Source organism: Arachis hypogaea, chromosome 19 (genome assembly GCF_003086295.3).
Source record: "Arachis hypogaea cultivar Tifrunner chromosome 19, arahy.Tifrunner.gnm2.J5K5, whole genome shotgun sequence".
In the NCBI taxonomy this organism is placed as follows: Eukaryota; Viridiplantae; Streptophyta; class Magnoliopsida; order Fabales; family Fabaceae; genus Arachis; species Arachis hypogaea.
Window position 1 is genome coordinate 150,005,276 of NC_092054.1, and position 137,345 is coordinate 150,142,620.

At 32.8% G+C, this 137,345-nt stretch overlaps 7 protein-coding genes and 1 long non-coding RNA gene across 15 annotated transcripts; 5 read left to right on the forward strand and 3 right to left on the reverse strand.

Moving 5' to 3' along the window:
* Positions 1–21,149: 21,149 nt before the first annotated feature.
* LOC112776939 (non-specific lipid transfer protein GPI-anchored 14-like) lies at positions 21,150–22,218 on the reverse strand. Its single transcript, XM_025821219.3, has 3 exons — positions 21,821–22,218; positions 21,505–21,606; positions 21,150–21,398 (listed from the first exon to the last, which is right to left on the reverse strand). Exons 1-3 carry the CDS (start codon positions 22,140–22,142, stop codon positions 21,265–21,267), a joined length of 558 nt encoding a protein of 185 aa, XP_025677004.1. The 5' UTR covers positions 22,143–22,218; the 3' UTR covers positions 21,150–21,264.
* A 1,663-nt stretch (positions 22,219–23,881) lies between these two features.
* On the forward strand, positions 23,882–27,051 carry LOC112780077 (receptor-like protein EIX2). The gene is made up of 2 exons (XM_072227926.1): positions 23,882–24,572; positions 24,846–27,051. Exons 1-2 carry the CDS (start codon positions 24,054–24,056, stop codon positions 26,865–26,867), a joined length of 2,541 nt encoding a protein of 846 aa, XP_072084027.1. The 5' UTR covers positions 23,882–24,053; the 3' UTR covers positions 26,868–27,051.
* Positions 27,052–33,098: 6,047 nt separating this feature from the next.
* On the forward strand, positions 33,099–36,080 carry LOC112780076 (uncharacterized). The gene is made up of 3 exons (XR_003190985.3): positions 33,099–33,513; positions 33,599–33,656; positions 35,521–36,080. It is a non-coding gene; the product is annotated as an uncharacterized lncRNA (long non-coding RNA).
* Positions 36,081–39,960: 3,880 nt separating this feature from the next.
* LOC112775216 (ran-binding protein 1 homolog b) lies at positions 39,961–43,240 on the forward strand. The gene is made up of 4 exons (XM_025818706.2): positions 39,961–40,331; positions 40,439–40,590; positions 40,727–40,852; positions 42,631–43,240. Exons 1-4 carry the CDS (start codon positions 40,180–40,182, stop codon positions 42,855–42,857), a joined length of 657 nt encoding a protein of 218 aa, XP_025674491.1. The 5' UTR covers positions 39,961–40,179; the 3' UTR covers positions 42,858–43,240.
* Positions 43,241–43,819: 579 nt separating this feature from the next.
* Positions 43,820–47,446, reverse strand: LOC112775215 (protein PIGMENT DEFECTIVE 338, chloroplastic). The gene is made up of 8 exons (XM_025818705.3): positions 46,142–47,446; positions 45,776–45,850; positions 45,627–45,698; positions 45,301–45,381; positions 45,079–45,176; positions 44,704–44,829; positions 44,538–44,586; positions 43,820–44,425 (listed from the first exon to the last, which is right to left on the reverse strand). The coding sequence occupies exons 1-8, from the start codon at positions 47,090–47,092 to the stop codon at positions 44,267–44,269; spliced, it is 1,611 nt and encodes a 536-aa protein (XP_025674490.1). The 5' UTR covers positions 47,093–47,446; the 3' UTR covers positions 43,820–44,266.
* Positions 47,447–55,123: 7,677 nt separating this feature from the next.
* Positions 55,124–59,321, forward strand: LOC140182409 (protein MAIN-LIKE 2-like). The gene is made up of 6 exons (XM_072228605.1): positions 55,124–55,186; positions 58,232–58,404; positions 58,476–58,652; positions 58,761–58,946; positions 59,031–59,121; positions 59,241–59,321. The coding sequence occupies exons 1-6, from the start codon at positions 55,124–55,126 to the stop codon at positions 59,319–59,321; spliced, it is 771 nt and encodes a 256-aa protein (XP_072084706.1).
* A 9,359-nt stretch (positions 59,322–68,680) lies between these two features.
* LOC112779069 (uncharacterized) lies at positions 68,681–71,505 on the reverse strand. The gene is made up of 5 exons (XM_025823327.1): positions 71,199–71,505; positions 70,388–70,575; positions 70,118–70,303; positions 69,583–69,925; positions 68,681–69,504 (listed from the first exon to the last, which is right to left on the reverse strand). The coding sequence occupies exons 1-5, from the start codon at positions 71,503–71,505 to the stop codon at positions 68,681–68,683; spliced, it is 1,848 nt and encodes a 615-aa protein (XP_025679112.1).
* A 2,038-nt stretch (positions 71,506–73,543) lies between these two features.
* On the forward strand, positions 73,544–87,841 carry LOC112776196 (type IV inositol polyphosphate 5-phosphatase 3). Of its 8 annotated transcripts, none has more exons than XM_072228738.1 (11): positions 73,544–73,860; positions 79,617–79,683; positions 79,750–79,897; positions 79,981–80,053; positions 80,143–80,247; positions 80,340–81,126; positions 81,220–81,404; positions 81,627–81,735; positions 81,863–82,002; positions 82,365–82,591; positions 87,632–87,841. In XM_072228738.1, exons 2-10 carry the CDS (start codon positions 79,654–79,656, stop codon positions 82,576–82,578), a joined length of 1,791 nt encoding a protein of 596 aa, XP_072084839.1. In that variant the 5' UTR covers positions 73,544–73,860; positions 79,617–79,653; the 3' UTR covers positions 82,579–82,591; positions 87,632–87,841. The 8 variants fall into 8 exon arrangements, with proteins under 8 accessions (XP_072084839.1, XP_072084838.1, XP_025676032.1 ...); XM_072228737.1 differs by lacking the exon at positions 87,632–87,841 and adding an exon at positions 83,071–83,314; XM_025820247.3 differs by lacking the exon at positions 87,632–87,841 and adding an exon at positions 82,676–82,942.
* Positions 87,842–137,345: the final 49,504 nt, after the last annotated feature.

Below are 137,345 nucleotides of genomic sequence, written 5' to 3' on the forward strand. Positions count from 1 at the left end.
CATTATCAACCTGTAACATCTTCACGATTTTGGATTTTGTTATGGTGCGATGAGAGTGCAAGCATAGACTACGTAATCGAAAGTCTTCAATTCCATTAAATTTGGAATTTTAGAAAATAACATTTCATAAGAGAATTTATCCTTTTAAAATTGAATTTGATAATCGATTAATGAGGTAGGTAGCATGCTCGACTGCATAAGTCCAGTAGCATTTAGGAATTAAAGAATGAAAAAATAGTGCTCTAGTTATACTTAATAAGTGTTTATGCTTTTGTTCAAACCACTCCATTATATTGGGATATTTTCACACATGATATATGATGTACAATATCTTTTTCAGCAAAAAAAAATATGTAATTAAAATTCAGATCCATTGTTCGATCTAAAGCAATTTATAGTTTTTTTTAAATGTGTTTGAATATATGCTACAAATTTTTTAATTAACAACTGAACTTCAGATTTCATTTTCATAAAATAGAGCCAGGTGAATCGACTCTTGTTGTCAATTACAGTTAAAAAATATTTGTGTCTCGCAATTAAGGGAGTAGCATAAGGGCTCCAAACATCAACATGTACCAAGTCTAAAATTTCATTAGATTTTGTGACACTTTGTACAAAAAAAAAGTTTCTTTTGTTTAACATAATGAAAGAAATTACAAGACTTCATACAATCTATACTATTAAAGAGAAGATATTTTCTCTTTATTACAAGCATCTTATCTGCATGCAGGTATATGTCTGAGCCTAAAATACTATATTTTTGTACTATTTTATACTCTACGTTGTGCTATTATATGAGATGGTGCATCTGTATTGTGAGATTTAGTTGATGGTTTAATGTGTGCAGTGTGAGATGTAGGTGTAGTTTTATATGGAACCTGTGAATCTGGTGATATGATTATCAAAGTATATTGAGGCGGATTGCCATATCGTTCGAGATAAAGTTCACGAGGGTGTTCTTAAGCTATTGCCAGTAATTTCAGTCAATCAAACTGTTGAGTTTAAAAAACTAATTCAAGTGATGAACAAACATTATTATGTATTTATCAATTATTTATTTAATGAGTTTAATTTGGTGTACATAAAAATTATTTAATCATCTAGGACCCATGAAACAAATAAATAAGTCCACATAAACTAAAAGAAACAAGAATAGGATGGCCAACACAAGCTCACTTAGTGATCACATTCACAATCCATTATACCTTAACCTAAGTCACCAACACCCACACTCCAAAAAACTTGAAATCCAAATTCAATACAACTTAATCCTTTTTGGCTTCCATTGAAAGTCAAATCCTCTCTTCTCTCTCCTCTCTCATTCTCTTCGGTCACATCACACATTCAACAAGAAAGAAAGAAGGAAATGAAAAGTGCAAAAGTTATAGAGTATCGAAGAACAAAAAGCTTGTCTCCAAAACTAAGTAAGAAGAAAGGACTACAACCAAGTAGCCAGTTTTATTTGGTCAGAACACATCAAAAAGTATCTTCCCTCATTTGTGCTATGCCAAGGAACCAAGAAAAAATCCACAAAGCCACAAGCCTAAATCAAGCAACCATGGAAAAATCAAAGTCAAATCTGGATAGCAGAAGATCCACAGTCCAAATCAAAATTTGAAGGCAAAGCAAAGCTCTACGGTCAAGATTGAAGAAGTTTGAAGAAAAGAAATGAGAGAGAGTGAGTAAGTTGCATACAACAGATTCGGCCTTCTCTCTCATAACTGATGAAGCCGCTGCAAATTTCAGAGGAAGGAGAAGAAGATAGAATGGACCTTGAACTAGCTTCAACTTTAGAAGCTTCACTCTTCTATAATAAGGGTGAACAGTTAAGGGTTGAAGGTAAGAGAGAAAGAACAAAGCACAGAGTTCGGTTCTCATAGCTTCCTAAGCTTGTTGAGTTCTTCTCCTTCATGTTGTTCATTTTGTATTTTCTTTTTCTCAATTTAGTCTATCTGAGTCTCATTGAAAAAAGACAAACATCGTGAGGTTTGTAAGAAAAAGCCAATGAGAGGTAAAAGATAGTGAGTTAAACTTACTTGGAGAAAAAGTTATAAGATATTTTAGACTTTTTTGTACATCTTTTTGTTTTGTTTCATAATCTTGTAGGAATTCCCTTGCAAGTTGGGTTAATACTTGGCTATTGAAAACTAGGTTAAGTCCTAGTCAAATTCAGATTGGGTTAGAATCTGGATTTGTCCCAGATAGGATTGGGTAGATCCTAGAGAAAATATTAGTGTATGTAATGTGTTGAAAAAGTTAGTGAAATTCCATCATATTTGTGATGGAGATTGGATGTAGGTTACATTGCACTAAGTAGCTGAATTAGGATATATCTGGGTGTTACTCTTTCTTTTCTACTTCACTTCTATTTCTGTTAACTAAGAGATAAAATGAAAATGTCACTCAACTCGATACGAGACAAAAGTAAAAATATCTCCTAAATTTTCTTGAAAAAGTAAAATATAATATTCAGTAGAAGAGGAGGCTAAGATTCAACCCCTTCTCTCAACTACTAATAACCATCACACACAGTAGACCTCTTTAGTTAACCAAACAACAGACCTATTCACTAAGACTCTGACACCATGACCTTTTAATTCATGTTTCTCCAAACTAGAATTATTAAATATTCACACTTCTAGTTTGAGGAGGATGTTAGCTTATATAATGTCACTTAGCATAGTGTTAGCCTAGATATTTACCCCAGAGTTAGTTAGAACTGTTAACTGATCATAATTACTAATTAACTAGAGTTAGCCTTTAGTTAGCACTTGCATATATTTTCAGTTAGGAGGTAGTTAATATTTTTGTAGTTCTATTCCTTATTTTTTCAGTAACAAATCTCACATTTTCATATGTTCTTTCTCTCTGCTTCTCTTCTCTTTTCTTACACTCATCATCAACCTGCAACCTCTTTATGGCTTTGAATTTTGTCAATAACCTGCAATTTAAGAATTAATGGTTAAATTAGTTTATTCTAAAAGATTGGTCATTCTTTAAATTCTTTCTTGAAAAATTTTATTAATCAAATTAGTCTTTCAAAGATTATAAATTAATCATTTTTATCCTTACGTCACTCAATTAATAATTTTTGTCAACAATTGATAGTATAAAATGTTAACTGACAGCATACATAATACTTAATATTTTCAATTGGATACTAAACAAATATATTTATAAAAATCTATCAATTTAGTATATTTTTTCAATTATCATAATCCTAATATAACTTAACGACACTAAATTGATAAATTTTTATAAATATATTTATTCAACATCTAACTGGATATGCTAGGTGTCAATCGTTGACGAAAATTACTAATTAAGTGATTGAAGAGCAAAAATAATTAATTTATAATCTTTAAAAGACTAATTTAATTAATAAAATCTTTTAAAGATAAATTTAAAAAACAACCTATTTTTTAAAAATTAATTTGACTATTAACTCTACAATTTAATTTCATTAGTAAAATTCCTTGTATTAATGATGAACAGACTTTTTAAGTAGCTAGGGACGAAAGATCAGAGAAACCTTTTCTGAAGTACCATCCGTGTATTATTGACCTCATCAAAACATATGAATCAATGCCAAATTAAAGATGCCCGAATTTCATTGTCGGACAGCCTCAAGTTATGAGCCTCTATGAAAGCTAAGATTTGGACATATTAAAGTGTGAGAAATAAAATTAACTAATGATTTTATAGTTAACAACAACATAAAACTATATACGTATGTGTGTGATGATTTGAATTTGTAATTCTTCTTATCAACTAGTACATCTCTGTTTAGTGAAATAAAAGTTAAGGTAAAATTAGTAATATTCATGACGTTACCAGAATTTGGACATGGTTTTAGATTTTTTAAACATTTATATGGTGTAAGTTGGTAATTGAATCAATGTGACAAAGTTAGGTAGTGTGGCCAATAGCAAGAGATTCAGAGCTGTGAGTGGTTTATATGGTAACATGTCCATGGAGTTGGCATGGCACACACAACACAATGAGGTTGCCTTATTGGGAACATAAAGGTTATAATTACTTTGATGATACTCTATGGCTTCGGAGATTGTGAAAGGTTAAAGGGTTTGGAGTAACTTAAACAATTTCATCATTGTCTTTTTTCTCTCTGTATAAACTTTGCTAAGCAACAACTAAACGTGATATTTGACATTAATTCTAAGCAAGAGTTATATTTATGAGGGACATGGAGTTTTTTTTCAGTCTTTTTTTAGTCGAAAATATTTAGTAATAAAAAAATATTAATAAAAAAATCTGAACTTATTTTATTTAGTATGTCAAAAAATCTAACTTTATTTAAGTATTTGTTATTGGTTAATAAAGCATTATATTCGATTTTTTTAACACTTAATTAAACAAGCAAGTTAATGAGACAACTCAAATTGTAACCTATAAATAACTCTAACAAATCTTTAGGTATATGGACAGTTGATAGTAGTGATAATAATAGATGCATTTGCTAAATTAAGAGTTTGATGTAAACTTTATATTTGCCAATGAGTTATAGCTCAAATGGCATAGTCTCTTCATACTCAACTAAGAAGTTGCGAGTTCGAGTCTCTTATTTTTGGTAAAAAAAAAAATGACACGTACAATATGTGTATGATTAAGAAATTAAGATAAGAGTCACATAACTTACAATCATAGGGTGAGAATCGAAATAAGGGGCTGCCCAATTATATCCATAGATAGAGGATAGGGTTAAGAGGGGTGAAATTGGCAGTGTATATAGATTTTTTTTTTTTTGTAATATTTGCTTTGTTTGTTTGTAGTTTGTACTACTTTTTTAGTTTTTTTTTTTTAAGTGATATATTAATTACTGTTTTGATTATGGAAATTAAGAAAGGGTAGAGTTACCAGGTTACCGAGGAAGAGGAGGTGGGTGTGTTTTGGGAATGGAGCAAAAGAAAATTGTCACATGTGATGTGAGTGAGAGGAGTTTTTGGAATAAATTAGGGCACAGGTAACGATTTGGGAGTTTATATACAATTAAAGGGTTTAGGTTTTGACTGTTTTCATGCAATTGAGTTGCACGAGGCTTATCTCTCATAAATGTCACTAAATTTTAGGGTTGAGAACCTTTATGGGTGGCACCTATCATTTTCCAAGTATTTATTTTAAGTATGTGTTATAAAGACATTAATTGAAGTACTTAAAAGAGAGAGTTTATATGAACAAATTAAATGATTTAAAATTTTAATATATTTGTAATATATTTATGAAAATTAAAACATTTATTTTTTTATTAATTTAATAATAATCTGAAATCCGGACAAACACCTAAATCGATTCTTAAAAAATTTTAAATCAAACATTTATAATAAATTTTATTTTATAATAGATTTCAAAATTAATTTTGTGAGAATCTCTCTCTTGTAAAGGATAGTAATTTGTCTTATGGTGATTTTTTTATCTAATTGCTTTAATATAAAATTTGTTAGAGACTTAATTATTTGTTTATCATATTAAAATTTTGATTGAAAATAATAAAACAATTAAATTTATTTGACTGAATAATTCTAAGAACTTCTAAAAAAATAAAAAATATTTAAAACTAAAATGTTTAATTTAAAATGAGGAGTGCTAGGGGCTAGTAATTTTTATGTTTTGTAAACATCAATTAGCCATCAATTTTAATGGTGTGAGATTACATCCAATAGTGGGAGATCACTCACTTTTCTTTTGATGGTTAAGTGCTGGCCATAAAACACAAAAGTTGTTGCCCCTAGACTTTTCCATTTAAAATTTTTGAGACTAAATTAATTATTTCGTCTAAATCTAAATAATATCCTGAAAAGTGAAAACCCATGTTAATAAATTATTTGTTTAAAAGGCATACAGTTCCCATCCAATTTTTTTAAGTTTTATTCAAGATTATACATATATATTTCCTTTCCTTGGAAAGGCAAGGAGTTTTGTTTTGGACTTCTTCATCCAGAGACAATATATAACGACAAAAACTTACTCAGTTGAAAGGATTTTAAATTATGTTAAAGTTGAGTCTGCATTATTTTAATTTCACGCACTAAAGTCTACAAATTTTTTTTTATCGAACTTAAAATTTTGTGTTCGGCTATCATCTCTCTCCAATATATACTTTAAAATAGCAATTCTAATATATTTACTTAAAAATTGACGAGTGTGTTAAAAATGAGCTAATATGTGTTAAACTTAATTCAACTAAGCTCAATAAGAATAATAAGCTTAACTTAGGCACGAATTAGTGTTAAGAAAGTTCAGTTAATTATTTGTAATATATATACAAGTCTAGTCTATATATCCTGCGCTTGAGCTCAAGAAGACAATATCCTATATACTCAATTTATAATATAAGAATTAGATTTAATAATAGATACATGTGTAAATATATAGTAAATATTCTACTTATATACATGTTATTAAATTAGAAACTGCAAATCTACATTTCAATTTATAAGTATAAAAAGCGAAGAATAAGCTCAGCTCGTTTAACAATTTAGCAAAAACTTCACTCTCAATCTAAACAACTTAACGCGTGAAGAGTTTCAAATCAAATCTTGATGAATAGTGTGTGAGCTAATTTTATTTTACATACCTGCTTCAACCAATCCTATAGCTTTTAATGTCAACTAAATTTTTAACTTGATCTTGAGATTCATGTCATATATCTTTTGATTTGATTCTTACATTTTCAATTGTAATATTATTGTTTTTTAAGATTGATCTATCTCCGAACATTATAGTAATTTCTTGATCTCTATTTGACAGTAACTTAGTAAACAAAGTAATAAACTAACATTCTAATACCATATTGGATACCAATAAAATAATATTGTTTACTTTTGATACCTAATAAAAGCACATATGATGATGTCGTTTTGATATATATTGGCATGTAAAATGGTTTCGTATATATCGAAATAATATTGCATCTGTTTTTATTGAGAAGCTAAAAACAAATGACATCGTTTATCAGTGTCAAATATGATATTGAAATATTGGTACTTCATTTTATTTGTTGAGTTACTGTCAGGAAATTTAAGAGGATTGAAAAATTATTGTGATACTCGAAGATCAATATAAAAAATAACAATAGTGCAACTAAAACTTTAAGGATTAAATCGATATGTGATGTGAATTTTAAAAACTATTTTAGAGTTTTATGTTAAGAATAAATAATTTTTATTAATTCAGATAATATATTGGGTCACCAAAAATTATATATCATAATGTGAAAGTATCTATACTCATAAAAATGATAGAAAAATTGTTTCAATCTTTTTCAATTAAAATTTTTTGTATTTTTAACAGTGATAAATTGTAACTCTTCTAATGAAAAAAGAGCGACAGAGACAGTTTTAATATATTGGGGACCGAAATCTTAAAGTCATTATTTATATTTAATTTGAGTACGACAACCATTAAATCCAAAAGCTCAAATAAGAGAAAAAGACAAATAGGTTCTTGACCTTTTGATCTGTGGATATTTAAGTCCCTGACTTTTTCAAAACCTAGACATATCGATTCCTCATGTTCACTTGGGTCTGTCAAACCTGACAAAAAAATCAAACGTGACTTCTGTTGTACTGACTTAGTTGATATACACGTGAGAGAATTTTTAAAATAGAACAAATAAATTAGACCCTAGGATCGATGTATCCAGATTTTGAAAAGGTCAGGAATTTAATTGTCCACAGATAAAAAAATCAGGGTCGATTTATCATTTTCTCTTCCAATAAAAATAGTATTTAAAGTTCAAAAGATAGTATCTAATCTTATTCTCATTTACTTCCAAATAAAAAATAATTATGATTTATTCAATTTAATATTTATAACAATAAATAAGATTATCATTATATAAATTATTTAATTTAAAATAACATAATTTATGAATTTCACCTCTCACTCTTAATATCTCAATAACAAAATATAGTTAAATTAATTTATGTCAAAACCTTCTAATATATGTGCGTTCTTCTTGCAACGTGTAGTGTAAATTAAACCATGTTCCTTATGTATTATTTTACGTATCAGTTATGCTATACATACAGATTTTTTAGACTTACAAATCATATAAGTTGGGCCAAACTCAATAGAAACTACATTCATTCACAAAAAGAGTGTTATCACGCGCATCACATTTTCAAAGCGCTCCTTCACTGTTATGAACGACTCTTCTTCTTCTTCCTCAATGAAAACTACAACCGTCATTTTTTCTTCGTGTTTCTCCTCCTCTTCTTTTTCCTTCTTCTTCTCCTTCTTCTTTGTGTTTCTCCTCCATTTTTTTCGCGTATTTCATCTTCATCGTCGTGTTTTCCTTCCTTCTTCTTTTGATTTTGTAATATTATGTATTTTTTTTTCTTTGTTTAATTTTTTCCTCTCAAAAAAAATTATGAAAATATGAAATAAGAAGATGAAGAAGAAGAAACAACAGAAGATGAGGAGAAAGAAGATGAAGAGTTTTGAATTATGCATAACTTATCAAAATAACAATACACCCAAATATCTTCGTTTTACACCCAAATTTGTTACAAATACAGAAATGAGTTATGCTACGTATACACTAAAATCAACCACCAAAGTCAGCCACCAGTATAAAATACATACTGAAATACAAATATACATTGAAAATAAATTAAACCACACATATGTTTATACACAAATACATTGATGGATAATTTTAGTGGCTGATTTTAGTATACAAATAACATTTTTGTACAAAAAAAATATTTTCTCTAAAGCTGCATTTTTTTCTTTTTCTTCGTTTCCTTATATTTCTTTCTTTCTTTTAGTTAAATAAATGTAAGTTCATCATTTTTTAAGTAATTTTGCAGCATTATATGTTTCTTCTTCTTCTTTGTTTGATTTTTTTATTTTTATTCTTGTTAAGAAAGTAAAACAAGAAGAAACTTAAGAAGGTAAAACAAAATAGAAAAGATGAATAACAAAAAAAGAAGAAGATGGTGATGATGATAAAAAAAAAGAAGCAGCAGAAGATGAGGAGAAGGAAGAGAAAGAGTTCTAAATTATGCAGAACTTATCAGAATAAAAATATACCCAAAATTCTTTAAAATACACCCAAATATCTTTGTGTTATACCCAAATATCTTCGTTTTATACCCAAATTTGCTGCAAATACAGAAATGAGTTATGCTACGTGTACACTAAAATTAGCCACCAAAGTCAGCCACTAGTATAAAATACATACTAGAATACAAATAGACATTGAAAATAAATTAAACCATACATGTATTTATACACAAATACATTGGTGGCTGATTTTAGTAGTTGATTTTAGTGTACAAATAGCATTTTTGTACAGAAAAATATTTTCTCTAATGCTACATTTTTTTATTCTGAATTGAACCACACTTCAGCACTTGATTGGAATCAAAACAATAAAAGGAGGAGAAGACTTGTACGAGAAAAACGCTTGTATGTAGAAAACAAACTGCTCATCAATACCATAGAGGGGCCGCAAAATATATCAAAAATATACCATATTAAAACAAGCATAAACTATAGAATGCAAATAGAACTATAAAACCATCATAAAAAATAATAAAAATCAGATTCATGAATCATCGTTAAACAAAAGCTAAAACAATTCAACTAAAAGAATAAGACAATTCATTTTTAGTGAGATGAAAAGTCATAAACTATAAATACACCCAAACTTTCTTAAAATATACCCAAATATTCCTGATTTACACCAAAATGTCTGATATAAAATGCAGAAAATTCATCAGAACTAGTACATTAGATTCAATTCAAACAAAGAACAATGAACAACAAATTTCACTGGTAAAGTCCACGCATTATTCAGCTACACAATCATAAACTATTAATTGGATTCAAATTCAGATTCAATTATTAACTGGAATTAAACCACACTTCAAGAACTTTATTGGATTCAAATTCAAAATTCACTTCGCTCTGGTTCAGATGACAATATGAAGTTGAATCATCCATTATCTTCAAAACGATTTCAGAGCTTGATTTCAGAAACAATGGAAAACGAGAAAATCGAAGAAAGGAGAGAAAAACTTACGTAAACGGCGAATGAGAAGACAGAGAGAAACGCACGAAAGATATTGAAGAGAGAAGGCAAGAAAACACAGAAGAAATTCGAAAAAGGAAACGAAATATTTTCGAAAAAGGAAACGAAATCTTTTCGAAAAAGGAAGTTATATATTTGTATATTGATTGATTGAAAAATCTATTAAAGAGGTGCGTGAAACATACGTGCCATAAGTAGCACGTTTTAGGGATAAAAGATATTAAGAACTTGTAAGACTTGTATAGTGAAAAGGCTTGTATATGGAGATTAATTGTTTACGTATATGATAAATTACATCTCATATTAAAGACGTAATCAAGCTAGTTAATACAGATATCTTGGGACTATATATGTCCATTTGAATAGTGCCAAGATCAATTAAACAATAAATAATTTATGGGAGAAAATATTAAATATTTTGACCCTGCGTCTTTGCAGTCCTCGCAAAGAGTCACTCGGAAAAAGTTCAATAGTTTGCTACTTTGCTTTAATGCGCCGCTACATATATTATACAGCATATATAATTATATAATATATAGTATAGTACAATATTATAAACTATTATCCATATAAAGAATATTACTGAATATATATTTTTAGTTGAATTACACTATGACTAATAATGCTGGATATAACTAGTGTATAAAAAAATTTGTTAAATGTGTTAATTGCATTCGGTGGCATATCCTGATTAGACATGAGTGAATCCGTTGAGAGAAGAAGCTGGATTTAAAAGCAACCAAAGACAAACCTTGGAAACAGGAAACATAATTAAGTTTATTTTATCTATATATATATATTTTTATTTTTTATTAGCTAAGGTTTGGAAAGGAGGGGGGTGTTTGTTTTGTCCTTTGTTTATTTTAGGATACAAGGTTAATTTTTTTTTTTCGCGTTACGCTCAACTATATAAAATTATAAACATCTTTCTCTATACTAAGCAGGGTTAGTTCACCTATAAAATATAGTAGACTGCTTAATAGTATTAAAAAATAAAAACCCTAACCAAATAGAGGGTCTTGGGTTCCCTTATTTCCGGGGTGCTATCTCATATATTAAGGGTCAAAAGAAAAAAAAAATGAAAATATATGGAGTATGCACCAACAATGTACCATGGTGATTGGTGAGGTAAGAAATTATTTTGAATTTTTGATGACCATTATTACTGTTATCTTTATTGTTTTAATTTATATATATATATTCTGATCATACTAAGGTTAATTCAATTTTTCATAGAGCCCCAAACCCTATACTTGTAAATTGTATAGGCTTCCAATTTGATCACCCTGATTCTTTGTGGATCAGTTCTCTCATTTTTAATGAATTAATAATTACCTTCCTTTTTACTCAATTTTGTTAGCTACTTAAACAAAAAGATTAGAATTACCAAATATATGTGTAAGAGAAAGATAATTCTTAAATAAAGGATTTTATTAAGGATTTTGATGGAGCAAGATGTTAAAAAACTCTTGGAAATTAGGAAATTTTGATGGACCAAGATGTTTTTTCTTTTTTAGTCATACACAGTACACACACACAAACCTAACAATTGTTAGGACTTGAACTCAGCTTAGCCGTATTTGAGACAAACAGTTTTACCAATATATCACATGCCTCCATGGACCAAGATGTTAAGTGCCCTTTTTGTGTTTGAGTTGGAAGAATTCTTGCCAGAAATAGGGAATTGGATTATGGTGCAGGTAATTGAGTTTAAGGGTTAGTGAGAGGCAAACTTTGTCTTTTGGGTTTTTGGGTATTGGGCCTAAAATACGACGAATAATCCATGGGTATTCATATCATCATTATATTATTCAACATGTTGCCTTTTAACATCAACAAAAATGCCAATGAGCAGCTCACTCGAGTTTGAATCTAGCTGCAATTGAGAAGAAAAATTGGTAAGTATGTGAGGAGTGTGTGAGTGTGTATTATGTACTTAGAATTGGGAGTTGTCTAATCCACCTACAAAAAAAAAAAAAAAACCCCAACAAAAATAAGTTTTTCTTTGCAGCGACTTGTTCACTTAGCTAAACATGCTGCTCGAGATAAAAGGCTGTTCTGTCAGTATACCTCTTTCTAGTGTTTTCTACTGTGAGCTTCATGCTATTTGGAGAGGGCTTGTTATGGTTTGGGATTGCGAGTGCAAAGAGGTCATATGTAAAACTAATAATCTTGATGTGTTTCTTTTTGTTTCGCGAGACACAACCAGCATGATTAGGAATGACTTTGATCTGCTTAACAAAATTAAAGAGATGCTCTAGCGCTATTGGACAGTTACGGTAGTACTTATCCAGCGCACATCAAACAGAGCGACTGATTTAATGGCTAAGACTGCTGCTTTAAACAAGTAGGTGTACTTGGAGTGATTGCTGCCCCCTAATAGTTTAGATACTATTATTAAAGAGGAGTGCTACTTTTTTTTTTAGGTCTTTTTTCTTTGTGTTATTTTTAGTAAAAAAAAAAGGCACATACACACAAAGATTAGAATGTACTAATTCAAGAATATATAAATTTATATATAATAAAAAAATAATTATAGTTATAAAATAGAAAAATTTAATAGTTATCATTAATATATATTTATGAGTTAGATAATATTTTGATTTTTTTATTTTATTTTAGTTTATAAAAAGGATTAATTTAAACGGTCTCGCAACAAAAATTTTAAGAGCATAATGACTAGCACGAATAGGTATAATACTAAACAAGCACGGTGAAAAAAAATCGATTCTTGCACAAAAAAAGGGATATTGAATTAATGAATTATGATTTCACAATGATTTATTCTAGAGATTTAAAACAATTTCATTTACTTATTTTTTTATTTTCTTTTGTTTAATATCGTGTATTGTCTTTTAAATGGTGATAGATTTAATTATGTCTGATAAAGATATCAAAAATTTTGTATTGTCAGACATAGAAGACATCATCATGTATTTGTATAGAAAGAGCTTACAAAAATATCCTTTAATATCAATTTCTTTTGATAATAACTACTTATTGCAGGATAAGCGATTAATAATAGACGAATTCAGGTATGACATACGTTAATTAAAGACCTTAACATCATCAATGTTGTACACGGTGACTATGGAATAAAAAGAAGCTTATAACAGGATTATAAGGGCGATAAATAGATCTAAGGGAGGAATTTTTTTTTTTTTTTTATGGTCATGGTGGTTGCAGCAAAACATTCCTTTACAACTTAATGTCAACAAAAGTTAGGTCGGAGAGTAAAATAGTGCTTAATGTGGCTTCCAGTAGAATAGCATCACTTCTCCTATCAAATGGTAGGACTGTACACTCTAGATTCATGATACTTCTAACTATAGATGAATATTCTGCATGCAATATCCAACAGGACTCACCCCTTGTCAAATTGTTTATAGAGACAGATTTAATAATCTGGGATGAGGTACCTATGCGTAGCAAGTATATTTATGAAGCACTAGATAGATGTTTGCGAGATATTATGAGTACGCATCAATTGCTAATGGCGAGCGTCCATTCGGAGGGAATGTGATTGTACTCGATGGAGACTTTAGACAAATATTGCTTGTAATTACAAGAGAATTTCGACAGGATATATGGCCCAGTTTGGGTAATCAACTTAATTAAGCTCCTTTTGTTAAAATAACTTAAACAATAAATGACTCTGTTAAAAGTAACTTATAAATAAGTTATTTTGTGTTTGGATTTTTAACTCTAGAAGTACTTATTTTATAGAAATGTGATGAAAAGTAGAAGTATTATGAGAGAAGTAATTTTTTTTAACTTCTCTATAAGCTCCTAAATAGCTTCTTAGAAAGTTGCAATTTGGTTTTGAAAATTGCACCAGACATTAATACTACTACTTTTCATAAGTCAAAAGTTAAAAAAAGTTACTTCTAAAGTTTCCCAAACGGGCCGCAACCATAAATTCTTCATATCTTTAGGAGTCTGCTGAAGTTCTACGACTGTCAAGGAACATGAGGCTAACTATAGGATGCAAAAATGATAACCAACAGAAAATTAAGGAATTTAGTGATTGGTTGTTAAAAGTTGGTGATGGCCTACTAGAAGATAACCTAGATGGAGAGTCAAAAATTGATATTCCTATGGATATGATAGTTCCAGATTACGAATAGACATTTGATGAGTTAATTGACTTTGTCTTTCCGAATTTGGTGCATAGCTTTATCGAGCAATTACTTTAATAATCAAACAATTTTAGCGCCGACCTTAGACATTGTTGACAAGATAAATAGTCAACTGCTGTCAATTATTTCTGGTGATGAAAAGGTGTATCTTAGTTCAAACAATCTTCGTGTTGAGGAGGGAAATATGAAAAACCATTTGAAATTCCTTGGTCAAGAAATATTGAATGCTTTTAATTGTTCTGATCTTCAACCTCATAAGCTCACGCTTAAGATTATTGTTCCGGTGAAGCTACTTAAAAACATAGACCAGTCAAATGACATATAAAACGGTACACGCCTACAGGTTAGAAGACTTGGAAACCACTTGATTGAATGCGAAATACTAACAAGAACCAAAATAGGAGGAATTGCATTAATCCCAAGAATGAATATAGTTCCAAATAATGATATCGTTCTAATCAAATTCCAGAGAAGACAATTTCTGTTGATGATGTCTTTTGGTGTGAAAATCAACAAGGCTCAAATTGAAAACCGTGAGTCTTTACTTACCAAGGTCGATTTTTATGCACAGACAGTTATATGTAGCACTTTTAAGAGTGAATAAATTACCATTTGTACCCATGAAAGATACAGACGCTGATAAATGTATCTATATAAGAATAAAACGACAATTATAACCATAGAAAATGGCTTCCGTGTACCAAAAGTACCCTAACGGACCACTTGCGTAACCAACGTCCAGGTACTCTTGGCACACGGAGGCCATCTTCTGTGGTTATGATTGTCGTTTTATTCTTATATGAGTACATTTGTCAGCGTCTGTATCTTTTAAGGGTATAAATGGTAATTTATTCTTTAAGAGTTAAGAACAAGTAAGGGATAAATGTTTTAATTCAAAATCATGAGGTGGTCTTTGAGAATTGCACTATTAATGTTGTGTGTATAGAGAAGTCTTTGATAAATTGAGATTATCATGTACTGTTTAATCAATTCGTATCTCTTTGTTGTGAATTACATTTTTTTTTTTTGGTAGTTTGATTTATATAAATAACATTTAAATTTTATTTGATACAAGAACATAGATACAACCTATAGATGTGCAATGATCAATGTTAAAGTAAAAAAATGTGTACGCATATTTTCTCATATAACATTTCATCTTCGGTGGAATCAAGGGGGTAAGACGATGAAAAAGTGAAGCAAGTCATCAAGGGAAGAGAACTTGATTACATTAGAAATTTGAAATATCTCGTCAACTTGGACTTGTCAAATAACTTTTTGTCTGGATCAATTCCTACTGAAATACTTTCGCATTCAAGATTGATTGGATTCAATTTGTCCTATAATAATTTGTCAGGCGAGATTCCTAAAATGATTGGAGACATAAAGTTATCTATTGACTTGTCTCATAACCATTTTTGTGGTGCTATTCCAAGGAGCATGATTGACTTAACTTTTCTAAGTCATTTGAATTTATCATACAACAATCTTTCAGGACCAATTCCAGGTGAAAACCAGTTTCAAAGCTTAAATGATCCACTCAGTTACGCTGTTAACCAATACCTCTGTGGAGCTCCACTTCCAAAACATCGTCCCGGTCTAGTCCTCATCATGTTCCCAACATTGAAGGCTATGAAGATGAAGACAGTGAAATGACAAGCTAGACAAAGTGTTGTTTTACTCAATCATAACCCTTGGCTTTGCAATCGGTTTTTGGGGAATTCTTGGGGTTTTGTATTTCAAAAAGAATTGGAGGTATGTTTGCTTTGGATATGTGGACAAGGTAAAAGACAAGATATATGTTGCAGTTGTCTTGAAAGTAGCCAAACTAAAGCAAATGGTGCAGAGGAACCAACAAGTAAAACTTGAAGTTTGAAGTTTAGTTTTCACCATCCTCATCCATAGTTCACTTAATGTTTAATGAGATTGTTAGTGTTGATGAGTTTGGAAAACTCAAATTTATTTTGATAATGAACAAACATTATTGAAATAATTAATTATAAAATTGTTAATTTAATTTTCACTTAACATATGTTAATTAATTATTTTGTGATGCAGGTTTTTTTTATTGGGCCGAATAGAAAAATAGAATTATTGCAAGCCCAATATGCTTAAAACCAATCAGCCTTTATTAATGTTTCCTATATTATTTGGCTGAAGCAATTTATGACTTTGTTGGGCCAAAATTGAGCTATTATTCCCACAAGCCCAAGTTAATCATTTTTGCTATACACCCAATGCATGATCCAAAAACAATTAATCAGAAAAGCAAATGTTATTATTGCTTTATGCCTTCAACGGATCTCTTCTTTAAGCATGTGATGGAACTCAAAATTTTATTGAGAAGAATTAATACATGCATTGGAAACATGAGAGAGAGTTGGTCATTGATTTGATGGATATCACTAAGCTACACGTTGCTCAGTGAAAGGAAAGTGGACCTTGCTTTATCAAAATCCTTTAGTTAATGTTCAATTTTTTCTTTCTTCTCTCTCATGTCTTCTTTCTTGTCTTCGGTCATGTCACAGGGAACTATGGAAGCTAAGTTGAGCTATCAAAAGGAAGAAGAAGCTACATGCATCAAGACCATCGAAATGATGGCAAGAAAACATAAAAAATATAGTGGCTAAGATCTGCAACTATGAAAGGAAAGATATGGTGATGAGATCTCAGCCTCTCCATACCAAAAATGGTTGAAGGAGATTCGGCTAGCAAGGAGAAGATCCTTGGAGGGATGGCTTGCCACTGCTTTTGGGTTCACTTGTAACGACCCAACTTCCAATACGTCATGATCGTACCAAAAGTAAGGCGTTACTGACCTGTTTACCTTATTAACTATTTACTATTAAGCCTTTAGTTCGATATCGCGATTCAATTTTAGTAAAAAAATACCAGAAATTTTTGTTTTTATTAATTAAAATCATATAGCAAACATCACCAAGTAATAATAATCACATAATTATTAATAATAGTAATATTATACAAAAGAATTTAAATAAAATTCAGGTACAACTCCTATCCCTCTGCATAAAATAAAAACTAAAACTACAAAGGCGAGGGAATTCTATGAAAGAAACTCAAGTTATAAACTTAACTCATAAGTAAATTCTAGAATCGCCCGCAGCTTCAAACTGAATCTTCAAACCTGTGTCACTGAAAGGGTGGAAGATTTTGGGGTGAGAACAAACCACACGTTCTCAGTAGGGAATGGGAATGCCGTAAAAGTAATGAAATAAAATGCAAATAATTAACATACTCAAAAAAACTATATTTCATCCTAAATCCAAAGGCCTTTTTAAAAGTTTTTCCTAGACAGTATGAATGATCAAACTGTTCCAAGCATAGGTTCATTAAGTCTGCTGAACCAGTTTAGCTTTTCATACTTTTCTAAACCAAAAATATAAACCAAACACAGTCTTCAGTCCATCTCGTAATTAACCACGGCCCTAGGCCCAAGCAACTCAATCAACAACCAAATCATTACAATCCAACCAATTTTCAGTCACAAACACAAGTAAGAAGGTTCAAACACAACCAAGCAGTTATATCAAGTAAAACAATTAGCAATTAAACATAACTATTCACATAGGCAAACCAATTATAATAAAAATTGTACATAAATATTAATTGATTTAAACTTAAAGTATTTATAAATATCAATCTAATCATTTTTAATAAAATCATTTTCTAGGAGTTCAAATAATAACATAATTCATTCAAAATAGAATTTATTTAAATTAAATTATACAAATCTTCTTATTTTTCAATTATCAAAATTATAATTTCAATTATACCAAAGATCCAATAAAGATTATATAAAAATTCTAATTACTTTAAACTCCAATTATCATGAAACTTCATTTAATTATCTTTAGTAAAATAATTTTCCTAAAAAAAAATTATCAACAAATAAAATAAATCACAAATAACCAATTATTTAATTTTCAAAAACTAGGGTTGTTACATTCTACCCACCTTAGAAAAATTTTCGTCCTCGAAAATTGCTAGAATAAAATAAGTTCAAACTGAATCAAAGAAAGGAGAATATATGGACAGAAGTATAGGCATTGTCAAGGATGAATATTCAAAGAGTTACGTAAGCAATCAGATTCATAGGCAAGCAAAGGTATACAAGAATGACAAAGTATGGTTGGGAAACAAGCAAATCACATTCTAAGAAGGAAATTTAGACCAAAGAATTCCAATGAAAGCAACGAAGAAAAGGATGGCACGAGTTCATGTGGCACGAGTAAAGATTATACGTCGAATCGAAGCTAACTTCATAACCTCTAACTTCTATTTTGAAATCCTATAACTTCTATTTCGTCTATGATAACCTATTAGTGTTCCCATATACATAAATCATTAGTACTAAGTTGGCCAGACCTAATACCATGAAGTATGAAATGGTAAACTAACAACGTTAATCATCAGACAGTCATGCATATAAAACTCAAACTCTTGTTATCAGAACAAGTCACTAAGCATGACAGACACTCAGAGTATGCAATGGAGCATAGTCAGTCCATTCTCAAGGCTCTAACAGGAACGAACTGCTCTGATACCATATTGTAACGACTCAACTTCCAATACGTCATGATCGTACCAAAAGTAAGGCGTTACTGACCTGTTTACCTTATTAACTATTTACTATTAAGCCTTTAGTTCGATATCGCGATTCAATTTTAGTAAAAAAATACCAGAAATTTTTGTTTTTATTAATTAAAATCATATAGCAAACATCACAAAGTAATAATAATCACATAATTATTAATAATAGTAATATTATACAAAAGAATTTAAATAAAATTCAGGTACAACTCCTATCCCTCTGCATAAAATAAAAACTAAAACTACAAAGGCGAGGGAATTCTATGAAAGAAACTCAAGTTATAAACTTAACTCATAAGTAAATTCTAGAATCGCCCGCAGCTTCAAACTGAATCTTTAAACCTGTGTCACTGAAAGGGTGGAAGATTTTGGGGTGAGAACAAACCACACGTTCTCAGTAGGGAATGGGAATGCCGTAAAAGTAATGAAATAAAATGCAAATAATTAACATACTCAAAAAAACTATATTTCATCCTAAATCCAAAGGCCTTTTTAAAAGTTTTTCCTAGACAGTATGAATGATCAAACTGTTCCAAGCATAGGTTCATTAAGTCTGCTGAACCAGTTTAGCTTTTCATACTTTTCTAAACCAAAAATATAAACCAAACACAGTCTTCAGTCCATCTCGTAATTAACCACGGCCCTAGGCCCAAGCAACTCAATCAACAACCAAATCATTACAATCCAACCAATTTTCAGTCACAAACACAAGTAAGAAGGTTCAAACACAACCAAGCAGTTATATCAAGTAAAGCAATTAGCAATTAAACATAACTATTCACATAGGCAAACCAATTATAATAAAAATTGTACATAAATATTAATTGATTTAAACTTAAAGTATTTATAAATATCAATCTAATCATTTTTAATAAAATCATTTTCTAGGAGTTCAAATAATAACATAATTCATTCAAAATAGAATTTATTTAAATTAAATTATACAAATCTTCTTATTTTTCAATTATCAAAATTATAATTTCAATTATACCAAAGATCCAATAAAGATTATATAAAAATTCTAATTACTTTAAACTCCAATTATCATGAAACTTCATTTAATTATCTTTAGTAAAATAATTTTCCTAAAAAAAAATTATCAACAAATAAAATAAATCACAAATAACCAATTATTTAATTTTCAAAAACTAGGGTTGTTACATCACTCATCACAGAAGGTAGCTAGGGTGGCTACGTGAGGGAGGAAGCAAAAGTGGAGCAGAAGAAGCCATCATCATCATGAAGCATCAAGGGCCAGAAATCCATCATAGAGAACAAGCCAAGGATGGAGTGCTCGGATTGATGAAGAGTGATGACCAAGGAAGGACTAGAGGTAATTGCATGTTGGGTTTTGCATGGGTTATCTCTTCTTTCTCTCTGGCCGAACCGGTTTTGTTCTTGGAGAAGAAGAAGTTGGCTTGGTTTTTGGCTTCAAATGTGGAGGCTTCCCTCTTCTATAAAAAGAGAGAACAGCCACGGTTTGGAGCAAGGAGAAAGTTTGAGAGTGCAAGGCACAGAGTTCTCAGAGCTACCTGAGCTAACAGATTTCTCTTTTCCTTCAATGTATTCTATTTTGTAATTTTATGTTTAATTTTGTCATGTCTTGAGTCTCATGGAAAAAGGCAAACATTGAGGTTTGTATGAAAAAAGTCATAGAGCAAAAAAAGGCAGATAGTGCAAAATTAAAAGAAAAAGCCATAGATGTCCTTAGAGTTCCTTTGTCCATAGATGTCCTTGTAAGTTGGGTTAGCACTTTACAGTCTGTAATCAGAAAGATTATAGTGAAATTCCATCATGTTTGTGATGGAGACTGGATGTAGGCTGCACTGCACTTAGCAGCTGAACCAGGATATATCTGGGTGTAATTTTCTCTCTTCTCTACTCTATTTATGTTTCTACTGCACACGAGCAAAAATAAAAAATATCTCGTGTCAAGTGACGAGACAAAAAGAAAAGTCTCGTGGCTGGGGACGAGACAAAAGAAAAAGTCTCGTGGCTAGTCACGAGATAAAAAGATAAAAAGTTTCCAAAACTGGTTTCAAAGGTCATCAAGTATTATCAAGTAAAAAGGGGGCTAAGATTCAACCCCCTTCTCTTAGCCACTGATAACATCAAGTGTGATTAGTTTTTCCTTTTATGCCTAGTTTTTTTTGTTTCTGGTTTGTGTGTACTTGATCTTCTGCTTGGTGAGACTTATAAATAAATTATTTTTATTCAATCATTATGTTCTGTATTATCCATATAAATAAAATGATACAAATACACTCCCTTTTATTTGGACATCATCACAGGTAGGCAAAATTCTCGGAACAAAAATAAAGAACCAATAATAACAACAGAGCTACTGAAAAATTTTAGTCTCTTGTAATCCGGTGTCAGCAGTCTTTTACATTATACATTTTCAGATGATGTGAAAAGGGTAACATAATTGACATTTTTGGTGCTATTTGAGCTAGGCTATATAGAAAACCAAAGTAGAAGCCCTGCAAGAAAACTTTGCAACAGTCTCTGTCCCTTATTAGATGCACAGTTCTTTGCAGTTGCCGTTTCAGTTGTATCCTTGTTTTTCCCATTTTGGGAACTTCCTTCAGCTGAATACAAAGAAGACACACATTGTAATTATCATTTCTGCTTCCCAGTTAAGCCTAAACAAGTGCAAAACCAAAAAAAGAATATGTACTTTGACATTATAGTTACCAGAAGGACTAGGAGAGGGAGTTCTAGAGCCGCCATTTGAGTTCGGATCAGGTTTATTAAAAGATTGAGCTTCAGCTGACTTAGGATCCAAGTGCAACAGTGCTGCTCAAACAATTCCAAACTCAAAGTTCTCAAAACACAATCAATAGCTTAAACTTTAAGAACTAAAAGCTATTTCAGATATCATTGAGTCCTTGTGTGTGTTAGGTAGCTAGTTAAATATTAGTTTCTAGTTGAGTACTCTCATCACCATGTAACTATGATCCAAACTATTTCTTTTCTTTTAAACATAAAAAGAGGGATTGGTTAAACTTACCAGGGCACTGTGAGAAATTGTCAGAAGCTTTGCAAAGCGAAGGGAGACCAAGTGCAAGTGTGATATTAATCTTCAATCCAAGGTCAGGATCATCCCTGTCTTTGAGGATAAGACAGACACATTTTTTGTTGTTCTTTAAGGATTCTATGAGGCCACTGCAACAATCTGATGTGGGAGCTTTTGCATCACCACCAAGATATGGCAAGCATGTTGCAGTATTTGTTAGTTGTTCTGCACATTTTTGTTTCTCTTGTGCTGAGTCCCCCATTGCATTGCTGATTAATATCAATGCTATTGTTATTAACACTAACTTAGAATCCATATTCAATTATAGAGAATGAATATTGGTGGAGGTAGATTATAATTTTAAAGTTATGTAAACTATTTATATAGAAATTGTGGTTTATTAAAAGGTTATATATGTAATGTTAGATTAGAAAAGTCTATTTGGGTGGGAAAGGAGACTAGTAGATGATATAATCATTTCAGTTTTGTTTTCAATTTTTTTCACTACTTAAATTGTCCATTAATAAATTATATTACTTTCTAGAATAAAGCAATTTCTTTCATAGGAGTTTCTATGATTTTTGGTGTGAACAAAAGACTATAATCAAAGAGATATATCATATGATCATATAACTTAATATTCCATGTGCAAAATAATGCATGATAACTTAACATTCTTTACTTACAAACAGCAAGGTACTAAAACAATGTGTTTTACTCTATCCCCTATTTTCAAAATATGCAATTCAATTTGATCCTTGATTAATCATTCAAAAAGAGATTTAATTTGTATGGTAGCGCAGACGCAGCCCCATAGTCTGCAGAATTCATTATACAACCTGCCAAAACTAGAGAATGTGTAGTGTAGTGGAAGACTTTATACACCAATTTGTCTCCATAACTCTTTCACACTACCACCAAAAAGAGTGGATTGAATTTCTTTTCCCCTTTTTATTTTCATAGAAAATCATACAAGTAATTATGACTTATGAATTTTTGTTGAACAATCAGCATTGTTCAAAAGAGGAAAGTAAATGAAGAGTGAGAATGACTAGAGATAGTAGATACTATACTAGATAACAGGATAACCTTACAAAGAGATCAAGCTAGCTTATTATGCAGAACATATAAACCACATTTATCAAACTAAACCATGCACTTTGTTATATATAACTCATAGAAGATTGAATAGAGAGAAAAGCCGTGTGAAATGAGCATCAAATGGTGTTAGGATTTCCATGAAAAATAGTATGAATATTATTAGAACAAATTGGAAAACTAAATGTGGAATTTGTAATCATGGTTTTTTCTGATTGACCACAGAAAATGCAAGTTGTACTAAATGGGTTGGTAATGGCCCTACCACTGCCATTAGACAAACAAAAAAAAAAAGGTATAAAAAGAAAAAAGTCTTTAAAATAGAAATGTTTCTTAAGCATAATAATGTCTAACGTATTATTTTTCCACCATAAATATATTCAAATGATCAAGTAGTAGTTGTAGTGAGTGTCCTAATCATAACTTGAAGTTTAGTTTTCTTTCCCCAATAAAATGCAAGTAAAAATCAGGAGTCCATGAAGTCAAAGTGTGCAACCGGGAGATTCCACCGTTGACTGGAAAAGTGATGAACCACTTCATAATTCAGATTTGAGGATCACAAAAAAATGTTGTACAAATATATGTAAAATTAAGGTAGAAACTCACGTACAATTATCTTCGTATAAAGTTCATAGTTAAAAACCATTAAATAATTTAACATATTTGACTAAATTATCATCTAACGATTCTCAATTATAGACTTCACAAGAAGGCAACAACAACATGTGAAATCTCACCAACAATTAACAAGCACTAGCGTGCAATTTTCTGTTCATACAAAGAAAAAGAAAATATTATTTTTCATTTTTAAAAAGGAAATACCAGGTGGATAAAGATTGGAGTTGGTTAAAAGTTTGTATAAGAGTAATATTTGCAAAATAAAGTGTGACGAATAGCAGATTTTTTGCTCCAACTCCTTAATAAAAGTAAAAGATAAAAAGATAAATACTTGTACTACACACATATTATTCACATTCACATATTCAGAAGCATTTCAGAGTCATATGTGTGATAGATATGTTATAGACTAATAATTTCACATATAAACTGCACTACACTATTGTGTTAAAGCAGCCACTGTTACTATATAGTATATACAATAATATTCCTTCTGGTTTAGCAATTGATCATGGCATCCCCATATGCAACTCAATCTCTTCTCCTGATTCTGTTCATCATTCTAACAACCTTCCTTCACTTCAGTTTATGCATGGTGAAAAGGCTAAACATGACATGCAATGAGAAAGAAAGGAATGCACTCCTCAGCTTCAAGCATGGACTCTCAGACCCTTCCAACAGGCTCTCATCATGGTCTAATGAAAAGGACTGCTGCAGATGGCTAGGAGTTCGCTGCGACAACATCACCGGCCGAGTCGTGGGACTCAATCTCAGCACCCCGCTCAACTCGCCTTACATGGAGTTGAGTGGTGAGATTAGTCCTTCCTTGCTTGAACTAGAATCTTTGATTAGCCTGGACTTGAGTCTGAACTATTTTGTTCATACTCAAATACCAAGCTTCTTTGGCTCAATGAAGGGACTAAGATACTTGGACCTTAGCTTAAGTGGATTCATGGGACTAATCCCTTATCAGCTAGGAAATCTTTCAAACTTGCAGCATCTTAATCTTGGATACAACTATGCTCTTCAAGTTGGTAACCTTAATTGGATTTCAACCCTTTCTTCATTACAATACCTTGATTTGAGTAGTACAGACCTACATAAAGAACTTGATTGGATTCAAGTTTTTGGTGCACTTCCTTCCCTTTCAGAATTGCACTTGGAGAATTGTCAAATTGATAACTTATCACCATCAAAAGGGAAAGCCAACTTCACAAATCTCCAAGTGCTTGATCTTTCAAACAACAATCTCAATCAAGGGATACTTTCATGGATTTCTAATCTCAGTAGAACTCTTGTGCAGATCGATTTGCGAAGTAATTTTCTTCAGGGTGAAGTCCCTGAGATGCTATCAAGAATTCAGAACTTGCAGAGTCTTGTCTTACAACGAAACCAACTCAGTGGGGAACTTCCAGATTCATTAGGCAAGCTTGAGCATCTTGAAGTCTTGGATCTCAGTAACAACACCATCACAGGTCCTATTCCATCATCATTGGCAAATTTATCATCCTTGAGGACGTTAAATCTCGGTCACAACCAACTCAATGGGACAATTCCAAAGAGTTTTGGATACTTGAAAAACCTTCAGGTATTAAATCTTGCTTCAAATTCTTTGACAGGTGGTATGCCTGAAAGTCTAGGAATTCTCTCAAATTTGGTGACATTAGACCTTTCATCAAATTTGTTGGAAGGACCAATGAATGAATTGAATTTTCTAAAACTTTCCAAATTAAAGGAACTTCGAATGTCGTCAACAGATCTATTTTTCAGTGTCAATTCTAGTTGGGTGACCCCTTTTCAACTTGAATATGCTTTGATGAGTTCCTGTGGAGTAGGTCCTAAGTTTCCAACATGGCTTAAGAGGCAAAGTTCTCTCAGGGTCTTGACAATGTCCAAATCAGGTATCTCAGACAAGGCTCCAATTTGGTTTTGGAAGTGGACTTTGCAGCTCGAATTCCTGGATCTCTCTAACAATGAGATAAGTGGAGATCTATCTAATGTCTTCTTAAATTCCAGCATTATAAATTTGAGTTCTAATCTATTCAAGGGTCTATTGCCAAGTGTGTCTGCAAATGTTGAAGTGCTGAATATTGCCAACAACTCAATCTCAGGACCAATTTCTCCTTTCTTCTGTGAGAGGATGAATGGTAATTATACTAACAAGTTAGCCGTGCTCGATGTTTCGAACAATCGCTTATCCGGTGATCTTGGTCAATGTTGGATGAATTGGCAAGCTTTAATGCATTTGAACTTAGGCACAAACAAATTGTCTGGTGAAATTCCAAACTCCATAGGGTACTTATCTGGACTAGAGTCTTTGTTGTTAGATGACAATGCCTTTTCCGGATCAGTTCCTTCGACAATGCAAAATTGCTCAATGTTGAAGTTCATTGACATGGGTGACAACCAACTTTCTGATACATTACCAGCATGGATATGGGAAATGCAATCTCTAATGGTTCTTCGCCTTCGATCCAACAAGTTCAAAGGAAGCATTACTCAGAACATGTGCCAACTTTCCTCCCTCATTGTGCTGGACCTTGCCAACAATTCCCTCTCAGGAACAATTCCAAATTGTTTGGATAGCTTGAAGGCAATGGCTGGTGAAGATGACTTCTATGCCAACCCTTTGAAGTACTACTATGGATTTGATTTCAACTATGATAATTACAAAGAAAGTCTTGTTTTGGTTCCAAAAGGAGATGAATTAGAGTACAGAGACAACTTGATCCTTGTGAGAATGATTGACCTCTCAAGTAACAAGCTATCTGGGGCTATTCCAACAGAACTTTCCAAGCTATCTGCACTGCGGTTTCTGAACTTGTCTAGAAACTATTTGTCTGGAGAGATACCCAAAGACATGGGTAAAATGAAATTGTTGGAGTCCCTTGATCTCTCATTGAACCAAATTATGGGTGAAATCCCTCAAAGCTTGTCTGATTTGTCCTTTCTCAGCTTCTTGAACCTATCATACAACAACTTATCAGGTATGATCCCAACAAGCACTCAGCTTCAGAGCTTTGAGGCACTTAGCTACACAGGTAACCCTGAACTTTGTGGTCCTCCTTTGACAAGTAATTGTTCGAGCGGCCAAGAGTTGTTGGGTGCTGGTTCTGTTGAACATGATGATGGGATTTTCTTTGATACATCTGACTTTTACAAAGCTATGGGAGTCGGATTTGCTGCAGGGTTTTGGGGGATTTGCAGTGTTATTTTCTTTAACAGAACTTTCAGGCATGCTTATTTTCGTGTTCTTAATCACTTGGATGATCTTATTTATGTTTCCATAGTCTTGAAGATAAGAAGGTTGATTGCTAAATTATAAGTTTACATTCTAAGAAGTGTGTTATCACAAGGTTGTCTTTATTAATATAGTGAAATGGTGTCATTTCTGTTTTTATTTACTTTCATTTGTACTCAAAGTTCTTGGATGTTTGGGAAACTGAGAATGTACCTCTGCAGTTAAGATTTTGCTTTATGCTAATTTCCTTAAGTAACTAAAGCTAAAATTTCAAGGTGTCATTGAAGTGAATATATTCATTCCTAACATATTGTTTTTCTGGGTGACTATCATTCCTAACATATTAATATTACCACTATATAGTAGTTTCTTGCTAATTTCCTAAAGGAAAAGTATATTGTACCAATATACTATCGGCTAATTTATTGTCAACAATAATTATAGGTAAACAATGAAAATACTAAACAATGTGAACAATGAATATATCGGATGTTCATTTCACTAGATGTGCGGATGGTTATTCTAAAGTTAAGATTTAGGTGAATAATTTGAAGGTTTAGTGTATTTTAATTCGATTGGTTGTTGTTCATGTTGTTCAAAAAAGTTATTGGTTACCTAGACACCGTCATAAAAAATATATTTTTATTAGACACATCCACAAAAACACTTCTATTAAACACAGCCATAAACAAGAGTTGGCAGAAATTAGTAGAATTTTTATTGGTTACGTAGTGGGATTGTTTCAAATTACAACAATATTTAAAATTTTAAAATATTTAAAATAATAAAAATTATTTACAATAAAATAGTGTTGTAAATACATTTAACTATATATCGTTAGGTTAATAAAAATAATTATTTTTTTATTGACAGTCTAAACAGTTCTTCAATGTGTAAAACGTTTAATATTTAATAATTTAGGCTTTAATAGGTCGCCTATAAACTAAATTGGGAGCTAAATTTTTTGGCCATTTAACAAATATCTATTTGTTAACAAATACATATAAAAAAATGTTACTTCTTGTTTAAAATTTATTCTTTGTTCAGTTTTTTGAAGAATTTATTATTATTTAATTAATTTAAATATCTATTTTTATAGTATTAATTGTTCAAAAAATAAAAAATTATTTATTATTTATTTATTTTTTAAAAAATTAAATAAAAAATATTATTTAAAAGATACCTAATTGCTCTTATACATATATGAATACATGCATGTACATAAATGATACATGTGTATATAATATATAGAAAAAATATAGATAAATAGTTTTTAACTAACTAATTTTAAATAACTGTAATTAATAATAATTAATTTTATAATTTTGAAAAATAAATTTAAATAATTATTAATTAATAATCATTAATTAATATAAAGTACAATTTAAAAATATTTGTTCATTGCTTATTGTTGTTGTAATATGTAATAGCACCAACAAAAAAAAATGAGTCATTCGATGAAATTTTACACTAATCTCACACAATTAAAACTATAATTGATAGTTATTTAATGGTTACAAATTACAAAAGTTGCTGACTTTTCACTTACCGTCTCTTCTCTTATTATTTCTATTATTTTATTTAATATTAATTAAAATATTTTAATTCAATTAATATTAATTACTCGGATAGATAGATAAATAAAAATATCGAAAAAGTAAATAGAAAAAATATTAGAAATTTCTCTTTCTCTTACCGTGATCTACAAAAAAGTAGACTTTGGAGTTCTTTTTAACTGAAAGAAAGAAAAATAGAACAAAAAACGACACTAAAAGAAAAAATCTTGAAATAAGATTCAAATAGAAAAGTAATAAAAAATAAAAAATACTAAATAAGCCAGTTTCCTAGATATAAAAATTAGAAGATGCGGCATATTTATATACTGATAGGAGCAGGGGCAGGCACAGGCGGAAGAAAGAGTAGCGGAAGAGACAGCAAAAGAGTTGGAGAAGGAGGTGCGACGCATGCTGATGTTGAAGAGAATAGTCATCGAACCCATCATGTTACTAGAATCCATCTACAATCTCCAACGCTTGGGTTTGGCCTACAAGTTTGACGCTGACATCAAAATTAAACCATTCTTGCTTCGGATTTCGATAGAAACATCAACTCCATGCTACAGCTCTTGCCTTTCGCTTACTTCGACAGCACGGTTTCCATGTCTCCCAGGGTATCATCTCAATAACAAGAAAAATTATATTTATAATTTTTAATATATCATTATACAATTTTTTATGAAGATAAATAATGGTGCAAGTGCAGATATTTTCAAGAGCTTTAAGGTATATTATTCATATCTATTCATTATTGGCTTCTCCTCTACTTGATTAGCTTATTCATTTTCAAATATATTCAATTACAGATGGGATGTGATTGCAGTAAACACTCTTCCAGACTACATGAAATTGATCTTCTTAGCACTCTTCAATAGTGTCAATGGCATGATTGCCTTCCTCATCTCGCAAAATTGCGGTAAATAAAAATTCTGATATTATATCATAAAATTATTAAAAATAATAACTGATGTGGTGAATGTTATCAGTGATGTGAGTTGTGCAAAGCATTCCGGCAAGAAGCAAACTGGTGCAACAAGAACATCATTCCGCCGTTTCATGCCTACCTACAAAATGCAACAATTTCGTCGTCCAGCGAGGCGTTACTTGCTCCTTGCTATTTCTTACTAGCTCAAGCTATCGATGATTCCATTACTACTAACTACCTGGTTCGCTCCTCATGCACCATTTTCAGGCTCTACAATGATCGAGAAAGAGTGGAAGAAGATGAATGGAGAGTGTACACCACTACTGCTAGCAGCTTTCAAAGAAATAGCTATCAACATGGCTCGAGTTTCACAATGCACCTACCAACATGGTGATGGCTTAGGCAGGCCTGGTCATTCAGCACACAACAGAATCAATCTGTTACTTGTTCACTGTTACATACACAAGCAAAAATGAAGTATTAAGAATAGAAGCTTCTAATCATAAAGGGAAGCAAATTTTTCTTTTGCCCTTACATTACACTAGAAGGAAGAGAGTGGAGGCTGGAGAGTAAAATAAGAAAGAATAGAAAAGAGAATCATGACAGTGTTGGTGGGAAAAACATAAAAGATCGTCGGTAGGGATGATTCTAACGAATTTTTATGATTGGATTGAGGAAAGTATAAGTATTAGCAAAATAGGGAGAGGAAGGGGCAGACTTATGGAAAGAATGAATGATAGACCAGGAGAGTGAGGTTGGCTCTTACCATCACAGCCATTATCATTTCTTTCTCGTATTTCCTTTCTTCTATATCAATAAATTGAGTGAGATCAGCTTGCTTTACTCTTTATTTGCTCTAGTTGTTCCATTTTGTCTGTTAATTTTACTACCTAAGGTACCAGTTGTTACAACTGGTATCAGAGCAAGGTTCTGAGAGTGCGTTGTGTATGGCGTCCATGCGAGCCGCTGCAATCGAAGCAAGGATGGACAGATTGGAACACCGGATAGATGTGATGCAGGAGGAACAAACTAGAAATATGGAGATGATCCTGAAGAGACTGGAGGAGTTGGGGCCGCGAGGAAGGCAAGAAGGGAATAAGGCGGATGAGCAATCGCATGGAAATCAGAATGACAGAGAAACGAAGGAAAACTCGGCGGAGAGGAGGAGCGAGAATCTGGTAACCTCGCGCGTGGAGGTGAAGCGGAGGGTGGAACTCCTATCCTTCGAGGGGGAGGATGTGTGTGGGTGGCTGGTGAAGATTGAGAGGTATTTTCGCATGGCACAAATTCAGTCTGGGGAGAAACTCGATTACGTGACGCTGGCGTTCAGTGGGGAGGCCTTGACGTGGATAGAATGGTGGGAGGAACAGACTCCATTCTTCACATAGAGGAGATTTAAGGAAGACTTGCTGAAGAGGTTCCAACCTAGTACCATCGCGAATCCGATGGGTATGCTTTTGACGGTGAAATAGAGTGGGAACGGTGGCCCAATATCGTCGGGAGTTCGAGTCGGCGGCGAGAACATAGTGTGGCCTGGGGCACGAAGCCCTTATGTGCATCTTGAATGGATTGAAACCGGAGGTGTCTGCGGAGGTGGTGATCTCGGATTTTTTGAACCTCCAAGAGTTGATGGATCACGCGACTGTGATAGAACACCAAAACAATGCGTGGCGGGATGCGGGGATAGTTCTGGGAGGAAGAAGAGTGGATTCAGTTACTAGGGGCGGTGGGTTCATTCCGGGTCGGAGCTCCAACTGGATTCGGCAAGGCCCAAGTGTCCAAGTGGGTAATGGGATCCGAAATGGGGTTGTGGCCAATACACAAAGCTTTAAGTCTAATGCTGGACCAAATTCTATTTCCACTTCGATGAATTTAAGGGGAATAAGTAGTAATGGGCCTAGGCAGCAGGGAGTGAGAAGGCTGTCCTAAAGAGAATGGACTGAGAGACAGAAAAAAGAAGTGGGGACCAGAACATGTATGCCAAATGAAGCATTGTGAAATTATTCTTTTGGGCCAAGTAGGGGAGGAAGAAGTGGCTAAAGAGGCAGCAAACATGGGCCTTGAAGAAAAAGAAACTGAACCAGAGGCATTGGAGTTGCAGCTCTCTTCTTAGAGTTTTGGGATTTGACTACCCATAAGACTTTCAAGGTTCAAGGGAGAATGATTAGCCAAAGAGTGATTGTTCTCATCGACCATGGGGCTTCCACCAATTTCATAGTGACCAAATTAAGGTGGTGAAGAGACTTGGCCTTCCAACCTGTGAACTTCGAAAATTCAAGGTTGAAGTGGAAAATGATGCTTATGAGTGTGGGACGAGTGGTGTGGCAGAGGTAGAGCTGGAAGTACAAGGAGTCACCATTAAGCAATCTTACTTTGTAATAGAGTTGGGGAGCACTGAGGTGGTGCTAGGTGCTGGATGGATGGTGAGTTTGGGGAGATTTTGGGCCAACTACAATGAGATGATCCTTTGTTGGGTGGAGAAGGGGCGAGAACTGTGCATAAGAGGCGATCCCGCTCTGTCCCGGAAACGTGCCTCTTGAAAAGCCACCCTCCAATCTTTAAAGGAAGAAAAGGAATCGATCACTCTGGTTATGATGTGCGGTGAGCCAGAGCTGCTGGAGGTGGAGAATTAGCCCCTTCAAAAGCTGTTACAGCAGTTTGAGAATTTATTCCAAGCCCCTGAAGAACTTTCCCCTAAGTGTGTGAAGGATCACGCCATAGTTTTACAGGAAGGAGCTCAGATTCTGTGGATTCGGCCATATCGCTACCCACATTATCAAAAACGGAGATAGAAAAAATAGTTGAAGAGATGCTGCTACCGGGAGTAATTCAGCCAAGCACTAGTCCTTTTTCCAGCTCAGTCATACTAATGAAAAAGAAAGATGGTGGGTGGCGATTTTGCGTATATTATCGGGCACTCAATAGAGTCAGTATAGCGGATAAATTTCCTATCCCTATAATAGACGAGCTGCTGGATGAGTTAGGAGAGGCCAGGGTGTTTTCCAAGCTTGACCTGAAGTCTGGTTACCACCAAATTAGAATGAAAGAGGAAGACATTCACAAGACAGCTTTCCGCACACATGAAGTGTAACGGCCTAGCCTTTAGCCTCGAAGAAACAGCGCTTTTTCAGGATCAACCGGAATTTTTATGGAATTTTTAGGAATTTTAGTGTATATAAGCACCTCCACTACACAGGTGCTATGTCATCAAGCTGCTGAGTCAGCAACTTGACTGCACCAGACACCTCTCCTAATCTAAGCAGGCACGTCGCAAAAAGTTGCGTTTTTGAACCACTTCGGGTCCGAATTTCAAAATTCTGATTTCCATAGTTTTTCTCTATGTGACGAGCCGGTCTCGAATTTTGAGAGAAAAATTATATTAATATAATATTTATATATTATTATTTTATTTGGAATATTATATTATTATTTTTTCTAATGTGATTAATGTTGATCTATGTTTGGTAATATAATAACTGAGCTAGAAATCTACCGGTAATGGATAATACCAGCATTCTTAGATGAACTTAGCAATGCTAATGCTTCATCATATATCTTTTATTCTCATGATTATCATGTTACTAGTATTATTTATACTAGTAAAGCTCATGCTTATCCTTAAGTAGTATAATCTGATGTATCTAATTTTCGTAATTATCTTCAGAATGATATTTTATTATTAAACTCTGATGAGTCAGCACCCAGTGACACGTGGCTCTCCCAGAGTTAGCCACCACATGTTTCCTTTCTTGCTCTCCAAGCAAAGCTTTCTTAAGGAGAAAGTAAGAAATACTTGTGTTCTAATACATCTAGCTTCCGTAATTATCCTTTCTTGAGATATTTTTACACCAAAATTTAGGATAATGCTTATCCAAACCCCACGTTCTCCCATGTATCATCATTAATATCATTTTTACTTTCTAAACAAGTTAGAATTTGAAATTCTTGAGAGAGAAATGGAAGAATTTCCATGAAAACTTCCATGAACACCTAAGCTTCTTTCTCCGTTCTTTTTCAAACTAAAACCCCTATCAAAAATCTAATCCGACCAAAATGATCACCTCTTCCTCCTCTTCATTTCTATATCAATTTTCATGGAGTAAATCAAGGCATGATGGCTGCTCCTCCTCCTTGAAGTTTCATCCATGGTGGGAACTCAAGCTGATGATGTTTTCTTCATGTTTTCTCTTAAGATCTCTTGTTCAATCACCACAGGCTCTAAGAAAATGTGATTTCTAGCTGCCTTGAGGTGAGGAAAACTTACTTTTCACCATCATAAAGCTTCAACCTTCATGGTTCATATGGTTCTAAAGTTGTTTTTGATGTTAAAATAGGCGTAAAAGTGCTTTTGGAAGCTTGTTCTTGGTTCAATTCTTGGCAGCTGCAAAGGAGGTAAGGTTTGGTAAATTAATCAATGATTGGTTTGGTTCTTGAAGTGTTAAATCAGCTCTTGTTGCTTGAAGCTTGATTTTGAGTGTTTGTGTGATGGTTTGATCATGAGATCTTGTTGTTTAATGCTTGAAAATCAAGTTTTTGATGGTTCTGAAGTTGTTGTTGTTGCTGCTGGAAAACGTGGCTTTCCAGCCATGAAATTCATGATATTTGATGTGTTTTTGATGTGTATTTGATGGCTGAAACGTTGCTCTTTGGTTTGGTCAAAATCAGGTAAAAATCGGTTACCGAAAAGATTGAAAAACTAGTTGAAAATCAAGCTGAAATCTGATGAACTTTTGGAAAAATATTTTTGGTCTTTGAAGGACAAGAAAAACGTTGGTTTTGATGATTTTGGGGTCAAATTATAATTATTAAAAAGTTTGGGGTTGAAAGTTAATTAAAGAAAAGTTAAGGGGCCAAAGTACAAATATTAAAAGTTAAGGGGTCAAAATGCAATTTCCAAAAAGTTCAGGAGTCAAAATGTAATTTTTGAAAGTTGAATAAAATATTATTATTTTAATATTAAAATATTAAAATATTATTTTATTGTTAATATTATTTTATTAATAATAATAAAATATTGATAAAAAGACAGTTTTTCCTAAAAGCCTCAAGAAGGCAGTTTTGAGTCCAGAATTCCTTAATTCTCTTTATTAAACACCTAAGGAAGAGTTCAAGAGAAAGTATTGAGGTATGTATGGTAATGAAAGAGGTTATAGAAACTTTCATACATGTTGGAAAAAGAAAAGGAATTAAAAGCTATATAGCAGTGTGCTTGACCTTACAGAGTAAGCAGAGAATTGTAAATGAGCTCACTGTGATGTTGTGATGCTTGATTTATGATTGTGGAAAGATGATGAAGATGATTACTAAGTGATGAAAAGTATGGTTATATGTGACTTATGAGCCTTCGGGCGATGCTTGTGAATATTATGCGGGGACGCCCGTATTGTGATGTTGCTTCCCAGATAGGCTGCAGTAGAGATGTACCAGCCCTGCAAGCTGAATGCTTGGTAGAGGCCTGATTCGCATACCTGCGGTATATTGAGATTTGAGCAAATACCAGCCCTGCAAGTCGAGAGTACTTGGTAGAGGGTATGCGGTACTTAATCTGGGATTAAGTTCTGGGAAGGCCTTATCTGACCTGGAGGGTCGGATTGCGTCGGGTGCGGGTCGAAACCGACAAATGAGCTCATTACCTGCAGTAGGATCAGACATGCATCATACTTGTTTGTGCATATTTTAATTGGTTTGCCTATGTGAACAACTCTGTTTAATTGCTAACTGCTATACTTGACGTAACTGCTCTTGATTGTGTTTGAACCTCATTACTTGTGTTTGTAACTGATTGTTTGGATTGTGGTGATTGGATGTTGATTGAGTTGTTTGGGCCTAAGGCTATGGTTGGTTTGTTTGAGGTCTAGCTTTGTATAAAGTATCTGACTGATTCAGCATAGACTTAATGAACCTATACTTGGAACAAGATGATCATTTATACCGCGTAGGTAACTTCTTTTATGTTTATAGTCTAGTAAAGTATGAAAAATCAAACTCTTACAGCATAGACTTAATTGAACCTATGCTTGGGACAAGTTGGTCATTCATACCATTAGGAAACTTTTCAGATTCTTATATCTGGAAAAGAAGTTTGGATTTATGGTTAATTAACTGATTTCTTTTGAAAAGGTTTTGAATATTTGATTGTTAAACCATCAATTTTCAAAGGATTTAGAAACTTGCAAGCGGACATTATAAATGGACTTAACTATGAACCCCGACCTTACTAAGAACTCCCCAGTTCTTACCCCTTACACCTCTTCAGATGGACACGGGAGTCCTGCCCTACGAGATTAATCATCCGTACATCCACGACAACCCAGTGCGCAGCTACGAGTATTACATCCGATGTGCGGCACCTTGTGTACGTAATTATATAGTACGTGACCCTGAGATCGAGGATATCTTTTCTGGTAGCAATGAGCCAGATAGGGCACCAGCGAGCAGGCATCATCACCTACCCAACGGTTTTCTGTGAGGGGCTTTTGGATCAGAGACGAGGAGATTTTTGAGGCGTCCATTCTAACCACGGTACCTTAGAGTGTTTCCCTCACTTGTACTAGCATGCTCAGAGGGAATAGGCATGTCATAGAGTTAGCCTAGCCTGGGTGCCAGCTTAGGGGCTTTTGGACAGGCCAGGCCCCGGGACGTCTTATGTATATATGTGTATATATTATATGAGTCACTAACTGAAGGATGCTGTGTTATAATTCCTTACTAGTATAATTGAGCTGCTTCTGCATTATGATGTATATTGTGGTGTGATATTCCATGTATTGCCTTCTACAATTCCTTGAATGTGTGTACTCATGTTTCATTGTTATACTCTATGTATGCGACTCTAAACTACTATTGTTTTAAAAAAAAATTAATTACTCGAAACTCGCGAGGTGTTAACAACATACAGGCTTATATTTATTAAATATTACTTAAGTTGGGGAAACAAGTTGGTAACGTTCAACTTTTAGTATGATCATGACATGCTGGATGTTGGGCCGTTACATGAAGGCCATTACAAATTTCTAATGGTGTCGTTCGGACTTACTAACGCACCTTCGACATTTCAGGCACTCATGAATCAGATACTTTGGCCATTTTTGAGGAAATTCATTTTAGTTTTCTTTGGTGACATATTGGTGTATAGTGCTGGATGGGAGGAGCATTTGGTCCATTTATCCATGGTTTTTGAGGTACTGCAAAAGAATAAATTGTGCTTGAATAGGAAGAAGTGTAGCTTCACACAAGAAAAGGTTGAGTATTTAGGTCACATCATATCAGCGAGTCCTTAGGGACCTTAAAGGGTTGCGGGGGTTTTTGGGTCTTACGGGCTATTACCAGCGATTTGTGAAAAATTACAGCAAGATAGCATGACCTCTTACACAACTTCTGAAGAAGGACAATTTTGGGTGGGGAACAGAGGCATAAGAGGCTTTTGAAGCACTTAAGAAAGCCATGGTACCAGTTTCGGTCTTGGTTGTTCCATCTTTCTCTAAGCCTTTTGCTTTGGAGACTGATGCCTTTGGTAGAGGAGTGGGAACAGTCCTACTGCAAGAGGGAAAACCAATTGCGTACATGAGCCAGAAGCTATCAGAGCGTGCAGTGTATGAGAGGGAACTCATGGCAATACTGTTAGCAGTCAAACGTTGGAGGCACTATCTTTTGGGACAATATTTTACTGTGTATACTGACTAGAAAAGCCTCAAATTTCTGTTGGATCAGAGAATATGTGGGGAGGAATAGCAACGATGGATGACCAAGCTTCTTAGATATAATTTTGACATAAAGTACAAGGAGGGCAGCGAAAATACAATGGCCGATGCCCTTTCTCGGAAGTTTCAACTCTCTTTATTGTCAATTGTGCAGTCAGCCGAGTAGGATAAACTAGAGGAGGAGGTTCAAGCAGATGAGAGACTTCAAACCATAATACAGAGGCTGCTCAGAGGGGAAGAAGTGCCATTAAGGTATAAGTTAAAGCAAAGGAAGCTGCTACATATGGGGAGGATGGTAATTCCAGTGGATACCTAGGATTTTACAGGAGTTTCATGACTCGCGACTTGGGGGCCATTTGGATTCTTCCACACATATAAGAGAATTTTGGGAGTGTTATTTTGGGAGGGAATGAAAAAAGCTATTATGGACTACGTGTGGCAATATGAAGTTTGTCAAAAGAATAAACATTCGACATTGTCTCCAGCGGGGTTGTTGCAGCCACTGCCTATACCTGGGAATGTTTGGTCCGATGTGGCCATGGATTTCATTGGCGGGCTCCCAAAAGTAGCAGGTAAGGCTACTATCATGGTGGTGGTGGATAGGATGTCGAAGTACGGGCATTTTTTTTTTTTTTTTGCTTTACTTCACCCCTTTACTGCAAAGGAGGTGGCTGAGGTTTTTGTCTGCGGAGTTGTATCACTTCATGGCTTTCCTAATTCAATTGTATCTGATAGGGACCATTTGTTTATGAGCGCCTTTTGGTCTGAGTTATTCAAGGCTGCGGGCACCACCCTCAAGATGAGTTTGGTATACCACCCGGAGACAGATGGGCAAAGCAAAGCCATAAATAAGTGTGTTGAAACGTATCTTCGCTGTTTTACTGGCACCAAACCAAGGCAGTGGCCAAACTGGTTGCATTGGGCAAAGTATTGGTACAACACCAATTACCATGGCTCAATCAAGATGACTCCCTTCAAGGCTTTGTATGGGAGGGAACCCCCGGTTCTGTTGCAGGGGGAAGGTGAGACCAGTGTGGAGGTCGTGAAGGTGTTGTTAGAAGAAAGGAACTAAGTGATTGATGAATTGAAGCATCACTTGACTCGTGCTCAAGAGCGCATAAAGCAGTATGCGGATAGAAAGAGAAGGGAGTTAGATTTTTAAGTGGGAGATTCAGTTTATTTGAAGATTCAACCTTATAGGTTGAGATCCTTGGCTAAGCAGCACAATCAAAAATTGAGTCCACGGTATTATAGCCCGTTTGAAGTTTTGGCAAGGGTGGGACATGTTGCTTATAAACTCAAGTTTCCAGAAGGGTCGAAGGTCCATCCTATTTTTCATGTTTCGTTGCTCAAGAAAAGTGTGAACTCCACTACTCAATCTTAGCCATTGCCCATGGCTTCGCAAGAAGATTACGAGCTACAGACCGAGCCTGAACAGTTGCTGGCAGTGCGAGAGAATACTGCTGCTCAATTGGAGGTACTAATTAAATGGAAAGACTTGTCAGAATTCGATGACTCTTGGGAGGCAGCAGCAGATATTCAGGAGGCTTTTCTCTCATTCTACCTTGAGGACAAAGTGCATCTTTAAGAGGGGGGTATTGTTACATACCCAAACAAGAATGAAGTATTAGGAATAAAAATTTCTAATCATAAAGGGAAGTAAATTTTTTCTCTGCCGTTACATTACACTAGAAAAAAGAGAATGGAAGGTAAAATAGGAAAGAATAGAGAAGAGAATCATGATAGTGTTAGTGAAAAAAACGTAAAAGATTGTCAATAGAAATAATTCTGACGGATTTTTATGATTAGAGTGAAAAGAGTATAAGTATTAACAAAATAGAGACAGAAAAGAGCTGACTTATGAAAAAGATGAAGGATTGACTAGGAGAGTGAGGCTAGCTCTTACTATCACAGCCTAAACCTTTCTTTCTTGTATTTCCTTTTTTCTATATCTGTAAATTGAGTGAGATCATTTTACTTTATTCTTTATTTGCTCTAGCGGTTCCATTTTATCTGTTAATTTCACTATCTAGGTATCAGTTGTTACATTCATCCAATTCTAATTACCTAATTCATAATTAATACAATGTTGCAATTTCACATACATTATTGTATATTCCCAATAATTGTTACTAGTTATCAGTGTTTGCCAAATGATGTATAACATCAATTACACACGGGCCCGGGAAATCAAATCAATCTATGTGGTAACGTTTGGTAATTGAGACAGAAACACAGTATTGTTAACTAAAATTTCAATTTCGAGAGATAAAATTTTTGAGGCTACAAATTAAAATTTTAATACCATTTGTTAGCTGTGCATCCCTCTACTATCTACTGCCCAATTTGACACACTTAGCTCAATTTGGTTTATAAGAGAGCACTTTCAGTTTATTAAGCTTGCTACCACGCTAGCTAATATAATTTGACTCACTGATCCAAGAAATAAGGATTAAAAGTTTGTGCCCCAAAAAAAAACATTATATGAGTACACAGATGGCTCATGGCTGGCTTCTCAATCTGAATATCTGACGGTTGGGCAAAAAATAATTAAATAGATAAAAATAAATTTGATTTTCCTGCATACAATAACAATAATAATTTCTGTTTAGTTTTTTCTTTCTAAGTGTTTATTCCGTTGCTTATCAAAGTAATAATAATAAATGGAAAATTTTTATGTACAGATTTATTATATAAACAAAAATGACTATTTTTATTTATTTTTAAAATAAAAAATTTATCAATTTTGTTTTTTAAAAATAAATTTTAAGAGTATAATAATATTTTTTTAATTTAATATATTTAAAATAAAAAATTAATAACTTTATTAAATTTTAAAATATTTTTAATTAAAGTATTTCCTGAAAATACATAACAAAAAGTTTATGTTATATGTTGACGAAAAATAAAATTTATGTTATGATCCACTTATTTTAAAGGGATAAAGAAATTGATCCCACAAATTTCAGTATTTTAAGACGCATGGAGCCCACGACCACATGATGAATTGGCACTTTTTCGGTGTGAGATAGAAAGAGAAAGAGAAGCCCAATCAATAATACACACTAGACACTACTGAGTAGTGAGTACTGACAACACAACACAGCTCGATTACTGTGCCATTAGCCTAACTGCCCCAACACCTCACTCACTCCCCTCACACAGTTGCACTGCGCAAACCCTAAACTCCACCACTCTCTCTTTCTCTCGAAAACATGTCGAGCGCCGATCCCGAACACCGGGAAGAGGATGAAGCACCCGCTCCCGCCGATGACGAAGACACCGGAGCTCAGGTTGCTCCCATCGTCAAACTCGAGGAGGTTGCTGTCACTACCGGCGAAGAGGACGAAGATGTCATCCTCGATCTGTAATCCCTAACTCACGCTTTTTTCAGTCTTCTCTTCTTCGATCATCGTTTTTTTTTTTTTTTGGAATGTTACAATAAATCTGTGCTTTTATTCCAATTGATTGTAGGAAATCGAAGCTTTACCGATTCGACAAGGATGGGAATCAGTGGAAGGAGCGAGGCGCAGGTACCGTCAAGTTCCTGAAGCACAAGGCTACTGGCAAGGTTAGGCTTCTCATGAGGCAATCCAAAACCCTCAAGATCTGCGCCAATCATCTCAGTATGTGATTCCTTTCATTTGCATCTTCTTTCATTGCTTTTATTTTATTTGATCTTGTTTTTTCATTTCTCTTTTTTTAGGTTGAGTTTTTTTCCCCCTTTTTTTTGTCATCATCTTTGCCGTTTGATTGTCGCAGTTTTAGCTACTATGTCCGTGCAAGAGCATGCTGGGAACGATAAATCTTGCGTCTGGCATGCAAGGGACTTTGCTGACGGCGAACTCAAGGATGAGCTCTTCTGCATCCGATTCCCTTCAGTTGAAAGTGAGCATGTCCTTTTTTCTTTTTGGATAATCCTGCTTGGATGTTTTTGACTATTTTTTTAATGCCTTTTTTTAGTTGATTAGATTAAATTGTGATTGTGTTTGACAAAGTCTGTCACCACTTGGCTGCTATTCATGAATGTACTGATTTCTGTTTTATGTTGATCAATGATCTGTGATGTTCATCTTGTGCCTTGGTACATTTAATCGGTTCGTTGAGTCTATGCTTATTTTATTTGTAGTTTGAACTTTAAACCAACCAAGCACAGCGTATTCTGTTTTGCACCCAGTGTTCTTTGATACTCTGAGATACTAGCGTATTTGTGTGTCTTTTCCTATGTTTGTTGGTTAAAGTTTGCTAAATCACTTGCATTAAAATTTTCTTATGAATTTGGAGTGAATTGAGCAGTTTGAACCGGAGTCTGTTGTCACATTTCCTGAGAACTTTTTAAGCATTATAGTTAATTAGGGCCTTAGGAGACATTTCTCACTTAACTGTACTTCCATTGTGTTTTGTTTGCAACAATTATTAGAGAGGAACTTACTGTTATTTTGACGGCTTCTTTATGCACTTAACTATATCATTTATTATTACCTTGCTAGTTGTGTGTTGTCTTGATGTGGTGAAGTTATCTACATATGTGATTAATTATAACAAGTTATCTAGCAGGCTTCTGTGCATTTGATGACTATATCTTTTTGTATGTATATGAGGATATCTAATCCCCCTCTGTTGTCCATTATGCCATTCTTTTCTTGCTAATGAAATTTTCTTCTATCAAATGAGAACAAAGTATCTGATAACTATATTCAATAAATGTTGGAAGCATAGCTTTTTTTTATTGTGGATAGCGACTCATGGCAGAGCGCCAAAAATCTGCCATAGGATTATGGCGTATGCGTTTCGGAAAATGGTGGATGGACTGAAAATACATGCATATGTACAACAAAAATGAAGAAAAACTGCACATGTAATAGATTATAAAATCTAATCAATATAAGCAACTTTCTACCCATAAAACATACAATTAATTCAGCAATTTCATACAACTTTAAGTCATAAACACCATAAAAAGGCAGAGTTTAAATGCCAACGATGGTATAGTCAAATACTAAAAATAAAAAAGAAAGATTAAAGACATTGTCTCATTATGTTTTAAAGTTGACATAGTGACCTATGTACATTGTAATAAGGATAGAAGAGAGGTTTCTTACTTGAGCAGCAGAGAGAACAACAGAGAAGGAAGAGAGGAGGAGGAGGAGTAATAGTTGTAGGGCCAACCGCCAGTGCCATGTGGCGGTGATGCTGTCAGTGGTTCTTCCAGCAGCAAAGAGGGAGGGAGAATGACATAGGGAAGATATTTTTGGGTTGGTTATGGCGCAAGAGGCTGAAATTGGGGTATGAGAATGTGACCTTACTAATGTTAACTTCTAGAGTTTTCTGAATGACAAAACAACCCTCGAATGTAAAAAATGGTTCACCCAGCCCCGCCGTTCATGTCATCGACCACCATGGCATTGCCACCATTGTGTCCACCGTCATTATCGTATTGCAGTGTTACCCAGATGGCGGCAGGCCCAAATTCTGTCATGCCATTTTGCCATGGTGCTGTCATGGACACAATTTTAAAACACTTGTTGGAAGTTGTTGGAAGTTTTTTTGATTGTTGAAGGTTAAAATTCAGCTTTATGTATTCACTGCTGGACAAAAAGCTTAATGTTGTCATTCTCATCATAGTTTTACTGTGTATATTTACTCTTGTTTTCTCTTCAAATTAGATTGCAAAAGCTTCATGGAAACATTCCAAGAAGTTGCAGAGTCCCAGAAGAAAGAAGAAGGAGAAGAAGGATCCGCAGCAGCTGGTCTTCTTGAGAAATTGAGTGTTGAAGAGAAGACAGATGCAAAGAAGAAAGACGAGAAGTCTGAGGAAAAAGAATCCAAAACACAACAGGAAACTAAGGCGGATGCAGAGAAGGAAGGTGAAGAGCCTGCTTCATCAGCTTGAGTATTATTCATTCACATTTTACGGTACATGGTTAATATGACAAGGTTAGGTGGTTGTGTTTGCCATCACATCTTGGGATAGTGTCATACTCGTTAGTCATGGAATTGTGTCAGAGCCATGCAATTAATTGAGGTGTTTGTGTCCTCCTTTGAGTCTTCTTGTCATCAAGCTTAAGTTAGAGTTGGGTTTGAATTCTAAGGCTTGAGCACTCTGGGTCTGGGAGTTTTGAGTGTTTCTTTCATTCTATATATTTATTCGAGTAACGAGTTATCTTGGTCATGGTCCGGCACTCTGTAGGGAGCAGTCGAGAAACAAAGTTATAAACAAAGGTTTTGGATACAAATTGTTTGTTTTCAAGAAATTTTAAAGTTTCAAAGCTACAACATAGTTTTGCCTGCATTTGCTTCTAACCTTTTTTATCCTCTGCAATCCTACTGATGTGAATGGGAAAATGGACTATTATTATTATTGTTATTAACCAAATACAATAATATTGTCGTTTCCTTATATTGGTGAATTTTTCCTAGCAAGTATTATTAATACAAAATAGTAATTCGACAAATATAGGAATCGTTCTAATTTGTTTAAAAAATTCAAATATTACTTTCTGCATTGGTGAATTTTTTTTGTCGCTTAATCTGTCTATCTTGGAAACCGATCTGAGTGGAGCTCGGGAGTATTTTGTAGGGATTTGGGACATGATGAATTCAATAACGTTCCCTATTACATCGTAGCATTAAATCACTCTGAGCAAATAGTCAGGTCACCAGGGAAACGTCGATGAATCAATCAGAGGGAACTTAACTGGTAACCGTAGCTGTCCAAACGCTTGAAAAAGGGCAAGATGCGCAAAGATACGTAGAACATGCCATTATAATTTGAATTTATCCGGATCTTTCTCAGGGTAAACTTTTTACATCATCATCATCATTTAACAATGTATCAACACAAGATACATAATATGATGATTTTAAAATCTTTTTTATTAAAATGATTTCAAACTCTCAACAATTGTGCTTGACACATGATTTTATGATGTATGTTTACCTACATGAGTACAAAATGGCTAGGCTACAAACCAGGGCAAAAAATTAAGAAAATTTGATGTAAAAAGAACAGATGTATGTTTTTTTGGTATTAAGAGAAGAGAAAGTTGAAGGGTAAAAAAAGAATGGAACCGAGTTACGCTTTGATCCATTGCACCACATTCTTTGTGGCTTGTTCTCTTCATGCAAAGAATTCATCAGAAGTCACAAACAATGACCTCATCCAATTTCCACTGGAGGCTCTTGATGGTTTCCATCCAAAATGGCATGCCCCTCTTGTAACTGAGTGATCCATGCACTGTCAAGTTCTCTCAGTTGAGCTTCTCTTAGTGAATCATTCCATGCCTGTCTTGTGTGAAACCATTATTTTTCAAACTTGAACCATTTCCAGTTCGCATAAAGCGATTCGTTCTCAAAAGGCAAGGGAACGGCTGCAAGGGGCTCTAATTGTTGACTGATAGGAACAGATGGTAGCTTTTGCTTGTATTTCTTCGCCATCATATCAGCCTCCTTATATACTCTCTTTGTATTTTATGGCCAATAAGCAAATAAATAAATTAATAAAAGCACCAATCAAGATCAATCCAACTTAGACAACAAATTAAGTTTAATAGAGTAGCAAATAAATAAGTACCTCTTTGTCTGATAGAAAAAGGCCAGGTTCACTTTCAAGTTCTGCAATGCTGCATTGCAAAGAATATAAAAAGTTTAAAAAAGAATGTCCTTACTTTCTCCTTTATATGCTGATCTGTTGTTTTGCATTGTGAGCAGTTTTCATGTTTCAGTCAGCAATTTATTACCTCACAGAAATTTTTCCAGGAAACATCGACTTCACCACTAGAACTCTAACGTTCTCGTCGACAGAAAGTACGTCACTCACAGAAGTAACTTCAGCTTGACTGATATTTGAAATATGCAGCAACCCACTGAAAGATTACTCAAAGAAGTACATTTTAAAATGTGAGGTCATGCATATCCATGGTTCAAAGCAGGGCTAAAGTGTGCTAACAATTGTAACATGATGTTTTCGAATTTCAAATCTATCCTTCAGATAAAATATGCTTTGTTTTGTTATTTTTCTCCATTACAGTGTAATGGCTATTATCAAATTTTGTAAAATGTAATGAAAGTTTAAAGTTGTAAAATGGAAAAAGTGCACTCAAGATTTAACTGACCTTCTGTTACTTTCTCCTATTCTAACTTGTGCTCCAAAGGGATAGATCTTTTTCACAGTCCCATCAAGAAGTGTTCCCTCTTGAAGATATAGCTTTTCCTGCAACATCACATTACATAGCAGGAATTTCAAAAAACAAATACAAGATAGAAAAGCTCACACCATGCAGCATTGGAATATAGCATCAAGAAAGAAGAATAGAAATGTAGATGAGAATACTGACCCAAGCTGCCTTCTCACTAAGTAACAAATTGTTCTTAGATTCGTCTATTCGAGTGATTTGTACAAAAAAATGGCGTCCCACCTACATCATTATTAATCAAATAGCTGTAAGAAGTAGGACTAGAGAAAGAATAAGAATGGTTGAAGACAGAAGCATCAAATGTATTTAAAAAGTTTCAAACCACCTGGAGTTTTTCAGGTGTAAGAAAGTAAACACATTTATGGATTGCAGATTCTTTTCAGGTAATCTGCTAAACCCATCTCAAATGAGAAAGATGATTTATTTTCCTGACCAAGAAGAAAGAAAGTTCCAGGGATATAACTCACATTTTCTTTCAATTCGGTAAAGTTATTTACTCTTTTCATAAGCTCAGCCTTCGGAATGAAAGCTCGCAAACCCTGCACAGCCATATTCAAGGAGTAAACATCTATCAAACAGATACATGAACATAGCTATTACAGTCAATGGCACGAACCTCGATCCTTGTTAGCAGGCCGCCAGTATTCCATTCTGTGATTCTAACCTCTATAGGTTCATTGAGCTGTTTTATCTGCTCAAAACATTGACAATGGAATATTTACATCTCAGCAGCAGAATAAGACATCATTCAAAACTTTCCAAGGTTTAAATTTGCTAAAGGAAAATGAAAATTCCATTCATTAAATCATAGTCATCAATTTTGTCAATTATTTCCTTACTAACTATAAATGTGATTTATCATTTGCCTCCTATTCATATAAATAATCAAATCTTCAAGCAAAGTAGTAATGAGAACAATTGAACCCAACTCACATAATCTACACATGGAACTTGGAAAAGAGGAATTAGAGAAGAGAAAAACCTGCCTAACTCGATGCCAAGCTATGCGGCGAAAGAGCCTTCGGGTCGAAAGCAATGGCCTATCACTAAGTGTTCTACCTAAAACCTCAGCAAACAAAATGGTTCCAGTCTCCACAACAGGCCTTCCAGGAACTGGAACAACTGCACTCATTGCATCATCATTCTTCACAATTCCAATCTTCCCATTTACCATAAAACCCTCAGCATCCTTTTCCATATCACATAACAAGTTATCCATTTCTTTGTTATACAATGGAAGCACTTCCTTTGTCAACATTGTACCAAGCAAATCTGCACCAATATTCACATCAAGCTTGTTCTCATTCCCTGAAACAACAACACCAACCACAAAATCCCCAGGTTTTGGGTCATAGTACTCAACATTCAACTTCTTATCTTCTTCTCCTTCCTCTTTCTCACCACCAAAATCATCTTTTTCCTCAGAAATTTCCAATCCCTCGAAAGCATCATCTTCATCATCCCCATCACTTCCTTTGAAAAACTTCAAAAACGGTGCCAATGCATCCTCCTTGGAAGGCACCTCTTGCTCCTGCTCCTTCTCCATTTCAGAATCAGAAGTAGAAGACTCTTCTGTGACAGGCAAAGGAGAAGGCTTGTTCAGCAACTCAAGCTTTTCAAGCTCTTGGGTTCCATCATCATCAACAGCCTCTGGAGACAAATCACTGGAGAAGCCATTAAAGCCTTCATTTTTGGAGCAAAAGGTGAAGTGGGCAGGGCCCAAAATTGAAGCTTTGTTAGAAACAACGGAGACATGAGAATTTGAAAGCACTATAGTATTGGTAAAAGAACCAAACTTTTGTGGCGTTGAGAATGGTTGCTTTGTGGGGTTGTTGGTATGTGGCTGCTTCTTCTTATTGAATGTGAAAAGAGTGATATCCTTAAATGGAATTGAACAACAGAGGGACTTGCAAGGATGAAGAAACAAGTGCATCTTCTTCCACCTTTGGTTTTTTCTTTCAGACAGAAGACATAGCGAAACTGATTTTTATTTGTGTTATCCATTTGAGGTTTCTTGTGTCTCTGCCCCTCTGTTTTTGTGTTCTCTAATTTTTATTTTTTTTAACCGTTTTTAGTCAAATTATAAAATTTAACCTTATGGATGATGTCTATCATTCATGGCCTTATATGCATGCACCAAGAAATATTCAGCTATTTGTGCAATTTATGCTGGAAAAAATATTCTTAGTTTTAAGACTGATAATTTTATGATTTTTTTTTTCATAAGTTTGTGCTATACTGTAATTAAACTTAAAAATTTGTACACAAAAAATAGAAAAAGAAATCTAGTTTTTTTTTTTTTTTTGGCAAAGATATCTACTGTCTTTTATCATTTGTGATGACTAAAGAAACACACATACACACACTCCATGGCTGAAAATAAAGGAATATGAAATATACAAATGAAAGATTTTTTGTTTTTGGGACTTTTTTCTTTGTATAAATTTTTGGGACATTACAAATGAAAGAGTTAATTTTCTTTTTCTTTTTTTTTTGGAGGATGGTGGCAGGGTAGTGAAGGGGTCGGATCCAATAGCATGGTCTTAAGCTGTTTCTTTTCTTTATTCGTTTGGTATATTAAAATGTAAAAGGATTTGGAAAGCTTCAGTTTGCTTGTTGGCCAAAGTATCCAAATATTCTCCAATATCAAGTGAGATGCTTAAGTGGCCCAAAATTTTAGGCAATATTGGGCCTGACTTACTATATTCTCTAATAATAAAATCACCAGCCGGAATTATAAATATACAAATTATGGTGTCTTTTAAGGCAAGTTTTATGGTGGAGATAATAAATTAGCATCCACATGTGTAGATATACTGTGACAATCTATGGTTATAACAAGTGGCATAGAAAGGAGACATAATATTCAATGTGCAAGAGACGTCGCATAAAAAGTTCAATAGAAGCACGTGAGGAGGCTCCTAATTTGGTTGGATAATGAAATGTTAGGATGAGTAATTAACTTTGGTTGATTATGGACCTAATTTTCGATTTTTTTTTTCGTTTTTGGACAAAAATTTAGTTTTGTGTCAAAGGCTTTTTTACTCAATACCCAACAAACCCAAAAATCACTGCAACTATGATTACTCACAGAAAAAAATAAAAAAGAACATTAGTGTCGTTACTACTTACTAGGCCATTCCAAGTTTGGGCTTTCATCTAATTAACATAATGCATGTGCGGAAAATTGATATTAAAACAAGTAATTATGCCACGTCTAAAAAAATAAATAGTAATAATAATAATAATAATAATAATAATAATAATAATAAAAATTAGCTAGAAGTAATTTTATGCAACATTTAATTAAATTTGCATGTTATATAAATTAGTTTATAGTTAATTTTAGTAATATTAATTTAATGAATCATTTTAAATCAAAATAAAGATTTTATAATAGTAAATCAAATAATAAAATTTGATTTATTTTATATTTATTTGGATATCTAAAAATACTGAAATATGTAACATTTTAAAAAAAATTATTCTTCTATTTAAAAAAAAAAAACTAATTTTTAAAGTGACCACGTGAATGTCATCTAAAAAAACAGATGTGATTGTAAGACTGTATAAAATATTTTGCACTGTCAATTATTTATAAATATAAAATTAATTAAAATAATAAATAATATGTTTTATTATAAAATTGTTAGAACGTCAATTTTTTATTATTATTATTATTATTATTATTATTATTATTATTATTATTATTATTATTATGGATGGATTGGTGTTATCCACAATGATACATGTAGTATTCATTGTAGTTCCAGTAGAGGGGATTAGGGTGGGTTGTCGAAGAGTGAATGAGGAGCTTTCCAATGGCAAGAATTACGGTAAAAGATAGAATGGACGGGTTAGCAATGATGATGTGTGTGTACAGTGAACAGTATATTTATTTTGGGTTTGTTGGATATTGAGTAAAAAGGCTTTTGACATAAAACCAAGTTTTTGTCCAAAAACGAAAAAAAAAAAGCCAAGGATTGAGCCCATAATCAACCAAAGTTAATTACTCATCCTAACATTTCATTATCCAACCAAATTAGGAGCCTCCTCACGTGGTTTTATTGAACTTTTTCTGCAACATCTCTAACACACTGAACATCATGTCTCCTTCCTATACCACTTGTTATAACCACAGATTGTCACCGCATATCTACACATGTAGATGCTAATTTACTATCTACACCATAAAATTTGCCGTCTTTTAATATGCTGCATTTGAATTTGAAATTTGGTGAAGACCAAATAATAAAAGAAAACCCTTAAATAGAGTTAATAGTCAAAGTAGTCTCTGAATTTGCAGTCCAGCCTCAATGTGAACTTAAAATTGTCCTAAATTTGTCCTTCAACTTAACAACGGTAGTCTTTGAGATATTTTTTAGTGACGAAATAATAACGTAATTGGATGGAGGTCACGTTGAAAGCCATGCTAGACTGGCAAAACATCATTGTTTCATTTTTTTGTGCTCAAATCAAACATAAACGACATCGTTTAGGGTTTTTTGAGAGGTTTTAACATATTAGAGTTAAAACTTCTCAAAATACTTTAAAGGACGTCGATCGTTTATGTTCTATTTAGAATAAAACGGTGACGTTTTATCAGTACAGCGTGACATTCGTCCAACCACATTATTATTTTGTCACCGAAAAATATCTCAGAAATGTTGTTATTAAGTTGAGGGATAAATTTAGGATAATTTTAAGTTTAGAAACGACATTAAGACTCGACTGCAAATTTAGAGACTATTTTAAGTAATAACTCTCTTTAAGTATTGTATTGTGAATGTGTAATATGGATGAATTTTATGATATAATGTTTAAAGATAAAAATTGTCCGATTCATCGGAAAAAAAAAAACACTATTTGTACACTTAATATTTTTAACAGTCATATAAAAATATAGTTATTATCAATTAATTGTAATATTTAGGATTTTTTAATTAAAAAAAAGAATATATCTTAGTTGTTAAAAAAATATTAGTGTTAAAATAATATTTACTATAAAGGAAATGTGCATAATGGATTGGAGCCAAATTTATATTTATATATATCAAACACCTCTCTATTGTAATTAAAAGTGTTATTGTCTACTAATTGTAATTACAAACTAATTTATGAAAAATTATTTGTTTCACTTGCTAGTATTACATTAGACTAAATCAGATGACGTAGTACCCTCAAAATCAATAATTTTCCATCACAACTCACAAGAACAAATAACCCCTTGATTGGTGCAAAAAACAATTGAAACCGTTGACTTTGTCACATGATAATGTCTATGAGCTTTGTGATCTCTGATGTCAAAATTAAGCTCTGCATCTCTTTGTGACACTTGGTATGAATTTACACATACTACTACATTATTAATTTGTTTAATTTATAGAAAGGAAACATAACTAGCTAAATCATAATATTTTAAACCAATGCCAATGTGGAGTCGTATCCAAACACAAATAAACTTTATCATAACCTTTTTTTATTTCAAATAAAAAAATTCATCAACATTTTTTAGTAGCTATGATATGACCTGTGCCATTTGTCAACAAAGAAAGCATATGCAATGTCTTTTGTGGATATTCAATGTAACATTATTCGTTGTTATGTTCGGGAATACGCGAACTACATACCAATTAATAATGTATAAGGTTTTGTGTATACAACGAATCTTTATATAAAATGATCCTTTTGTCTTTTTGTACCACTTATATATATATAGAAAAGGCAAACTCTACTCGATCAAGATCAAAACATTGCTGCATGCTTTCGGATGGAAAAAAAAAAAAACTAAAAAGATTGCATCACGTATGAATAATAATGTATGAATTATTAATGTATCTAAGCTAAGGTTGAAGGTATGTTGGCTGATATCATTTCATTTAATCTAAGTTGTTATTACCATCAAGTGAACATTATATTATCTGTGCACCAAAGTCAAGATTATTTGATATTCATTTATTGATGTTAGCCGTACATTATATTATTGTAGTATATATTTTTACAAGGTCAAATATTTCGCGATGCTAGTTAATAATACTCGTATAAACATTATTATGTAAGTGAAAGATAGGACATGTAGAACAATATTTGGAAGCCACGTAGATATGTCTTTGACTTTTTTCCCTAATAAATGGTGGACTCCCAAGTTCCAAGTGTCTCAAATATATGCATGCACCATGGAATGGGAAAAACTAGAAAAAATAAAGGTGTTTGATATGGTATGATGATAAATTCATATGTACCGATACGTTTAAAATATAGACAAATAACAATAAGACATGTGAAATTTATTTTTCACGTCAGTATTTAAATTTTTTCTTTTTTAAATATATAGTATATCACCACTTTTACTAAAACATCATTTTAATTAAATAAAAATAAAAAACATTTATTTATTTAATTTTATAAAAAAACTTAAATATCCTTCTTTTATTTGATTAGACAAAAATACTCTTTTAAATTAATCAAATTTTAAATTTCAATTAATCCTAATTTTATAATTTCAAATAATTGAAACAACAAAACAAAAATATATTAAAAAAACAAAAAATTAAAATTATTCTTCATCTGTGTTAAACATATTAAAAAAACAAAAAACTAAAATTATTCTTCATCTGAGTTCAGAAACCTCTCATTCAAGTCTTTGAAAGTTTTAATTTTCTTCATCTTCTTCTCTCCTCTTCCTATCCCCTCTCTCTCTCTCTGTCTTTGCATATATATTCAGACGGTGAAGAATCGGGGGCTACGCGTTGGAAGGTACAGGCCACATGTGCCGGCTGTGTTTCCACTCCTCAGGACCGGACCCATGCATAATATTCCTCCATCTTCATTGATCCCACAATTCTCCCTGAAAAGAAACATCAATTCGAGGTCGAATTTCCCCACAACAGCAAAAAATGAAAACCCTAGATTCGAACAATTGGCATGGACTGCTAAAGAGAGACCAACGACAAAATCGAAAAACCTTAGATCAAACCCCTCGTATCTTTAATTTTAGTTTTTTGTTTTTTTAATATGTTTAACACAAATGAAGAATAATTTTGATTTTTGTTTTTTTAATATGTTTTTGTTTTGTTATTTCAATTATTTAAAACTATAAAATTAGAATTAATTGAATTTTAAAATTTGATTAGTTTAAAAGGATATTTTTGTCTAATCAAATAAAGAAAGAATGTTTAAGTCTTTTTATAAAATTAAATAAATAAATATTTTTTATTTTTATTTAATTAAAATGGTGTTTTAGTAAAAGTGGTGATATACTATATATTTAAAAAAGAAAAAATTAAATGCTGACGTAGAAAATAAATTCCACACGTCTTATTATTATTTGTCTATATTTTAAATGTATTGGTACGTATGAATTTATCATCGTACCGTAGCAAACACCAAAAATAAATAATTCCTATATGTAATAAACAGGAGTGCGGACAACATTAGTCAATATTTTACTACGGTACGATCATAAATTTATACGTACCGATACGTTTAAAATATGGACAAATAGTAATAAGTTATGTGGAATTTATTTTTTACGTCAGTATTTAATTTTTTTTTAAAATATATATTATATCACCATTTTTATTAATATATTCCTTTAATTTTTATTTAATTTTATAAAAAGTCTTAAACATCCTTATTTTATTTGATTAGAGAAAAATATCCTTTTAAATCAATCAAATTTTAAAATTTAATTAATCCTAATTTTATAGTTTCAATTAATTTAAACAAAACAAAAACAAATTAAAAAAACAAAAATTAATCGTTCTTCGTCTTCTCTAATTTCCCTAATCATCCATTCTCCTCTGAAGCAAAAGAAAACATATCAAAAAAATAAAAAATTAATATATTCTTCATCTTCTCCTAATATCATTCGTGCCCCCTCCCTTCTGAAGCACACCAAAACAGCAAAACCCTAACAATAATTGACTGCATTGATCTCGGTAGCTAGCCACTCACAAAATTTAAAGAACCTAAAAGAGAAGGAAGGTTAAACCACTCAATTGGGTAAACGCTGCGTCTTTCTCCTCTATAGAAGTTCTTTGAATGCGCCTTCGCCCTTAATTCTTTAGGCTATTAAGTGTAACTGACATTCATATGATAATACAAATTGTTGGATCTGCGCCAGGGTTTCCTCATGGAATAATTGACCCCATTGAAGTAAGTTCTTTGTTACTATTTTATTTTGATCTAATTGCTGAAAAGTGAACATAACTTCAACTTTATTGATGAATTTCATAACGCTGATAATGTGAAACTTTCTTTTGTAGGAACTTGGTCAGTTGGCATCAAGCTTTGGTATTTGTCTCCATGTAGACCTTTGCCTGGGTGGCTTTGTATTGCCTTTTGTTCGTGAGCTTGGGTATGCATCGCATAGCTTATTTCAATAAATATTCTTTCAGCGCTGCTGTCAGTATACGTTCACCTTTGGTTCTTACTTTGTCACTGTTTTAGTTCTATTCTAAATTTTAAACCTGCCCTTTGGATCCAAATCTGCCACTGTGGGGTTTTTTCTTCTCTAGTTGACAATAATTCTATTTTTCTCATACTGAGAAGCTTTTCAAGAATTGAGGGCGAAGGAGCATTCGAAGATCTTTCATAGAGGAGAAAGACGTAATGTTTGTCCAGTTGAGTGGTTTAACCTTCCTTCTCCTTTAGGTTCTTTAAATTTTGTGGGTCGCTAACTACCGAGATCAATGTAGTCAATTATTGTTAGAATTTTGCCGTTTTGGTGTGCTTCAGAGGGGAGGGGGGCACGAATGATATTAGGAGAAGATAAAAAACATATTGATTTTTTATTTTTTTGATATGTTTTCCTTTATTTCAGATGGGGATGAATGATTAGGGGAATTGGAGAAGACGAAGAATGATTAATTTTTGTTTTTTTTAATATGTTTTTGTTTTGTTGTTTAAATGAATTGAAACTATAAAATTAGGATTAATTGAATTCTAAAATTTGATTGATTTAAAAGGGTATTTTTATCTAATCAAATAAAGTAAGGATGTTTAAGACTTTTTATAAAATTAAATAAAAAATATTTTTATTTTTATTTAATTAAAGGGGTATATTAGTAAAAGTGGTGATATAATATATATTTAAAAAAGAAAAAATTAAATACTAACGTGGAAAATAAATTTCACGTGGCTTGTTATTACTTGTCCATATTTTAAACGTATCGGTACGTATGAATTTAACATCGTACCGTAACAAACACCTATTTTACTAGACTCTAAGGTTCATTAAATATGAAAAAATATTCTAATTCATTTATCCCTTTTTGTCTTAATTCATCTTTTATCTTTTATTATTTACTACACAAAATTTAATTTTTCTTTACGTGATAATCCTAATCCTTTTTTCCATATTTTCACCGACCACCTCTAAATTTTCCGTTGCGACGTGCATCGTCTCTAACCACTGTGGCTCTCCCCACTTGCAACAGAAAAGAAAGATTCAAAATAAAAAAAATATTTAAAATTATTTTTAAAATTTAAAAAATAAAAAATTATTTTAAATTCCAAAACATCAAAAACATAACAAAAAAAAATCTAAATTTTAATAAAAAAATATTCGTTAATTTTAAAATTTTTAAAACTTAATAAAACGAGACATTTAAAAAATATAAAAAAAAAAGAACATTCAAAAACTAAGAAAAAAAATATTTAAAACTACTAAACAAATTTTCTAACCCAAAAAAAAACATCTAAAATATAGAAAAAAGAATTATCCAAAATTAATAAAAGAAAATCATCCAAAATTTAGAGAAAAAAAAATCCAAAACTGTTTAAAAGAATTATCCAAAATCAAGAAGAAGAGCTGCAGGGTTGTCGGCGACGACGTCTTCGACAGCGCTGCGTGGAGGTCGCGCGTCCCAAGTGGAGGAGTCACCCGTCCCAAGTGGAGGAGTCGCCATGATGTAGTCGATTGCACATCACAAATGGAAGACTCAGCGGCTATTGCGTCACGATGGATGGAGAGTCATGGGGTGCAGATTTTGCGTTGCCTGGCACGACGGATGGGGATCGTGAGGTAACAGCGGCACCATAGGGATCGCGCACAATTGTATCACTCGCACAGCTTCTTCATGCAGCGGCAACGTGGAAGATAGGGAGGAAAGGACGCGTGAGAGCTCCCACCAGCGGCACTGCGAAGGTGGATATGCGGCAGTCTAAATGGCGGAAGGTTGACTGATGAGAAGAAACTGAGACGTGGTGTGAGAGTGTGTTTAGAGGAGGTTACGATATTTAATTTTAATTATCCAAATTCAAATTTGATTACTTTTAATTAATTAAAATCTAATTTTTAAAATTAATTTTTTAAAAAATTATTTATGTTGACTAGTGGATGTATTACTTATACTTTATCTAAAAAAAAAGCCAACCTTTATTTATATTCTCTCTCAAATATTTTTTTTTAAATAAATTAGTATATCAAAAGTTTATTAATTAATTGTATGTAAAAACATTATACCTAGGTGCCTGTTTAAACGAGTCTAATTTTAATTCACTTACAATATAAATTTTTTTATATAATCATTTAATTATATTCGTAATTTTAAATGATTATTTAGATAATTATTTTTATTAAAATAACATTATATAATTAGATATATAGTTATTTTATATAAATAATATACTAAAATTAAATTCTATTTAAATGTACATTATTTAAAATTGTCAAACGGATCAGTCCAACCTGTTTAAATCGACTCGCTTAAACCCACAGATTAAATAGGCCGGTCCGTTCGTTTAAGTGCCTTATTCACAAGCAATAATTTTATAGCTCATTTACTCTTTTATTTTATTTTTTAAAAAATATTTTGACAAAAAAAAATCTCTTTTAAACAAAAAATCTTAAACAAAGATTTTTTTATTTGATGGGTTAGATTTTTAAATCGAATAAAAAAAGTATTGGTCAAAAATGCTATTTTTAAAAAAAAATATATAAAAAATGATAAAGCATATTTTTTGTTTCTAATGTTTGTGCTTTTTTTAAAGATACTCTTAATATTTAATTGTATTTAATTTTGTCTCTAATATTTTTTATTTGTACCAAAATTATCTCTGGATGTTAACTTCATTTGAAATGTTGGGGATAAAATTAAAAATATTTAGCGATAATTTTAAAACAAATCGAAAATATTAAGAACAAAATTGAATGAATCGAAAATGTTAGAGACAAAATTGAATAAAATTAAACGTTATAAATATTTTTAAAAAATTGTAAATTTTAAAGATAAAAAATGTACTCTACCTTATAAAAAAATATATTAAACAAACTATTTGTTTAGTCTATATTTTTTTGGTTAATTAGACTCAATCTATTTAACTCAAAATTTTAAAATAAATTTAATTTTAAAAATAAAGTCCATCTATTTAAATGAATAATCAAATTGGCCCAATAAATTTAATCTATTTTGACGATCCATAATTATTTATTGAGAATTATTGGCACCAATGTTAAAGTATTTATTTGCGCTTATTAATTTACATATGGATCCCAAGCTGGTGTATGAGTATGATATGGGGGTGGGAGGTGTGTAACCAAATTGTGGTGTCAGGGGTGAAGCAACTCAGACCCTCAGAGTTCAAGCCACAAAACGCACGGTCCGAGTAGCGTGCATTTGGCTCAGGTTGGTGACGAACTCGGACCCTCCGAGTTGGCGTAACTTCACGGACCGTCCAATTTCCAGTGGACCAAATGCACAGTCCGAGTTGGTCTAACAATGAACACGCGTCGTTTCCCCCGCTGATCCATAAATGGTGCCCCTAAAAAACACACAAAGAAGCTCACCCTCTCTCACCATCCGAATACACACTTCACTCACTAACCTTTCACTCTCAGAGTCACCTTCTTCTTCCTTTCTCTGGGTTTTGCATGGTGGAGGACCAACAACAATGCCAAAAAAATACAAAGTTAAAGATGTTGATCGATCTGAGCTTCATATTATTCATTATCTCAGTGATCCTAATTATGTAAGTATTTTTTTAAATTTTTTTAAATTTTTTAATTTTTTTATATTTATAATTATTAAAATATAAAATTTTAATATTATGATTGTTGTTAGACATGCAGTTGAAGAATATAAATAGAATGATTATGACTAATTTATGAATATTAGTTAGATTATTTTAAAATATTTTAACAGATTATTAAGTATATTTATCATGATTAGGAAATTTTTTATGATTATATTGTTGTTAGACATGAAATTGAAGAACATAAATGGAATGATTATGACTAATTTTTAAATATTTGTTAGATTTGTTTAAAATTATTTTACAGAATATTAATTATATATATTATGATTAGGAAATTTGTTATGATTATGTTGTTGTTAGACGTGCAGTTGAAGAATATAAATAGAATGATTATGACTAATTTTTGAATATTTGTAAGATTTTTTTAAATTTTTTTTACAGATTATTAATTATATATATCATGATTAGGAAATTTTTTATGATTATGTTGTTGTTATGTTTTGTGTTTTCGACTGTAATAAGTAGTAGATAATGTAAATTTTTTTAATTTTTTTTATTTTTAGTATAATTATTTGTAAGCCAATCTTATTTAAATGTGTTTTTAAAAAATTAACTATAACTGTTATCGATTTTGGTTAAATATTAATGTTATTGTTATTGTGATAAAGTGTTAATGCTGAGTTGATTAGTAAGGTTATTTTAATTAAGCCATGTTAGATTTTTTTTATGAGAATATTTAAATATTTTTAATTCTAGTAATTATTATTAGCAAGTTAATTATTACCGTTGTTAGAATATGAATGATGGCATATACTGATTGTTAATATTTTTTATTACAGAGGAAAAATTTTTTGACAAAAGAGTAATTAACATTCGATATTATTGTAGATGTTGTAATATTGTTGAGAATTATGATTAGAAATATATGTATTTGTAATGAGTTTCATTTGCAGTTATGAATAATTTTGAGGATTAATTAAATAAATTTAGAAGTTACAAGAATTAGTTATATAAGGATTCAGTAAAATGATTGATGATGGTAAGTTAGTAATTGTTAATAATTTGACTAATAATTTGTTATGTTTTTTTGTAGAAATCAAGAATGTTAACATGTAACCATCCAGTTCCTCCGGATCGGTACAACGAAAGGGTGGAGGATCATTTGCGAATTACCGGGTTCTATCATGTGTCTCAGATTGGGATAGTGCAGTGTCAGAAAGCATTGGTAAATGCTCTAATTGAACGTTGGCACCCAGACACACATACGTTTTACCTTCCCATTGGTGAATGTGCTATGACACTTGAACATGTAGCTCTGATTCTTGGTCTTCCCACAGATGGTCTTCCAGTCACAGGGATGACAATGAGCAGTTTGAAGCGTTGGAGGCGGAGTGTTTGATTCAATTTGGAGTTGCACCGCGTAAGTCGGATTGTAGAGGTAGTTGCATAAAAATTACCTGGCTGCGGGATCTAAAAGAAAATTTAGAGTTGACTGATGATATCAGTATACAGAGGTATGTGAGGTGCCATATTATGTTGCTGATCGGGACGATCTTGTTTGGGGATAAGTCTGGGGTAGGTGTGCATTGGAAATTTCTACCCTTGCTACGTGATTTTGTTAGTATTGGTCAGTATAGTTGGGGAGCGGCATGCCTAGCACATCTCTACAGGGCATTATGCCGGGCATCTCGTTTTAACTGCAAGGAAATAGATGGTCCACTAATACTTCTACTCTGTTGGGCTTGGATCAGGCTGCCATATCTATCGCCGCTACCTAGGGAACCCCGAAGTTTTTCGCTAGCAAACAGGTAATAATTTGTTACAATATACCCGTATCTTGATATTTAAGATTCAGTTAATGCTAGTTGAGGTAATTGAATATATCATATTAGGTGGCGGAACTGGGAGCGTGGTGACCGACGATATAGATATCTGAAGTTAGCTCACTTTAGGAAGGCATTTGACGAACTTCAGGAAGGGCAGGTGTGTTTTAATTAAAGAAGTATTAGTTTTCGGTTTAGGGTCTGAGACATAATTATACAGCAATGTTATTGTAATTGGCATTGTGGATTGTGATCATGAGGTTCCTTTATTTTTTCCAGTTTGTTTGGGTTGCTTATGCTGTGGATCGCGTGGATCCGAACATCATTCCTCCTGAAATCTACATGCAGTCGGTTGTATGAGTTTAGGTTGCATTTAGTTAGATTTCATTGAATAAATGTTGATACCCCTTTGCCTTCTCTTGGTTTAAGCATGAGGACATGCTTGGTTTAAGTGTGGGGAGGTTGATAAACCCCATTTGTAGGATTTATCTTGTGCTTGATTTAGGGGATTTTATACCCTTTTACCCACATTTATCCATTGAAATGGCATGGTTTTATGACTTCTCCTTTAATTGTGCTTAAGAGTGAAAACATGCTTTTTAGGACTTAAAATAGCTAAATCTAATTTTCCCTTTGATTCCACTAGATGCCTTGATATGTTTGTTAGTGATTTCAGATTGAAAAGGCTAGGAATGGATCAAAGGAGTGAAGAGGAAAGCATGCAAAGTGGAGAAATCATGAAAAGTCAAAGAAGTTGAACTCACCCATGGACGCGCGCGCGCACCTGGCGCTTGCGCGCACCTACGAATCACCCCATGGACGCGTACGCGTGCTGTGCGCGTACGCGTCGGTGCTGGTTTATGATTTTTTTAATGAAAACGTGACCAACGAATTCTCAAGGGTTGTGGGGCCCAATCCCAACCAACTTTGGCGCCAAAGATGCTATTTAAAGCCAAGGATTGAAGAGCAAGGGGGATTGCAATCATACACACTCATTAGTTTAGTAGTGAGAGTTAGTTTCTAGAGAGAGAAGCTCTCACTTCTCTCTAGAATTAGGATTAGGATTAGGTTTATTTTCTTAGATCTAGGTTTTAATCTTGCTTTCTTCTACTTCTATCTTTCAATTCCTTGTTGTTACATTCATCATTCTTCCATTCTTTTGTTGCAATTCCCTTTATGTTGTTCTTATGTTTTGTTGTAGATCTACTATTGTTCATTCCATTTTCTTTCAATTCAATAAGAGGTAATTCATGTAGATCTTGTTTCCTTTAATTGTTGTTGTTAATTCTTTACATTTGATTGTAGTTAGAATTAATTCTTGTTGTTGATTTACTATGTTTTTCTTTTGTGCCTTCCAAGTGTTTGATAAAATGCTTGGTTGGATTTTAGAGTAGAGTTTTATGTTCTTGGCTTGGAAAGGTAACTTAGGAACTCTTGAGTTACTAATGTCCAAGTAATTGATGATTGGGATCCATTGACTCTAGTTCTCACTAATTGAATTAGTGGAGAGTTAGGACTTATGGACTAGGATTGATATAGCCCATTTGACTTTCCTTTACTACTAGTTAGAGGATGATTTAATGAGATTAATCCTTGCCAATTCTCATATTGTGGTTAGTGATTAGGATAGAGATCCTTGACCACCAACCCTTGCCAAGACCTTTTTAGCCATTAGTTTACTTTCTTGCCATTTATCTTTCATGCCTCTTATCAAAACCCCAAAAATAATTCATAACCAATAACAAGACACTTTATTGTAATTTCTAGGGAGAACGACCCGAGGTCCAATACCTCGGTTTATAAATTTTAGGGGTTTGTACTAGTGACAAACAACTTTTTGTATGAAAGGATTATTGCTTGGTTTAGAAACTATACTTTACAACGAGAAACTATACTTTACACGAATTGCTATGTGTTCTTTCTTCTGCTTCCATGTTTGCATGGTGCATTTATCATGAAAAACAAAAATACAACACCATAAGATGAGAAGATATAAAAGCAAGGAAGCATACATTATTGGAATGAGGTAAATCACTAGAATTGAGTGAGTGAATTAGTGTGACATGAATGACAAATAAGTGTGTGAATTCTAAATTGTGCGGTTTAGAACACACATTAGTATAAAGAGCTATGTCACAAAAGAAGCATGCACGTCACTTATCCTAGTGTTCTTGAGATGCTTTAAGTAAGCTCGTAAGGTAAGACAAGCATTAGAGAAGCATGAAAACATTCAAGCCAAACATATGGATGGATATAATCATGAAATACAATGCATTAAGGTAAATACACAACATCATCCATTAAGAGATTGCCTAATCGAGGGAAAAGGATCCAAATCACATGATGGCTAGCTACAACATGCAATTCAAAAGGGTTATAAGCTCGAAGACAATTCTCATCACTTGGTATTTTTCAAAAGGTAAGCATGAAGAATTCAAAACCAAGTAACAAAATATAACCCCAATCATAGAATCCAACAAAGATTATAAACATAATCGACTAACATCCCTTCTTAAAACTCAGCAGCAATTAATGGTAGACAAGAATAACAATCCAACACTTACAATGAAAAAGATAGAAAATAAAATGAAAACTAAACTAAAACTAACTAATCGACTAACTAACTAACTAACTAACTAGGTAACTAACTAATTAACTAACTAAAATAAATGGTTATCAATGGTGTTTGGGAGTGTTGGATAAGGGGTAGAAGAAGGGAAGAAGAAAGGAGAAGGAAAGAAATGGAAAGAGGAGAAGAAAAGAAATGTGTGAAGGAGGGACATCCACGCGTACGCGCGCATGGCGCGCGCGCGGATGGTGGTGCAATGGATGCGACACGTACGCGTACATGGCGCATGCGCGCGGATGGCTTATTTCGAGAGTGACGCGTCATGTGCGCGTACGCGCGAGTTGGTTTGTGCCTCGGGCACAGTGCGCGCTCAACACTTGCACAACTCTCAGGTCAATGTATGAAGGAATGAAAATTTGGTACCCACGCGTACGCGTACATGGCGCGTGCGCGTGGATAGGTGAAAATGCTTGATGCACCAATCCAAGCATTCCAAACCTCCAAACAGCTACCAAAACACCATAAAACCTTATTTAACATACTAAACTACCAAATATACTCAACAAATCAACCAAAAACATGAATTTAAACTAATTACCAATATGTACAAAAAGAGAAAATGAAAAGAAGTTACCATGGTGCGATGTCTCCCACCTAGCACTTTTGTTTATTGTCCTTAAGTTGGACTTATAGGGAGCTCCTCTCAAGGTGGCTTGTGCTTGAAGCTATCTTTGAACATCCACCAATGCTTGAATCTCCAATAAGCTCCATTCTTCAAAGTTAATATCTTCAAGCTTTGATGGAGTTCTTTACAAACCATGGGCTCCCAAATTTGATCCTCTTTTTGTGATCCGGGATCCCACACCTTATTTTCACACCCGTCTTGAAGTTGATCATCATTATTAGTCCAACCGGGTGGTGAGTAGGGTGAATTCTCAATAAAATATCCAACAATCCTCCTAGACCCATCTAGGTGAGAACTACTCCAACCTTTATGTCTCATGTTTGATGCATCAACCATAATGAGCCTTGATTTGCAACGCCAACCACGAAACATCTTTCTTTTACGCTTCATCCCACAAAGCATTCTAAGTTGGCCATCCGTTTCAAGCAAACCATATTCGAGTGGGATAATAAAGCTAATAGAAATGAGTTTCACCCACTCAAATGAAGGTGTAGATGGCAACCTAGGCAAAGGTGATTCCAAGGGTCTTGACAAAGCGTATTCAATTCCCCTCCTCCTTTTTCTAAGGACTTCCACCTCTTTAAAAGATTTCTCAAATGTAATCCTTTGTTCAACAATACTACCTAAGCCTTTTCCCTTACTCAAATCATAAATGGGAGGATGAGAGAGATTTACCTCCACAACGCTTTCAAATCCAACGGGAGAAGGTTCTTCATATTCAAAGGATTCTTCACCACTATGACTTGATACTTGATCGTCATCACCAAGGGAACTCAACTCTCGCTCTATCTCATCCAAGTCTTCATATGGAATATGCCTTGGAAGGTGTGCACTTTCCTCCCTAGCATCAATTTCAATCATCTTGGAGGGGTTTTCTTCAACTCTATGTTCCCATGAAGGCTCCGCATCTCCTAAGTCTTCAACCAATTCTTCCTCTTCTTCAACAATTATAGCTTCCTCCAATTGTTCCAATACAAAGCAACTTCCCTCATTCTCCACCAATCTCTCCTTCATGTTATGCTCTTCATTTGTTTCTCCACATGTAGCCATGGGAGTCCCTTGAGTGTTCAAGCATTGGGATGCTAACCGGTCTACCACCTCATCCAAGGCGGTCATGAATTGTTGCACATCCCTTGTCATCTCCTCTTGTCCTTGAAGAAGAACACCAAGGATGTTATCCATTGGAGGTTGGGGTGGACGGAAGGATTCATCATTTTGGGGGAAGGGTTCATAGTAGGAAGATGGTTCTTCTTGGTAGAGTTGTGGTGGTTCTATGTTTTCCACTCTTTCCACTTGTTGCACAACACACTCCATGGTTGCTTGAAATTGATCCAATGCTTCCTTGAGACGATCCCTTGACTCTTGTTCCTCTTGGATAATATGATTAGGATCATGTGGCTCTTGGATCAATGGATATGAGTATTCTTCCATGGGAGGTTGTGGTGGAAAGTAGTATTCATCTTGTGGTTGAAAATTTTCATATATTGGAGGTGGTTCATCTTGGTAATAATGTGGAGGAGGTGGCTCTTGAAAATGTTGATGTTGGAATTGTGGTGACTCTATATGTGGTTCATATAGCTCATATGGTTGTTGGTAGGATGGATATGGATTAGGGTCATATGAAGGTGTTTGTTGAAAATAGGCTTGTGAGTGTGGTTGAGGGTCATGTTGAGGATATGACTCATAGGCATATGGTGGTGGTTCTTGAAAATCACAAGGAGATTCACCATAGCCATTTGATTGATATGCATCAAAGAATGGCTCTTCCTCATAGTGCATTGGTGGGGGTTGTTGCCATGAGGATTGATCATAAGCATATGGCTCTTCTCACCTTTGATTGTCCCATCCTTGATACACATCTCCATTATAGTCCTCATCACCTACAACATAATTGTAACTACACTCATAGCCAAAATGAGAATTCATAATGGAAAGAGAAAACAAAAATCAAAAGATAATGGAAAATAAGAGAAATAAAATTCTACAACTAGCAACTAAAGCAAAAAGCAAGATATTCACACTATTCACATATGTACAATAACCGATAACATAACACCATTGCAATTCCCCGGCAACAGCGCCATTTTGATGATTGGATTTTTGACGGTTTAGAAATGCACTAATGAAATCTCGTTGTAAAGTATAGTTTCTAAACCAAGCAATAATCCTTTCATACAAAAAGTTGTTTGTCACTAGTACAAACCCCTAAAATTTATAAATCGAAGTATTGGACCTCGGGTCATTCTCCCTAGGAATTACAATAAAGTGTCTTGTTATTGGTTATGAATTATTTTTGGGGTTTTGATAAGAGGCATGAAAGATAAATGGCAAGAAAGTAAACTAATGGCTAAAAAGGTCTTGGCAAGGGTTGGTGGTCAAGGATCTCTATCCTAATCACTAACCACAATTAGGGGTGGCAATATGTACCCTACCCGCGGGTACCCAACCCAACCCCACCCGGTCGGGTAGGGTTGCCAACCCGATCCGCAGCGGGTAGGGTAGGGTGCGGGTAGGGTTTTCATGCGGGTCGGGTAGGGTGCGGGTTGAGCCTCAACCCTACCCGACCAACCCGCACCCTATATATGTATATGTTATATACTTATATAAAAATATATTTTAAGTGGATATTGAACTAAAGACTTCTCACTAAATACAAAAGATCTTTAGTCATTAAAAGAAAATCATTAATTGATAATTTAATAAACTTTTTTTTACATAAAAGTCAGTTCTATTTTAAATTATCATCAAGTTATATAATAACATTGCATTTTTTTTGTAACCCGCGGGTAGGGTCGGGTACCCGCGGGTTAAGAGCGGGTAGGGTTAGGGTTGAGATATTCTCAACCCGCGGGTAGGGTAGGGTTGAGTTTATATAAAAATCTCAACCCGCGGGTAGGGTTAGGGTTGACTCCAAACCCTACCCTACCCTACCCATTGCCACCCCTAACCACAATATGAGAATTGGCAAGGATTAATCTCATTAAATCATCCTCTAACTAGTAGTAAAGGAAAGTCAAATGGGCTATATCAATCCTAGTTCATAAGTCCTAACTCTCCACTAATTCAATTAGTGAGAACTAGAGTCAATGGATCCCAATCATCAATTACTTGGACATTAGTAACTCAAGAGTTCCTAAGTTACCTTTCCAAGCCAAGAACATAAAACTCTACTCTAAAATCCAACCAAACATTTCATCAAACACTTGGAAGGCACAAAAGAAAAATATAGTAAATCAACAACAAGAATTAATTCTAACTACAATCAAATGTAAAGAATTAACAACAACAATTAAAGGAAACAAGATCTACATGAATTACCTCTTATTGAATTGAAAGAAAATGGAATGAACAATAGTAGATCTACAACAAAACATAAGAACAACATAAAGGGAATTGCAACAAAAGAATGGAAGAATGATGAATGTAACAACAAGGAATTGAAAGGTAGAAGTAGAAGAAAGCAAGATTAAAACCTAGATCTAAGAAAATGAACCTAATCCTAATCCTAATTCTAGAGAGAAGTGAGAGCTTCTCTCTCTAGAAACTAACTCTCACTACTAAACTAATGAGTGTGTATGATTGCAATCCCCCTTGCTCTTCAATCCTTGGCTTTAAATAGCATCTTTGGCGCCAAAGTTGGTTGGGATTGGGCCCCACAACCCTTGAGAATTCGTTGGTCACGTTTTCATTAAAAAAATCATAAACCAGCACCGACGCGTACGCGCACAGCACGCGTACGCGTCCATGGGGTGATTCGTAGGTGCGCGCAAGTGCCAGGTGCGCGCGCGCGTCCATGGGCGAGTTCAACTTCTTTGACTTTTCATGATTTCTCCACTTTGCATGCTTTCCTCTTCACTCCTTTGATCCATTCCTAGCCTTTTCAATCCGAAATCACTAACAAACATATCAAGGCATCTAGTGGAATCAAAGGGGGAATTAGATTTAGCTATTTTAAGTCCTAAAAAGCATGTTTTCACTCTTAAGCACAATTAAAGAAGAAGTCATAAAACCATGCCATTTCAATGGATAAATGTGGGTAAAAGGGTATAAAATCCCCTAAATCAAGCACAAGATAAACCCTACAAATGGGGTTTATCAGCGCTACAGTTTCGTTGGTATCATTTGAATGTATCGAGTGGCATGCTACCGATAGGTTTAGGCGACAGTTTGGTTTTGTTCAGGGACTACTTAGTCAGGAGCGGAATCTAGACAAGGCGCATGGAGAAACCCTGACTGGTCCCAAGAATCTTAATTGAGCCACGGCACCGAGTCATTCAATTTGGGTGATGCATTGGTCAAACAGGTATAACTATGTTCTATCTGAGCTTCCCATGCCTTCACATCATCTACTAGATAGTTACATGCATTGGTACCGATCAAAATATGAGGACCACTTGAACTTGTCAAATCTTGTGGGTCAAGATAATGATGAAGATGATTAGGATATGGATGAGAGTGATCAGGATTTGGATGAGGATAATCAGGATACCGATGAGGGTAGTCAGGATATGGATGATGACAATGAAGGACATGAGCCACATTCACCGCATATATTACCTCCAAACCCGATTCCAGAAGAACAACCTCAGTCCTCAAGCCAGTATGTACCTCAGACACAGTTCCCCCCATCAGTTCCAATAAGTCAACAATATTGGGGAACCTCACAGTTTGAAACAGGAGAAGGAGGTTCTTTTAGCCAGTTGCTTGGGTTGATATCTGCAGATCCTGGACTATCACAATATGGACATCAGTCTGAGTTCATGGCAGGTAGGTATTCATTGGATGCGAGGTACCCGGGCCATACCTCAACGGTTGCTTCTGGGGGGTTTGTGTCGGTTGACTCTAGTAGGAGTGACGGTGGACGCGGAGCTTTTTTTAGTCAGAACCCTAACCGTGTTTCCATGGGACTCATTGAGGAAAATGCCAACACACTTGAGAAAGAGATCGATGCGTATCTAGTAGATGACCCGGATGACGAGGAGGATCATGAGGATGATGAAATAGAGGAGTTCGATGAGGATGAGGAATCTCGTAATGATGGTATTATGTTTTGTATTTTACCTTACATGTTCGATTACTTATTTATTTTTTGTTCATAATTGGCATCTTTGTTTGATTTTTAGTAAATGATATGTGGTATATGTCTTGCTTTGATTACCTGATGTACTACATTTAATTATTTTTTATAAATTGTATACAGGTCAGGCACGCACTCCGGATGAAACCTCCAAAGGTTACAATCTGAGGATTGATCCACCACATCGCAGCTAGTCGCTACATTCCATCTGTCTTCAAAAAGGCGGCCAAGAAATGCAAGAATTTTGTCAAGGATGTGAAGTGGGCCATGAGAAAGTAGTTGTGGTGTAAATTATTTATTTAAGTATTAATCACCTGGACTGTGTTTAGACTAATTTGTATCTGTTGGACATTATGAATTACTGAGATGGACTATGGTAAGATTTATATTGTATGTTTAGAGTATTTATGCATTAATGACCCTATTCAGGTATTATTGATCTTGACTACGTATTAAGGTTTCATAAAATCTGAGTATATTGCTATAGATATCATGTCAATATACCTCAGTTGGACAATTGAGATCATATTATAACAAGCTACAGGTATCGTATATGTACTAATGTAAAAATTGGATCGGACCGGCCGGTTCAATTAGAAAACCTGTGAACCGAACCGGTCGGTTCAATCAGGATACCTGTGAACCGGACCTATCGGTTCAATTAGGAAACCTGTGAACCGGACCGGCCAGTGCAATCAAGAAACCTGTGAAACAGACTGGCCGGTTCAATCAGAAAAATTGATTGAACCGGAACGGCCGGTTCAATCAGAATACCTATGAACCGGACCGGCTGCTTCAATCAGAAAACCTGTGAACCGAACATGCCAGTTCAATCAGGAAAATTGTGAACCGAACCAGCCGGTTCAATTAGAAAACCTGAGAAGCCGGACCGGCCGATTCAATTAGAAAACCTGTGAACCGGACCGGCCAGTTCAATTAGAAACATGTGAACCGGACCGACCGGTTCAATCAGGAAAACTGTGAACAGGACCGGCCAGTGCAATCAGGAAACCTGTGAAGCGGACTGGCCAGTTCAATCAGAAAAATTAATTGAACCGGATCAGCCGGTTCAATCAGAATACCTGTTAACCGGACTGGTCGGTTCAATCAGAAAAACTGTGAAGCGGACCGGCCGGTTCAACAAGTACGCAAATTATAATATATTTTTGTGATACGTATCCGTTTTATTTTTTAATACATACATCTGGTATACATTAAAATAATAGATATAAACTACCAAATAAATTATGAAAACTCAAAAATAAAAACTGTTTTAAAATAAAAACAAATTAAAAACGTTATACAATGTTACACATATCAGGTCAAGTTACCTCAAATGGACAACCCATGCCATACTAGTGCCGTTATACACCTACCATAATGTGAACCTACTGAGCATCTCCGTCGGCATTTGTACCAGTTGACTGACGGCATCTACTACGACTGTGTCCCTCAGCTCCACATAGCGTACATCGCCTAGGACGACGTAACATTCGCGTGTCCATCTCATTCAAGAAGCGCGTCATCCTGGGGCGCCCTTTCGAGACTCGTCTCAGATACGGATTCGGTACGAAGCGAGGACCGTTGTACGCAGGCCATGTCGTCGGGTTACCTAGTGGCCTAAATCTTGCTCGGTACACCTGCCGAACTTGGTCAATCTTATACACATCATGCAAATACAGTTTCCAATCCAATCGCTGGTTGGCGCAACATGCGAACACATGTCTGCAGGGGATCCGGTCCACCTGGAACTCACCACAGTCACATCGAAGGCCACGTAGATCGGCTGCAAACTCCAGTCCGCTTGGCATCTCACGCACCTCGAAGACCTCATTCTGCCGGTCAAAGCAACTGACCTGAATGTTTCCTAATGAAAGTTGGTTTGCATGCAACTTCGAGGTCACGACTTCGGAGAACACATGGCCAGCATTAATCCGCGTTTCTGCCTCCGCTCTTTTTCTGGTGAACAGCTCGTTTAGCCTGTAGAATATTGCCTTGACAAGAGCAGTAATGGGAAGATTGCGTGCACCCTTCAACACTGAATTGATGCATTCCACTAGATTCGTTGTCATGTGACCCCATCGGTATCCACCATCAAATGCCAATGCGTACTGTTCGCGAGGAATTCGGTTTAACCAGTTTGTATACGCTTCACCCCGTTCCCGTAATCGCTGGTAACGCACTTCGTACTCCCGCACCTTCCTCGAATATCCTAGAGGATAGCAACAAGTGAAACAAATATTGAAGGTTATTTCTGTTAATAAGTTACTTAAATTTAGTAAATGGTTACCAATGTTGACGACCAATTTTTGGAGGTACGGTGCCTTGAATTTTCGCAGAAAATTCGACTCTATATGCCTGATGCAGAAAATATGAAAAGCTCTAGGAGGTGACCAAGCTCCGTTACTGCATTTCACAGCTGCATTGATGGATTCGTGTCGGTCGGATATTAGACCCACACCATCCCGAGTGACAACATGCTGACGAAGGTTACTAAGGAAGAAGTGCCATGCATCAGAAGTCTCTCCCTCCACAATAGCAAACGCAATTGGGACGATATTGTTGTTGCCATCCTGTGAAACTGCCACTAGTAGACAACTCTTATACTTTCCATACAAGTGAGTCCCATCCACCTGGACAATTGGCTTACAATGTCTGAATGCCCTAATATAGGGGTAATAACTCCAAAATACTCGATGCAGTACTTGAATATCACCCACCAACTCATCGCCTTGATATGCAGGCATAGTCTCAAAATGGACAACAGCTGATGGCTCCTTATGACACATGGCTTTGAACCATATAGGCAACGCTTCAAACGATACCTCCCAACTTCCAAATATTTTTTCTACTGCCCTTTGTTTAGCCAACCATGCTTTCCGGTAACTGACGGTGTAGTTGAACTTCGATTGCACTTCTGCTATAACCGACTTTACCTTTAAGGAGGGGTCAGCCTCAACCAATGGCTTTATCGCTTCCGCAATTGTGATAGAATCCAGCTTCGAATGATCCTGTGAAATGGTGGCTCTGGTACAGGTGTGACTACCATTATACCTCCTTATAACCCAACAGTACTTCCTGCTGATCATGCTAACCCTGATAAGCCAATCACACCCGGACCCGTACTGCGTACACTTTGCATAAAATGTCAATGGCTTAGACTCATACACCCGGTAGTCAACGCTTCGTCGTATGGTATAATCCTTTATCGCCTTAATAACAGCTTCCCTGGAACTGAACTCCATACCGACGGCAAATTCACCATCTGCTACAATAGGAATCTCTGCAATTGACAACCACCATAGGAAAAATCAAATAAAGACAGAGATATTTCAAACCAATAATATGGGTACATCTACAGTCACTGCCTCTAGTATGATATAAATCCAAATCTGACAACATGTTACTATGTCACTCTAATTAAAAAAAGAACAATAGCAGAAGATATTAAAAACGGGCCGGACGGAGAAGCCGGTTCAACCGCCAAGCCAAAAGAACCGGAACCTAACCGATCCGGTTCAGTGGGTTTTAACCAATGAAGGGATCGATCAACTGTGAATGATAATTAGAAACTCACGTAATAGTTACTAATCATGTTCGAGAGAATATACTTATTACCAAATAAGTACTTATACTATACATATATAAGTGAAAAAAATATTTATTGTTATAAAACACATACATTTCAACTTTGTTATTTAACATTCCTGCTATTTTTTATTTTGTTATTTACATAGAACCAGTGGTTGAACCAGTGACTCAGTCACCTGAGCTGCTCGACCGCCGGTTCGATGCTGAGAACTATGACATCAACGCATGATTAAATAATGGCAAATAAATACTAATTTATTGATAACTATATCAATAAATGACTAAAAAAAAATTCAAATACGACGTCTCTCGTACCTGTAGTCATATATTCCGGAAACTTCGGAACATGCATGGCTTCCAAGTCCAAAACTCGCATGAATGATGGCTTCTCAAATGGCACTTCGTTTGTGAGTGCATTTGCCACCTCTGTCACATCTGGAGCCGTATTTTTCTCACCTTGATCTTCATCTCCATCTGGACCAACAAACTCGTAGTTACTTTCGAACTCTTCTTCACTGTCACTATTATAATCTTCCCGTACAATATTCCGGTCAGCTTCAGATTGTTCAAACTCAACATACAACTCGATGAACGAGATCTGAGCCCGATTTTCAATATACATTGAAAACATCTCTTGCATGCTCGCTTCGTCCGTCACATATTTGGTTTGAAACTGGATAAATCCACCAAACACCTGTAAGGGATATCTGTAGAGAATACAAGATATCTTTCTTGCCCTCTCAGAATCAATCTTTTCACAGATCACACCTTTGAGCTCTTCAAATGAGATGATAAAAGGAATAACAACATCTAGCGAATTTTCATAAATAAATTTTACTCCTTCAGATGTTTGTAATAAAATCTGACCAAAATAATACACTTTTAGTAACACTCTATCACTCATTTCTGTGAATCCCCCAAAAAAAACATAAAAATAGCTACTAGATCTTCAACTGTAAAACAGCAAATAATAAAGCAACGAGAAAGAAGAAACAAAAGGGGCAGCCGCTCAAGTTCGGGACGAAGACTTGCATCAGTTATGAGTTCACTTCTCACTTTTATATGGACCACTTAATAGAACTCGCACCCTTCGACTAGGTTAACATGATTAAAATAATCTTAAGAAATGCAATCGGACCATGCGATTTGAGCTAGCAGTTCACCAAAACAATTTTGATATGCACTCAAAACGGAGGGTCCGAGTTCTTCTTAAAATTATAGCATGGAACTCGGACCATGCGGCTTCTACAACACTTAGGGTCCGATTTGGTTCACCCAAAATTTTAATTCCCATTATCAGACAAATCGGACCGTGAGATTTCGTATGCAAATTGCAGAAACAAAGAAAATTCACGGTCCGAGTTCTTCTCTGTGACACTGCCAAAAAACTGCCCCATATATACGTCTAGTACACCATGCTTCCATATTCAAAAAAAACACACATATAATTTTCATTTCGATAAAATTGAGCCATTTATTTGTACTTTCTTTCGTTTTATATATATATATATATATATATATGCCGTCATCAAGATATAAAATTAAAGTACAAAATTAGAAGTGGCGGAAGATCCTTCTTCAGTCTCCATGGTCATGCAGGGACAGATAATAAAGCAAAAATAAAATCTATGTACCAAGAAAACCCTTTAAATGAGTGACTGAAATTCAACGCACTGCACATGATTGATTGATGATTGTATGGTTTTGTGGGATCGCAATAAATTAGAGATTATTAGAAATAGATGAAAATTCACATGTAATTTTATATTAATATAATAATTAAAAATAATTAAATAATTTAATATATTTAATTAAATATTATTTAGTAACTAACGATTATTGGACAGCAATTTTATTAAATTTTGGATAGTATGTAACGAATAAAAGAATAATTTTTACCTAAAGAGAGTAGCAGCAAATAATTTTCACGTGGAAATGCATGAAAGCTTTCATTTGGTAACCTGTCTCTATAATATTATTGAAACGTGTATATATTCAGAACAAAAAAAAACAGTTAACTATATAAATCATATTCATAGCGTCAAGTGATCCATGAACCTTACATAATATAATTTTCTCTGTGTTAGTTGCAAATATTATTACTACTACATACTCTTTTTTTTTAACCGATATATCTCTCTATTAATAACTGAAATTTTTTTGTTGAACGAAGAATGGAATTGACCGAAGAGTAATAGTTATAATTAATTTTTTAGAAATAATAATGTTAGAAATCAATTTTTTTCAATAAACATAACAAATTTTAATAAAAATATTTTAAGTTATTAATATTAAATTTTAAATATTAAATCATAAACTTTTAACTTTTGTCAAGGGTATTGATGTAAAATCTGGTAAGAGACTAAGACTATATATATATATATATATATATATATATATATATATATAGCCTTAATAACTTTATCTCTCCCTAAATTACAAATCTTATACAGTAAATTTTTTGAAAAATAAGAATTTTTAGAATTAAAAATATTAACTAATATATACTATTATTTTTATACATTTTTCTAAGAAAAATATATATATTATTATAAAAAAATATTATGCTTTATTAAAAAAAATGTTTAGCATAGCATGACTTTTAATAACTACATGTACATGGTGCATATATAGGGAGGGTTTATAATTAAGAATAATTTAAGACAAGATATGTGAATGGATATATGACGCGTGTATCAATAAGGTTATATGTATTACCTGTTTTCCCATTAAATTGATAGTGACCAATGTTGTTATATATATATATGTTTATATTATATAGCAAATTGTTAGCATATTCTTGTTGTGATCATCATATATATATATATAAACATCATAAACCTGTCTCTGTTCTCTCTCTTACTTCTTCATCGGAGAATTATTGAAGCCTGAAGAAGCTGATGATGAAGTAGCAGCACAAGCACATAATAATTAAGAACAAGAAATATCAAATAATAATTATATCAACAAATTAAAGGTATGCTTCTTACTTATTATTTACTATATATTTCATGATTAATTATTGATTATTATTATTATTAATTAATTTGCATGTCCAATTCGTTTAAGATCTGTGTATCCGAGCTTTCATCACTGTTATTCTTTTAATAGTTAATAAACTACTAGACAGTGTCGGCAAACTAAAGCAAAGAAGAGAAGAATGGATAATACTAGCTAGTAACATAGGAATAAAATTTAGGATGCATATTATTCAAGTTGAAATCAAACTATACATACATAACAATAATGGATAGTATTTTTTTTTTTTGTTTTTAGTGTTTTTTATTTTCAGAATTTTATTAAAAAAAGAAAAAAAAATCAAATTTTATTATTTTTACTGTTTTTATTTTTTTCATAGAATTTAAAAAATAAAAATATTAAAAATAAAAATAAAAAATATAAATACAAATCAAATACATTTTTAGTTTTTTGGTGGTTGAAGAGACTGAAAAACAAATAATATTAAGAAATTAATTTTTTAGTTAATATTAATTATTTTTTAAATTATTTTATTTATTTTAAATTTTATATTTTAAATTATAAACTCTTAAGATAAAATTTTAAATTATTAATTTAAAATTTAAAATTATTTAATATTAATTAATTAAAAATTAATTTTCTACAATTTTTTTTTCACAATATCTTAATTGCCCCAACAACGACTACAGGGGTTAATACTTAATAGTATTCAGTTTGAAGTTACATTTATACATCATGTTAATTAATTAATGACTTTCATAAATAATATATATAAATAACAAATTTTAAAATTAACTTAATTTAAATAAAATATATTATACTTTAAATTATTTATCTAAATTTTAATATTAAAATAACTATTTATATACTTAATAAATTAAATATTTAAATATCTAATAAATTAAATATTTAAATTTTTTAATATTTGTATTGTCTCTTTATACTTTTTCTTTCAATAATAACGGGGGCAATTGCAACCAATGCACTAAAAGAGTAAAAGTAGAAACTCATCAGTCATTATCACGCGTTATTATTTCTCTTCACACGGTGGAAACCCTACAACAATACGCCATAGTTAATTAATTAATTAATTAATTTGAAGTTAAAACAACCACCGTGAAACACATGTTCCATTTTATAGTCGATGTGGACATGTGATCTTATTCGAGGAAATAATTAATGAATGGAACAATATTGTTGTATTTGTATACAATTATAGACAAAGGTTTTAAAATTGAATCGGTGATTAAATATTTAAATTAAGAATAATGTTATATCACCATCAAAATTTAGTATATTTTATTATTAGTTAATAATTAATATTTAAAATATGAAATAAAATATTTTATTAAATTATTAAATTAAAAAAATTAAATTAAAAAAATTGAATTAATAATAAATAATTTTTGATAATTTTTTAACATTTTTTTAAATATTTAAAAGTTTAATTAAAATTTACTTATTAGAGTAAAATTAGATATATTAAAATAATATATATATATATATATATATATATATTTTTTTTTTTAAATTATACTTTATTGTTTTAAGACCAATTAATCATTAAAAATTGAATTGATTTAATATTTTTTTCTTCTAATAACCGATCTCTCTACTTTAAATTAGACTGATTTAATGGTTAATTTTCAGTTAGTCTCATAGTTCTGTTTTATTCTTAGACCCATAACTATAATTTGATTGGTGATAATGAATTAAAATATAATACTACCTACTTTTATATTCTTTCTATTTTAAAATAAGTGACTTTTTAATTTTTTAAGGTTTTTAAACAATTAATGTATCTAAACATAAAATGAAAGTGAATACTTATTTTAAAATAATAGACCTAGTAATTTGAAAAAAAAAAAATCCTTATCTTCGATATAACTGGTTTTCTTATCAAAGCGTTGTTATATTACTTGAACATTAAATATTAGAAGATCATTTTAATAAAGATACTCAAAATATCTTATTTTTAAAAGAGGTTTACATGTGTTATCAGTTATGTTATTATTAGATATCTTTATTAAATCGGTTAATAATTAATTTTTTAATAAACTAGAATAAAATTAGTTTATTATAGCAACAATAATAAATCCGATTGTCTACATTATAATTATTAGACCCGATTTGATCTGATTGAATTACACGATATATAAACCGAATATTTTTAAATTTTTTGATAAAAAGACAAATATATCCCTAACTTTTTGTTTACAGATATTTAAATCCCTAAAAATTTAAAAATACAATTAAACTTCTAAAAAAAAAATTTATTGTTATTGTTATAAAAAAACGGTTTTATTCTAATTTGTTAAGAAATTAAAAAATAATCTATTCATTAATACGTTCAATAATAATACGACACGTAAACGTCTTTAAAAAGACGTTTTCCGCGTCTTTATAGGAGCATTCCTAAGTAATTAGTCATTTTTTTAATATCTATCACTAAATCAGATTTATAATTTAATTCAAGGCTAAAATTCTAAAATTGTTTTTAAGATTTACGTTTTGCATTGATTTAATTTTTGCGATAGTTCCAATTATACTATTATTATCCATAAGATTATTGGTCTCTCGAGTCTCGACCTCTTTTCGACATAAACTCAGTAAACACTAAACAAAGAGATGAGTAAGCACTTCAATGCCATATTAAACAGTGAAATGACATATATTTTTTGTATCTATTAAAAATAAATGTAATGTTATTTTAATATATGTTGGCATATAAAATAGTTTGAAGACATTTTGATCATACAAACACTTCTTCATCTTCTTCTTCTTTTCTTATGAATGGAGCCACTGCATGTTGCTTTTCTAGATTTCTAATTTTACAAGAGTTGAGATCACCTATATATGTGTGTGCTTGTTAAGGTATGCATGCAACCTTGGTATTTTTTCTTGGCAATGCATATATGCTTCTACTTTATCATCTCAGCTTATTACTCTGTTTGTTAGCTGAGTCAATGCTGACAAGACATAAAAAAAGTTTCACCAAATATTTCATTTTCATTTATATTTATTTTTAATTCATAAAGAAAATATAGTCTTCACTCTTCACATAAAAACGGGGACCAACTATTGTCATCATCATGTGCTATAATTGAATGTTCTAATTTCTTGTGGTTGCGGCCTTCCTTTATGCTTTTAATTATAGTCAATTATCCAACAAATTACGTTTTAAAGAATGCAATCCCTTAATTTCCTGTCTGCTTCCCCTTTACACGTATAGACTCTATTAATTAATGGGGCTTTTTAGTGCGGCAAATCATATCTTTCTGTACCTATCTACGGTGGTTAATTAATTTGGTTGTTACACATTTATAAATAATGGAGCCAATGATGACAATAAGTTTAGATGTCATATGCTATTTTGTTCTTAATCGATATAATAATATATTTGGGTAGGTAAGCACTAAGCAGTAAAATGTTCTTCATGTATCATTATTTTGTGACTTTTGATATCTTAAAGTCAAGTTTTAGCTAGTATCCTAATAGTAATATCCAATATTTGTTAAAAGGGAGGCATTCAGATAATAAACACGTCTTTTTTTTAAAGATGTTTTTTAATAATTAAAATTTAATATATATAATTAATTAAATTATATTATTTTTATTAAAATTAGGTTAAATAAATTAATTTAATTAAAAAAATTATAAATTAAATTTTAAATTAATTTAAATTAATATTATTTTTAAAAAAATAATTACAATATTTTTATTATAAAAAATAATTAAAATATTTTTATATTATATATTAATTTTAAAAATTTTAAATTCTAATCTTTTTTTTTGTTATTATAGAATTAAAATATAGAATTTTTAAAATTAATATATATATATATAATAAAAATATTTTAATTATTTTTTATAATAAAAGTATTGAAGTTAATTTTTATAAAAAATAATATTAATTTAAATTAATTTAAAATTTAATTTATTATTTTTTGATTAAATTAATTTGTCTAGTTTAATTTTGATAAAAATAATATAATTTAATTGATTATTATATATATTAAATTTTAATTACTAAAAAATATCTTTTAAAAAAAAATGTTAGACATTTTTATCTAAAGAACTCCCTTATTAAAAATATAAATCAAGTGGTGCATTGACGAATCCGTGAATGTTAATTGTGTCCAATTAAATGAATAGATCAATGGGGTCTTAATTAGGTGAGGCAATGCCAAATTACATATATTATTCTCCCAAATGTTTGATTGGTTACTTCTTGAAAGGGGTTTCAATGTACGTTAGTGAAAAAGTATTGCAAAATAAAAAAGGGTCAATAATTAGAATAGGAACAGCCAAACACAGACCATGTAATTAAATTAACCTGAAAAAAAAAGACCATTATTAGTTGGCGTGTCAGTTGAATGGCTGTGGTTTATCCCTTAGCATATTAAATTATTAACATTAAGTCATATTTGTGACAGATAATAAATAATGTTAATAGAGATAGAAACACGACAACGTATCCTTCATCATGTATATAGTATTACATTTTATTCTAATATAAGATAGATCTTTTAAATCTAATTAACCAAGTTCACATTTTAAGATTTGGTAAGTTTTGTTCTCTTTCTTAGTGGAGGTATAATGTTGATACAACCAATCAAGATATATGTACATAAAAAATCCATTATATATGAAATATAAAATATAAATTAAAAGTATATGAAATAATAATTGATTTAGTGGTTGATTATATATATAAATTTTTTTTATGTTAATTTGGTGAAAAATTTTTATTTCTCTTGAATCCCTTCACACTTTTTTTTACTTAAAAAAAAAAATTAAAATGTGTGGATAATGTTGTCTTCTTATAGACATGGACCCAGTTATTGCCGTCTAGTTACATATGTGATGTGAGACCTGTTGTTTTCTGGGTATATAATATAACATACAATTCCCCGTGACACTGTCAATTGAAGACACCACATCCAACTCAAAATCTTAAATTGTTAAGTTAATGCGTCTCTCATCTTATAAACTCCTCACTCTTTCTTGCTCTCTTTGATGTGAGACTAACTTCAACACTCCTCACACTTGCAACGCTAACAATCTCCTCTTCAAGTGTGAGCCTCCACATCAAGCATCAACTCCCCTTTAGCTCCTCTACCACCACGAGTATTCGTCCATCACATCCCCGCAAAACACTGCGAGACACGCCGCCCGAACTACCTTTGCCGGGAAGACTTTCGATGCTTTACCTTTGAATACTCCTTAAAACCAGACCGATTAAACTATCGGCTCTGATACCACTTGTTGGGCCAACCGTGGAGAGCTCTCGACCACCAGCAAAATTTCTGAAAGAAATCAAATAAGAGAACATAAGATGAAAAGACACCACATCCAACTCAAACATGTAGTTGGGCCCAACAGCAACAGCAACTACATGTTTGATTCTCTATTCCTAAGTTTTTATCAAACACCTCAAAGTTAACCTGCAAATATAATTATATCATTAGATCACATATAATTTAATTTTGAAGCATATAAAATATTTTATATAAACATCTAATTAGATAATACGATATTGTATCCAGAGATGAGAGATAGAGAGAATTAGATAGAAATCAAAAAGAACAAAACAAAAATCTCTAAACTTAAAGTTTTCAATTATATCATGCATATCTATATTATTATATCTCATTTTTATTTATAGCATAATTATCTAAGTTGGTTAAGTAGATGAATGAAAGACATTGTTTTGCCTCTTGTGATTGTTTTCATTTGATTGATTAAAAGTAGATCAGAGTAGTAAGTAAGGTTCTTGCAAGAGTGAGTGATGAAGCAACGGTCAACCAACAACCCACAGGTATCTCTTTCTTTGTCTTTGCATGGTTTCTTTGTTTGTTTGCTTGTCACATATTTTTGGTTGCAGGCTTTCTGGGGAAGCGTGGTGATGCGCAAATGGCTTAACATGGGAACTAATCAAACTGATTACACTGCTGATGACCCTGATGACCAGAATGATCCTGATTCTCATTCTGATTCTGATTCTGATTCTCCTCATTCTCATACTAATCAAGGTCTTTCTTTCTTTCTTTGTCACTTGTGCTATTAAATATTCAATCTTCTTCATAGAACAGAACAAATCTGAATGAGGGTGCAGATTTTATTCCAAGATTAAGGAGGCAAAAGTCATTAACTTCCAGGGCTCAGTACATAAACAACAAGGAACTCAGGTTACCATTCTATACTTAATTAATTAATTAGCATGCAACAGCATATAGTAGTTGCAAATTAAACTTGATTTCATCAATTTGTGTAATAGAATATGTGTTGGGACATGGAATGTTGGAGGAGAAGCTCCCCCTGATGATTTAGACATTGATGATTGGTTATGCATCAACCACCCTGCCGATATCTATGTTCTTGGGTAATTCATACATTCTCATATAATGTCACTAAATATTTGATCTTTACAAGATTTCTGGATCCAATAAGAGCTTTCTATATATGATTTTTCAGTTTTCAAGAGATTGTACCTTTGAACCCTGGCAATATCTTTGGTGCTGAAGACACTCGGCGCGTGCCAAAATGGGAAAACATCATCAGAGAAACACTTAACAGAGTTAGGCCACCGGCAACTAAGATGAAATCCTTCAGTGATCCTCCCTCGCCCTCCAGATTCAAGCCAACGGCCGACATCCCGGATGTAGCAGAAGAGATTCTACTTGAGGAAAGTGACAGTGACATCGGCGAAGAAGTTCATCCATTCAATGAAGAAGAAGGCAACAATGTTGGTGACATTGCCACAGAAGAATCCATCACAAATGCTGATCCTGATTTGCAAAGCCAGTTACCTTCTTACCCAAGAAAGCTGAACAGGCTGAACTGTTTTCGCAACGAAGACTCGCCCGCGGAGGAAAACATAAACATGGACACATCAATGCTGAGTGGAAGTGAAAGAATTGGATTGAGTTGGCCAGAGCAACCAATGCATCTGCAGCCACAGAAAGTGTTGAACAAATCAAAGACTTTGAAGACTTTCAAGTCATTTAAGACAATGAAGTCTTTCAGAACTTATGGTTCTTTCAAACCAACAACCATGATGGATGACATAGGTTTTCTTGGTGAGATTGATCTTGAAGCATTGATGAGGAGGAAGAGAAGATCACCCTATGTAAGAATAGTGAGCAAACAGATGGTTGGAATCTTCATCACCATCTGGGTTCGGAGGAATCTGAGGAAACACATTCAGAATTTGAAGGTTTCAACAGTTGGAGTTGGTGTTATGGGATATATTGGTAACAAGGTCTAGTGAGTTTGTTGTTGTGGTTTAGGATTATTGTTATCATTATAGGAGAATAATGATAGATGAATAAAGATAATTTTGTGTTATTTTCAGGGTTCAATTTCTATCAGCATGTCCATATATCAAACATTGTTTTGTTTTATATGCACACATCTGACTGCTGGTGAAAAAGAAGGGGATGAACTCAGAAGGAATGCTGATGTGCGTGAGATTCATCACAGAACTCATTTTCATTCACTTTCTGATATTCAACTTCCAATGAATATTCTTGATCATGAGTAAGTCTATGTCTTCGGTTAAAAGTATATTATTGGATTATTAGACTAAAAAAATTGAACTTATGACTAAAAGTACTGGCAAAAAATAACAAATTCAGCTAGTTTGAGATTTTTTCTCTTATATATATTTATATAGGAAATTACTTATATGGCCTTATATGTTTTGTATGAAAAGAAACGTAACATAATGACTTAGATCAATTTCAATTATTGTATTTGCAGGAGAGTAATTTGGTTGGGTGATCTGAATTACCGAATCAATTTGTCATATGAGAAAACAAGAGATCTTATCTCAAAAAAACAGTGGTCAAAATTATTTGAGAAAGACCAGGTAATATTATAATTATTACCAATAGAAATAGGTTACATGAATTTTCTACCACTTATTAACGAGTCCTAATTAAATAAAGTTAGATATATAATTATGCTCTTAAAAAATTTGTTGTTTGCTTGTGCAGCTAGCGAAAGAAATGGAGAAGGGTGTGTTTGGAGGATGGTCAGAAGGACAGTTAAACTTCGCACCAACTTATAAGTATGAGGCTAATTCAGATAAGTACTATGGAGAGGATCCAAAGATAGGAAGACGTATACCATCATGGTATGCTTCACAATAATTTCACATTTACATACAACTCCAATCAACTTCACGTAAAGTTGATAATTGAGAACCGTTAAATAATTTGACTAATTTGACTAAATTTTCATCAAACAGCTCTCAACTATCAACTTCAAGTGAAGTTAACTACGCAGTCAACTTTAGGTAAAATTGATAGTTGAGAGCAGTTAAATAATTTGACTGATTTTAATGAATTTTTATCTAACAACTCTCAATTATCAACTTCACGTGAAGTTGATTGCACCTGAGTTTTCACTACTGTATAATGAAATCACTCCAAAAAAACTTAGACTCATAAAAAGAAATCATATGAATAGTTATATCTTAATCGTATTGTATTTCAGGTGCGATCGCATTCTTTCTTACGGAAGCGGATTGAGATTGATAAGTTATAGAAGAGAAGAGATTAAACTGTCAGATCATAGGCCTGTAACTGCCACATACATGGCTGAGGTTGAGGTGTTCTCTCCAAGAAAGCTACAGAAGGCTTTAACTTTCACTGATGCAGAAATTGAAAATGCAGAAGTCTTCAACAATTTAGCTAATTGGAATATTTAATTATTTACTACAGGTGAACTGTTCATTCTTCATTAATTAAGTATATAAATATAATTAATTATCTTTAAATAAATAAAATCACCATATTGATTTGCAGGGTCCAATGATAATACCAACTTCTCAAATACACACTACTATATTTATTCATTTTATTTATTTATATTCTTAAATCAATATATTCATAAATATTTGCATTGCATGATATGTTTGTAAGGAATCTTACTCTTACAAAAGGATTTAAAGTTAGTTCATAGATTGGATGTATATATATGTTCTATATTGTTGTAGTGAGTTATGTATTGTTAGAACTTTTATGGAAAATTTCTTTATAATTATATAATAAACAAAAAGCATTTCATTGGTATATGTGTCTAGAAGAATGAGATATTTAAATATCAAATTGTTTTTATTTTTTTAATTTTTTTTAAAATAAAACCTTTTTTTTTTAAGTTCACCCAAATAAGTCTAGAAAATTATGAAACTTGAATGCAGGTGAAACAGGTTATATGCTATTTGGAAGATGATAATATCGCATAAAGTATAAGGTAGATTTGAGAAGTTAGAAAGAATAAGTTTTAAATGAAATGTGTAATGCATGAGCAGGTCTTGGTACAAGTTTTTTTTTTCCAAAAGAAAAATTATATTAGAGTAATTATTTAAATCAGTATTAAAATTTTTAAAATGGGATGATTTAATTTTTCAGATTTTAAAATATATAAAATAATTTTAACGTTTACTTTTGTTAGTTATTAATAGTGATTGCTGATGTAAAACATTGACTCGTACACGTGGCCGTTAAATATCTACCTATGTGATCTGGACATATCAATTTCAAAAATAAAATATAAAACAGTCCTCAAAGAGTTTTAAAAAATTTCAAAACAATTCCTAAAAATTTTTAAAAAATTTAAAATAATCCTTTTGAATTATTTATATATAACTATCTTTATATTGATAAATTTTAATTTCTAAAATTTTTTAGCTATTTATCTCTAATTTCATTGTTCATATATACAAAAAAAAATGATGTATTTTTAAACCCTAAATTATATATTAATTTTAATTTTTTTATAAAAAATAATTTAAAATAATTAAATGAATTCATATTTATTTTTTATCATGCAAAATACTAATTTAATTTATAAGTATCATATTCTATGATCATTTTTTAATGATGAAAAAGAGAATAAGTTAATAGAAAATTTTCATTTAAAATAAAATATTTTATATAAACAATTAAAAATATTTGTGCAAATATTTATGAAAATAACACTTTAAAATTTGCATGCAACAAATTAAGTCATCTATAAAGTCAAATTTGTAAGTTTTAGTCCATTACAAAGTCAATGTGGACGATTTACAAAATTCCAATGCAATGTAAAAACTCCTAATACTTTACAAATATTTGAAGAAAAAGTGTCTTGCCAAATTCAAGTATTTTGTTCATGTTTTTCTAAAAGTTTTAGGATTCACTAGTTGTAAAGTTGCATAAAATAGACTTATAAGTTATAATTAAAGCTATTTGTGATATTACAATTAATAGTTATATCAAGAAAAAATAAATTTCTTCACTTATAAATATTTTTCTAAGTTTATTTGGTGCCAATATCTTACACGTTTAGGTATATAAATAATTACTTTTATAATGCAATAATCTCTTAGATTTAGTTGTTATTATTATTATTTTTACATCACTTCAATATAGGTATTATATGTCAATAATTAAATAATATTATATTTTTTGACATTTTAGTATTAAAGAATAAAATTATCTTTTAGTTTACATTTCATTCTTTTTTGTATTCTTTATTTATTATATATATTTTTAATAATATTTTATTATTCTGACTCATAAAAATATTATAGAACATTAACTTTTGAAAGAGATTAAAAATATTCAAAGAAATTGTTTTAAGATTTTTTAAATTTTTTGGAGACTATTTTGTACTTAATATTGGAGACTAATTTGTCTAATTTGTACACTTGAATACTTAATGGCTATGTCTGCGAGTTAACATTTTTCGTCAGTAATTATCGTTAGTGATTAATAGAGGAAAACTTTATTGTCTAACAAAATTAAACGTTAATAAGTATTTTATCTATAATCTATAACAATATATAATGGCAATACATGGGTTTGGTGTCTAAGATTTCTTTCCATCATTACCCTTTCTATTAATTTCTCCACTACTTGTCTATAACAATATATAATGGCAATACATGGGTTTGGTGTCCAAGATTTCTTTCTAGCATTACCTTTTCTATTAACTTTTCCACTACTTGGCAACCTTTATATAACTTTTATCCGTTATCTTTCACCTCTCATCCGTTTCTCTCTCCTCATTTCATCTCTTATTAGTATTATTAAATGGTGTTTGCTATGGTACGATGATAAATTTATACGTACCGATACGTTTAAAATATGGACAAATAACAACAAGTCATGTGAAATTTATTTTTCACATCAACATTTAATTTTTATTTTTTTAAATATATATTATATCACCACTTTTACTAATATACCCTTTTAATTAAATAAAAAAATATTTTTTATTTAATTTTATAAAAAGTCTTAAACATCCTTCTTTTATTTGATTAGACAAAAATATCCTTTTAAATTAACGAAATTTTAGAATTCAATTAATTCTAATTTTATAGTTTCAAATAATTTAAACAACAAAACAAAAACATATTTAAAAAAAAAATCAAAATTTATTCGTCTTCTCTAATTTCTCTAATCATTCGTGCCCCCTCTAAACAAAACATATCAAAGAAACAAAAAATCGATCGTTCTTCATCTTTTCCAATTACCCCCTCTAAAGCAAAGCAATGAAAGTCCCAAACCAAAATCCTAGATTCTTTGTCACCGCCGTAAAACTGCATCAGCAGAAGGGATCGATTTGAACATGTCACCGGCAACAAAGTTCAAATTCCCATCTCCTTTGAGGTTACTAACAACCTCTGGCTGGTCGAAAATGGTGCACTTCAACTGCGGAAACTCTTGATGAATAAGCTTGGAGACACCACCAACATTAACAATGGAGACGAGATTCTTAAACACGTGCCTGCACTCCTTGAGTGCAATCTTGAACATGTATGAATCAGCGACGAAGAACTTAGGGTTTTGGTTTGGGATTTTTACTGCTTTATATAACAATCCAAATTTTTAAAATTAAATTTTATGTTTTGAATTTAAAAATAAAATTTAATTTAATTATGACTTATTCTATTATTTTGAATTATCTATCAGAAACTATATTGATAGTTACGGTTTAAATTAATTTTTATAAATTTTTATTATTATTATTATTATTATTAGGAAAGTTTCCAACGAAATCATTTGATAATAAAAGGAAAAGAAACATTGCTTAATGTACAAGTATATATGTATAACGATGACACATGTTCTCTTTTATTTAATTAAACCATGACACCTAATCTTATTACTAAGCAAATCCCCTTTTCTAATTATAAAGCACCATCAGCCACCTCATTAGCTAAACTTATTACTCAATGAATAATTTCCTTGTTCCTTTCTTCACCGAACTCAGAAGAAAGAAAATAAGAAAAGCAGAGACCGAATGTTGCATGAAGGAGCTGTAACCCCACTCAAATTTTCGATTTCGATTTCTTGCGATCCGTAACTCCAATAAAAAATTTAATCCGATAAAAATGTTTGTATCCTCTTCCTCTACACGTTGACGTCACTTTTGATCCGGTAGAAGTTGATGGTGACGTAGCTCCTCTTCTCCTTGAGTTCGGCTAACTGGAGTTTTAGGAAGCACAGACGATTTCTGATGCTTTTTCCTTCAGCAGTTCGATCAGAAAGCTTCTTCGGAGCTTCTGTTGTTTTGATTTCGTACGGAGGTATGGGATTTTATTTTGAAATTAACTGTTTTAAACTATGAATGCCATGGAAGTCTAGTGGGTATTTGTAAATAATTTAAGATTGTTTGGAATGACTGAATTTGATGAATATGTATTTGATTTCTTGATTGAAAAGAGGTTGAAAATAGTTCAGCTGGGACTCGAAAAGGGTGGCTAAGCCCGAATTTTAGGGGAAGTGCTGCCAAAATTTTATAAAATCTGAGGTTTTATTTGAAAAGTTATTTTAAAAGATTTGGTTTTGAAAAATTAAATTATTTAAAATATATTTAGTTAAGAAAAGATTTATTCTATTTTTAAAGTTTGATTTATTAAGAAAAATATAATGTTTTAAACCCAATCTTTTAAGGAGAGATTTTGTTTTAAGTAAAGATTTGAGCTCAGTTTATTAAGAAAAGGAATCTCTGCCATAGGAGAGCAGAGAACAAGGATTTAAAGAATATATTAATTAATGAAGTGTCTGCCACAGGAGAGCAGATGTGACATTGTTTGGGCCTTAGTGCCAAATGTAAAGTGGGGACGCTCACACACTGAGAACTGTTTTCCAGATGTACGCTTATTGATTTGGAAAGTCACACTGATGCGGCCTAGCCGTACGACTTAAAGTCACACTGATGCGGCCTGGCCGTACGACTTATAAGCACACTGATGCATCTGGAAAACCATATCTGGGACTTGTGCCCGGGTAATGTCGGGAGCGGGTAGGCAACCGACACATGAGCTCATGGCCTGCGTTAGGGATAGACATGCATCATGTTGTTTGCACATTTACATTTGATTGCGCTTGCTTGTTTTATTACTTTGTGATTGTATTGTTTGTCTTGTTGTGACTTGCTTGTGCATTGAATTGAATCTCTTGCTTGCACTATTTGTTTGTTTGTGAGTGTATTAAAGTGATTACGAGTTGACTTTTGACTGAGGATTAACTATGTGCCTGAGAGACAGAAAATGTGACTAGTTTTATATTTAAGTTTTGTTTTGAGTTTAGAAATTTAAAGAAAAGTAATTATTTATCTAAAGTAGAAATAAAAGTATTTCCAAAGGATTAACAAAATAGTTTTACTAAGTAAGTTAATTATTTGCATTAAATTCATTACTTTTACGGCATTCCCATTCCCTACTGAGAACGTGTGGTTTGTTCTCACCCCAAAATCTTCCACCCTTTCAGTGACACAGGTTCGAAGATTCAGTTAGAAGATGCAGACGACTAGTAGATTAACTTGTGATTCCTGTTATTTTTATAGAGTTCCCTCGCTCTTGTTGCTTTAAGTTTTATTTTATCCAGAGGGATAGGTATTGTATTTGAGTTTTATATTGAATTCATTTGTATAGCATTTACTATTATTAATAATTGTGTGATTTTAATTACTACAAATAATTTTCTGGTATTTTCTTATAAACTGAAACACGATATCGACCTAAAGGCTCAATATTAAATAGTAAATTAGGAGAACAGGTTAGTAACTCCTTACTTTTGGTACGATCATAACGTGCTAAAGGTTAGGGTGTTACACTTTACTTTAGAGGGTAATTGGAGAAGATAAAGAACGATTGATTTTTTGTTTTTTGATATGTTTTGCTTAGATGGGGCACAAATGATTAGAGAAATTGGAGAAGATGAAGAAATTTTGATTTTTTTAATATGTTTTTGTTTTGTTGTTTAAATTATTTGAAACTATAAAATTAGGATTAATTGAATTCTAAAATTTCGTTAATTTAAAAAGATATTTTTGTCTAATGAAATAAAAGAAGGATGTTTAAGATTTTTTATAAAATTAAATAAAAAATATTTTTTTATTTTTATTTAATTAAAGGGATGTATTAGTAAAAAAGGTGATATAGTATATATTTAAAAAAAAATTAAATGTTGATGTGGAAAATAAATTTCACGTGGATTGTTATTATTTGTTCATATTTTAAACGTATCGATACATATGAATTTATCATCGTACCGTAGCAAATACCTTATTGAATACAGATAGAAATTTTTTTATTTAATTTACTTTTAATCCAATTTATCTTTTTTTAAAGATATCACAAACAGAAATAGACACATGTTCAGAATTATTGTTCTTTAATATTTTACTTGAGGTACTCTATCTAAATTAATTATTATAGATTATAAATAATAATTTTTTTGTTTAGATCTATGTTTTGATTATTACTATTATACTTCTTTTTTTTACTCTTAGTAGCTATGATTTATATAAGAAATTACTTTATTATTGGTAAAATTTAAAAATACATTAATCTCATATCAATAATATATTTACTTTTTAAACATTCAGATACTGAAAATAACAGTAGAATTGGTCCAAATCCAAATAATAGATGGAACAATAATAACATTAGTGGGTATAAATTATCATTTTCTAAAAGCTTTAATTCATAATTAGTATACTTTTAATTATTTCTAATATAATATGTTACATATATCTATAATACAGCGTATTATGATTGATAATTGTTTGCATAAAAAATTGACACTATTAATTTTATATTTAATTTTTTATTATAGTACTATTTTAATATATTCTAGATTTTTATTATATATTTATAATTTTGATGAAAATTATTCTTAGAAGAAATATTAATCTTATTTCTTAATTTTTTTTAGTCCAGACAATATTAAAGTATTTATATTAAAATATTTAGATAATTCAAAAAATATTATTTATATGTTAATAATCTATTTTCTAGATATTCAAGTATTAGAATTAGTTTAAATAATATACTGAATGATGATAACATTGGTTACTTGTGTATATATATTCCATTAATTTATTAATTTTATCTTTTAAATTATTTTTCATTATGGTAACATTTTAATGCACTCTAATTTTTTATTGTGTATTTATAATTTTAAAAATAATTATTCTTAAAAGAAATATTAATTTTATTTCTTAATTTTTTTAGTTATGATAATATTAAATAATTTATATTAAAATTTTTAGATAATTCCAAAATTATTATTTATACTATAACAAAATAACAATATATAAAGGGATATAGGAGATTAATGTTCAATTCTTTTTTACTATTCAGTGAGTTTTGTATGGTAGTTGTTGTATAAAATATTTATTTAAAAATATTAGTAATTTTTTATTTAATTTATATAGTAAATAATAATATTTTATATAATTTTATTTTATTTAATATCTAATAAATTTAGATTCGAATTTTCTTTTATTCTTTTCAACATGGTTGAACTAAAATAGTCCCATTGTACAATTGAAAAATTTTGATTTCTATGATTCTATCATAATAACTATTTTTTCTATTAATTTTTATTTATTATTTTTTTAAATTTCTGTCATAATGACTATTTTTTTATTCTAATAATAATTATTCCATACAGAGAAGTGCATCTTGAATTAGAAATAGAAGTAAAAAAATTGAAACAAATTAAAAGGTAGATTAATAGAGTAAAGAATTGAAGAAGAGGTTATACATAATTTTTCTATAATGTTACTGAAATAAGATAGAGATGAAAATAAGATGAAAATAAGGAGAAGAGGTTACTAAAATACAGGTGAAAATAAGATAGAGAATATGAGTTGTTGTTCACTGTGGAGGTGGTTTCTTTATGTAACGTAACTGACGAATGTACGGCAGAAGTTCTATCATAAAAGATAATATTAAAACTTAAATTTGGATACTAAAATTTTGAAGTGAGTCATGTAAACTATGTACAATTACTCTCACGTATAATAGTAGCTGTTTTATAAAATATTTATTTATTTATTTTTAAAAATATATATTTTAAATTCTAAAAGTATTGGTATTTTTTATTTAATTTATAGTGCAAATAATATTTTAGTTTATTTTATTTAATACCTAATAAATTTAGATTCAATTTTTTTTACATGATTGAATTGAAACAGTGCTATTGTATCATTGACAATTTTAATTTTTGTCTTAATAACTATTTTCTCCTACTATAATGTTACGGATTAAATATTTTTTAATTTAATTTATACTGTAAATAGTAATATTTTATTTCATTAGTTACCTGATAAATTAAAAGAGATATAAGAGTTTGGTGTCTAATTATTTTTTTATTTTACTTCTATCACTATAATCCAAAACAATCGAAATATTTATCATTAATTACTATATTCTCCTATTTTATTTATTAATTATTCTTATAGTTTGATATTTAAAAATAAAAAAATAAGCATTCTCATTTCTTTAATTAGTTTTTTCACTATTTATAGAGAAATAAAGGCCTATCCATATTCAAATCCATATTTTAGCATACCACTTATAAAAAATAAAGACAAATATGAAAATCCATGATATTTAAGCAAAATTATCTTTTATAAATAACTAACATTTATTTTCATTTATATATACTCTTTTTAAATCAGGATAATATTATTATCATTATTTTTTGAACTATATTTTTTCTTATCTCTTTATTGTGTGCTTTTATAATTTAACATTTTAAAATTTTTTTATAGTAATTTTATGGTAAAAAAATACGATATAAATAAGATAACATCAATATTAAAATAATATAAAAATATTTATTTAATAAATTTAAAGAGTGAATAATATATTATCAAAAAAATAAATTAATTTTTTAAAAAAAATAGAAAAGTGGTTGATAGTGCCTGTTGAGTCGCTAGACTATTTTAAAACTTGAAAGAGTAAGGCGTCTAATTTTAAAAATTGTAAGGACTAATTTAGATAATTAACAATAGTGTCCCAAAACATTAAAGAGGGCCAAATTACAAATGTCATCCGGAGCCGGTTTTTTTTTTTTTTGGTTTTGGGTAAACCCAAATTCTATCCGAACCCATAACCCAACCGCCCAAACCCAATGTCATCCGAAGCCGCTTCTAACCACACAAAATTTTGGTCTCATAAGGGCTAATCTTGTTAGGGAATGGGTTATCAAATTCCCCCTCTTTTAACATGTGAAGCTTGGATAGTTCTAAATTTCTTTAATGAAATTCTACAACTTGAAATGAGAAGACCAAAATAATTGTTGTATGTATATATTGATATTAGAACTTGTATTACTTCGATATATTTGAGTAGTATTAAGTTGTTAAAAAAATATTTTTTTAGAAAAAGATTTGTTTATTTAAAAACACTACAAAAAAAATGTTGAATATCATCAGATTTAGTGTCGGAAGTTAACGACGGATTTGATTTTTCGACGATAAATTCGCCAATAATAATTGGACGAAAAAAAATAGTGCGATTATTATCATCGGATTTAGGAAAAAAATCCGACGATAAGGTAATTAAATGAAACATGCCGTTTTGCTCACAAGGCTGTGTATTACCGGTGGATTTTTTCAACAGTAAATTTGCAGGTAAAATTGATCATAAATTCGAATTTGCGAACTCTTCCCCTCTATTTATGCAACATCACTTCTCTCCCTTTTCTCTTTCTCTCTCGCCGTCAGCCCCATTGCCACCATTTGCTACCGTTTCACCGTCGTCGTTGCCGTCGAGGAGCGTCCACGTAGAGCTTGTTTCTGCCATGGAAAATCTTGTTTTTTCCTTGCGAGTTTCTGCCTCTATCATTCGTCACCGCCATCGCTTGTCTTTGTCAGCTGTGATGCTACATTTCCTCTTTTATTCATGTATGTCTTATTCTCTTCTTTTTTCTTTCTTTTTTTTTTTTTGATTTGACATTGTTGATGTTTGCTAAACCCTAATTCTAATAATTAGGATAATTTCTCTAAATGTTAAGTTAAATTAAGTTCTATCACTCTATCTAGTAGTGCTTATAAAATTTGTGATATTTAATTTTATTTTAGTTATTATAAAAAAAGAAAAAAGAGTGATGAAATTTACGTTCATAGAAACAAAAAAAAAATAAAAAATAAAAAACTAGTAAAACAATTACAATAAAATTAAAGTATACATATTATTAAAATGCATGTCGATTTGCAAGTTGTCAAAATTTGATGGAATAATACTTTGTCTATTATTAAAATGTATGTTAGTTGTCTGGAATTATATTTAGAAAGATTTTTAGAGAAAGAAATAGGTAATGCTTAAGAAGATTAGAATCTTGTGAAAGAAGTTAGAGAAATAATTGTCTACTCTCTTAATTCATTGAGAGCTATGAATATACAACAGTGTTATAGAATCAGTACATTTTGTGATTTGTAATTATTAATTAATCATTATTAATATTTTTAATGCTGTGAGATTATACATTCTTTTTCTTCTGGTTAAATGCTGATTAAATTTTAATAAAAATACTTGTCTCATAGACTTTCTCATAAATATGTATTACATCAGTATTTTGTGTAACTTTAATTTAAATTTTATCATAATGTGTTTCTCAATGTTTAATATATCTAATATGTAATGCAGTTGCTACGTTTTATTCATTCTAAATTATGAATGCATGTTTAAATGTGAAATTGGTAGTTCTGCTTCTTATGTATAGGCATAGTGTTGAATTTTGAATAATTGGATAGCTTGCGAGAAATATTAAATTTTTACTCTATTTATTATGTTTTTGTATTAGAGTATTTTTATCAAGTTATGCATGCTTCAAATGGTCAAGCAATGATGTTCTGGTCTGCATAAAAGACTGGACAATTTTTACCTTAGCTAGCAATGATGTTCTCTCTTTGTTTTGAATAAGACTTCAATACTATTACAATTTGAGACTTCGATACCATTAAAATTTGTCATCAAATCTTAAGAGTGATCTCTCGAATTATGTACTTAATTAGCCTTATTTGATTTTTCCTCCCAATCACATGGTGGTAATTCATACCATAAATTCTGCATTATATTGTTGAATTCTCTTATTTTTATAGTTTTAATATTAGATTTTGATATTTGAATTTGTTTGTGTATTTTTAACTAAAAATTATAGACAAATTATAAGAAATTATGAAAATTTAAATTTTGTTAGCTTAAAAATTATTAAATTTAAATATTTAAAATTATATATTAAATTTTTAAATAATTCTTTTTAAAAAACTTAAAGTTTAAGTTTACCGTCGGATTTATTATCGTCGGATTTACCGAAAACAAACTCGACAGTAAAAAGCTTCAGAATTTCTCCAATTAAAATTTATATCCGCCCGCTAAATGCGGCAGTAATTAGTGGCGGACAAAAAAAATATGCTGGTAATAGTTACCGACGAGAATTATATCGTCGGATTTATTCTGCCGCTAAATCCGACGGTAAATAGGTTACCAAAATTTTTTTTTGGTAAATCTGCCGATAAATCTGACAGTATCACGACTTTCTTGTAATGAAAAATTTTAACATATTAAATAAACAAAAAAATTTATATTATCATCCCAAATATAATTGATAGATAAAAGTATATTTTAAATATCAGTTGATATCTAAATTTCTCTTGACAGCTACATATTATTATTATTATTATTATTATTATTATTATTATTATTATTATTATTTTCTTTTTTTAAAAAAATTAAAATCAAAAATTAAAAAAATATTTTATTACAATTTTTTTTTAAATCAGTATTAAAAAAAATAAAAGAGTATGAAAGTCACAAATAACAAATTGGTAGCAGATCAAAGTTAGAAACAAGATCCTTAAAAAAAATTAGTTGCATGAAAATCAATGCAACAGAATGCCAAAAACCTTACATTGAAAATCTTTGCCAAAGCATATTCAAGTGTTAGAATTTTTTTCCTTCAATTTGCGTTGATAGAGAAATATTTTTCTATAAATACTACAAGCAAATCAATGCAACAGAACGCCAAAAACAAAAAGAGGTCAGAAAAAAGAGCTCAATGAGAAGAGAACGAGAGGGAAGAGATTTCAAAGGAAATTAAAAAAAATATAAAAAATATGAAATAAGTTGAATTTTTTTATTAAAATGCGTAATATGTAGATGAATTATAATTTTAAATACAATTACATATCCCAGCTCGAATACATAAACCAAAAAACTATTAAGTACATAAACATGAATATGATACATTTAAAAAAAAAAAGAGTATATACCCATTTTGGTCCTTAAAGAATTTTAAACCGGACATTTTAGTCCTCAACTAAAATTAATTACTCAATTGGTCCTTAACAATTAATTCCGTCAGTCACTTAGGTCCTTTATTCCGTTAACTCTAACGGAGGACAAAATAGTCCCTGACAACTTTAACAGGGGACAAAATGGTCCTTGATCTCCTCTGTTCGGAAACGACACTGTTCTCTCCCAATTTCTATCATATCTCGCATAACACTAGCAGTGTAACATTGTAATTTCAAACTACACAATGCACACTCTATAAATTTATTGTTCACAAGAAAAAAATCCTCAACTTGTTCTCAACCAATTCATACTCAGGAAACTAATGCCTATGTCTCTCAACTAGTTATCGTCTTCGATGGATCCCATGAATCTAGACAGCAAGTCTGATTTGTTAAGACCTGTCGTCGTCATTGTCATCTCCCTCTTCCTCTGCCCTATCATCTCCATAACCACATTGTCCACCACTCCGATTGCTTCCTTCAGCTTCTTCTCCAAACCAATGTTCAGTAATCGCTTCAGTTTCCATATGAGCGGCAACGGCGACATTGTTCGTTATACTGATAGCTTGGATGCGAGGTCGAAGCTGTCTGCCAACTTGGACTCTGGAAAAGAAGGAATGAAGCACTCGGTGTTTATTTCAAATGAGAATTTGCATATGATGTCGAAGGAGAATCTTCTCATGATATCGTAATGTCCAACAATCTATATTGCATTATTACTTTTCGGAGAGTGGAGAAAGGTGTGCCCTTGGAGTAGTTGTGGAACTTGGTCTTGAGGATGTCGTGGACGTGTCGGGGTTGGAGGTGATGTTATCGAAGACGTTGGAATTGGATGCTTTTGGTGGGTGAAGTGTAGAGGAGGTGGATGTACCAGTCACAAAGATTTAGGAAGTGTGTGGTTCATGACATGTTGAGGTAGGTGCGATACGTGTGACAATTACACCATATATAGCTTAATCTTGGAGTTAAAGATGAGGAAAGAAAAGATGGAAAAGAATACTGTGAAGGTAAAGAATGAGAGTATGAATGTTAGGGTTATGCGAGATATGATAAAAATTGGGGAAGAACAGTGTCGTTTTTGAATAAAGTTGTCAGGGACCATTTTGTCCCCTGTTAGAGTTGTCAAGGACTATTTTGTCCCCTGTTAGAGTTGTTAGGGACTATTTTGTCCTCCGTTAGAGTTAACAGAGTAAAGAACCTAAGTGACTGACGGAATTAATTGTTAGGGACCAATCGAATAATTAATTTTAGTTGAGAACTAAAGTGTCCAGTTTGAAATTCTTTGAAGACCAAAATGGGTATATACTCAAAAAAAAATACAGATGCATCCGGGATGTGGTACAATTGTGTAGTTATACATAAATTGGGAGGTGAGTATAATTTAAAATTTTAAAATTATAATTTTTTAATTTAAAATAATAATTTAATTTAATATGTCGATATAATATTTTGGTTAGTGTTGTGTTGGTTTGATTTTTATTTTTTTATTTTATTCAATTTTATTCAAATAATTAAAATTTTAAAATTATAAAATTTTTAATTTAAAATTTAGATGAATATAATTTAAATTAACAGTTTAATTCAATTCAATATAAATAAATATACTCATATTATTATACTCATATAGTTAATTATGTTTATATTTTCGATTTTGAAAAAGAATAATGGTATAAAATTTTTAAATTAAAAATTAACTTTTAAAATTTTAAATACATCTAAAATATGTACAAAATTAGTTCAGAATTTGATACGTTGATATAATATTCTGGATAAAGAAAGGATATTTAGAATAGTTTTGATGTAGTTTTTTTTTTTTTTTTCAAAGGTAAAAATTTTTTTTAATAAAACTTAAAAATTTGGGTCTACGGTGGATTTCATACAAGAGTAAAGATGAGATATTTCATAAAACTAATATGATATCACTTAAAAGAAAGAAAAAGCTTAAAAGATGAAAGAAAAGAAACTTAATGAGTGGTATGGTCTTTGATGAGCTTCATCTTCATCCTCTTTCTTGTAAATCATTTTCTAACTTAATTGTTCCTTCCGAAATTTGCTGATAGCCAATTTTTTCTCTTTCAAAAATTAATTTATTTCTTGTTATCCACAATCACCACAAGAGGTGAGTTACAAATTGAATATTCTTCCTTCCATTTTCGTTCCCTTCCAAGCATTTATGGAGCTTAATCCACTATTTCCACATTTCAGCATCATTGTTCACGTTGTTGGGTGTCATACCAGAATTTTGCTAAGTCATCGTCGTTTGTGGGCAGGTCAGCAAACAATGCCGAATGATTCCTCTTTCTGGCCACATCTCAAACAAATTGGAAAAACCATCTCAGATAATCTCTCATTGAGTCTTCTTCCAACACGTAATTCATTGTGAAATACTCTCCATAAAAAAACTTTGATTTTTTGTGGGCATTTCAGATCCCACAAGAAAAATCAAGATTTTTTTAAATTGCATTGATCTAGAAGTAGCTGTAGTGGTGGATGATAAAATTGATGAGCTACCTATACCGCGAAACAACAATGTACAGACTTTTCCTCTCCAGTGATCAGGTAAGTTTGTCTTTTTCCGCTGAAATTTCTGCTTGTAAGATTTCTTAGGTAATTTTTGAGTTAAATTGTGCTATTATTGCTTGATGGTTCTATTCTTTGTGCTCTATCATTAATTGTGCAACCCATTCTACTTGTGGATAACTGTTTGTTTGAGTAATTGTAGCCAATGATAGAAAATTTTTAATCAAAGTATATGCCATAACCTTTACCGAATTACCCATTCCTATCTTCTAAATAAGCTCTTTTTCTATCACTTTCCTTCCCTCCAACAAGCTTCTCCATCCCAAGAGGGGTTGTTACCTAAGTCGGCTCTTAGAAAGTTTGAATACATGAAATATTTGCTTCTGTATACTCTGAAAATTAGCGAATCAGGTCTAGTCAGCAGTCTCCAATCCTGTTTTTCGAGCATAGCCATATTGAAAGCCTTAAGAACCTTGAAATTTAAATCTCCCTGAGACTTTAGTCTAAAAATTACAGTTTATTTAATCCAGTGTATTTTTCTTTCTGTTCCTCTCTGTCCCCACCAAAACTGCATTATCATGTTGGGATGTTCTTTCAGTAAGGTCTCTGGAAGTTTAAAACAGCTCAAAGTATAAATAGGAATAACAGTTGCGACTACTTTGATGAGTACTTCTCTGTCACTAGCTGAGAGCAATGATTGTTTCCATTGCTGAAGCTTCTTAGAAACTCTATCTTTAATATAATTAAAGGTAGCCTTCTTATACCTGTTAACTACGAAGGAGAGACCCAAATATCTATCTTGGTTTCCTACATGAGGCACTTATAATACATCCGTTAGTTGATTCCTTATATCTTCCGGTGTTATAGCTAAAAAAAATTGATGATTTGTCTAAATTAATGACTTGACCACTAATCTAAGAATAGGTATGTAGCACACTCAATAGGTGTTAACAATCCTCGATTGTAGCTCTACTAAACAGAAACTAAGTCATCCACAAAGAATAAGTGACTAATATTCGGGCATCTGTGATTAAGTCTCAAGCTAATAATTTCTTGCCTCTGTTTTTCTCTGTGGAGCAGATGGGGGAGCTCCTCTGTACAAAAAAGAAATAGATAGGGAGAGAGAGAATCGCCTTGCCATAATTCTCTATATGATTTGAAAAAATCATAAGGTTGTCCTTCCATAATAATAAAATAAGAGAGTGTCATTACACACTCCTTCATCCAGTCCACCCATTTTTTTTCAAAAACCCATCTTTTCCATCATAGCCCAAACAAAACTCCATTCCACACTGTCATATGCCTTACTCATATCTAATTTGAGAGCCATATCCCTCTCTCCAAACCGCTTATTCTTTAGAAAGTGCATGAACTCATGAGAAATAAGCACATTATCACTAATAAGTTGACCTTTAATGAATGCACTCTTATTTAAGTTAATAATTTTATCCATGACATTCTGTAATTTATGCACCAGAATCTTAAAAATAATTTTATAAAAAATACTGCTCAAACTAATAGGATAAATTTGCTTCATAGTATCAGCATTAGGGACCTTTAATATCAAACAAATATTAGTATGATTAAAAGTCCTCAATAAATGACTCCCCGAAAAAAAAGCTAACCACTACCCGTATCATATCAATCTTTATAACATTCTAAAAAAACTGATAAAATTTGACAATAAAACCTTCATATTTTAAGATAGAAAAAGGATTTATTGAAAAAACATATTTTACCTCCTTTTTTGTAATCGTTCTAGTGAGTCTTCTGTTAATGTTGGCTTCAATTTTTATTGGTACATCCTCTATTTCAGCCGGAAGGTCCTTCGGATCAGAAGATTTGAATAAATTCTTAAAATAAATTCGAACAATCCCCACTATTCCTTCTGGATCCGATCTACTCCTCCTTCATCATTTGTCAATCTAGAGATTTGGTTTTTTCTATTCCTTGTGTGAAACTTGGAATGAAAAAACTTTGTGCTACTTAAGTCATTAGACCCTGGATTTTTTATTCCAATACCTTTCCTCCATCATGTAAGCCTCCTCCAGCTCCTCTTCAAATTGACGAATAACCAATCCGTTCGCCCCTATACCTTTGCCTTTCTCCTCTTTCAACTTATCTGAGAGTAGAGCAATCTAAGTTTGCGAGTTTGAAGTCATCATCCTCTGCCAATAGACGATAGCATGTCTGCATTATTTTAATTTCTGAAACTATTTATACATTGGAGACCCTTCTATTTTCATAGCCTATACTGCCTTCACTAACCTTACCATTTCTTCCTTCCCGCATGATGGTTTCAGTGGCTAAGAGAAGGGGGGTTGAATCTTAGCCCCCTTTTTGCTTGATTACTCTTTCCGGTCCTTGAGGAGACTTTTCTGTTTTTGTCTCGTCCCTAGCCACGAGACTTTTTATTTTTGTCTCGACACTTGGCATGGGATATTTTTGGTTTTAGCTCATGTGCAGTAGAAACACAAATGGAGTTGTAGAGAAAGAGAATTACACCCAGATATATCCTGGTTCAGCTGCTAAGTGCAGTGCAGCCTACATCCAGTCTCCATCACAACTATGATGGAATTTCACTATAATCAATCTTGATTACAAGCTGTAAAGTGCTAACCCAACTTACAAGGAGATTCCCACAGAATCATGAAATACAACACAGATGTACAAAGGAACTCTAAAGACATCTATGGCTTTTTCTTTTAATTTTGCACTCTTTGCCTTTTTTCGCTCTATGGCTTTTTCATACAAACCTCACTGTTTGCCTTTTTTCATGAGACTCAAGACATGACAAAATTAAACAGAAAAATACAAAACAGAATACATTGAAGGAGAAGAAAATCTGTAAGCTTAGGTAGCTCTGAGAATCCTGTGCCTTGCACTCTCACTACTTACTTCTAACTCCTTGCTCCAAACAGTGGCTGTTCTCCCTTTTTATAGAAGAGGGAAGCCTCCACTTTTGAAGCCAAAAACCAAGCCAACTTCTTCTTCTCCAAGAAACATATCCGGTTCGGCCACACAGAGAGAGAAGAGATAACCATGCAAAACCCAACATGCAATTACCTCTAGTTCTTTCTTGGTCATCACTCTTCATCAATCCGAGCGCTCCATCTTTGGCTTGCTCTCCAAGATGGATTTTTGGCCCTTGATGCTTCATGATGATGATGGTTTCATCTGCTTCAATCTCTGCCTCTTCCATCACTTCGCCACTCTAGCTGCTTCCTATGGTGGTTGAGCAGAATCGAAGACAAGCCATGCCCAAGAATCTCTACCTTGCTGGCCGAATCTTCTTCTTTCTTTTTGAGTATGAAGAGCTTCGAGATTACCTCACCAAATCTACCCATATTTGGTGACAATCTCAGCCACAGCACACTTTTATTTTGTTATGTTTTCTTGCCATCATCATGATGGTCTTGTAGAGTGTTCTTCCTTCATTTTGGTAGCTCATTTTTGCTTCCATGGTTTCCTGGTTAATAACCGAAGAGAAGAAAGAGATGAGAGAGAAGAAAGTATGAAGAAAAGTAATCAAGTGTGTTTGAATAAATTAATTAAAATGAGTTGCTTTTACTTTTCTTGCTAGAGTGGCGTGTAGCACTATGGCAATCAATCAATTCAGCTGCAAATTTCTCTCTCATATTTTTCATGCAATAAATGACAATTTAATGAGTTTTGGAATCCATTGCATGGTAAAATTCTTGGATCCGTTGGAAGTAAACGAAGCTTTGTTTTCTTTGCTTCATGATTCAAGAGGAAGTGCCTAAATAAAAAAGGTAAATACGCCAAGGGTTTTAAACAGGCATATGCAGTCAGGATCAAACAAGAGCGTACGTGAGCAAGAGAGTAAGATTGAAAGATAATCTGATCACTTTCTAAGAAAAGTATCGCAGATAAGAACCTTAGAGCATACAAAGCAGGAATAAGATACGTGATATTCGCAGAGTTCAAGACACCTAACCGAGTAACCTCATGAATTAACTCCTAATGTTCCCAAAACCCGCGATTCGCATTACCTATGACTCGCATATTGTCTATGATAACCCATTGGTGCTTCCATATACATAATTCACTAGTGCTAAGCCGGCCAAACTTAATACCAGGAATAATGCAATGCAAGACTAATGGCATTAATCAATAGACCATCATGTGCATAAGCTCTAATTCTCGTTATTCAAACAAGACCTACTACATGACAGACTCTCAGAATATGCAATTGAAGCATAATCGGTCCGTTCCTCAGGCTCTACAGGAAAGACCGCTCTGATACCATAATGTAACACCCTCACTATCAGAAGTCACGCTTCCGGCTGCGCCACTCTGATAGCAAGAAGTATTATGACTACTTTACATACTAAATACTAAGATAGGAGCCTGTGACTCAACACTGTATCGCTGATTTCTTAGAAAAACCGAAATTAAATACTTTATCTTAAGAAAAATACAAACAGGCATAGATTCATATACAAGACTCCTTACATAATAACTCATAATATAATATACATATAAAACATACAATTCCTATCCCTCTTACAAACTCGTAATAACAAAGACGAGGGAAGAAAATAATCTAATTAATACAACATCTTATAAACCAAACGCAGTATATCTTTTCTTAATACTTCTTCATCCGGTTCCTGAAAAGGTAAAGCTGTAGGGGGGTGAGAACCTAACCACACGGTCTCACCACGGAATTTCAAAGTTGTTATAAGAAGATATTTAATAAGAAACTGTTTTCAAGCTTAGTGATTATCATTGCCTTATGAATCTTTTAAAACCAATAGGAAATCGTTTACAACCCTTTTCAAAGAAACAATGTTTAACCTTTCAGAAATCCAAAATCTTTCCTTTCTTATAAGAAAATCTCAATCAGAAATCAACCACGCAATCAAACAACACAATCATTAATTCAGCATCCAAGTTCATTCTCAAATGTAGCACGCCAGAACATACACAGGCAAGACAGACAAGGAAAGCACAAGTAGGTAGCAGTTACAGCAAATAGTTCAAGTAGCAGTTAAGAACAGTTTAGCAATTAGGCAAACCAAAAAAAGTTCAAACCCAAGTAAAGCATATAAATGCATATGATACATGCCTGTCCTATGGCTGATGAGGCTCATCTGTCGGTTATCCAGCCAACCCGACAAGTCTGAATTGTCCTTAGACCGTCCCCCGACGTGCATCCCCAAGAGTCTATGCATAGCTTTTTCTCAAATAATCAATATTACTCAATGGGGGTATCATTCCCGGGAATTTATATAGTGCCCGGTCACACTTATGTCGTAGGGTCAAAGAGTATCGAGTTTTCAACCTGGTACACGTGGTGGCAAGCCACGTCACTTAATCCAGGGAACCTCGTATCTCAGATATTTCAAATTCATAAGCCATATAAATAATTCATTCATCGAAAAGGGTGGCAGTGTCCGAGTTTTAGAGAAGATGCTGGCGAAATTTTATAAAATTGAAAGTTTTGCCTGAAGTGATGATTTAAAAAGATTTAGTTTTTGAACGTTATATGTTTTAAGATTGATTTATTTAGAAAAGAAAGAATTATGTTTTGAATTGAGATTGTTGATTAATGGAAAGAAGGATGATGAGGATTTATTTGAAATATGATTTTTTGAATGAATTTGGAAATGGGATATGGATTGACGAATGATGATGATATTGAGAATGGCTTAGATGTTGATGAATGATGAATGAATTATTTATATGGCTTATGAATTTGAAATATCTGAGATACGAGGTTCCCTGGATTAAGTGCCGTGGCTTGCCACCACGTGTACCAGGTTGAAAACTCGATACTCTGTTGACCCTACGACGTAAGTGTGACCGGGCACTATATAAATTCCCGGGAATGATACCTCCATTGAGTAATATTGATTATTTGAGAAAAAGCTATGCATAGACTCTTGGGGATGCACGTCGGGGGACGGTCTAAGGACAATTCAGACTTGTCGGGTTGGCTGGATAACCGACAGATGAGCCTCATCAGCCATAGGTCAGGCATGCATCATATGCATTTGTATGCTTTGCTTGGGTTTGAACTTGCTTTGGTTTGCCTAATTGCTAAACTGTTCTTAACTGCTACTTGAACTATTTGCTGTAACTGCTACCTACTTGTGCTTTCCTTGTCTGTTTTGCCTGTGTTTGTTCTGGCGTGCTATATTTGAAAATGAACTTGGATGCTGAATTAATGATTGTGTTGTTTGATTGCGTGGTTGATTTCTGATTGAGATTTTCTTATAAGAAAGGAAAGATTTTGGATTTCTGAAAGATTTAACATTGTTTCTTTGAAAAGGGTTTTGAACGATTTCCTATTGGTTTTACAAGATTCATAAGGCAATGATAATCACTGAGCTTGAAAACAGTTTCTTATTAAATATCTTCTTATGACAACTTTGAAATTCCATGGTGAGACCGTGTGGTTAGGTTCTCACCCCCCTACAGTTGTACCTTTTCAGGAACCGGATAAAGAAGCATTAAGAAGAGTTATATTGCGTTTGGTTTATAAGTTGTTGTATTAATTAGATTATTTTCTTCCCTCGTCCTTGTTATTACGAGTTTGTAAGAGGGATAGGAATTGTATGTTTTATATGTAGGGCTTAACATGCTTCCCTTCAATCAATTTTATTTTGGGCTTGTAACATTGATAATCACAACTGGCCAAAAAAATATTTCATCCATGAGATCTGATGAAAGGCATAAGGCAAATGATAACATTTGCTTTCCTGATGAATTTTGGATTAAGCATTGGATCTGTAGCATATAACACAATTGGGCTTGGAGCAACAAGAATTTATTCTGGCCCAAGTGATATATTTTTCATTCAGCCATAAGAAACTAACTTCATATTAATGCTGAATGTTTTAATCATTGGGTTAGCAACATTTTCTTTTTATTTCGGCCCATTTATAAACCTGTATTGCAAAATTATTTTAATCAACATTTAATCCAAAGTTAATTTTGTAATAAATTATATTAATAATATTTGGTCATCATAAATATTAATTTGGAGTTTTTTAAACTCATCACCGCACCATCACTCTTGAAACCTAAATCTCCTCTTGGGTTTAAGCAACATTGCATCATACTTTAGGAGTAAAAGACAACGGTCTGATCCAACTTCATTTAGATACGATATTAAGGTCCTTGGATAGGAATTTCTCCACTTAGTAGGCACCAATACTCGATCTAGTCTCTCCTTGACCAGCGCACTATCGAATTGTCTATTAGATCAAGTGTACTTCAGGCCCTCATATCCAAGATCACATAGATTTCCTCCATTAATTAAGTCTATGAAGGTCTGTATTAAAGTTGCTGATTTAACTCTTCCACCTTCTTTCTCATGTTGTGTCACTATTGCATTAAAATTCCCAATTACTAGGTTGAGATTACCACACGACGAATCCAGCACTTCTAGTAAATTGTTAAACTACTCTCTTCTCAACCTATCATCTGTGCTCAAATAAACTCCAATCACATTCCGTATATTTTGCAATTTAAAATTTTTCCATTTGTAGTGAATGTAAAAATTCTCGTGTTAACAAATCTACACTACAACCTCCTCCTTTCAAGCCACTACCAAACTTATTTTCTATCCTCTTTGTTCAATACAAAATAGATTAGAAAAACCAGCTCTTCTAACAATTATTCTCTCTACATTCAATAGGCATTGTTTTTAATCTCACTCAAAAATACTTCGGGGAAATAGACTTTTAAACTCATTGAATATAAAAAAGAAAAGGAAAAGTCTAGGAGCAGCAACTTTTATGTTTTTTGGCCAACACTTCACCATCAAAACAGAAGTGAGTGGTCTTCACCATTAAATATAATCTCACACTATTAAAAATATTATTGATGGCCAATTGATAGTTATAAAACACTAAAATTATTGTCCCTAGCATTTCTCAAAACAAAATATATATTAATCTAATTAGTTAAAAGTCAAATGAGGGTATATTTAACTATTTAATTATCGTCATTTCATAATACTTAAGGTTGTGTTAATACAATAATAATGTCAATTAATTTTTCTTGAAAGCTAGCTAGTTCCCGGGAACAAAAAATATTGTGATTGTTTACTATTTTCCTACTTGCTCAACCTTTTACTGAAAACTGCATTATATATATATAATCAACATGGGTTTAGGCGTTTAGCTAACAGTTATGTTATTTATACATTTATATCAATGTCATTATCTTGAATTTTGATTACTCCCCACCATTGCCATTTGAATACTAATATTCATATATAAGATTATAAGTTACATATAGTCGTCCAATTTTTTTATCGTTGTCGGTGCTCGCTGCATAGTTTATTCTCTCAACTATTAGCATGTTCATCCAACCTATAAATAAATAGTATATGTTCACTTTAATTTCCTCATATATATATAGCTTTGTTAATCAATTTTATATAAATCCAAGTAAGAGAAAGCGTCACAAATAAAATGAGAGAATTGTCACTTTGATAAATATGCCTTTCCAGGTAGTATGGCTTAAAATCCGCATTATTATTCTTTAATTTTATTTTGATGGACTTGTTAGAAACATGCTAACATAATAATGAACCTCGTGCCTTAAAAAGCATACCATTTAATAATAATAATAATAATAATAATAATAATAATAATAATAATAATAATAATAATAATAAAGGTCTTGTGGCCTGGAAAAGGAATACATTGACGATAAAGATTTTATCTAACAATTCTAAACTTCTTTGCAGACTAGCAGAACTTTAAACAAAATTTTGGAGGAGCACATAGAATATAATTGTTAATATATTTTTAATATAGATTCCATTTAAGATAAGTTTGTCTAACTTCATCTCCCTAATTTGAGTGATATTATCAAATTCAAAGCCATTTTCTAGGGTCTTGTTCCAAAGAATTAAGGTCAAACTCATCAGATGCAACATTTTAAATTTTTGAAGGTTATATCTCACTTTCTTCGTGATTCATTAAAGTAGAAGAACTATCTACAAGTGTTGATATTGTAAAAGTTATATGTTCTCCTTCTTGAATATTAGCCTTCCTCTTAATAATGCATCAATTCTTTGATTTTTCATGATTATTTTATATAAAAATTTAAATATATATCCTGTAAAATATATAAAAAAAAAGTTAGAAGGACAAATATTAAAATTTATAATATTTATTGAAATTTTTTTTTATCAAATTTATACAATACAATAATATCAATACTTATTGAATATTCTAATATTTTTTATCATATAAAAAATTATATTAAATAAATAGTAAAATATAAAATAATATTAAATTACATAAATAAAAAATACATAATTTTTTATATTTGAACTCAAAGGTAGAGGGAGTGTTACTTATTGAAGAGAGAGCTGTGAAATGTGAATAGACTCAGTTCACTCCAAATTCAACAATATTTGAATGTTTTAAACTAAAAATTATTATGCAATAAAACAAGAGATAAAAGTTAAATTTTAGTATTTTAAGTTATAATAAAATATTTGAGCCAACAAAACTATTTTTTATTTTCTAAACAAATGCTACTAATTTTTTTAACAAAAATTTAAGATAATCATGACCCCTTGTTTTAATTAAGCTCCGCCGCAGATAAATTTTTCAGTGTTGACTCCCTATACAAAATGCTGTCATTTCGATTTGGAATCAACTAGAAGGATTCCGTGTTGTTGGTAGATGCAATTATAGAGCCATGTAAAACAATTAATCATCATTGCCTTCACAAAAATTATTTACTTTAATATATATCTTCGTATTTGTTTATTATCTTCTTTGGGGTTTTAGACTTTTAGTTTCTTTCTCCCAAATTTAGAACAAATTATATATATATATATATAACTAATTTCGAGGCTATTATTTAGTGTATACTTGAGAGGTTTTTATTTTTTACCCAAGACCCTCTCAATATTCAATATCTATTTGGAAGAAAACCATATATAGTAGTTTTCAACCCTTTGTAGCGATGATTATAATTGGTGTTTTTCTTGCTTAGACTTTGAATTTTGATAAACTTGTATATGATATCACATCAATCAAAATAATTTGTAGACATGATTACGACGTGGGGTTGCAAGTAGTGGCGCATGCTAAGAAACACCATTGAGTATGTACCATATACATACATTATTTTAGCAAATTGCAAAAAAGTGGATTAGCCTCTCTGTACGGCTGCTTATAGTTAATTAATTAGCTAGAGAGCCCCACTACTTAGCTATTTAATTTACTCGAACCATCAACTCACCCAATCTCTTCTTAACAACTCTCTAAACATAACCATATATATCAATTATTATTATTACTATTATATTCTTTGATTCTTATTTGATAATGATCTACTATCTTTTTTAATTGTTGCATGCTTTAATTTGTTCGTCCGTATGAACCTACATTCCAACATCATCATCATTATCATCATTTTCTACATTATTTAATTAAATATTGCGATATCCGATTAATAAGAATCATCATTCGGTAATTTGTTAATATGGATCGGATTTTGGAAATTGGGATTATAACATTTTTTTTATTTTAATTAAATATGTAGGTTTTAAATATTTAGATGTTGTGTAAATTTTTTACTTTGTTAGGACCGATGATAAATGTTAGCTTAAAGTTTGATTAAACTAGCTCTTAATTAAATATAGGAAAGCACATACACTTTGTATGTGCTGGTAGGCTAATTAATGAGTCTCTCCAAATGTATTTTTTAATATAATAAAGAACGAAAATATTTAATAATAAAAAAAATTTAACTAAAATCAATTAAAATTTATTTTATTTAATGTTTATTAATTACTAATTAAATAAGATAAATTCTGAGTTTTTTTTTTCGATGTTCTTAACATTAGTGAATAGAAAAATTAAAGGTATACCTTCTTTTAGTTTTAATTGGGCCATTTAGGACTTGTGTATTCTCTCTTTGAACTCTAACATCATATGGAGTTTTATTCCATCAGTGGGGAAACTAAAATTAAAAAGAAAATCATTAGTTTGCTGTGCGATTGCATTATATCGTTTTGTACCTGAACTCCAATTAAAATTTAAAAAGAATGAATAATTATAGAGAAGTATATATTAAGAAGACTTCTCCCTTTTTGCATTATTAGAATTGTCTTCTATATAAATATAAAATAATGTTAAGTAACTAACTTTTGTTAGTTAATGTAAATTATTTTTTTAAATTTATTTTAATTATCTTAAATTTAAATTAATTCTCTATAGTTTTTCGTAGAAATAATAGATTGTTGGTGAAGCATCTAATTTAATAGGAGATTATTAAAAGAGGAAAAAAGACAAAAATGTGAACAGAAACTTGAAAGCTCCATATATCAATATTGGTGACGTGGGCCGCTTATTGCCGTAGCTATATATGACCACTCATCCAGTTGCAACTTGACACGTGGCGCTGTTAATGGCTGCTTGATCTGGTTATGATTTGGTTTAAACTCTTAAAAGAGTTGTTTGTAATTAAACCCCTCTAAAATTTAGAGATATTTAACGAGTTTGGGTACCACATCAAATTGGTCCACGAACCCGTTTTAAGAAACAGTCACAAATTTTGAATGGATTCTCCAAATTTTTTAACACTTGAAAAAATGAAGTATAATTTTTTATTATTAATTTTATAAGTAAGATCAAAATTAAATATAAAAAAGAGAACAATGAAAGATAAGAGATCACAATTGACACAATCTAATTTTGGACACAATATTTATTTATATTTATTTGATAAGTGTATTTTTTGTGTTCAAGTGTATCTTAAAAAAATAAAAAAATTTTCTCCGAATACGTTTATAGACACCTAAATACCATCACGTGTCAGCGTGTCCAATTTTATTCTTAATATGTATTCTTTAAATGAGTTTAGAAATAATATATATTATTAATTATTAAAATAAAAATATTTTAAATAATTTACATAATTAAAAAAAATATTAAAAATAATTAAAAAATTAATTTATATTTCATATAAATGTCGTATCCCTATTCTTATAAGAATTTTAAATTCGTGTGTCTACTTATTTTATATCGTATCGTATTTCTGTGTTAGTATTTATATATCTTAATAATTAATAAATACTAAATAAAATACATTTTAACTGTTTTTAGTTAGTTTATTTTAATTACTAAGTATTTTCGATAATCAAATAAGTTCATTTAATCATCAAATTTTTAAAATAACTAACTATATTTTCCACTTTTAAATACGAAACTCCTATATATAGTCTCCATTTAAACTTTTGTCTAATATCATCTATAATGCTAACAGTAGTAAAATATTATTGGTGGTGCGAATTGAACTTCAATCAAAGCATGATACTTGACTTAGAGTGGTCCTTGAACAATAGGATGGAACAAGAATACTTTTAAAGATAAATAGTCAAAATTCGTTTTTAAAAGATCATTTATTTTTTAAATTAATCTTTAAAAAAAATTTAATTAAATTTATTCTTTAAAAATTTTAAATTAATTGTATAAATTTTTCTATCATTTTGTTTATTAATGACATCAAAATTTATTAATGTGGTATGTTAAGTGATACTATAATACACATATAAAAATTTTAATTAACTATTAATATAATAAATTTATAAAATTAGATCAAATAAAGGAAGAACTCGAGACATTAAAATTCCTCAATTTAGAGTTAATTTGATCTAACTTAATAAACTTATCATATTAGCGGCTAATTAGGACTATTATTAAATATGTGTTATGATATCATACAGTCACTTAACAATAGAATTGACGTAATAAATTTTGGATTAACACTTATCACTTAACACGTCACAACAATAAATTTTAACATCGTTAACAATAGAATTGACATAATGACTAAAATGATTAATTTAAATTTTTAAAAAATAAAATTAATTAAAAAAAATTCGAAGATTAATTTAAAAAATAAAAATTTTTTAAAAATTAATTTGCCCATTTTCTTGTACTTTTAATAAAATCGTCCTATGGTGAACATAAAGATCCAAAAAGGAGAGCGTTGAAATGAAAGGGCTTTAGCTTTATATGATGATGAGCAGTAAATCTACATTTTGAATTAGACAAGAGTTGAAGTAAAACACTGAAACTTTCCCAAATCAAGCCATGAGACATAATTTGAGGAAGGCCAATGAATAGAGGATGAGACAATGAAAGGTGCTTCAAGGGCTGGCAACAATTTGGTCGAATACCCACTACAAGTAAAATTGAGTGGGAAACAAATTAATCTACGGTTGGATAGGGTGTGGATTAAAGTTTAACCCTATTTAATCTATCCACGCCATATATATATGTGTGTGTGTGTTATGTCATATCAAAAAAAGGATCATAAGTAAAATGTGCTTAAATACTTGAAGTGATATAAATTAATAACTGCCATGAACGTAGGTAGAAATAGACTCAAAAAAAAAAAAAAAACTGTTTAATGATCAAGAAACGAGGTTTAGACTTGAAGAATATTGCTTATAAATAAAGGAATCAAAATTGATGTGGGAACTTTTCATTCAACAACTTAATTATACACTACAATTCTAAAGAATTTTTTTTCGGTCACACTGATATTACATAAAATAATAGAGTAGGAGTACATATGAATATTTGAAAGCAAATTTATTTTTTTTGTATTTTAATTTCTTAGTTTTTTTCAAATTTTTTTAAGTTGTTCTTCAATTTATCATTTATTTTCCAGCTTTCAAGGTTGATGTTCATTCCCAATTTTTTACATTACTTCAAATTTGTATGCTTAGTCTTGTTTTCATTCAAACACACATTTAAAAATTCGTGTGTAAGATTATGTTCATTTAATAATACAAGATTTTTTTTTTATTTTTTGTAAAAGTTTATATACCAATATTTATAGTCCATAAGTCTCAAAATCAAACTCTTTAAAAAAAATCATATCTACTTTTTAAATTGAAATATTAATACAAATTTAATCGATATTTCTGTTGAGGTCAAGAAAATCGAAATCCAAACAAAACAGTTATTCTAATACTATAATAATCAACGGAATTAAATGTGTTTAATATAATATTGGGTTAACCACAAAAAATATCTTCGAATTATTCAAACGCCGTAAAAAATGTACCCGAATTTTACTATCGACAAAAATACCTTTAAATAATTTAAAAACGCGACAAAAATGTCCAGCAGTAAATATGTATTTTCGAAACATGTCTTAGAGATTGAATTTTGATTCAATTTTTTGCAAGCATGATTAGAAAAATGAAATATTATTATTCTTAAAATTTGGTGATCTGACTTTTTTGCTAAGTATATATTTTTTGTGATTTTTTAAAAATATTATTGGTTGTTAACAAAAAAATTTAAAATATATATATATATATACTTAACGGAAAATCACCAAATTTTAAGGATAATAATATCTCATTTTTTAATCATACTTACAAACAACTGCATCAAAATTTAATCTCTATTGTATTTTTTGAGAACAGGCCTGCTACACATCCATGTAACCATGTAACTAAGTTAGCCCAAGCTCAAATAGAGTCACGCGCATTAATAAAGCGTGAAAACACGCGCCCGAAAACCCCTTCGTTACTTCGCGCTCATTATGAAGAAACGTTACCTCTTCCTCAACACGAAACCGCTACACGAAAACACTCCTTCTCTTCGAATCTCTCTCAAAATCACTTAAACTTCAGTCACGTTCTCTGCGGAAACCACTACTGGAGAAGAATCACAACAAAATTTCGCCACGAACAAGCAAAAACGAACAACAACAGCAACAAAGACTACCAAAGGTATGAGAAAAACTACTGTTCATTTGAAATTTTGTAATGTAGCGTTTCTCCTAGTTGCATTTTAGGATTACTGGATTGATTTGTTTCGTTCAGTAGATCAACGTATTGTGATTGCATTTTTACAGTATAACTAGGGCTTTGCATGAAGAAATACTATTCATAATAATTTAAAGCTTATAATGATTTATTCACCACATAGATTGTATTCAGTTTGGTGAGATTGGTTATTCTCATTCACTTCATATTTAGTGTGTTCAGGGTTTAGGCTTTATTCTGATTGCATTTTTACAATATAACTAGGGCTTTGAATCAAATTTGTTCTTATTTTCATTCAGTTCAATGGATAATGTAACTAGGTCTTTGAACTTGATTGTTACTCTATTCAGTTAACTTCTATTGCATTAGGAAATACTATTCATAATAATTGAAAGCTTATAATGATTTATTCACCACATGGATTGTATTCGATTCGGTGGGCTTGATTATTCTCATTCACTGGTTATTTAGTGTGTTTAAGGTTTAGGCTTTATTCTGATTGCATTTTTACAAAATAACTAGGGCTTTAAATCAAATTTGTTCTTATTTTCATTCAGTACAGTGGATAGTGTAACTAGGTCTTTGAACTTGATTGTTTCTCTATTCAGTTAACTTCTATTGCATGAGAAAATACTATTCATAATAATTGAAAGCTTATATGATTTATTCACCACATGGATTGTATTCGGTTAGGTGGGCTTGGTTATTCTCATTCACTAGTTATTTAGTGTGTTCAGGGTTTAGGCTTTATTCCGATTGCATTTTTACAAAATAACTAGGGTTTTGAATCAAATTTGTTCTTATTTTCATTCAATTCAGTGGATAGTGTAACTAGGTCTTTAAACTTGATTGTTACTCTATTCAGTTAACTTCTATTGCATTAAGAAATACTATTCATAATAATTGAAAGCTTATAATGATTTATTCACCACATGGATTGTATTCGGTTCGGTCGGCTTGGTTATTCTCATTCACTGGTTATTTAGTGTGTTCAGTGTTTAGACTTTATTCTGATTACATTTTTACAAAATAATTAGGGCTTTGAATCAAATTTGTTCTTATTTTCATTCAGTACAGTGGATAGTGTAACTAGGTCTTTGAACTTGATTGTTACTATTTAGTTAACTTCTATTGCATGAGAAAATACTATTCATAATAATTGAAAGCTTATAATGATTTTTTCACCACATGGATTTTATTCGATTTAGTGGGCTTGGTTATTCTCATTCACTAGTTATTTAGTGTGTTCAGGGTTTAGGCTTTATTCTGATTGCATTTTTACAATATAACTAGGGCTTTAAATCAAATTTGTACTTATTTTCATTCAATCCAGTGGATAGTGTAACTAGGTCTTTGAACTTGATTGTTACTCTATGCAGTTAACTTCTATTGTATGAGAAAATACTATTCATAATAATTGAAAGTTTATAATGATTTATTCACCATATGGGTTGTATTCGGTTTGGTGGGCTTGGTTTTTCTCATTCATTGGTTATTTAGTGTGTTCTGGATTTAGGCTTTATTCTGATCGCATTTTTACAAAATAACTAGGGCTTTGAATCAAATTTGTTCTTATTTTCATTCAGTACAGTGGATAGTGTAACTAGGTCTTTAAACTTGATTGTTACTCTATTCAGTTAACTTCTATTGCATGAAGAAATACTATTCATAATAATTGAAAGCTTATAATGATTTATTCACCACATGGATTGTATTCGGTTATGTGGGCTTGCTTATTCTCATTCATTAGTTATTTAGTGTGTTCAGGGTTTAGGCTTCATTCTGATTGCATTTTTACAATATAACTAGGGCTTTGAATTAAATTTGTTCTTATTTTTATTCAGTTTAGTGGATAGTGTAACTAGGTCTTTGAACTTGATATTTACTGCATGCTTGTACTTTTCAGTGTATTGACTGAAGTATTGACCAAATTGTTTCATTACAGCAAAATACAACAACACAATGGTGACAAAAATGGAGAAGCCACACTATAACGTAAGCACATTAAATATATTTATCCGCTTTTGTTCAAATAATATCTATTTTGTATTATAAATATATCCTCACATTCTATTTCAAAACTTGCAAAAAACTCATGATTGCAGATGCCAAACAAAGGCAATAGCAACAGTGTTTAGGAATATGAGTCAAGAAAAGAGAGATATAATTGAACAAATGGGATTTGGTGCATTGACACATGTCCCAGAAATGAATGTCTCTCACGCCCTGTTGAGAAAATTGATTGATTGCTTTGATGAGTATAAGGGATGCTTGAAATCTCTCCAGGGGAAAATATACATAACTCCTCGCAAGGTAGCCGCTGCACTAGGTATAAACAACGGCGGTAATACACTTTCCACTTCTTGCTTATTTTCCGTTCATTGCTATACCTTTTTGGCTGATTTTTTGCTATTAAAATATTGTAGGGAATCTTTTTTATGACAAGGTTGATTACACAAAACTGAATCCGGAAGACAAGAAATGTGTTGGATATGAGCATTGAAGGGGAGGAGAACCGGCAAAAATTTAAAAGGACTTTTTTCGTCTTCATACAAAAATGCTTCTTGCTGCCGACCACGGTAAGCATGGCCTCCCTGATACATAAGCCACCTATCTTTCATGTGGACAACATCCAAGAGTGGGATTGGGCAAAACATGTGCTCAACTTCTTGATGAAAGGAGTAGAAAACAAGAGAAAGGGAATGAAACAGTCCGTTGATGGATGTATTTTTGTTTTAATGCTGATATACTTCCATGAAACCAAGTTCCCTCGCCCATTCGGACTTGATGCTCCCCAGCACCGCGGGTGGCCCATTGGACAAAGCAAAAGATGCTTGACCAGATTTCGAGGGAAGCAACTGACCCATTGGTAAATTAAACAAAAAATTTTCCCTAAAATTTCATTTCAAATGCTTCTAAAATAATCTACTAACTAAATAAACTTGTGTTTAAGGTTATAATTAATTTATTTCTCCTACTTGCAATTGTTAGTGTGTTCATTTGAATCTTTGTGTATTCAGAAACACTTTTCTTCATTATTAAATATTTGTCACGTTTTATTCACCATATGAATCTTATTCGGTTCGGTGGGTATGATCCGTTTGGTTCACCTGATTGTTAGTGTCTTCAATTGAGTTCTTGTGCATGCAAAAATATTTTTTGATCATTAAATAATTATCACATTTTATGGCATTTTATTAAGCACATTACTATTGTTTGACTCAGTGGGTTGCTAATGTTCATTCAGCTGATTGTTACTGTATTTCTCATTAAATAAATTTCTGTTTTAGGGACTTCTGTACATAAAGAACATAAAGAAGGAAGAAAAAAAAACAAAGAAATTAGATAAGAAGGAAAAAAGAAAGAAAGAAAAAAAGAAAATTGTTGATCTGGATTCTTCTTCGAAAGAAGAAAGATTTTCTGAATCTGAAACTGAATCCGAATCCAACAAAATACCACCAACAAAGAGAACAAGACAAAAAAGGGTGGTTAAAAAACAAAAGCTTGTTGATACGGATTTAGAAACAACAAATGAAAATGAAAGCACTCCAACGGATTCAGAAAGCAAAAGTAAATCCAAAAACCAGTAAGTTTGATCTTCATATTGATTTCATTTAATTAACTTGTATTTGCTTAAAGTTGTTCTTATGAATTTGTTCTTACGTATTGCAAAGAAGAAGAAATTAAAAAAAACTGGCACAAAGAAAAGAAAATAACCACAGAAAGTGGTTAAAAAACAAAGCAAAAAAGAAAGCATGTGCCGACAGATTCAGAGGGCACAAGCAAATCTGAAAGCCAGTAAGTATTGGGTGATGTTCATTTATATGATTGTATGATATTCATCTGGTTTAGTTTTTGCATTTTCTTGCTTAAAATTGTTTATGTATGCTAGTTAAGTATCCGGAAATATTTTTTTTGATGATTGAATGACTATCACATTTTGTTCAGCATATGAATTTCTTTCGGTTCGGTGCTGTCTATCAGTTTCATTCACTTGATTATTAGTGTCTTTTTCTTGCTTATATTTTTCTCTGGTATAAATTCAATATCTTTGTCTGTGTTGTAGAGAAAAAAATTGAGAAAACACCCATAATAAAAAGAAAATAACCGCAAAGGGTGACAAAAAAGGAAACACAATCTGACAAGTAGTAAGTTTCTTGAATCATATTTTCTTTTACTTTATTGATGCTTTCGTTTTAGGTTCCTTCAAACTTATTTTATGAACTTTCAGATCTGAACAAATAAAAGACAGTGCTGAAGAAAGAAGAAGACAAGCATTGGAGACAATAAGAGAAAAGAGGTCAAAGAAAAGAAATGATGGAGCTTAAATAGCGAAGGTTGCTCTGGATCAGTTTGACTCGACAGAGCCACAAAATGATTTGTCTGACACGTAAGATTCGGCTTCTTTTACCGAGTTATTTTTATTTCTTTGTTAACTATTGATAGAACCTTTTCTAATTTCTCTGGATTCAATTACTAATATTTATTTATCTTGGTTAGACTATCGGCTGTAAATCTCAGAAGTGAACCACTCTTGCAGACTCAGGGAAGCTCCACACCGTCTGTAAATGCCCGAGACAATACCAGGTAAATTGGTTCGTTGCACTCTTTATTTTCGGTTCGGTGGTTTCCAAAAATGAATTTCATGTGTTTCTAGACCTCTGCTTTTAATCTTGGTTTCTAATTTTAATTTGTTATCATTTTTTTTAGGAAAAAAAATCCCAAAAACTATGGTAAAATATTTTAGAAAAAAGAAAATCCATCCAAGAAAGACTTTTAAAAGTCCACCAGTGTAAGTTAAAAATGTTTATGTTACTCTTTTAGATTTAGGTAATTAATTGTTGTTTAATTAATCACATGAAAAATGTGTTTAAATGTCACTAGCGCTACACCTGATTCTGAGCTACAAATCATTGAGGTTCAACAAGAAACTCGTTCTAAACTTTTGGAAATGTGAGTTTTTCAATGTGCAAATTCCTGTTTCTCAGAACAAATTCTAATTATTCAACATTAATTTCTTCCTTGTTTACATTCCTTAGAAATCCTCTTGCGTTGTCTCTTCCAAGTTCTCTTCAGGAAGAGTTGATCAATGATGTCTTTATCTATGTCCCTCCAGAAAGTCAAACACAACAAACCTCTGATGAAGAATAAGTTTATAAATATTTATTTGCCATATGAATCTTATTATGTTCGGTAGGCTCATAAAATACTTTTTATTATTTTTAATAGAATATGATAATAGTTTGGGATCATTATTGAACTGCTTCCTCTTTAATGCAGCAGTCCTTGGGAACCACAACAGCATCCCAACAAAGAACCACCGGCACAACAAACTGAACAACAAAAGCAGGCTGCTGAGGAATCTTCACCAAGGAATACAGAGCCAGAACCTTCAATTAATGTGTAAGTTTTAATTAATATCATTTTTATAATCTTTGGTCTACTGGTAATTAAAATTCTTTTTATTAGAAAAATCTGTGTCATTACTAAAATCTTTTCTGTTTAATGTAGTAGTCCTCCCAAACAACAACAACAACAACAACAAGAAGTAGCACAGCTTGAATTGTAAGTTTTACCATTGTTCCCCACATTGTTTAATTTCAGTTCAGTGGGCTTGGTTATTTTAAATCACTTGATAGCTAGTGTGTTCAGGATTTAGGGTTATTCTGATTGCATGCAGTAATACTTTTCTAGCTGTTTCATTATTTATCATGTTTTATTCAGTGCATCAATGGGATTCGGTTCGGTGGGCTCATAATATACTTTTTATTTTTTTAATGGAATATGATAATAGTTTGAGATAATTATTGAAATGTTTACTGTTTAATGCAGCAGCCATCTGGAACCGGAAAAGCAGGCTGTCGAGATATCTTCACCGAGAAAAATGGAGCCAGAACCTACGTTGTCTGTTACGAGTTCTGTTATTAAAAAGTTAATCAACGATGACTATATCTATGAAGTTTCTGATAATAAGTAAGTTGAACATAAAAATTCTTTTTATTAATTTTAATGGGTTGTTTTGAACTGTTTTTTGTTTAATGAAGCAGCCCTGCTGAAAAACAATAGCAACCTAGGCAAAGGGGAGATGATATGCCTTCCTTTAGCCTTGGGATAAGTCCACCAGCATCTCAACCAACTCATCCCTCTGAGCCGCCTGTTTCACAGCTTGAAATTCTGGCAGAGGCTGTGATAGATGCTGGAGTGACAGCAGCATTAAAGTTTGCTGAAGCAACATCTTCTGAGCCAACTTTACCAGCTACTGGAGTTTTCAAAACTCCGGAGAAAAAGATAAAAATCTCGAAGGAGTTTATCGAAAAGTGTTATCATTATATGACACATGTGAAAACGATAAAAGATAGTAGCAACGAATATGATACAATATTCGTCTTGAAACATGAGGCACTTTACGAGGGGTTAAGAGAATATTTCATGTCTCTAATGCCCAAAGAACAAGTGCATGCTGCGGTAAATTCTTTGCCAATTGCGTTAACGTTAATGATTTTTCTAAATACTCTTATACAGTATATCTCATAAATTTTCTTCATGTAGGTTGTCAGTATACATAGCATGATTCTCAACTAAATAAAAGTTCGCCGGTATGAGGAACAAATATACATTGTGCTGCTAGATATTGTGGTAAGCTAAATTTTCTTATTCCCTACTGATTGCTGTTTGGTTCAGTGGGAATGTTAATATTGATTCACCTGATTGTTATGTGTTTTGTTGAGTTCTTTTGCATGATTGAATGTTTTTCATGTTTTATTCAGCATATATATTGTGTTCGGTTCGGTGGAAATGTGATTTAACTGATGTTCGTTTTGCAGAATTTTATGTTGGAAACACATGGCGTGTACTACACTGATAAAAGCACAAACAAGGCTTACAGGTTCGATATTGAGCAGTATGCCCACCACCGCCAGTTTCTTGACAAGAGAAAACTAGCATCGCATCTATTTGTTAGTTGTAATTTCTAAAATTCTTCGATAATTATCTTGTTTGCTATTGTTTTGATTGAAATATTCTATCATTTTCCCAAACATCGGCTATTTGTGCCAATTTGCAATGGAGCGCATTGGTGGTTGTGGATTACTGATGTCAACAAAAAGAAATTCTATGTCCTTGACCCTGTCAACAAGTCGAAAAAAGATATACCTGAATCAAGAGTGAAACTAAACAAATTTGTTGTAAGTTATTTTGTTGTAAATTATTCAAATTATTCAGTAGATGAGAGGAGTTCGGTTCACTGTTGTTGCTTCTCTTTATTTACTTTTTGTGTCCCTTTCAGGGTTTAATAATTTCCCAGATGAGGGTGTACGCTGGGGCGGAACCCTTAATAGAGGACGGATTGGGAGAGGAAGCAGAGTATATCGCACTGAATGGTCAACGTACAGAGTAAGAATCTTTCTCTTCTATAGTGCTATTTTTAATGTGTTTTATTTTGTATACTATTAATCGTATTATACTCAATTCTTGCTTAGCTATGATTGTGGAATATACGTGATGGAATGGCTCGAAACGATTGATCCACGAAAGATCAAAAGTGGGAAGAGATATAAATATAAAGCTTGGACACAAGTAAGTACTTTCTAAATTAATAAACTTCTTTCTTTTCTTATTTCATTCAGTTCAGTGGATAGTGTAACTAGGGCTTTGAAATTAGTTGTTATTCAATAGTTCTTTTCCATGGAGAAATACAATTCTTGTTGACTGAAATTTGATCACCATTTATTCACGAAATAAACAATGTTTGGTTCGGTGACCTTCTTTTACTTTGTTCAGGATTTAGGGTTACTGTGATTGCATTTTTACTGTATAACTAGGGCTTTGAATGAAATTTGTTGTTAATTTCATTCAGTTCAGTGGATAGTTTAACTATGGTTTTGAAATTGGTTGTTACTCTTTTCAGTACTTCTTTTGTATGGAGAAATACTATTCTGGTTGATTCAAAGTTAATCACCATTTATTCACCACATGAACATTGTTCGGTTCGGTGGCCTTTGTAATTTTTATTTACTTGATATTTAATGTGTTCAGGGTTTAGGGTTATTGTGATTGCATTTTTACAGTATAACTAGCACTTTAAATGATATTGTTCTTATTTCAGTTGGGTTCATTTATTATGTAACTAATTCCTTTCAATTGAAATGTAAGAAGAGATTGATGACTTCAAGTACCAATATGGTCCGAATCTTCTGTTGCACGAAATGAACAAAATCAGAGACCAAGTGATTTGGGAATCTGAAGCAATAAGACTCCCAAAGCCATCTGATGTCCTCTCCAGCCCTTATTGTAAATTCACATCTGGGGATTTAGATAGTAAATAGCATATACTATGATTGACTGGTTGTAATTAACAATATTTTGTTTAACTTGTTAAAAAAGCAAACAATGCTTCTTTCAAATGTATATATGTCAATATTAATGTAAATGTTAATGTATATATCTATTCTTAATATCAATGTATATATCAAATGTTAATATTTATATTTGACTCAAGATAGATTACTCATCTGAGATGTTAATTTATATATATGTTGGAACTGTCTGGCTGTTGTTTTATTATAGGTTCTCAGTGATATCAATCAGTGTATTTACCAATACATTATGAACACCAAAAAAATACAGTGAATCGAAATTAATACACTGGTCGAACCAAAAGTTGTGAACACACTGTACATAAATTCAGATAGCTAATTATAAAAAAATATTTCTATCAGTATTCAGTTTCAGAAACACTAAACCCTAACCCCTAACCCCTAAGCCCTAAACCTTATACCCTAAACCCTAAACTCTGAACCCTGAACCATAAACCCTAAACACTGAACCCTGAACCCATAACCCCTAAAACCCTAAACCTGAACCCTGAACCCCTAAACCCCTAAACCCTAAGCCCTAAACACTAAACCTTAAATCCTAAACCCTAATCCCTAAACCCTGAACCATGAACACTAAACCCTGAACCCTGAACCCATAAACCCTAAAACCCAAAACCCTGAACCCCTAAACCCCTAAACCCTAAGCCCTAACCGCTAAACCTTAAACTCTAAATACTAAACCATAAATCGTAAACCCTGAACGCTGAACTATGAACACTGAACCCATAAACCCTAAACCCCTAAACCCTAAACCCTCACTCCTAAAACCCTAAAATTCTAAACACTAACCCCTAATCTAGGTTTCTAATTTTAATTTGTTATCTTTTTTTTTTTCTGAAAAATACCCCGAAAAGCACGGTAAAATATTTTAGAAAAAAGAAAATACATCCAAGAAAGAGTTTTAAAACTCCACCAATGTAAGTTAAAAATATTTATGTTACTCTTTTAGATTTTTTTTTAATAATTTTTGTTTAATTAATCACACAGAAAACGTGTTTAAATGTAACTAGCACTACACCTGATTCCCGTTTCTCATAACAAATTCTAATTATTCAACATTAACCTCTTCATTATTTATATTCCTTAGAAATTAATACACTAGACGAATCCAAAAACTGCATATATCAATATAGCAGAAAACTAATTATAATAAAATGTTTCTATCAGTTTTTAGTTTCAGAAACACCTGAACTCTAACATTTATATTAATAAAAAACTAAAACGCAATGAACCAAATTCATACCTTCAGTGAACCGAAATTTATATTAACAAAAACTAAAACTCCTATAATCCTCTCTGGGAAAATTCATATCTGGTACATTGTAAAGAGTGGAGCTTGACATAATTAATCGAAAGACAAAAGACATAATTAATCATATATTAGCAAAATGCACAAATGAATTTTTACCTAATCGAAAGCAAGTCAATTTTACCTCCCTTGGAGCTGTCTTTTTCTTTTTCTTCGTGGCATTTGATATCTTTTTTCCAGGTTTGATCCAAGTCTGTTCTTGGACAGGCCTCTTGTTTTGAAGCGTGGCGGGCTTTGAAGGTCGTTCACCTCGCTCAATGTCGCTTCTTCGTGGGATAATAAACTTTTTCCTTTGCTTCTCTCTTGATATTCTTGCATCTCCGCCATGACCTTGTCAAACGCTCGCTGCAGAATTCCGGTCAACTCCTCGGACTCGGATGCAAATTCGCATATATTGTGCGACCGAAACAACAATTCATCGAATCTCTTACTTCTTGGCTCCAATAGAGGCTCATCTTGGCTGCTCTTGATGTGTGTGTGCCTCCTCTTTATGTTCTTGCTCCAGCGTTCCAGTATGTATTTCGGTGCAATGTTATCCACTCGCCCAAAGCTTAGGACGCTCAGGGAATGGCGGCATAATATGCCCCTTGACTCAAACAGCAAGCACTGGCACTTTACCTCTCTTGATACTACATCGTAGGTGACTAAAAACTTGTTGAATGTCAAGTTAGAAACCTGCTCTACGACTTCGTATGTTGTGAAACCTAGGGTGGAATGCATTGATCTTGTGATATAGATCACTTTACCTTTGAATTGTGTTTGAACTTCCCTGAACTTCTCGTGTGTATACACGTGTTGAAACTGGACCTCTATTGCTGATTTTGTTGCGCACGGTATCACGGTGTGAAAATCTGCAGCATCAAATTCTCTCTCTATTTGCTCTCTGCTTCCTAGGCAATTGTCGTATTACTTCACGAATTGTCTCAAGGAGCTGTTGCGTGTAATGAACTTGTTGAAAAATGAATGCATGCTCTCGCTCCTTTGTGTGCTTCTCATCCCGGCTTAGAAGTGGTGATCCAAGTAAACTAAAATCCATATATGCCGATCCTCGTACAGCTCTGCATAACAAACCGAACCAATATGGTGTAGTGAACCGAAAACAGTGCATGTTTTGAAAAAAAAAGTATGGGCATGAAAATAATTTGAATTGAAACCTGGGTTACCTGACAGCCACTTGTTGCCTTCAAGGCCGTACTTTGTGATGAAATCGTTCCAGTTTCTATCAAATACGTCTTTTGTGTACGAGTTCCAAACAACATAGCTCATCTCTTGATTAATTTTGTCGTGTCGCTTGTAGCCATTTAGTTTGTTTGGGATCTTCTTCATGATATTCCAGATGCAGCACCAGTGAATTGTTGTTGGCATGCACAACTCAGTTGCCCTTTGAATCGATGCGCATTGATCAGTAAGAATGCCTTTTAGTGCCTTCCCTCCCATGCAACGTAGCCAACACTCAAATAGCCATTTGAATGATTGGATGTTCTCATTTTTCATCAGTTCGCATCCGAGAAGTGTCGACTGGCTATGGTGATTCACGCCCACAAAAGAACCTAAAACCAAATTGTACCTGTTTAAACAAGCGCACCCAGACTGTGGTGAACCGAAAGATGTACATGCACTGAACATAAAAATATATGTGACTAAATGGAATACCTGTTTGTGTTATAGGTAGTGTCGAATGAAACCACATCTCCAAAATACTCAAATGCAGCCATGCTTCTTGCATCGGCCCAAAATACATGTTTAATACTTCCCAAATTCTTTGGCATCGTCTTCTTCAGAAATATTCCGTACTTCCCTTGTGATGTAATTCCTCACGTCTTTTTCTATAAAACTTAGTTCACGGTGGCTGTCAGTTGCTGCCACAAATGATTGGTAAATTTTGCTCGGTCTGATTCCAGTTTCCTCGTGGGTTTCAATAGTGCGACGCACAAACATGCTAAGCTCCCTGTGTTGTTTGAGCATCTCTGCCTGGTCTGGACAGCAACGATGTGAGTGATTCAGAACAATTTTGGAAATTGTCCAAAGACCGACGTCCTTCATTATGTGTACATAAATCCTGGCTAGACATTTTAACCCAGCTGAGGGGTTTGTCTTCAGAGTTAGAGATATCTTGGATTTCCACCTCCCCTCTCTGGTACATACGATTAGTTGATTCTTAATTTTATCTCCATCCCGAGTCGTGTTCCTTATTTTGGTAGAAAAACCGGCAAGTTTGGAATAATGTTTATAGAACTTTGCAGCTTCTTCTAGTCCTTAAAAATCATCCCCACATTTGGGACAAATTTTTCATCCACAACACAGCTGGTCTGCACGGTGAACCGAAAACGTCATTACGGTGAAACAATTATTTAGTACTCTGTGAATAAAACATAATACAGTATATATATATTCCTCTAATCCTTTTTACAAACTCCTTTCTGCACACCGAACCAAACACGTACTCATGGTGAAACAACTTTATAGTACTGAGTGAACGAGTACTGAGTGAACGAAACATAATCCAGTGTATTAAAATAAATTCAAACTCCTTTATGCTTACCGAACCGAACAGATACTTACAGTGAAAGAATTGTATAGTACTTAGTGAACGAAACATAATGCATTATACAAAAGCAAATTCGAATGGCCTCTATCTACAATTTAGATATTATCAATTCAATTCAATTTAATTGAGCGTCAAAAACACGTACGTCCATTGAATTCAATTCAAATAAAATTAACAATCGCATTCCATTCAATTCGATTCAAAATTAAACAATCCAAACCTCATCAGCATGATTCGTTTCAGAAGAATAAACTAGATCGTTCTCATTCAACTGATTTGAAGTTGAATCATTCATTGATTCCATTCAGAATTGTTAATCGAAGAAGAAAACGAAGAAAAAAAGAACGACGAAGAAGAAGAAAACGCGAACAGAGGAGAATGACGAAACTTATTAGGTTGAAGAAGAAGAAGAAGACGAAGAACGAAAACGCGAGAAAAGATTTACGTTGAGAAAGGTTTATCACGCAGCAAGTTGAAGCAGAAAGTTTACGTTGAGAAAGGTTTATCACGTAGCATAAGGTTTACGTTTTATGAGGCGCGTGCATAACAAACGACTGAGGGAGAAGGGAACACGCGTGTTGAGGAAGTTACTTGGATAGCTTGGAGGAAAAAAATCACATAGATGTAGAGCTTTTCTATTTTGAGAAATACATATTTAATGTTAGATAATCTTGCAAAAAATCTAATATTAAATATGTATTTGTCAAAAAATACATTGGAGATTGGATTTTGATGCGATTTTTTGCAAGTATGATTAGAAAAATGAGATATTATTATTCTTAAAATTTGGTAATTTTTTTCTAAGGGTGAAAACTCAAGTGCAGTCGACTTCACGTGAAGTTGATAGCTGAGAGTTGTTAGATGAAAATTTAGTCAAATCAGTCGACTTCATCTAAGTTTCTACCTTTTCTAAGTATATATTTTGTTGTGATTTTTTAAAAGTATTATTGGTTGTTAACAAAAAAATATATATATACTTAATGAAAAATGACCAAATTTTGTGGATAATAATATCTTATTTTTATAATTATGTCTACAAAAAATCACATCACTTTAATCTCTAAGTTATTTATTGAAAATATATATTTATTGTTGGACATTTTTATCGTATTTTTAAATTATTTAAAAGTATTTTTGTCGATAATAAAATTCGAGTACATTGTTGTCAATATTTAAATAATTCGAGACATTTTAATGGTTAACCCTGTAATATTTAAAATTAGTTTATACATTAGAATGAATCAAAATTGATGAATATAAATTAAGTCGCACGAATTAATTGTCTAAGAACTACCTAAAGTCACATTTGTGAATGTTCCACGCAGGGGAGCCCACACTCGATTTCGCCGGACAGGGATATTGCCATCTCTGCACTTCTCCGCCACCGAATGTTTTATAAACTGAATTAGGCATCCATCTAGTTCTTCAGAGGTGTTCTTTTTAATATTTTTTAACGGAGAGAGATAATATAGAAGTTATTCAAGCATTTAATAATGCACACAGTTACAACAATTATTTTGGTCTATCATCTCGTTTGTAAAATTTTTTTGTATAAATTTAAGACTATCTAAATATATTATATAAAGAAAGAGTAAACATTCAAGTTAGTTTCTATTCATTTTTTAGAAGAATAAAGTAATTTATGTCTAAAAAAAGGTACGTCCCAATTTCTGTTTTTATATGCCGCCAAACATGACGACTCTTTCATGGCTTTCAGCGTTAAAAACAAACGGAATTAGTCTACATGTCACTTAACGGAGATGAATTGGACATCAGATGTCCATTAAGTGCCAAACTAGCAAGTGAAGGTGTCCATTAAGTGCCAAACTAGCAAGTGAAGAATGGACAGGAATCGATTTGTTCCTTTCTCTTAAACAAAAATATTGTCGTTTTAAGTGGAATGTGAAGTTCAAATATTGTGCCTCTTCAATATCTACTCTGGAAATATCTCAATCTGTTCGACTATAAATCCTAGGACGACATGGTTGAGAGTGAAGAACGTGGTCGATGTCAAATTGGCGAAGTGGGAGAGTTGAAAACGAACCAAGTTAGAGTTTGAATGTTACTCGGAGTGTGGGATCAAGCAGGAAGAAAAAGTGGGTTGCCCCTTAGTGTAATTGTAGAACTTATGCAATTTTGTTCATATCAGGAACCGATATGAATCCAAACAGACTATTTTTTTAATACTCATATTTCATGGTAGTTTTATTAACAATTAAAATTATGTTCACTTTATTTTTCATTGATGCTCATACTTTAAAGTAGGTTTATTAACAATTAAAATTATATTCAGTTTGTTTTTCATTAGATTCTTATAAAAGAATATCATTTTGTAGATTCCAACACCTCATTACAAGTACTTTTGTTGGCTTGATGATTATGTTGCATTATTCAATGAGAATGCTATAAAGACTCTTTTGTTTGGAGGTTTGAAGTCGAATTAAAATCATAAAGAAAGTCATTCTCTTGCAGATGATAATAAAGTTAAGGAGCTAGAAGAAAAATTGGTTGGCTCAAAAATTTATTTGAAGAAAGATTAAATTTTAGTCAAATTAGATGTACTAGTGTTGGATGTGTTGTCTTGACATTTGTTGCTGGAATTCAAATTACAAACCTGTTTAGTGGTGTAGTTTAGAAAGATCATATGTTGTTTCTGAAATATTGTGAAACATTGTGATCATAGTTATTAAGTTGTCTAAGTTATGGCATTTGTTACTGTCAATCACCTTTGATGCATGAATATAAATATAATTAATCTACTTTTGTTTTTATATGAAAGTTTATTCGGTTTTAAAAAATGCAATAATATACATGAATTTGTAATGAAATTAGACATTATAAAAGATAACAAAATAAGAAATCATATGTTAAAACTTAACACATAATACCATAATAATAAAATAAGAAAAGCATAACAGTTCTTATCAATATAGTTATCTAAAAAAGTATTCAACCCATTATATCATTGGTTGCATATCTTAACACCTAATTATATGATAACAAAAGCAAGGGCATCATAAGGTCTCTAATTAACATAGTTATCCTAAAAAGTAATAAAATATTGTATCAATCTTGTAATTTGATAACCAAAATAAACAATGTTAGTAATAAGCTATCGCCTAAAATATCTATTATTCCTAGTCCCAAACTTATAAAACTAGATCAACTACTCAATTCTTGTTGAGAGGCTTAATCCTTGGACTGGGGATGAACTTAAAAAGTCTTGCTGCAGCTCCTAAAGTTGCTGCAGCCATAGTTTCTATTGATACTCCTTTTGCTACACCTTGGTTCGTTGAAGCAGATTGACTTGAACCAATAGATAAAGTTAACCTTAGGTTCATCTGACTTGAGTCTTGTGCTATTGGTGTAGTGGGTCTCATAATTTACTACTTTTCTCTAAAGCATGGTGCAAGATTGGTGTTAAACCTTGTTGCAGGCTATTCTCAAAAAAAAAAAATAACACATCTCAATAATATCATAGCAATATTCATAATTAAATTAAATAGAGATTATAAATTTAAGTTAGGATCATTTTTTGCATCATCTGCTTGAGGCGCAGATTGGGAGACATTAATTTTTTTTCTCCTTGACTATGGTTTACTGATTCTCCTCTTGTAGATGTTTTGAGAAGCTTTTTTTTTTTTGAGAAAGTTCTTGAATGAATGAAGAGAATGAGAGATAAAGAGAGAGGGGAGGTGGGAAACACAGGGAGGGGCAGGCATAGGGAACATGACAAGGATCCAAGGGTTTGGAATCGAGAAGAGTATCGGCGGCTGGAGCATGAATCATTTTCTGTCTTTGTGAGTAATCTACCGCAGGATATATCCAAGAGGGAATTATTCCAATTGTTCAACTGGACGGGACGAATCAATGATATATATTTATCACGAAAACAAAAAAGTGGAAATATATACATGATTGCTTTCGTGCGATACACAACCAAATGAGGGGCATTGAAGGCTATTGCGGAAATGAATCATCAGAGGCTGAGAGGAAAGATTTTGTTTGTGGAAGAGGCAAAATACAGAAGGATGTCAGGCGTAGTAACGACAAGCAATATACGTGCGGAGGGAAACAAGCGACAAACCGCTACATGGCAGCCACGTAGAAAAGTTGCTGAGTCTGAGCCTGAGGCTCCTGGAAATGAGAAGCGGAAACAGGTAAGAGACGAAGATCTGTATGGAAAGGGTCGGACAAAGAAAGTGAAAGTAGCAGTGGCAACAGAGAATCTGGAATGGTTGCAGAGGAGCATCGTCGGGGGCACGACCAAAGCCATTAACTTTGAGTCTTTAAAGGAAATGATCGCAAAGAATGTGCCTAATGTTGTTCAGGTGCGGGAGATGGGCGCGTACAAAGCACTTCTGACTTTTGACAGTGTACGGAACGCTAACGATGCCTACACCTTTAACATGAATAGCCTCTTACAACTATTCCATAAAGTGTGGTGATGGGAGGAGTCGGAACATAGTGAAACTCGAAGGGTGTGGCTGGAATGTTTTGGGGTTCCGCTGCACGCCTGGTCAGTTAACACTTTTAAAACGATAGGAGGCCAATGGGGTGAAGTCGTTGGATGTGCTAGAGAAACGGAAATGTGTAGCTCTTTCACTGTAGGTCGTGTGCAGATTGACACTTGCGTGATGGATGTGATTCAAGAATGGATCCATGTCACAGTTGATACGGGAGGCTTCGATGTTCTAGTGAAGGAGGTTGGACATGAGGCGTGTAATCTGCTATGCACCGGAAAATCTGAAGATGAACAGTCAAGTATACAAGGGAATTCCGATAGCAAAAGCAACAGCGCCGGCGGGGATATAATACAGAATTCTGTTGCAGGGTCATTGCATGGAGGGATACAGGATGAAGATCGGTTGTTGTTGGTTTCACGGGATGAGGAAGAAGACAAGGACAGAATTGTAATTACAGACACAATTTTGAATGAATGGAATAATGGTTATGCGAAGCGTAATCTCGACGAAATCGGAACGTATCCGGCATTAATTAAGGATAATCATGTTATGCACGAATTGGGGGGAAGAGCCGTTATGCTCTATGAAGAAGATTCTGAAAAAACAGTAATTGCTGCCCTAATTGGGCTGGAAAGGGAGTCCACAAGTGCAACACCAAAAAAACCACAATTAGAAACGAACGGGGCCAAAAAAGAACATGGGGACAGGCACCAAAGGTTGGGCCCAGGACTCCAAGCCCACAAGCCAGCGGACGCGGGTCAGAGGCCAAGAGAATCTGGTTCGGGTCGGACCCTAGTGGGAGACGCGGGTCGCGATTCTCCTGATCAGACCTGCACGGGAGATGAATGCGGCGCCATGGGAGAGCTTCCAGTCGCTGGCAGGCAATCGGCGATCGACGGTGAAGGTCGCGGAAAGGGTAGCCTCGGTGAGATCCTAGTGGGGCAGAGGTCACGCACTGGGTCTATCCGCCTCCAAACCACCGGGACTGCTACTGACGACGATGCGGGGAGTGGAATCGACGGTGGGGAAGCTGACTTTCCGGCGGCAGTCGACCAGGGCATGTATGGCGACTCAGATCTCAAAGTGGCAAGGGGAGAACGACGAGACAAAACCCATGAGAACAGCAGGTATGGAGGCGCAGTAAGGGCTGATCACGCAGAGGGAAGGCATGGAGAACAGAGCGCCAGACCAGGGAATGGAAGCGGGAGTGACCAAAACTCACATAATTACTGTGGACGAACTGGTAGGGGGATCTGCAGGCAGCTTGAGGAAGACTTTGCAGAGACTGAACCGGACCGAGAAGGAAGGAGATATGAGGTGGAAGCAAGTGACAAGCAGTAAACCGATCTGGAGGAGCAACTGGTAGAAAATAGAAAGACCTGGGAACTGGCACGGGAATCAGGAGCGATATTATACGATGAAAAAGACGACATCATGGCAATTTTACAAGCACATAATGAAGAAATCGCACGTAAAAGGAAGATGGCAAAGCTGAAAGTGAAAATGAGACGATGCAGACCCAAACATGCAAAACAGGTGTGTAAAACAATTTTAAAATGATTTTCAGTTCATGGAATGTGCGGGGGTTGAGGGGGGATGGAAAGGTGAGAATGGTAAAGGACCTAAGGAATAAACATAGGCTACAAATGTTAGGTTTGATTGAAACTAAAAGGCAGATAGTGACGAGATTTGATGTTGCCAGAAATTGGGGACAAGGTAGTCCAGGTTGGGAATATGTAGGGTCTGACGGGGCGTCTGGTGGACTACTGCTAATGTGGGATGAGAAGATGTTCAAATTAAATAACTGTTATAAGGGAGAGAGGTGGCTGTGTGTTGAGGGAGTAATATTAAAAAGTAATTTCAACTGTGCGTTTGTCTTGGTCTACGGTGCACATGATAGAGATGAGAAGATTCAGGTATGGGAGGAGCTGAGCTATATAGCGGGGTTATGTCAGGTTCCGTGCTGTTTTATGGGAGACTTCAATGAAATAGTGCATATAGAGGAACGAAGAGGCACTACTGGGCTGACAAGATCTGCGGAAGACTTTAAGTTTTGGATACAGGACATGAATTTAGTGGATTTGCCACTCACTGATCGGAAGTTTACATGGTTTCGAGGGTGTTCTTGCAGTCGCATAGATAGAGTCTTGGTTAGCTTGGAGTGGTTAGAAGAGTACCCAGAGGCACACTTGAGAGGTGGACCTAGGGGTCTGTCAGATCATTGCCCGCTAATAGTGGAGGGTAGGAAGCTAAGAGGAGGTCCCAGGCCGTTCCGAAGCCTTGATTCATGGTTTACACATGAGGGATTTTGTAGGATGGTGAAGGAGGAATGGAGAGGATTGGGAGAGCTACAATTCACAGATAAATTGAAGGCGCTGACAGAACCACTGAGAAGATGGCATAGGGCAAATTTTGGTGACATAGATAAGAAGATTATAAAGTTTGAGGAAGAGATCAAGAGGATTGATGATATGGTCAGCAATGCGGTATATGATGGAACACTGGAGGCTAGAAGAAAGGCGCTGGTTGAGTGCTGTGAGTGGTGGTATGTGAGAAAAGAAGTACATTGGAAGCAGATGTCGCTGTCTCGACACGTGAACGATATGGACAGAAATACAAGATACTTCCACAATATAGCTTCCGCTAGAAGGCGGAACAATAGGATTGATACTCTGGTTATCAATGGCAGGTTGGTCCGGAATCAGGCTAGAATAAAGATTGCTATTAGAGAATTTTATAAGGAGTTATACCATCAGGAAGAATCTCCTGTTATGGGGTTCAGAGATGGACTGGTGGTTCGAATAGGTGAGGAGGATGCTATGGCTTTAGAAGTGATGCCGTCGGCAGAGGAAATCAGAGAGGCCGTGTGGGACTGTGAGTCTTCCAAGGCGCCAGGGTGTGACGGGTACAACATGAACTTCATCAAGCGATGTTGGGATGAGATTGGCTCTGAATTCACATCTGCAGTGATGGGGTTTTTCCAAACGGCCAGGTTACTGAAGGATGCCAATATCACTTGGGTGGCGCTGGCTCCTAAATTCATAGGTGCGAAGGAGATTAAAGACTTGCGACCTATCAGTATGGTGTGGTGTGTGTATAAGGTTATTTCGAAGGTGCTAGTTATGAGGATGAGATCAGTGATGCCAGCATTGGTAGGAGAGACTCAGAGTGCATTTGTACAGGAAAGGAAAATCCATGATGGGGCGCTTATTGCGTGTGAAACAGTTAGTTAGCTTAAACTGAGGAAAAAAGAGGCTGCCCTGATTAAGCTTGACTTCCAAAAAGCATATGACAGGGTTAAGTGGAGCTTTGTGAATATTGTGCTGCAGAAGATGGGATTTGGGCATAAATGGAGAGCTTGGGTGATGGAGTGTGTAGCCACTGCGTCTATGTCGGTGCTGATAAATGGCTCGCCATCTAAGTCTTTCAACATGGAAAGAGGGTGGAGACAAGGGGACCCACTATCTCCGTTCTTGTTTGTACTAATGGTGGATGTGTTGCATCGAATGATTAGAGAGGCAGTCAGGAATGGTCGTATATCACCATTACTGGTTGGTAGAGATAGTGTAGCATTGTCACATCTTTAGTTTGCTGATGACACTATACTCTTTTGTCCACCAGAAGAGGAGACTATAAAAAATTACAAGAGGCTTCTGAGAGTCTTCGAGTTGATGTCAGGCCTGAGTATCAATTTTGATAAGTCTAGCCTGATTCCAATTAATTGTGAGGAGCAATGGGTCGATCGTATGTGTAGCTTGCTGGGGTGTAAGGGGGATGCCCTCCCAGTCAAATACCTTGGAATACCCCTAGGAGCTAATCCGAGGTTGGTGAAGACATGGAAGCCTATCATAGATAAGGTGGAGGAGAAACTCAGCCTGTGGAAGGCCAAGGTGCTAAACAAAGCTGGGAAGCTGGTACTTATCAAATCTGTGTTGAACAGTCTGCCAGTATACTATTTGAGCTTGTTCAAGATGCCGAAAGCTGTTGCTGAGAAACTGATTTCGCTGCAGAGAAGATTCCTGTGGAGCTCAGAAGAGGGTATGACTTGTATGGCATTAGTAAGGTGGGAAGTGGTACAGGCACCGAAGAAGTTAGGTGGGCTTGGAGTTGGGGATGCTATGGTTCGCAACACCTGACCGCGTCGGCTCCATACCCTGTACATCGCCCTAAGACCCGATTAGACAAGTGTCAAGTTCAACCAATCAATCTCAGAAGTGCAGGTGCAGGAGAGGGGGCTACTACTCGACTAATAAGTGTTGGAGCGAAGGCTGCTCGACTAGTTGACCACTCTGTTTTCTATCGCCATTCTACAGCTGGTCAAAGATTTTTTTGTATGTGGATGACATTGCGCTGTTGTTTAAGTGGTGGTGGCGATTTGCGAAGGAGGACTGCCCACTGTGGAAAAAAGTCGTAGTCTCTTGTCATAATCTAAACCCCAATGAGCCTATGTCGACTCAAGACCCGCCTACTAGAGGAGGACCATGGAAGGATATCTGCCAGATACACATCAGGAACCAACCTTTAAGGGATAAGATGATCGCAGGCCTGTCCATGGAGGTTGGAGATGGTTGTAGGACACGATTTTGGGAGGATGCTTGGGTGCTTGGTGGACCTCTGAAAAATCGGTTCCCGAGGCTTTTCTCTGTTTCAAACCAGTGTGGATCCGTTATAGGAAACTGTGGGTTTTGGGATGGGTTTGAGTGGGTTTGGAACTTCCAATGGAGGCGAGAGCTCTTCCAATGGGAGTTGGAACTCCTGAGTGCATTGCATGAGGTTTTGAGGCCTGTGAAATTAGTTCATAACAAAGAGGACAGAGTGGTGTGGAAATATGATAGGCGAGGTGTTTTTATAACTAACTCATTTGTGCAGGTGATGCAGGAGGAACTGATCCCAGCGGAGGTAACTAGCTACAGCTTTACCAGGACTGTCTGGAAGGGATTGGTCCCGCCTAGAGTGAAACTGTTTGTCTGGTGTGTTCTGATAGGAAGAGTGAATACAAAGGACAGGTTGAGCCGGTTTGGAATCATCAGTCAGAAAGATGTTACTTGTGTTCTTTGTAACAACGAGGTGGAGGATATACATCATTTGTTTTTAGGGTGTGTATTTGCATGGCAGGTGTGGAGTGCTTGGATCTCAGCCTTTGGCCGACGATGGTCTTACCCGGGATCGATGAAAGAACACTTTCTTAGTTGGACAGAAGAAGCGAGGAGGATGGAAGAGCGTCATCACCGGTTGAGGTGTTTCTGCGCGATTGTCTGGAACTTATGGTTGGAAAGAAATAGACGGATTTTCCAACAAACAAGCAAAGGAGTTGAAGAAATCATCAACACGTCTTCGAATAGTACTAACGAGTGGAGCGGTGGGGATCCCTTTAGTTGTTGATGGCTATGCCGGAGATGACATGGGGACGGTTTTGTATTTTTATGTTTGTTAGCACTGTTTGTGTTTAGTTGTGACACTCTGCTCGCTCCACTACTATTGTGTTGAGCTGTTTGCTTTCAAAAAAAAAAAAGAAGCTTTTTTTTGTTCTTCTTTGCCTTAACCTATCATAAATAGTAACTGTTAGGGTAACAATTAAATTAGTATTATGTCAAATGAAGAAAAGATGATTGGCATAAACTCATAGCAACATCTAATATAATTTTCTCTGTATTGGCAGTTGAGTTGTTTCCTCTTGTTTGTCGAACATGTTTAATCATCAAATTGCAAGATTAGAACACAACACCACTCAACCAATTAGGACACTTAACTTCTTAACTGTATATTTATAGGACAGTTAACCTCTTAAATATTTGTTGATAGTGATTTATCACTTGTTGAATTAAACCTGTTCAGTGTTAGCTTGGCTTGACTCTACAAATTGTAAAGCCCCTTTCTTTGTCCTTCTCTCCTTTTTTGTCATGGATTTTTAATTTAGGTCTTGAAGTGCATTGGTATAAATTTTGTAGTAGTGCTCTATCTGATCACACTTTGAGCAAGTGACTTGAAAGGTTTTTCTACATTTGTTTGAATTCATATCTTTCTCAACTAGGTCAACTTTTCTCTTCATCTTTGGCCTATAGGCACTCAGCACAATAGTATCACACTCCACGCCATTGTAAAAAATATTAGGGACATTTATCAGGTGATCAAAGTAAAGATAAAATTCATTATTGTCCTTATTTTTTTCTCTAAGCATCCCTCAGCTCGTTTATCCCAGAATTACCTTTGATAACATGTAGCCCAGTTTCTATGTCTTTAACAGTGTTGTCAAATCAGTACACCTCCTTATATATTGTATAGCCTAACTCCTTAAATAAATTTTTTAGATAAAAAATATTAACATAGTCTAAATCCATGGATGGATACTTATACACTTTTTCATTAAGATAACATAATACCCCCTATAAATTCCTCTTAAAACTCCTTCCATGATGAGATACAGGAACAACTATAAAATCATCTATCTGAAACAAATAAAATAATTGATATTTTAAATTACAACCTGTAAATAAATAATTATGATTTTAACTAGTTTATCAAACCACAACTAATAATAATTCAGCAGTGAAGTAATGCACATATAGAGAGAAACAAAAAAAAACTCATAATTATGCATAATAATTCCTAAAACATTCACAAACATTTTCATTACCAATCTCTGTTTAATTTAGGTTCCTTGTGGTTATGTTATGATGTTGTTTTCTAGAAAAGTATGCGGTTTGTATCTATAGGGTTTTAAGTAGGTTTTTACTTTTTATTGGTCACATCATTCAAATGTAATATGCTATTATGCAAAATTTTTAATTTTTTTGACTTAATATAGGCAACTTGATGCATTCTAATTAAGTTCTTACTTTCCGTTTTCTATATATGAATTCTAGTGCATGAAGGAAAAAGATCTTGATATTTGGATGGCAAAATGCCCCAATAGCCCGTCTGTGAAATTTTTAGTTAGCGTTGGTAATGTATATTTTTTTATCTCGTTTGATTATTTATATAGAGTTACATATTTTACATGATGCTAATTTGTTCGCCATAACTATACATGATAATACCTAAAACATTCAAACTAAACCCAAAATTAGCAACATTGAACCCTGAACTAAACTCCATCCATGCAATGCGTTACCAACCCCCAAAAAAAAAATGCAAATACTCACTCCCAAAACTAATTATACAATACACAATCTCACTAATATTTTAGTCGAAGAATCCGTTACTTACCTCAAAAGTTTGCACTAGAAAATTCTGTCAACGTCGTCAGGCAGCCCGTTAGTGATGCTGTCTGAAGCGTCACTTGGAGCGTTGTCAGCAACACTGTCAGCGTCTTACTCAACTCCACGCACTTAACACACCATTTCAATCCCACTTAAAATGACAACGTTTGAGAGAAAGGAACAGATCGACCCCTGTCCATTTTTCACTTGCTAGCTTGGTACTTAATGGATACCTGACGGCCAGTTCATCTCCGTTAAGTGACACGTACACTAATTTCGTTTGTTTTTAACGCTGGAAGCCATGAAAGGACCGCCATGTCTGACGACACACAAAGATAGGAGTCGGGACGTACCTTTTTTTGGACAGTAATCACTTTATTCTTCTAAAAGATTGATAGGAATTGGATTGAGTGTTTACTCAATAAAGAAATAAGAAAACTTAATTGTATTTTCTTTAATTAAATTCGTTCTTATCATACCAAATAAAATGTAAAGAGAAGAAACTCGACAGGATATTTATAGCCTAACCCACTTAAATGCTCTGGACTTTTTATTAATTAATAATTTAATACTGCTACTTAATTTCAAAAAGAAATAACGAAAATGAAAATTTTATTTGACAATTTTAAAGGACCAAATTGACATACCTGATTTTATTTTTATCTTTTTATATAGTTGGTAGCCTCGCCCAACCGAGCGAAGACCGTCATGTACGACTGACCTGTATTCAAAAATAAATAGTAGTTTATCAAAATATAATTAAATTCAATTCTATTATATGTGCACTAAAATTAATTGTTAAAATTAATCATTCATATAAAATATATATTAAAATATATTTAATATAAATATATAATAATTAATTTTAGTGAGTAATTAATATATAATAACATTTTTAGATTAAATTTTTGTTAGACTCCATCAAGCTATCTATAATATCAATTCATATTTAAATTTTTATTCTCCTTTATCTCAAAATCTAAAAAGTAATATTCTCTTTTACAATCCAGATGTGCAAGCAGGTCTGAAAGTGGGTTGGTATTGGTTTGGGTCTGCTGTCAAAGTTTATGACTCACGCAATGGTTACTTGTGGTTGTATAAGCAGCTGTTTGGTTGGGAGGAGCGGGAGAATTAGCTTTGACTTTGGTGCCAGCTTGTTCCAGAAAAGCACAAGTTTTTGACTTGGCTGTCTCTTAAGGAGGCTCTTCCTACTGCAAGTTTTCGCTTCAGAAGAGGGATGTCGTTATCGGATAGGTGCCCAAGATGTCTTTCTAGCTAGGAATCGGTTTTACATTGTATTCGAGATTGTCCAAAAGCTCAACTTGTATGACATATGTTGGATATTTCTTGTCATCTTTTAGATTTGAAGAACTGGTTCTTATATCATAGCAGAGAGTATCCGTTCAAGTTCTTTTCGGGACTTTGATGGATATGGCGAGTAAGGAATAATGACATCTTTAATCCTCATGAAACTTGGCCTCCGAAAAAAGTGATTTGTCTGGCATTAACTTCAGAAAAGGAGTTTAGGAATATTTTTGAATTACAACGTATGTCCCTTCCTTCTATTCTAAATGGTTTTTGGAATCCTCCATCGATTGGTACTTTTAAAATTAATTGTGATACTAGTTATCTTGATTCGGGTGATAGTGTTCGTTTTGCTTGTGTTATTAGAAATTGTAA

What these genes read in the sequence shown, in the direction of transcription:
- LOC140182409 (XM_072228605.1), top strand. Translation starts at nt 55,124, where the DNA reads ATGGATGGAGAGTCATGGGGTGCAGATTTTGCGTTGCCTGGCACGACG. An exon ending in TGGCACCCAGACACACATAC is followed by an intron (nt 58,405 to 58,475) that starts GTTTTACCTTCC and finishes GTCTTCCCACAG; the next exon opens with ATGGTCTTCCAGTCACAGGG. An exon ending in AGTTTTTCGCTAGCAAACAG is followed by an intron (nt 58,947 to 59,030) that starts GTAATAATTTGT and finishes ATATCATATTAG; the next exon opens with GTGGCGGAACTGGGAGCGTG.
- LOC112780077 (XM_072227926.1), top strand. Translation starts at nt 24,054, where the DNA reads ATGGCATCCCCATATGCAACTCAATCTCTTCTCCTGATTCTGTTCATC. An exon ending in GATACAACTATGCTCTTCAA is followed by an intron (nt 24,573 to 24,845) that starts GTTGGTAACCTT and finishes ACTCTTGTGCAG; the next exon opens with ATCGATTTGCGAAGTAATTT.
- LOC112775215 (XM_025818705.3), bottom strand. Translation starts at nt 47,092, where the DNA reads ATGCACTTGTTTCTTCATCCTTGCAAGTCCCTCTGTTGTTCAATTCCA. An exon ending in ATAGGAGAAAGTAACAGAAG is followed by an intron (nt 44,830 to 45,078) that starts GTCAGTTAAATC and finishes GTAATCTTTCAG; the next exon opens with TGGGTTGCTGCATATTTCAA. An exon ending in TTTTTCTATCAGACAAAGAG is followed by an intron (nt 44,426 to 44,537) that starts GTACTTATTTAT and finishes TAAAATACAAAG; the next exon opens with AGAGTATATAAGGAGGCTGA.
- LOC112779069 (XM_025823327.1), bottom strand. Translation starts at nt 71,505, where the DNA reads ATGTATATTGAAAATCGGGCTCAGATCTCGTTCATCGAGTTGTATGTT. An exon ending in AAATATTTGGAAGTTGGGAG is followed by an intron (nt 69,926 to 70,117) that starts GTATCGTTTGAA and finishes CCAATTGTCCAG; the next exon opens with GTGGATGGGACTCACTTGTA. An exon ending in AAAATTGGTCGTCAACATTG is followed by an intron (nt 69,505 to 69,582) that starts GTAACCATTTAC and finishes GCTATCCTCTAG; the next exon opens with GATATTCGAGGAAGGTGCGG.
- LOC112776939 (XM_025821219.3), bottom strand. Translation starts at nt 22,142, where the DNA reads ATGGATTCTAAGTTAGTGTTAATAACAATAGCATTGATATTAATCAGC. An exon ending in CAATTTCTCACAGTGCCCTG is followed by an intron (nt 21,607 to 21,820) that starts GTAAGTTTAACC and finishes TTGTTTGAGCAG; the next exon opens with CACTGTTGCACTTGGATCCT. An exon ending in TCCCTCTCCTAGTCCTTCTG is followed by an intron (nt 21,399 to 21,504) that starts GTAACTATAATG and finishes CTTTGTATTCAG; the next exon opens with CTGAAGGAAGTTCCCAAAAT.
- LOC112776196 (XM_025820245.3), top strand. Translation starts at nt 79,654, where the DNA reads ATGAAGCAACGGTCAACCAACAACCCACAGGTATCTCTTTCTTTGTCT. An exon ending in ATAAACAACAAGGAACTCAG is followed by an intron (nt 80,054 to 80,142) that starts GTTACCATTCTA and finishes TTTGTGTAATAG; the next exon opens with AATATGTGTTGGGACATGGA. An exon ending in TGGGATATATTGGTAACAAG is followed by an intron (nt 81,127 to 81,219) that starts GTCTAGTGAGTT and finishes TGTTATTTTCAG; the next exon opens with GGTTCAATTTCTATCAGCAT.
- LOC112775216 (XM_025818706.2), top strand. Translation starts at nt 40,180, where the DNA reads ATGTCGAGCGCCGATCCCGAACACCGGGAAGAGGATGAAGCACCCGCT. An exon ending in GAAGATGTCATCCTCGATCT is followed by an intron (nt 40,332 to 40,438) that starts GTAATCCCTAAC and finishes AATTGATTGTAG; the next exon opens with GAAATCGAAGCTTTACCGAT. An exon ending in CCGATTCCCTTCAGTTGAAA is followed by an intron (nt 40,853 to 42,630) that starts GTGAGCATGTCC and finishes TCTTCAAATTAG; the next exon opens with ATTGCAAAAGCTTCATGGAA.